The following is a 144,179-nucleotide window of genomic DNA, read 5'->3' as shown; positions in this document are numbered from 1 at the left end:
ACTTAGAATTTCTAAACCAAATGAACCATCAATTCCTTTAAACACCCTTTCCTTCAAAACTTCCAAATTTTCTCCTTTCAGGTCTGTATCACTAACAATGGGCTCTGTGCAAGCAAGACTGAAAATATTTCTGAAAAGGTGCAGAGTGGACTTCATAATTCATAAACAACAACCCTTACTTTCCCTAGCAAATTTTATTACGAGAGAGAAAAGCAGCTAAAAATCACTAGAGAAGATAGGAAACAAAAATCACCTTCACAGTTGAGACCAATCGAATGATTACCAACAAACAAACCTTCTATCAAACACTCCGTAGCAATGAAGAACAAGTTTCAAAAATCAATCACTTCATACCTTTTAGCAAAAGAAGTGATACGAACTTATTTAGTGCATTAATTCTAATCGTCAACTCAAATGTGTTGAGCATTGGGATTTGACATCACACGTGTGCATTGAATGCATGACGGCATTTTTGGAGTAACCACCAATTCCCAAAAAAGATTATTTGCCTTGAAAAATCAGCCAGTTGACGCCACCCGAGATATGGTTCAATCTTCATCATACTTAGCAATAAATGCACCATCATGTCTTTTAGTCCATGGGACCCACCTGATTTGAACATGCATGAACAACTTGAACTGACTTCATGAGGGTTCAGGTAGTTCAAAGCATATGCCATGCCAAGGAAATTTTACTTTGAAAAGATCAACTCTTGTTAACCGTTGTTAGCCTTTGAACTTCATCGAACATGTTGAACATCACTGAACTATTTGAACTAGGTTCAAATGGTTCACGGTCTGGGGAAAGAGGATATGAAAACATTATCTGCGACCGTGAAATAGAACTGCTACAAAACACTTGAGTGAACGTTAGCCTGAAATATTCTAGACATAACCTTGAACCCGCAGTACCTAAATGAACATTATGAACTCCCTTCAAAATGGTTCAATGAGTTCATGAGGTTCAAACAGACCATTAAAACTTCGTGCTATGAATTAAAAGACGATTTACAAGTGGATTAAGGATTGAACCAATGAATTTTCAACAAGATAAAGACTTAAATAAAACTTTGTAGGGTGACTTACTCTTGTTATGAGGGATGAATGACAACATAACATTGGCTCTGACTATGGATTGTATTTTGTGAAAAATGCAAAGAACCCTAAATCTTTGGTTTTGCATAGCAAAAATAGAAAGGGGACAAAAAGGACACACACCAAAAAGACCCAAAACATACCGCTAACCTACTATGTACAGGAATTCTTGATCATAGATTTCAAAGTTTATAGAGTTTCAAGTCTTGCCCATTATAGGTATAGGGCATCACCGTTCCATCAGAATAATTTAGTCTAAATGCATTCGGTCCCACTACTTCATGGATCTTGAATGGACCTTTCCACAGTGAATCAAATTTTCCATGGGCACCCTTTGGTTCCCTTCTCTTGTCCCACAACAGTACTTCATCTCCTTTTAGAAAACCTCTTGGTCGAGCTCTCATATCAAAGATTCCCTTCACCCTGTTCTAATGCTCAGTAATTCTATCCACTAATAGCTCTCTCTCCTCTTCCAACCTCATCAAATACATGACTCTCTTTTCTAGAGCATTTCGGAAGAAGGAGTCCTCAATTACAGTTTGAAGCCTTGCCGCTACCAATTCCAGAGGTAAAGAAACCTTCACACCAATCCCATACACTAGTTCATAAGGTGCCATTCCAATTGCTCTTTCGGCAGTAATTCTATCGACCCATAAGGCTTCATATACCTTTTTATGCTATTTCCGAGCATTATCATCAATTAACTTCTTCATGATGGTTACCAGGTCCGTATTGCTCGATTCTACCAACCCATTACCTTGAGGAAAGTAATTAGAGGAATGTGAAAGAGTAATTTGATGTTGATAATAGAATGTAGTCAATTCTTCAAAGGAGAAATACAATGCATTATCTACTACAATCTTCTAAGGGACCCCAAAATGGACTAAAATGCAATCCTTGAGAAAATCACATATGACCGCTGAGTTTGCCTTCTTAGTGGGAACAACTTCCACCCACTTAGTAAAATAATCTGTTGCTGTCAGAATATACATATGGCCAACATTGGAATGAGGATTTATTGGACCAATGAAATCAATACCCCATTGCTTGAAAGGTTCATCCACTACCATAGGCCTTAAAGGTAGGGCAGCTAAATGTGGTTTTCTAGAGAAGAGTTGACATTTTTCACACTCCTTAACATAAGTATATGCATCACAAAACATACCAGAGTAATAAAAATGGTTTCTTAAAATCTTGAAAGCGGTTACTGAGGATGAGAAATGTCCACCGCAGGCTTCATCATGATAAACTTCCAGAAGTTTCTGTTGTTGTGGCTTATCTACACATCTCAAATAGGTACCATCCAAGCCCTTTTTATACAAAACATCTTGCTAGATAACATACTTGCTTTTAATTTGAGATTCCTCTGTTCTTTAGTTGACAAATGACCTAGGCAACTACCATAAGTCAGGTAATAAGCCACATCAAAAAACCATGTATCTTGCAAACCAACAAACAGAGTCAATGGTAGCCCCTCATCTGTTTCTTCCCTATTTTTCGCAATCAATTTGCATAGACCCTATCCTTTAACCATTTTTGTAGGATGAATATCCAAATCATATTCCTGAATTTTGGCTACCCATGTTTCTCTTTTGTTAAGCCCAACTTCTTGTTGAGTCAAAATGCTTTTTACCGCGGAATCCGAAACAAACACCACAGAATGAGAATGCAAAATATAATACCAGAATTGTTTTATAGCTTTAACCATGGCAAAGGCTTATTTCTCTGAGAGCGAATACTTAATTTCATGTTTCTTAAGAGGGACACTCATGAATGCTATGGGTGCTTCAGCACCGGATCCATCTACCTGTAGCAATATTCCCAACATTGTATGTTTTGAAGCATAACAGTATATGATAAAATCCTTTTTAAAGTTTGGGGTGATGAGAGTTGGTGCATTGGCAACTGAGCTCTTAATCTTTCCAAAAGCTTCTTTAGCTTCAATGGACCATTTAAAGGGGTACCTCTCACTCAGCAAGCTGATGATGTGCTTAGTAGTTTTTGCAAATTTAGGTACAAACCTTCTCAAGAAATTTAGTTGACCAAAAAATGACCTTACTCCAGTCCGGTTTGAAGGCAAGCTGAGGTGTTGGATTGCGTTAACTCTTTCAGGATCAATCTTGATGCCTTCTTTTGAAATGATATGCCCGAATAATTTGCCCTCAGTTACACAAAAAACTGACTTCTTTGGATTCAAGGAGATACCATGTTCTCGACAACGTTGTAGAACTGCCCTAAGATCTTGAAGATGATTCTTCCTTTCTTTAGACAAGACGGTCAAGTTGTCTAGGTAGACCACAATAATCCTATCACATAAATCCTTAAAAGAAGAATCCATGGCTTTTTGAAATGTTGCTCCGGCATTAATCAGACCAAAAGGCATACGATTATATGCAAATGTTCCCCAAGGGGCGACAAATGCTATTTTATACTTTTCATTTTCTACAACACTAATTTGATTGTAGCTAGAAAAACCATCTAACATTGACATCATTTCCGACCCAACTACTATCTGCAAAATATGATACATATTGGGTAAAGCATAGTTATCCTTGAGACTTGCCTAGTTCAGATTATGAAAATCTACACAAATCCGAATTTCCCCATTTTTCTTCCTCACAGGCACTATATTGGCCACCCAAATGGAGTGATGAATAGGATATATAATCCTGGCCTTTAGCATTTTATCTACCTCCTTGAAAATCACCTCTGCCATCATGGGATTGAAATTTCTCAGTTTTTGTCTAAAAGGAGAAACACCAGGCTTTAACGGAATTTGATGTTGAAACTGTCCATTCCTAAATTCCTTCAAATCATCATAAGACCAAGCGAACACGTCAATGTATTCTTTCAATAACTCATTGAGCATTCGTTTCTCCTCAAAAGAGCAACATTTGCCGATTGTTACCATTTTAGGTTTAGATTCATCACCAAGATTGATCTTTTCACAACCTACCTTACTGTCTTCATCAGGAGTTTTCTTACCAATGAAAATATCATTATGGTTGAAAAACCTCTCTAGAGTCACCAAACCTTTCGAGATTTTGTTCCCTTTCAGCTGATTGAAATTCTTATCAAAATCAATACTAGGGTCTGGACAAAATTCTTTACAACTATCTTCAGAACCCTCAAAATATGATTGGACAAAGGAACGGGTACACTCCAGAAAATCTTTAATCTGAGTATCTGTATCAAAAACTTGCCAATGATTCACATTATCAGGAACACTAGGTCTGTAAATCATTTCAATTCTATAAGAATCATTTTTAAAGTTGTGGTAACAAGAGAGAAGCTGACACGACCAATGAATCTGCCCTAGTGTTTTTCTCTCTTGGTATAACTTCAATTGAGAAAGCATCAAAAATTCTATCTCATCCCACACTCTATTTCTATAATGTTTTAGTCTATCATTCTTAACAGAATAAACATTCCTCACCTATTTGACAATCAGTTCAGCATCACCTTTCACCTTAAGCAATTTTATGCCCTTACATTTAGCTTCATTCAACCCTAAAAGTAAGGCCTTATATTCCATGGTGTTATTCATATTCTTGAACTCTAGTTTGAAAGAAAAAGGAAAAACATTACCATTAGGTGAAAGCAGAACTTCTCCCGTGCCAAAGCCAAAGTTGGTGCAACTTCCATCAAATTCCATTTGCCACAATCTGCCTTGTTCATCAACCGCTTCTTCTAACTCCTTTTTATCAGGTTCAAGGATGAGATAATTTCCAAATTCACATTCTTGGAACAAAATCTGGGCTTTGGGATTATCAGAAGGAAAAATTGTATATTTATTTTTCAGTTCAGGTTCAAGTTTAATCTTTTGTTTTCCCAGTGGAATGATAGCCTCTGACCAGTCCATCTTGATCTCACCTCCCAAGTCCCTACAGAAAGTCCTACTTAAAAGTATCCCATAACTTGTAGGAATGTCAGCAACCAAAATGGTCAGTTTTACCCTTTTATCAGGACATGGTGCAAGTACTGCTGGAGCATCCTTTACTTGCCCAATGAGAGGGACCTACTTCCCATCCATTGTGTAACATCTCTCAAATGTCTTAGTAAGTGTCAAACCTAAAGCTCTCACGACAAATGATGGCATTATGTTATCTGACGCCCCTAAATCTATAATGCAATTGCTAAGCTTCTGACCATTCAGGAGGAGGGAGATATAAAAAGGTTTGGTCTTCAAAACTTGTGTGTAAAGCTTATCTTCAGCATTGTGGAAGGCATAGGGATTAATCGAATCAGTGGGAGGGCAAGAGATAGATGTAGGTTTTTCAGCAATAAATGAATGATTATCAACCAGACACTTATGCACTGAGGACTCTATGGTAGGATCTCCTTTTACATATTTGACCAACTTATCTAATTCCCTCAGATTTAGTTTCAAATATTCAGTAGTGGAAAGTTGAACAATTGAAGTTTTACAAAATTCAATTATATGAAAGGAAGGAGAAGGATTACTTTTACTTTCAATATCTATTTGTAAATTTTTAACTTCAGGAGTCTTTGCATGAAAGGAGGAATCATTACTCACAAGACTCTTACCCTTGAAACTAGTTCCAGCAGAACTCGCAAAAGGAGCAGGTTGGGGGGTTCATTGATTCCTTGTAAGAATTGCACACGCAGGGTCTTCAAGAGTTACCAAAATATTACCACCTCTTTCTGAATCTAATTCAAATTCAAGGTAAAATGATCTAGAGTCACCAGGTACTTCTTAAATCTTCTCTGCTTCGGTGAGTTCCCCGAGTTCATCTTTAGTGCTTCCCATTTGAACATGCCTTATCATATTGGGACAAGAATTCCCATCATGATCTGAGGTTAGGTGAAAAGAGCACAAAGTGCCTTTATTAGGAGGGGCCTCTATCTGCAATCTTTGCGGGGCAGCGGGAAGTTGCAAAGTTTGCCCATAATTATACTGGTTTGGTTGTTTTCTACTTATATCTTGATAGGGTTGTGGGCAAGAAACTCCAAGTTTCAAAATCTACCTCTTCAAAGCAATCATATCATTGACTAGTCTTTGAACAACTGGATCAGTCGAAGAAGTGGAGGCTTGAGATTGACCTTGAGGGATTTGCACATCTTTCCTCCACTTCCCTGTTGTTATTAAATCATCTTCAAGCTCTATAGCTTGGTTCTGCACAATATCAAGATCAACTAGCCTGTTTCTTCTGAGATGGAAACCAACATCAGGAGGCATGGAGTTGATAAAGAAACATTGTTGGTTATCAGCAGTTGGTCTTTTGGCCTAGGGAATCTTATGAATAATCTTATTATACCTGGCCACATAATCCCTCATTGGCTCGTGAATCTCCTTTTTCATTTGTGTGAGCTGAGCCAAAAGTGAGTGCTCATCATCAATGCTCTTGAACCATTTCTCAAAAGAAGTTTTCATTGTTTGCCAGTTAGTTATAGTCCCCACCTGCAGATGACTGAACCAATCAGTCACTCCCTCAGTAAGAGTTTGAGTGAAAAGCCTAACAATGACATCCTCGTGCTGCACAGCTAGTATCCCAGTCACTACATTAAAGGAGTTCAAGTGTTCTTCAACTGAAACTTTTCCATCTCCATTAAACTTAGGTAAAACATCTCTAGCCCCTTTTGGGAGAGGATTTTGAGCACCAAGAGTAAGGGGGCCGACTGCAGCACCCCATGGTTGGGCCATGATGAAAATAGGGCAAATAGTTACAAGAGGAGGAGCTTGAATTCCAGAGAGTGTTAATGCTTGCCAATGGCTAGAAGAGAGAGGTACTTGGGGAGTAGCTTTAGTAGTGGAACAAGGTCTACTCTTGGCATTCCTCTTGGGAGAGAAATTTATAGAGGATGAGAGCCCTTGCAGTTCTTCGAAAAAGTTATCAACAACTCCCTCCCTCCTTTGTGATCTGGTATATGGATGAGTATCTAGTGCTATTTCTTCTAAGGTCTCTGAAAATATAAGCCAGGTTAAGGTACAGGTTGAAGTATGTGTTGTCCAATCTATCAGCAGGTACAACCTTGACTTACTCAGGTTTTAGAAATATATAACATACTGGTCTATTGAATGTTGACGATTTCCCCAGCACAGCTGCCAAAAATCTGTTAGTGAACAGATTTTGTCCTTCTAATTAAATTTATTCAAAGCTCTGTTACCCTCTTTGAAAGACAAAAGTTCAACTAAATAGTTCGGTAAGCATGGTATACATCACTTCCCTTTGAATTTTTGATAGGTACAACTCCCTCCATTAGTTATTCAAGGAATAATCTAACTAAATAAAATTGGTATGCTTTTAACCTGAAAGCATGTAAGGCTACATACTTCATTCTTGGACGAGAGGCTAACAATTTACAAATATTTCAGAAAAACTATTATTCAAGACGCTTTACCATGTAAACCAGAGGTAATCGAAACAATGTTCAAAAACACCGATTCAACACTTCATAGAAAATAAGCAAGAGAAATAAAGTCTCTTTTCAAACATATATACTTTTAGAACCACACAGAAAGGGGGCTCCAGATTAATGACAACATCTATCATTAGAAAGATAACCACAATCGTTTGATTTAGATTAATATCTACAAAGAAATACTACTCCATGGATTCAAAACTCAAAGATTTTCCTCCTCAAAATGCAAATGATTTTTATATTTGTATTCCATGCAACAAAGACATCACAATACACGTATGAGTTCTTTCCAACTTCAGATTGTGAAAAATGGATTACTTTCTTTCAAACCAAACCAAAACTTCTAACAATCTAAATATCTAATTCTAACCCTTTCTCTATCTATTTTAATCTAATTTATAGTAGTCTTTAAAGAATAAAGGAGGTCTCCCTAAAAACCCGACCTCCTCTGAAATAGTTATAAAAACCAACAGAGTATTTGAGGGAGAGATGTCCCAAAGTCATTGCCAGATTATGAAAATCAATCAAATAAAAACAAAGCATTCTCATCTCATTATGCCTCTCCTCCATCATCATCCTCTCCTCCACTTTTCTGGGTATCGTGGGCGGTTGCAAGCTCCTGAATTATAGTCTGACTCAGATTTTTCATGGCATTGATATTTGCTTTTGCGGCTACCTTGTCCCACCTATGCTTCACCATTTTCTCGGCATGCTTAGGTAACTGATCGTTACCGACAAATGTTATGGACTCAATTCGGGTGATTTGTGTTATATCTTCGGGAGTAAAATTGCCCTTGGCCTTAACTTTCTCCATGTGCAGCCTAAATGTCTTCACCGCATCCTGTGTGTTCAACCCACAAAGTCCCATTTGCCAATCATGGTCTAGATTAACCACTTTATTGTCATTGACTAAGCTACACTGAAGTTCTTGAAGCTCGTAAATAGAGGCCCTAGCATCAGAAACCACAGACTTGAATGTCATTACCCGCCACGCTATAGTTTTCTTCAATACAAAGAGTTGGCACTCATCAGTTACTGACTTAATTGAATTTTCTGCTAAAAACTTTGTGGCACCATATTCTTTTATCTTGGTAAGCATGGGTAATACATTTTCCCATTTATGCTCTTCTTTTTCCCAGGGCACAATCTGATTTTGAATCTCCGCAGTGAGGTTTTGCATCTCGTCACATAGCTTCATGGAGCTCGTGATATATTTTTCACCATCTCTAATCACTCCTTCAATCCATTTCTCTACAGCCCCTGCAATGCTCTTGGCTCACTAAACTTGATTCATTAGCTTTTTGTTCTCTGGTGAAGTAGGGCCAAAGCTTTCTGAAGCATGGGATATGGGAAGTTCTCTAAAGCAACTGATGCTATCAATGAATTGAGCTAGGATCTTGATATGTCATTTTAGCTCTCTTTTCTCCTCTCCATATTTTTCTGGCCTGGTGAGCATCTTCTTAGCCAGTACTTAGAAAAGGTGGTTGTCGGAGTCTTGTTAGGTCCTAGGGACAACTGAGAGGGGGGGGTGAATCAGTTGTCTTAAAACTTAATACCAAAATCAACTTAAATAGTTTACTACTTAATATCGGTGAGACAGTCTGATATACCGATGAACAGAATTAATAGATAAATGTAATACCAGTAAAGATTAATGCATGAAACCAAAAGACAAAATCGTCCACAATAAATGACACCAATATTTGTACGTGGAAACCCTATAAGGGGAAAAACCATGGTGGGAAACCTTACCCACAATCAGATGATACTACTACAAATAGTAAGTGTACATAAATGGGGTCTGCATATGCAGAAAGGCCAAATGCCTAGAGTTCACTACTCAAACACAAATGGGAGTCACACTGACTACAGTTGGATGGTTAAATTAAATAAAATGTACTGCTTAAAATAACATCTTCATATGCTGGATTCAGTACCATGTAATGCTAATATGCTTTTACAAAAACCTAGCTTCTTCTTCAAATGATGTCTTCGTGTATAGCTCTGCTTAATCTTGCATATACCTTCTTCACATTCCGCATTTGATCTTACAATTAAGACCTTACATTTATACCATAACCTAAGACCAATTTTAGTAGGTCAGCTCTACAAGATATTACAATAAAGACATTTTACAAATAACATAGCATCCGATGCAATAACCAATTGAACATGTCGGCTTAATGCATTTACAACATTAATTAATCATCTCCATAGTGTGTCATGTTGATTTGGAAAAGATAAACCTAGCAGTGTAACCCTGGATAACCCTGGACCTATTTGCCGGTAAAAGCAAATATGCAAATATGAATATACTGATAAACATATTTCCAAGATACGATGTCCAAACAATGTCTTCAACATTACCAAGTGTCTTCTATATCATTCCAAGTGTCGGTGATCATTATATCCTATCGGTGTACCATATACCAGTAACTATGCAATAATCACTTGTCTGCCGGTGAATGTTTGCTGGATCTCCAAAGTGCTAGTGCTTTAGTAGGTGTTGACATCAATTACAAAACCATACCAAAATACCAAAAAGTCTCTACTCATGTTCGCGAGGTCCACTTTGGTAACCTCAAAATCCTCTACATTCACCTCCTTATTCTCATCTTTGGGCTTATAGGGAGCAATTTCAGCACTCCACCTCTCGGTTTTTTCATCAGCATCCAATTTGGCAGTTGTTTTGAACTTCTTCTCTTTGGGACCCTTCTCTGTGTATTTAACCACCATGTCCTAAATTGGGATGGACATTAGAATGAAACTCCATTTCTTTCTTAGTGAAGTGGTTAGCCATTTAGGAGATGCACTTGAACTAGTTGTTCCTCTGGTCACTTTATGTGGCCGCGTCATAGCTATAGTAATCGCATGAGAATCCATGGTGTTGACAATGTCACTGTCAAGGTCCTCGACTTTGAAAATTTGAGTATCAAGGATTTTGTCCTTTGCCTCCATGTCTTTGACCTGGTCCATTTTCTTCTACATAGCACTCCATGACCTTGTATATCGAGGAGAAGAAAAGTCTAGAGCTGGATTAGGCTTGTGCTTGGTGTGAGATGGCTTCTTATCTTTACCTAAATGAATAGGTATAGAAGTGGGGTTAGAAAAATGTTTTGGGGGACATAGAGCAGCCTCACTATCTCTTGCAGGGTCAATCTTGATGCCTAATCTCATTGTTCTCTTCTTATTAACCCAGTCTATGGTTCTTTCCAAGACTCTCTTTGTTCGAAGCTATATATCATCCTCTTCCTCCATATCCCAATTAATGTAGGACATTTCAGGTTTAGCTTGGTCTAGATATCTAGGTTCAAAAAGCTCCAGATACTCCTCTTCGAGCCCACTTATGTCAAGTTTCACCTGCAGTGAAACTACCTGTTCCAGAACCATTCTCATGTTTTCTCTTTTGAACACTTCTAGTTCATCATTGCAATCTTCCCAAAAGTCCTCTAGGTGTGGGATTGGAAGGTGCGACATCAAACCAAGACTCCGTGAGAAACCTTTATTTTCAAAGCCCTTTCTTTCATGATATAGTGAGAAATTGAAATTCTTCAAGTCAGCTCCTATGCTCAACGCATCTGACATTGAACTGCAAGTTAAAATGCCCAATTGAATAGGAAAATGATCCTCCCATTTATCTCTAGCTTGAGATTTCTTAATTATGGTAGCCAACTGCCTCTAGATGTCAACAAGAACAAAACAATCCAAACAAAAATGAGGAAGTCTGAAAGGCTCTTCTTCAAAACCGCCTATTCTTATGTAATAGAAATGAGGAAACTGAACAAAGAAACTACCATATCTTTTCACTAATGCCTGGGCATCTTCAAACATCCTCTTAGTTTTCATTTTCTTTAACTCATAACACAAATCTCCCAGGAAAGCCTTATGTACTCTCCTAAAATCTTCCAATGCATTATCTTTTTGCAACATGGGGTAAAAGTCATACACTGAAACCTCTCCCTCAACGAGTTGCCTAGGTATTCCCACTATCTCTTTAACAAATGCCAGGCAATATATCAGATATGAGGACATAAAGAAATTTTGCTTGAACTTCTTTATCGTGCTTAGCTATTCCCTCATGGAGTCAACAATAAGCTCTGCCCAGTCAAGATACTGCTTTCCTTCCAACACCAGTTGCACATAACAATAAATCCAATCATCGAAGCTATAGGCCTCAGCTGAACCTCTAACTCGATGCAACAATAACATAATGTCATGGATGTGGGGAAGCATGTAATTTTTGTTGGGATATTTAGGTAATCTGGAGCCACCCCTCTGAGGAACCTTCAACCAATACTTCACTATATTGTTCCGGTGCCTAGTTTTATCTGCATTGAACTCAGTGATTGATTGGGTGGGAGAAAAAATTGAGAACTAGTAATCAAGCAATTTGAAAATAGAGGAAATAACTTCCCTGTTAATTGTGAGGAGGGTTTCACCATTATCTCTCTTGATGGTTTTAGAAATAGGATCATACCTCACAATGCACTCCCTAACTAGTTCTGGGCAAGGGATAACAGGAGGAAAGGCTGCCGCTTCTATGAGACCACTACTTAGAATTTCTAAACCAAATGAACCGTCAATTCCTTTAAACACCCTTTCCTTCAAAACTTCCAAATTTTCTCCTTTTAGGTCTGTATCACTAACAATGGGCTCTATGCAAGCAAGACTGAAAATATTTCCGAAAAGGTGCAGAGTGGAATTCATAATTCATAAACAACAACCCTTACTTTCCCCAGCAAATTAGGGGGAGGCAAATTAATGATAGATCTTGCATTACCCCTGGTAATGGTCTAAAAGCTTGTTTCAGATCTTGGAGAAGTCAGTAGGTTTTCTGGTACTAAGCTTATGGATTTTCAATCTAGTATGATAAGTCAGCATGCATTTATGTCAATGTGAAATTAGGATTTTCATAGAATAAGAGGGAAATGTTGGTTCATTTCTGATCACACAGTATTGAGAGAAAAGCAGAGCAAGTTTAAGGCAATTCAAGGTGATCAAGAGCGAATTCTCAAGAGATTTCACCGGTGAAGGTTGTGAGGTATTTTATTAGTTTTCATGCTATCTTTTGTTTGCAATGGCTTCAGGATCAGCTCCCACTTTGGTAGGTTTGGCTACCCTTGTTGTTGTTGACATCAAGGATTATCCACGTCTAATTTTCAAGCAATGCCCTCAGATTGCAAAGGTCGATGATTCAGTCGGCACATTTTCTAGGGATCCAAAAGGAGTTCTAAATATTGAAGATGTCAGTGCATATATCCATTGCACTCTGGAGGATTTAGGTTCTACTGAAATAAAAACAATGCACATACAAAAGAGGTTAAGGTTGATCAGGTTACTGCACCAAGTGAAGAAGCCAACAATGCTAGTCAGCAGGTTGGAGAGTCTAGTAATCCATTGTTGTCACTTGGCTCATCCGGTCAAGTTGATTTTGGACAGATTAATATTGAGAAACTGAGTTTTGAATTGATGTATGTTACAACTCAGAAGTTAAGGAAGGAAGGAACATAAGACAAGCAAGTCATTGAGTAGGCCATTCCAGTTCTGCAGCAACTAGTTCCAGGATACACTAGTCTGGTAGCTAGCCCCTCTGGTAAGCTTAAGATTTTTACTGAACACATTGCAAAAGAGTTTCAAACTCTTCAATAGATACCAAATTGACAGTTAATAGAGATACAATGCAGCTAAGAAGGTCACCTGTGACAATATGATCATATCAGACAAGGTGAAGATGATAGAGAAACTAACAAAGATTGATGAGGCTCTTAATTAGTGTAGTTGTATATATAGGTCTTGTACTAACACTGACAAACTTACAACTAACCTGGAGGTAAAAATAAAAGAGGCGAAGGCCCAGTTGGAACATATGGCTAACAATTTTGATGGTACTAAGTCATTGACCAATGCTATTGATGGTCAAATTTTGGTTACAGAATCAAAGATATCAGCCTTGGAGAAAGATATGGACGGGTTAATCCGGCGAGCTAGGGAATTGAGAGGATTGGTAAGTCCCCTGTTAAACACTTTGTTACTTCATAAGTGGGAAAGTTCAGAATTGATGAATAAACCCATACCGACATACCTATCTGAAGAATAACTTCATGCATACATTCTTAATGGATTTGTATCTATTTTGGGAATATTGAAAACCAGTTGGGATACTTACTTAGGATTTTTGAAGGGTGCTTACCCAAATATATTCAAGTACATCTAGATCTGGTAAACACATTTTGATTTCATTATTTCATTCATTTTCCCAGCCTTTCTTATTGATGTCAAAGAGGGAGTGGTTGTTGTGAAAAATATTAAGGGACATAAGAAGTAATGTATAGCTTAGTGGGAGCAGGGTCAGTTTTTGGAGGAACTGGGACAACACTTCAGTGATCCATTTTTTCACATGAGTGTTGCCATCAATGCCAAAGGGGGAGATTGTTGGCAATTGATACTCATCCAGTTTAGTTGTGTTGTCATTGATGGAAACACACATAATTTTGGGTTGGACACTTAACCAATACTCACTGGTACTCATGATTCAGCAACTAGCATTCAATTCATCCAATAGACAAGATAAACTGGCAAACTAGGAACTGGTATATGAGGCCGACATAGAAGATTGATTCGGTAGGTCTACACAGCAACAATCAGTAGCATCGGTCACAAAGTTTAATGTATTTATTTTTGTCTAGGCTGACATGTAAATAAATTGTAATATCATTGTAAGTTGACATAAGGCATTCATGTTTATGTTTGGGAAGGGTATTTAAGTCAGTTTAGTTAGGTTATTTTGGATATACACGTAGAGAGAAGGAATATATAGTGGTGGGATATTGTGCAAGCAATGTTGATTGACTAAATGTGAATATAATATTTTGTAGTCAGTCTTGGTTATTGGTTTAGAGGTTTGGGATGCAAAGTAAGTTATCAGTAAAAGAGGACACGGTGAAAACCGATACAAACAATGCTTGAATCAAAACTCATCCAGCATAGCAGATGCATTCTCTGAGTTTAGATTTTTGTTTGTAAACTAGTATTTGGTGTTTGTAGTCAATGAGGCTCCATTTGTGATGAGCAGTGCGCTCTAGGTTGTTGGCCTTCCTACATGTGCAGGCTCCTATTGTAATATTTATTCATTTGGCCAGTGGATAGATATTGTGGGTCACTAATCCCACCGTGGTTTTTCCTCTTTGAGGTTTTCCACGTATAAATCTATGTGTTATGGTGTATGTTCTTATGGTGGCATAATTTCTACTTACTGTTATATTCTTTTATGGTTATCAGTTACTGAATTACTTTGTTAATAAGGTTAAAATTGATCTCACTGGTAGAATACTACTTCACCCCCCTCCCCCCTCTTAGTGTTCTTGGATTCCAACACCTCTCCATCAAAAGTTTACCTGTAGCAACATAATTCATTGCATTGTAATTAATGAAGTTACAAAATTGTAATTAACTTGCAAACAAAATTAGTTTGTAATCAAAAGTTTACCTTCAACAATGTAATTTGTTGCATTGTCAGTGACTACCTGCACGACATTCTCTTCACCCACCTCATCGATCACCTCCTCTATTTTCTCACACAGGAATGTGGAATTTTTGCAATGTGCAGCGGCATCAATGGACTTGATGAAAATAGTGCCCCCTGAAATAAAAAATAAAGCAAGATCAATGATCATTAAATAAATCATTAAATTAAAAATAAAAATTTAATGACTAAATGAAATTAAAATTAATCAATCACCTACAAAAGAAACAAGAAAATTAAGGAGAGTTCTATTTCTCCTATCCATCCAACCATTAGTCATGATGGTGCAACCTTTAGTACTCCATATCTGGTGTTGATTAGCTAATTCTCTCTTCATATCATGCACTAATTCCATCAAAATTGGTCCCCTTAAATTAGATTTAGAAGGGGCTTTGAACCTCGCCCCGCATATGGTAAGGGCGTCAACCATTTCTTGCCAATAAGAAGACCTGTCACAAATAAATTAAATGAGATAAGTTAAGTATGTACTATGTATGACAAAAAATCAAACAAATAATCAAACTATAAATATTAAAATAATCAAACATAAAATATTCACCTGGCTGCAAAGAATGGAACAAGCTGTAGACCCAAAACCTACCAACTGCCATTTTAGTGGCATCATGGACCTCCTTGTTCCAACCCATGCCCTGAAGAGACTATTGGGACCCAAGAGTAGAGTGAGGCTCAAATAAGGAATCCAACCTAGATTTACGAATTCTAGGTCCAATGCTAACACTCCCACTACCACTGGCAGTGCAAGGAACATGAGCAGTAGCACTGCCACCTACAAAAGCATAAGTTCTAGTAGTAGCATAGTGAGTGGGATGATATGGAGGCATGGAAGAAGGCCCTCCAACACAACCTAAATTTGTTCCACTTCCAATGGCCACAGAATCTTCCTTTTTGTTTTCAAGTGCTTCAACCATTGCATAGCACTCACGTGTAGCCTCAATAGTTGCTTTTAGGCATCGCTCGACATCATGGCCATGTACACCAGCAATATGGTATTTCAATCTATAAATGCCTCCATGAAATATTGTTTTGCAAAACATACTCTTTGTCTACCCTTTTTTTTTTGCCCAGGAAAATCTTCATGAAATTTCCAAATGGGGTCATTTCTATGTGGGGGTCTAGAAGAAGACATTGTATGATAGTTTTGTGAAAATTGAGGGAAATAAGAAAGTGAAGCTTGCTGCAATAAGACACTACAAATACAAAAAAAAAAATTAATATTTGAGAATTTGTGCATTCATTCTCATTGTACATTTTTTTCAAAAAAATTAAGGTAGGGTTTGTAATTTTTTTTAGAAAGAAATGTAGGGTTTGATCAAACTTTCAAACCCTACTTTAAAAAAATATATTTACAAACCCTACATCCAAAATATTTTGGGAAAAATGTAAAACTTTCAAATGAAATGAATAGAAAATGAAAGTTTTGCTTACAAGAAACAAAAAAAACTCAAAAAATCGAACTTACCCCTTACAACAAGTAAGAAATGAGCTAAAAATTCTTCCTTTCCAACACTTGATGCACCAAATCAAAGTACAATGTAGCCCCAATGTGATAAATGGATGAAATCTTTAGCTTCCTCCTTGCTGGTTTTTCTTCAATGAACCCTTGTTTATCTTCACAACTCACTTTTCTCCTGCTATTTTTCCAAATGAATGAAATGAAGTTCACTTTTAGGGGCATAGCATAATAAACCAAAAAAAAAACCTTTTAAATTGTGTTTTTTTGTACTTTCATTATGCCCAACGTCAACCGAGTCCAGCCATTGAGACTCATGATTTTGGGCGATTTCACTGAGTTAGCGATTTTGGTGAGTTTGACCCTCTAGACTCGTCCAAGTCCGAGTCCAAGCCTAGCAAACTTGGGGAGGGCAACTTGACTTGGGAATCACCCAAACTCGGCGATTTTGGGCAATTCATATTTCTTTATTTTGATCAAATATGTTTCTCCATCCACCCCTTCAAAACAACATAGATCTATACATTGCAAATGTTTTAACTCCCCTAAAAAAATGGGTAGCGATGACAACACCTTGCAATGGCATAGTTCTAGGTGCTCCAGCAATTGAAGATCACAATTTAACTCCTTTGACAATCTTTTTATGTGAAACTCTTCTCCATGACAGATGATGGAGAGCTTCTTCAAATGCTTTAGATGAGATATTTAACTCAAAAACCTTTCCAAACTATTTCCCCAACTAGTATTGATACTCAATTCTCTCAACTGCAAGGGGGGTTGTAATAATTTTTTGTTTTAGTTTTATTTAGAGGGATAGCATGGTTTTAACTTGAAAGTATAGTTTTAAAATGAATGGTAAAGAAACATACTTACATGTGCATTATCCTTCCATAATTCATTTAAGCTTGAAGCACCAAAAATCTCTAAGACTCTCAGCTTTACCAATGAAAGACATGGTGAAAGATTTGAATGTTTGAAATAAAACCAACGGAGCCACACAAGGTGTTTTGATAGTTTGGAAAATTCTAGTCTACAATTATTTTCTGCTATAGAGATAAGTTTAAGCTAGGAAACCCCCTTCATATGCTCCATGCGATCCTTAAAAGATGCATGAAAATAAGAGGAACATCTAGTAAACTCCTCATGAACTGGGGATGTAGCAAATTGTACACTTGTCACATTTTTAGTTCATAATTAATTATAAAATGTGTCAAAAGGAAGGCATGCTAGTTTCATTGGTTGACAAAATAAAAAAAAATTCTCAAATCAGAGGAAGTTGAGGTTCTTGTGTAGCGTCCTAAAATTGTACCCCTTTTCAATTTTGACTGCATTTGGGTCTTTGCCTTAGTGCTTACGCCCCTTGGCCTAATTGAAGACCCGGTTATACTCCTGCACATCACAAATGTTATTAAAGTCAAATTGCACCACCTAAAGCACCTTAAGCCTACCCCAAAATAGGGTAGGACCATGGCGTCATGCCATGGTCCTCACTAATTTGGGGCCCCTCAAAACCTAATGTAGAATTTCAAATTTGGGTCGGATTCCCCTCTTTGTGTCGGCTCATGTTGGAAAATTAGCCAAGTTTCCCTATGGGCTAGTATATAAAGAGGATTCCCCCTATCATTTGACATCTATCAACTATCTATTAAGCAATTTGTCAATCACATGAGATAAAGCATTCAAGCATACAAGAGAAATAGAGAATTTTTTAGTCCTCCTTCAAGCCTTGGAGCAGCAATAAAGTCAAAATTCAAGCATTGAAGTGGATATCTACATCCTATTTCATGAAACCCTAATTTCATGTCGAGACAAGCAAAACTTCACAAGAAGGTATCATCATTCAATTTTCAGTCATAATTCAACATCTCCCTCAAAAGAAGAACCTTTTCTTATAGTCATTTCAATTATCTTTATTTCAATTTCATGGTTAATTCCAAAACTGGGGTTTGACCTAAGGCAAGCTCTTATTCCCAACCTATCTCCCTTTCTTTATGTGTGCATGAAACACATACAGAGTTGTAATCTTCATAATAGGATTCATTCACATGGACGAATCAACCCTTTTTAGCATGCAGAAAGTTCGGAGGACTATGGTGCCGCGTCATGGTCCCAACTTTTTAGGATCTTTTTCAAGGGTCAGATCTAACTCAGCTTATACTACTTAGATCCAGGTGTGCACGAAAATCGCGCATCTATAGCTCACTATTTTCTCAGTTTTGCCTTCATTTTTCAACACTTTATCTTAAATTAACATTTCAAATTATAAAAGAGAGGGAAAACCTCACATAAAATTAATCAATCCACTCAATATTTAGTCCTTATCCAATTTGTGACTAAATCTTGTGGATTCCCTTCCCTCTTTTGAATGTAATGGATTTTATGCAAAAAATGGTTCAAAGTGATAAACTTGGTGTTGATATATTGCGTGGTATTTCTCATATTGTTGATTCTAATATCAGGCCTATGAAGAGTTGTGTTGAAGTCCTTGGTTATACACAACCTCCTAGTCAAGTTAATCATTCCATTACTTTAACTACCCCTATGGCTAGTGTTCCCACATTTACATCCAATATCATGGCTACCTCTACACAAAATGTCATACCTACAAGTGTTAGTCAAGGGGGAAACTCCTCTAATCATAAACCCTTCATTCCTCCTACTATTAGTTTTCCATGTGTTACCCAATCCTCTCCAATACCTACCTATCATAGTGTTCCACCTCCTTCCTATAACAATATCCCTCCTTATTCTCAACCCCTTCCTTCATTCAACAATGTTACTCCTCCCTCTCAATCCAACATGTCTAATTTCAACCCTTCTACCGAAGCTACAATCAATAGTCTAGCCCAAACATTATCTTCCTTATAACAACAAATAGCTTCCATGAATCAATCTAAGTATAATGTGCCCACATTTGACGTAGCGAGCCTATTATCCAATGACATTGTCCAATTTGTCCCTCCTAAACATGTGGATGTCCCTCAATTGGAGCAATATAATAGAAAAGGTGATCCCTTAACTCATGTTAAAACATTCCAAACTTTGTGTAGCGACTTTTCTCATGACCAAAGATTGTTAGCTAAATTATTTAGTAGAACATTAAGGGATAAAGCTTTGCAATGGTATTTCTCTTTGCCTCCTTATTCTATTACTTCTTTTCAAAAATTGGCTAATGCTTTCATTCAACAATTTCACCATAATACTGGTCCTAAGATTACTTTGACTGCTTTGATACATTGTTAACAAGGTGTTAAAGAAAAAGTGACTGATTTTATTGGTAGATTAAGCATTTGTATTCTCAAATTTCTTTTCCTATGCCTGATCAAGATATTTAAATAATTTTCATTTCTAATTTGCAAAAAGATATTAGGGATAAACTTCTCTTTTCTGAGTTTGCTTCATTTATGCAATTGTGCATAGTACTTCACAATTATTAGCTTATGGCGAGTCAATTAGAACAATCATCTTTAATGGCTCCAAGTGATAAAAGTGAAAGTACTCTATTTCTTCTCCTAAGAATGAGTCTATTATTCCTCCCAAGGATATAAATTCTCTTTCTCCTAAGCATCAATCTATTCCTCCTGAGGGTAGACCTATTCCTCCTCATGATGGACCTGGTCTCCTTCCTACACCTCTCATTCCTCCTTTATATGGTATAGTTCTACCTCCTACATCTTACAAAGGGAAGCACTGTTGGCATATGGACACTCCAATGAGACATTGTGTGTGATTGAAGGTTTTGTCATTGATGGCAACCTTGCAATCCTATGGCACTGGCAAGACATTATACTGGCAAAGCATTACACAGACAACCTTGCAATCCTATGGCACCGGCAAGACATTATATCAGCAAAACATTATTCAAGCAAGACAGTGCACCGGCATTAGCAAGATCACTCTACACCAGCACCAACACAGAAGATGTACATCTACATAGAAGAAAATATGTATATTGGCATAGAGGCCGATAGGATTTTTGATATGTAATATTTTGTTTATTATTGTAAGCTGACTTGGCAAATTGTAAAATGACCCTTGTATATAAAAGAGATCATTGTAGAAATTTGTAGTATATGGATATGGATATGGATATGGATATGGATATGGATATGGATATGGATAGGAAGCAAAATGAAAATTATAAGGCAGACCTAATGTGTGAATTATAGGTCAAAGGTATATGTAAAGAACAGAGCAAGAACCGGTACTGAATCTGGCATTAATGATGCTATTGTAAAGCAGTACAGAATATTGGATTTTTGTAAATCCTCATTGTAAGTTAGTGTGACTTCTTATTTAGTGTGCTCTAGGCAGTTGGCCTTCCTGCATGTGCAGGCCCCTATTGTAAGTAATATTCTCTTATTGGCCAGTAAGTGAATATTGTGGGTCACAAATCCCACCGAGGTTTTTCCCACACCGGGTTTCCTCATTAAACATCTTGTGTTATGGTGTTCTTTTCATGTGGATGTCTTTTCTATTATTTACATTAATTCTTGCATATCGATATGCTGTTACTTTATGTTCTGCATGTTCAGTTTTAAGAAAATCTCATTACCAGTCAGATACTGATTCACCCCCCCCTCTCAGTATCTGTGGGAACCCTAACAAGCACCTGGCCTCCCTATTGTTCAACCTAAAAGACCTTCTCCTATGCATCCTTCCTTCAATGAAGAAAATAACCCTATACCTGATGAACCTAAACCCTCACAACCTTTGGCTAAAACCAAAAGAAACCATTGTGTGAGGGAACATCGATGGAGACATCGTGCTAGAGCTTGTGAACTTGCTTCCAAAACCATTTCTTCTCCAAAGATACCCACTTTTGACATAATTCCATTTACTCAACCTTCTCCTAACCATTATATTCAACCTAATTCTCCAATGCGCAAAAATGATTAATACAAATGATGGTTCAAGTTCTATTTGTATAAGAGTTCCTATTTTTGTTAATCTTGATGAATAAATAAATGATAATGTTGTTAATGATGAGAATGTTGATCCTAATATTTTTGATGATGAATATTAATATGTTGATGTTGACAATTATTTATCTGAGAAATTTTCAAAAGCATTAACCCTGGCTCCAAGTAACAGAAAATGTGACTCATCATTAGAGAACAGTCCTTGTTTGGAACTTGTGATAGCTCCATCTACTATGCTCGATGTCGCTCCTCTTGCATGTTGTCCACCTTCCCAAAATAGTAATGAGAAAGATTGAGGGGCTGATGATGTGCTTTATTAGCTTCATTAGCACCATAGATTCTCTATATCTCCTCTGTTTCTTGTTTGAGACTTTATTCTATTTCTCTCTAAATTCTTCTATTTGTTGTCCCTAGTGTTGTCTACATGAGGATGATGCAAAACATAGAGATCTCTTTTGGGTCTCTCCTATGTTGACTCAAAAGACACATGTTCCCTTCTTCCATGGTGGTTTCCTTTCTTTAGACGATGAGGATAGTTCTATGCATATATATGTATATATATACATATGTATGTATATGCATATATATATATATATATACACATATACATATACATATACATATACATATATATATATATGTATGTATATATATACATATGTAAATACATATGTACATACATATATACATATACATATATATACATGTATATACATATATATATATATATATATATATATATATATATATATGTATATATTGTTGGCATATGATGAAGCGGTGATAGTGCATGTTTTCGTTGATGTCGATAAGTGAACCAGTATATGTTGCTCAAGCAGATGAACCGGTATGAACCAGTGTGAAGATTGGAAGTAGCTTTAGTCAACTGGGATGGTGTGAACTAGTGTTGGGGTTCACAGTGTGTCTACCGGTCTGGCAATTTGACTTGTGCAGTGCAATCGATGACATTCTGTGATGAGTTAGTTAAGAGATAAGGATATGATCAAGAGGCCACGTCAGCTATGTGCATGAAAAGAATCTCTTTGAGGATCTTGCACATAAATATTGAATGCATTGAATGTCTACCTTGGGAATGTGCATTTTTCTTAGAGGTATGAGAAAAGTGTGTGATGGGTTACTGTTTTCTAGATGCGATGAAGATTGGATGATGCAGAATGACTTGATATCTATTTTAGATCGTTTCACTCTATGCAATATGTTTCGACGGTCAGGTTTGGACCGATTGTAATTGTAAACCTAAATGTTTAGGGTTTAGGGTTTATGCTACCAACCTAATTATCGTCTATAAGGTTGATGATGTTTGTTATTGTTTGTGTTGGCAAAAGTTGTGTTTGTATCCGTGTGTTGAGATACTTGCCAAACCAGGGTGTGGAATCTGCAGAGTGTGATTGCAAAGGAGAGGAACTGAAAAGGATCTTCCTTAGCAAGTAGTGTTGTTATCAGATCAGAGCTTTACCTGTTGACTTCTAACCATCTCAATAGAAGAAAAATCCCTTGACTGAGTAGCTTTAAAAGGCTTGTTGCAAATCCTCTAACTAGGTGACTCAAGTTCATTAAGTTCTTTAAATCCTCTAGGGAGGTAACCTTTAACAGGGTTTCAACCTTTAATAGGGTTTATAGCCATCCCTTAACTGGGTGATCCCTAGCAGGATTAGTTCCTAACAGAACCTTATTGTAAAGTCTTTAACCAGGCTAGGCTTCTAACAAAGCAGACTTCAAAAGAGTTCAAAACAATCTTGTGGGTATTCATCCCCACCATAGTTTTTCCCATCTGGGTTTCCATATGAAAAATCTGTGTGACATGGGCTATGTATTTTTCATGTGATGATTGAGTAGTTTTTGGTTCAGTTGTATATGCATGTAGAGCTAATGGTTGTGATATTACTAATGCAACTCATGCATGATCAAACAGGTTAAATAGCTCTCTAGATTTGAAAATTGTTGGATTCTATTTGAAGTACTTTTGTTTTATCGGTTTAGTTGTCTGAATTATTTCTGTTAACCGGTATTGCTATTGTTAAGTACAATGATATAGACAACCAGTTATCTGTGTTCAGAGAGTGCCTAAATATGAAAGCAAGTTTTTCTGTGTACTGATTTACCCTCCCCCTTGTCAATACCGATTAGGATCTTAGAGATTCATGATTATTCATCAATTGGTATTAGAGCACCTCCAAGTCCTTGTTGATATAAGCTTGACCACTTGAGGCAAAAGATCCCACTTTAATGATGAAGAGGGAAGGTCCTAAGTTCAATAGGGATAACTTCAAAATATGGAAGGACAGAATGAAGATTTATATCAAGAGTTTGGGTGCTCAACACTGGAGCTATGTTGAGAATGTCTATATAATCCCTACTGGCACTCTAACCGATGATCAAAAAAGAGAGATTCAAGAAAATGGGCAAGTCATGGAAGCCTTTATTAGTGGCTTGTCTAATATTGAGTTCATTGATGTACAAGAAAAGGACAATCCTAAGGATGTATGTGACACACTGGAAACCATTTGTGGCGGCAGTGAGCATGTCAAGAAGGCTAAGGAAGAAAGCCTCAGAGGAAAATTTGAAGACGTGAGGATGGTTGAAGGAGAGACCATTCAGCAATATGGCATAAGGATTAGGATTATGGTTGGATATATCAAGAGCATTGGTGGAACAACTGATGATGGCACCATTGTCAGTAAAGTTTTGAGATCATTGCTACCGGTCTATGAAATCAGGGTTGCCGCTATTCAAGAGTTAAGGTCTATCGACAAGACAAAGGTATCTCTAGACTCTATCATTGCAAAGTTGACTGCATATGAATTGAATAGCTAAGATGGTAGTGTTCAAAAAGATAGAGTCAGCCTTTAGAGCATCTATTTCTACCACACCAACCAGAAAAGGAAAAGAGGTTAGCACCAGTTATGAATCCAGGCCAAGAAAATATATGGATGACAAGGAGATTCTGAGGGAGTTTGAAGCTCTTCTTGCCAAGAGACTTCGAAAAGGCACCGGAAAATATAGAGGTAAGCTTCCTCTAAAATGTTTTTCCTACAATAAGATAGGACATATAGTTGTTAACTGTCCTAACAATGACAATAAGGATAAACTGGAAAGGTTTAGAAAGTATAAAGGAGGAGGTAGGAGAAATTGTCTTGTTGCAGTGGATGAAGGCGTTACTGATGAAGAATCTAAGGATGAAAAGAGTGAGGACATAGTGTTTGTAGTTGTAAAGCAAGAGGTGTCTGATCAAAAAGTTGTTGGCATATGAATCGGTATGATGACAGGATGACATTGTATGTTGTCATTGATGCCAATATGCTGAAGAGTGAACCGGTAATATGTTGAACTGGTTTATTAAAGTTAAGCAACTGGCAAAGTAAACTGCCATATGTGCAAAAGGTGAAGTGGTAGGTTTGTCCAAGTGAACCGGTACATGGAATGTGGTATGACTACTGGTTGGTAGTCACAGCTTCAGGGTTTCCCATTGAAGTATTCCAAGCCCATGTGATTCAACTGATGACATCGTGTGTTGAGTTAGCATTATAATGGAGATCAAATCATGTTGCTATGTCAGCCTTATGCCCGTCAAGGATCTTGCATGAAGGAGATCGATCCTATCTACCTCGGGAATGTGTGAAGTCTCTGTAAACAGTGGAGAACGCATGATGGGTTATCACCTCCATGAAGCGGTGAAGAACAAATGATGGAGAATGTCTTAAGATCTGTTCAAGACCATTGTATACAAATGCAAAGTGTTCAATGGCCAGGATTGAACCATCCAAATTGCTCATCCTGAATATTTAGGGTTTAGGGTTTATGCTACTGACCTACCTGTTTCCTATAAGGTCGATGTGTTTCTTGTCGAAGTTGTTAGCAAATGTTGTGTGTGTATCTAAGTGTAGAGATACGTGATTCTTGCCAGACTAGATAAGAGGATTGATACCTACATAGTGTGTGTGCAAAAGGAAGGAACTAAAGTAGATTTGCATTGGCATTGAGTGCTATTACCAGATCACTGTAATACCTGTTGATCTCTAACCACTTCAACAGTTGGAAAATCCCTTAATAGGGTAGCTTTAACCAGCTTGCTGTAAATCCTTTAACAGGGTGACTCAAAGCCATTGAGTTCATAAAATCCTCTAACAAGGTAACCTTTAACAGGGTTAACCCTTAACCGGGTGATCCCTAACAAGATCGGTTCCTAACAGAACCTATTGTAACAATCCTTAACCAAACTTGGCTCCTAACAGAGCGGACTTCTAAAGAGTTCAAAAATAGCTTGCGGGTATTCATCCCCACCGTGGTTTTTCCTAGTTGGGTTTCCATGTGAAAAATATGTGTGTCATGTGTGATGCCTCTTTCATGTGATGTTTTATTATTTCCTGTTTAGTGATGAATCATGTTGAACTAGCAAGTTATTGTATCTCTGATGATAAATTACCTATTTATGGACAAGGATAAAGTAGAAATGAAGGTGTAGGTTGTGCGGAAAGATAAGTGTTGCCAGTTCATGTCTTTCATAGTTACATTGTGTTTAACCGATAGTAATTTGGTTCAGACCAGTGATAGTGATTGCCAGTCAAGTTCACAGTTTGATTGCAAACCGGTTTAGGAAAAGTTTTTGTGCCTGTACTGATTCACCCCCTCCTCTTAGTATCGGTTTAGTACTCACTGTTCATCATTGAGTTATCAATTGGTATCAAAGCATCCTTCCAGGTCCTTTGTGTTGTAAGCTTAACCTCTTGAGGGAAAGATCCTATTGAAATGATGAAGAGGGAAGGTCCAAAGTTCAATAGAGATAATTTCAAAATATGGAAGGACAGAATGAAGATATATATAAAAGCATGGGTGCTCAACACTAGAGCTATGTTGAGAATACTTATGTTGTCCCTATCAATACTCTCATTCATGATCAAAGAAGAGAAATCTAGGAGAATGGGAAAGTTATGGAAGCTCTTATCAGCAGCCTTTTTGATATTGAGTTTATTGATGTTCAGGAAAAAGAAAATCCCAAAGATGTATGGGATACTCTGGAATCTATCTATGGAGGTGATGAGCATGTGAAGCAAGCTAAGGAAGAAAGCCTTAGAGGAAAGTTTGAAGACATGCAGATGGTTGAAGGTGAGACCATTCAATAATATGGAATAAGAATCAAGACTGTTGTTGGAGACATCAAGAGTGCAGGAGGTAAAATAGATGATGCCACTGTTGTTAGCAAAGTCTTGAGATCCTTATTACCTGTCTATGCTATAAGGGTTGTAGCTATTTAGGAGTTGAGGGCAATAGATAAGACTAAGGTATCCCTAGACTCCATCATTGCAAAGTTGGCTGCTAATGAGTTAAACAGCTTTGATGGTAGTGTTCAGAAGACTGAATCAGCTTTTAGAGCATCAGCTGCACCATCTAGAAAAGGCAAAGAAGCAAGCACTAGCGATGAACCAAGACAGAGCAGAGAAATGGATGATGAGGAGATTCTGATGGAATTTGAAGCTCTTCTTGCCAAGAGACTTCCTAAGGGAACCATTAAATACAGAGGTAAACTCCCTTTGAAATGCTTTTCTTATAACCGAATAGGACACATTGTTGTAAACTATCCAAATGGTGATAGCAAGGACAAACTGGAAAAGTTCAAGAAGTTCAAAGGAGGAAATCGAAGAAACTATTTTGTGGTAGTTGATGAAGGTGTCACTTATGAGGAATCAGAAGATGAAGAAAATGAAGATATTGTGTTTGTTGCAATCAAGGAAGATGTGTCAGACAAGAAGGCTCTTGTCTCCCACTTTGATAACTCCAATGAGCGGATTACTAACAGTGGCTGTTCTCACCATATGACTGGTGACCGGAGCAAATTTCTATCTTTGGAAGAGTATGATGGTGGTGTGGTTCATTTTGGTAATGATGCACCATGTATGGTCAAAGGCAGAGGGTCCATCTCTCTGAATGAAAGAGGAGTGCTGACAATGTGTATTGGGTAGATCATCTCAAACATAACCTTTTGAGTGTTGCCTAGCTGAATGATAGTGGACTCACTCTAGAATTCAAAAATGGAGTGTGCAAAATAAAAGGTAAGAATGATGAACTAATGGCCACCGGTAGGCAGACCAAAGGTAACCTATTTCAGTTGAATGCAAATGTTAGTACATGTCTTATGGCCAAGTTTGATGATAGCTGGATATGGCATAGGAGACTCTGCCATGTCAACTTTGATAACATTGTGAAGGCCAGTAAGATCAAGGTAGTTAGAGGATTGCCAGTGCTGGGAAAACCAAAAAATCCTTTGTGCAAAGAGTGTCAACTGGAGAAAATGTCTTCCTCAACCTTCAAAGGTAAACAGACAATTTACTTGATCTTGTGCATACTAATTTGTGTGGTCCTATGAAAACTAGGAGTGTGCAGGGAGATAGGTATTTTATGATTCTTACAGATGATTGCTCAAGAATGATGTGGGTCACATTCTTGAGGGACAAGTCTGAAGCCTTTGGAAAGTTCAAAGCTTTCAGAGCACTTGTAGAAAAAGAAAGTGGTAGGAGAATCAAATGCCTTAGAACTGATCAAGGAGGGGAATTCACTTCCAGTGAATTCAACAAATTTTGTGAAGAGAATGGCATCAAGAGGCAACTGTCTACCCTCCAGACTCCTCAGCAGAATGGCTTAGCAGAAAGGAATAACCGAATTGTGGTTGAAACCGCTAGAACTATGTTAATCCAAGGAAAGGTTGCTCACACCTTTTGGAGAGAAGAGGTGAGTACTACAGTCTACATAATGAACTGGGTACTCATCAAGAAAGGAAAGGATAAGACTCCTTATGAGTACTAGACTGGTAAGACACAAGTGGTAAGCTACTTTAGAATATTTGGCAGCAAATGTTATATCAAGAGGAGTGAACATCAGAGTAAGTTTGATGCAAAATGTGATGAAGGAATATTCCTAGGATATTCCACCAAAAGTAAAGCTCTCAAATGTTTCAATAATAGGACTCATAGAATCATTGAAAGCATCAATGTTAGGGTTGATGAAAAATTTGAGAAACCAGAGGAAACCGGCAGTGAGAAAGTAGGAGATGTACCAGTAGTAACCTTCTAAGAACCGGTTACAAATCAACCCAGTACCAGTAATTGTGCTCCTACACTAGTAGATGTCGATGCTGATGAAGATGAGGATGATGAAGAAAAGAAAGAGGAAGCTGTTAAGAACATACCTAGGTATGTCAAACTCAATCATGATCCAAAGTAGATCATAGGAGACAAAGATGCATGAATTCTTACAAGAAGAAAGGTTAGAGAAAACTCATTTATGATCTCTAAATTTGAGCCTAAATCATTCAAAGAAGCACATAAAGATGAAGACTGGATCAAGGCAATGGAAGAGGAATTTGATCAAATAGAAAAGAACAATACATGGTCTTTGGTACCCAGACCAGAGCATAAAAATGTCATTGGAACCAAATGGGTTTTCAGAAATAAGCTGAATGAGGATGGCACAGTGGTAAGGAACAAAACTAGACTAGTATGTAAAGGATATGCCCAAGAAGAAGGAGAAGACTATGGAGAAACCTTTGCTCCAGTAGCAAGATTGGAAGGAGTTCGTATGCTTCTTGCATATGCAACTTTTAAAGGATTCAAGGTATACCAAATGGATGTAAAATCTGCATTTCTAAATGGAATACTTGAAGAGGAGGTGTATATAGAGCAACCAGATGGGTTTGCCCTATCAAAAGATAGTGACATGGTGTGTAGGCTACATAAAGCCTTGTATGAACTGAAGTAGACACCAAGAGTATGGTATGAACGCTTGCACTCCCATCTTATGAAGATTGGATTTGAAGAACAAGTGAAGATAGTAATATCTACTTGAAATCAGAAGGAGATCAGATTCTGATCTATGAAGTATTTGTTGATGACATAATCTTTGGTGGAGATGAAAAGATGAGTCATGACTTTGCAGATGAGATGAAGAAGGAATTTGAAATGTCACTCATAGGGGAGATTAAGTTCTTCATTGGACTGCATATTTAGCAAATGAAAGATGGAATCTTTATTACTCAGTCCAAGTATGTCAAAGAGGTGTTTAAGACCTTTGGCATGGAAGACAACAAACCGGTTGGTACACCAATGGTGACTAGTTGTAAACTATCAAAAGAGGATGACTCAGCATTGGTAAATGAGAAGGAATACCGATCAATGATTGGTAAGTTGAATTATGTAGTGCATAGAAGACCGGACATTGCACATGTAGTGGGTATTACCGCTCGGTTTCAGAAAAGCCCAAGATAATCTCACCTGGTATCAGTCAAGCGGATTCTTAGATATCTAAAGGGAACTATTGACTATGGATTATGGTATCCATACAATAATGATTTCAACCTGAGAGTGTTCACAAATGCTAATTGGGTTGGTAATGTGGATGACCGAAAGAGCACAACTAGTGGTGCATTCTTTCTCGGTGGTAGACTGGTCTCATGGATGAGTAAAAAGCAAAGTTGTATCTCTCAGTCTACAGCAGAAGCAAAGTATGTTGTAGCTTTTATGAACTGCACCCAGACTCTTTGGATGAAGCATGTATTGAATGGCTTCAAAGTTCTTGTATCTGAACTGGTAAGTATATTTTATGACAATACAAGTGTAATTAACATTTCCAAGAATCCGGTTTTACATGCTAGAACCAAGCACTTTTAACTCAAGTATCATTTTTTGAGGGAAAAGGTTCAGAACAAAGAGGTGGTATTGGAACATGTTTCTAGTAAGGAGCAGTTAGCAAACATATTCACCAAGCCTCTACCAAAGGCTACATTTACCTATTTGAGAGGTGAATTAGGGGCCCTTCAAGAGGTAAATTAAAGGTATATGCTCCACATCAGTCAAGTCTTCCATTGATATATCATTTCAAGATTGATGTGTTGAAGGATGCTACTCCTCAAGGGGAGCAGCATAGTGGAAAAAGGCAACTTGTGCCTCCACTTTAGCATTATTGTCAAAGGGGGAGACGATGTGATGGAGAATAGATATTTGCAACTTAGGGAGAGAAGATGTAAATCGGAGAGATATCCTTGTATATTGCCATCAATGCCAAAGGGGGAGATTGTTGGCATATGAACTAGTATGATGATAGGATGACATTGTATGTTGTCATTGATGTCAATATGCTGAAGAGTGAATCGGTAATATGCTGAACCGATTTATTAAAGTTAAGCAACTGGCAAAGTAAACCGGTATGATGTTGTAAACTGACATATGTGCAAAAGGTGAAGCGGTAGGTTTGTCCAAGCGAACCGGTATAGTGAAATGAGAACTGGTACATGGAATGTGGTATGACTACTGGTTGGTAGTCTCAGCTTCAAGGTTTCTGTTTGAAGTATTCCAAGCTTGTGTGATTCAACTGATGACATCGTCTGATGAGTTAGCATTGTAATGGAGATTAGATCATGTTGCCATGACATCCTTGTGTGTGTGAAGGATCTTGCATGAAGGAGATTGATCCTATCTACCTCAAGAATGTGTGAAGTCTCTGTAAATGGTGGAGAACACGTGGTGGGTTATCGCCTCCATGAAGCGGTGAAGAACGAACGATGGAGAATGTCTTGAGATCTATTCAAGACCATTGTATTCAAATGCAAAGTGTTCAATTATCAGGATTGAACCATCCAAATTTCTCATCCTGAATGTTTAAGGTTTAGGGTTCATGCTATTGACCTACCTATTTCCTATAAGCTCGATGTTGTGTTTCTTGTCAAAGTTGTTGGCAAATGTTGTGTGTGTATCTAAGTGCAGAGATACGTGATTCTTGCTAGAATAGATAAGAGGATTGATACTTGCATAGTGTATGTGAAAAAGGAAGGAAATAAATCGGATATGCATTGGCATTGAGTGCTATTACCAGATCATTGTAATACCCGTTGATCTCTAACCACTTCAATAGTTAGAAAATCCCTTAACAAGGTAGCTTTAACCAGCTTGTTGTAAATCCTTTAACAGGGTGACTCAAAGCCATTGAGTTCATAAAATCCTCTAATAAGGTAACCTTTAACAGGGTTAACCCTTAACCGAGTGATCCCTAATAGGATCGATTCCTAACAGAACCTATTGTAATAGTCCTTAACCGGACTTGGCTCCTAATAGAGCAGACTTCTAAAGAGTTCAAAAACAGCTTGTGGGTATTCATCCCCATCGTGGTTTTTCCCAGTTGGTTTTCCATGTGAAAAATATGTGTGTCATGTGTGATGCTTCTTTCATGTGTTGTTTTATTATTTCTTGTTTAGTGATGAATCATGTTGAACTAGCAAGTTATTGTATCTCTGATGATAAATTACCTATTTATGGACAAGGATAAAGTAGAAATGAACGTGTAGGTTGTGTGGAAAGATAAGTGTTGTCGATTCATGTCTTTCACAGTTGCATTGTGTTTAACTGGCAGTAATCTGGTTCAAACTGGTGATAGTGATTGCCAGTCAAGTTCACAGTTTGATTGCAAACCGGTTCAGGAAAAGTTTTTGTGCCTGTACTGATTCACCCCCCCCTCTCAGTATCGGTTTGGTACTCACTATTCATCATTGAGTTATCAATTGGTGTCAGAGCATCCTTCCAAGTCCTTAGTCTTCCTCAACATTCAAAGGTAAGTCTTTTTCAGCAGAGAACTTACTTGATCTAGTGCACATAGATCTGTGTGGTCTGATGAAAACTAGAAGCATTCAGGGAGATCGGTATTTTATGATTCTTACCGATGACTACTTAAGAATGATGTGGGTCACATTCTTGAAAGACAAGTCTAAGGCATTTGGAAAATTCAAAGCCTTTAGAGAATTGGTGGAGAAGGAGAGCGGCAGAAGAATAAATTGCCTAAGAACCGATTAGGGAGGTGAATTCACTTCTGATGAATTCAACAAGTACTGTGAAGAGAACATCATCAAGAGGTAGTTGTTTTCCGCAAGGGCACAACAATAGAATGGCATAGCAAAAAGGAATAACAGGACTATAGTTGAATGCACAAGAACTATGTTGATCCAAGGAAATGTAGCTCACACTTTTTGGAGAGTAGTGAGAACTGTATTCTATACTATGAACTAGGTATTCATCAAGAAAGGTAAAGACAAAACCCCCTATGAGTATTGGAACTGGAGAACTCCTAATGTGAGTTATTTCAAAGTGTTTGGCAGCAAGTTCTATATCAGGAGAGGTGAGCATCTGAGCAAGTTTGATGCCAAATGTGATGAAGAAATATTTCTAGGATATTCCACTAAAAGAAAAGCTCTCAAATTCTACAACAACAAGACTCGCAAAATTACTGAGAGTATCAATGTTAGGGTTGATGAATCCCCTAAGGAGCCTGAAGAAACCAGTAGCAAGCAATTGGAAGATGAACTGGGTGTAGCCTTCTGGGAATCGGTTAAGAAGGAAACAAGTTGCAAACACTAGAAAGATATCAGTGTTCCTTCACTGATAGAAGATGCAGTTGGTGAAGAAGAAGATGAAGTGGAAGAAGAAGAGGAAAAGAAAGCAGAACCAACTAGGTTCAATCCTAGGTATGTGAAACTACATCATGATCTGAAGCAGATCATAGGAGACAAAGATGCAGGGATACTCACAAGAAGAAAGGTGAAAGAAAACTCTTGCATGATTTCAAAATTTGAGCCTAAGACAACTAGAGAGGCACTTACCGATGAAGATTGGATAAAGGCAATGGAAGAGGAGCTGGACTAGATAGAAAAGAATGCAACATGGTCCTTGGTGTCCAAATTGGAACACAAGAATGTCATAGGTACCAAATGGGTCTTCAAGAATAAGCTAAATGAAGAAGGCACAGTGGTAAGGAACAAGGCAAGACTTGTATGTAAGGGATATGTTCAGGAAGAGGGATAATACTATGGAGAAACCTTTGCCCCAGTGGCAAGATTGGAAGGTGTCTGAATGCTATTTGCATTGTAGCATTCAAGGGATTCAAGGTATATTAGATGGATGTAGTCTGCATTCTTGAATGAAATCTTTGAAGAAGAAGTGTACATTGAGCAACCGGATCGGTTTGCTTTGTCTGAAGATAGTGACATGGTGTATAGATTACACAAGGCCCTGTATGGATTGAAACAAGCACCAAGGGCATGGTATGAATGGCTACACTCTCATCTTGTGAAAATAGGATTTTAGAGAACAAGTGAGGATAGCAACAACTACCTAAAATCTGAAGGTGATCAGATTCTGATCTATGAAGTATTTATAGATGGCATAATCTTCGGAGGAGATGATGAAATGAGTCATGCATTTATAGATGAAATGGAGAAAGAGTTTGAGATGTCTCTGATTTGAGAGATAAAGCTCTTCATTGGTCTATAGATTCAGTAGATGAAGGAGGGTATCTTCATTACCCAATCCAAGTATATCAAAGAGGTATTGAAGACCTTTGGCATGAAGGAGATAAAACTAGTTGGAACACCGATGGTGAGTGGCTACAAACTAACAAAGGAGGTTGATATAGCATTGGTGGATGAGAAGGAGTATCGGTCGATTATCGGTAAGCTGCACTATGTGGTGCACAATAGACTAGATATTACTCATGCAGTGGGGATAGTGGCCCATTTTCAGACGAGTCCAAGAGAATCCCACTTGGTAGCAGTAAAGAGGATTCTTAGATATTTGAAAGGGATAGTTGATTATGAATTGTGGTATCTGTTGGCATTTTTGATGATTATGTTGTGATTGTCATTGATGGACACACACTTTCTTTGACATCAATTTTGTATGTATGAGTTATCCTCAAACCGGTACTTGTTCCAAACCGGTATCATGTATTAGTCTTTAGACTATCGGTGTTTTGCAGAAAGTGTTTACTGATCTCAAGTGGCATGAAGACCTCAAGCAGCACAAGGATCTTAAGAGGAGCAAAGAAACTAAAGCGGTAGTTATCACATTCCCAGTCTTCATTTTGACAAACCGGTAATCGGTGAAAGTGTTAACCGATAATCGGTTCAATATTTGAATCGGTACTACTCTAAGTTCCAAATCAGCAACCGGCATTTTGTATGAACCGGTATTTTCATGATGAGTTATCATCCACCATTTTTTTGGCAGTGCTGACACTCTGGCGATGCTTTTGTGTCATGTTACCAAGTATGTCTAGGTACACTGAACCTAGGAACTTGCAATGTAATCCTATTGGACCAATATGAAACCATATTCCTTTATAAGGACATCATGTCTAGGGTTTTAGGGGTTGTTGGGGTTTTTGATATTGCATGAGCTTTGTATGAGCAATCATAAGAGAAAATAGGAAGTCTGTGTGAAGTAACAGAGTGTGAAGTGTCTGAAGACTGAAGTAATGCAAAATGCATTAACAATGAGCTTTAATGGATCTAACCAAGCATACTATGCTAATATCTAGATCATTCACTTGTTGATTACTTACATCTTCGACAAGTTTGAAGACCCTTAACCGGGTAGGCTTGGCAAAGCCTTTGTAAATCCTCTAACAAGGTGGTTCACATCAATGGATCTTAAATCCTCTTACAAGGTAGTCTTTAATCAGACTTATCTCCTAACAGAGATTGAGATTCCTAATAGGATCTATTCTAGTAAAGAACATTGTATGACCTTAATCGATCTGACCTTAACCGATCTAGGTACTATTCTGCAGATAGTTAATTGTGAGCTTCATCTCACCATGGTTTTTCCGATTTGGGTTTCCATGTCAAAATCTCATGTTATGGTGATTGTGCTTCTGTGGGTGAATGCATTATTTGCTATTTGGTTTGCATATGTGTTAACCGGTTTGTCAATGAGACTATTTTACCAGTTTACTACTAGACTGTTTAAGTGTTTGAGTTTAGTATTTTTTGGGATACTAATTCACCCCCCCCTCTTAGTATTCATCATTTGTTATCAAAGCCAACCTTTCTATAGGTCTAACCACTTGAAAGGAGATATGGGGGAATACACTGTGAGGGAACTTACTCATCCGCTCACTCAGTCTGAGGAAGCCTATGATGAACTTATGGTCAAATATAAGACCTCTCAAGCAAAAAGAAGAGAGCATGTTGAAAAGTTGATGGAGCTAACTGAAAATAGTTCCTCTAATGAAGCAGACATGGAAGCTCTAATTCAAGAAGTGGAAAAACTAAATGAGTCTAATGCCAATCTAAGAAAAGAGTTGGAAGGACTAACCATCAGAATGTGTCAGGAGCTGGAGAATAGGAGAAAAATTGAGGATCTAGTAAAAGACAAGGATAATGAGATCTCCAAACTAAAACAAGAAATTAGTGCCCTAACTGCTCAACTCCATGAGAGTAAAGTGGAAAAGGAAGACATGCAAGGAGAACTAAACATTATTGTCTTTGAGAATGCAAACTTGCTGGAAACAAATGCTGCTATTTCCAAGGAACTCTCTGAGTCAAAGGAAATACTTGCTAAGTTCAATAAAAGTACTATCAAGCCAGAGCAAAAGCTAGAATCAGTTAAACCGGTAAAGAATAAGACTGGACTTGGTTTCTCCAGTTATGAGGAAGGTGAAACCTCTTCTACAAAAGATGGAGCATGAAAGAACAAATTGACACCAAAGGATAAAGGTAAGAAAAAGTTCAAACTTGTTTTCTTTAACTGTCTTAAGGAAGGACACACTGCCAATGTATGTAGAAGTAAGGCCCACAATAATTTTCCTTATTTTCTAAATGATAAGCCTAGACCCAATAGATTCAATGGTAACTATTATGCATGCAACAAGTTTGGGCATAGAGCATTTGAACATAGGTTTGTCATGCACAACACCGGAAGGTATCCTCAAAGGAGTCAAGGAGTTTTTCCTGAACCCTCTGGAAATCAAAATCCAAACCGGTTTATTACCAACAACAATCAGTCAGATAGTGGTGGCTATCAAGCGGCAACCGGATGGAGAGAAAATTGTTGGATTTGTCATGGTCATGGTCACACTGCTACAACATGTAGAAGGAAGAATGGAAACATGAATAATGGACCTTGGAGAGCACCTAGAATGGTTTGCTATCATTGCAACAAATCGGGTCACACAGCAAGATTCTGCAGGATGAGAAAGAACATATCGGATGATATACTGGTCACTCTAGAAAGAAAGATTGATGTTGAAACTGTTCAATCGGACATAAAGAAAGTATGGAAGAAGAAATCTGATGAAGTGTTACAAGAAGACCCATTTTCTGCACCTAGTGTAGAAGTCGTTGAACCAGCAAACTAAGCTTCAAAAGCTTAGGGGGAGCAAACGGTGAAATATCTCAAGCCCCTGGTTGACACCAGTAAAAGACCTTAACTGGCATGTGATACCTATCATTTGGTAGTAGATCAGAAATGATAAAAGGAAAATTAGGGTTTACGCCCTAATGGTGGAGCATTTATTACGGTAGGTGAGGAATATGTTTAAAAGAAATTTTGAAGTCATTTCTCACTATCATTTTTTGGGCGAAGAAGTTTTTCAAGTGTAGAGCAAAGGAAAGCAATTCACACTATGATTGAAAGAATTTATCAAAACCTTGAAGGAGAATCTGAAGCAAACATTTGTTGGAGGAGTGTAGAATGTAAAGAGGTATCTCTGCAAACCGAAGGAGTGTGAGGCCAAGTGGAATCAGCAAGCCCTAATTCTCGATTTTTGAAAGGTATGTTTTGAGTTTTCTCTATTTTATCATGGCTTCCACATCTCATGCTAGCTCTAGTGCACCTGTTGATTCTATGGACTTCATTCAATGAAAGGAAAAATACAATGCCCTATCCCAAATACCCGCTGGTGTTATAGTGGAAGAAGGCATTTCAGATTTCATTGACTATAAGATTGAAGACCTAGGATCTCTTGCAATCCATACTTAGCTAGGTCTATTCTACGGGAAGGATAAAAAGATCAAACCAAAGTTTAGAATCTTGGAAAAGAAGAAGCTCCACAATGCAGTTTATTTCGTTGAAGATTTCATGGATGATCACATTCGCATTATTCTAAGTAGAGTACATGGTGATAAGATGTACTTAGAATAGATGCATGATATCACATCAGAAGCAATTCATGCCGTCACCGGTTTCTGCAATGTCGGTGAAGTACTGGCACTAAGAAAGATTAGCAAGACATATATGACTAAGCTCACCGATTCTATCAGTGATTCACAGGGAATGACAGTCAATCCAATCAAGGATGACCTTGTCAAATATGCATGCATGGTGATAGGATACCGGACGTTCCATGCTAGTAGAATCAATTTTGTCTCTGTTGCAGCGGTCAATGCCACCTATAGGATGATCAAAGAAGATGCATCATTTGATTTATGCACCTGTATGCATAGGTAACTCCTAATAAAACTAACCTCTATCAAGCAGGACAATGCCTTAAGGTTTAAGTTTGGACAACTACTAGTTGGGTTGTTCTTTTACTTCCAAGGCAACTTTCCTAGAGTAGGTGATGTTCAGTGGTCTGCTGACCAATCGATGACAAAGCAAATCAAGGAAATCCTACAAGCAATTGGAACCGGCTATCTAGAAGTTTTGAACAAATACTTTGATGAGTTCAGATGCAAAATGAGTCAAAGGGTGAGAATATCAGGTGATATTGTCAAGAAATATGCAGATGATATCTGTTTCACCATTAGAGTGGATGAATGCATAATGGAGGCTATTGAGCCTAGATAGGAAGAAGTGGAGCCTATGGGGTATGAGGTAATGAATGACATGCTGGAAGGGTATGCCTCTACCCTTATCGTCTCACTCCTTGATCCAAAGGCAAAGAGAACCGACACCTACCTAGAAAGGGTAACACCGGTTGAGGAACCCTCAGCAAAGAAAGGAAAAGAACCCTCAGTGAAGAAGGAAAAGGAAGTACCATCTGCATCAGCATCAGTTACTCCTGTAAGCCCCAAAGTGACCAAGCGGTCACTAGCAAAGAAGAAACTAGAAGCTGCACCTGCCAAAGTCTTTGAGAGAAAGTGGAAGACAAAAGATACTACACTAGACTCTAAGGACACTATGTCTAAAGAAAAGCCTAAGAAGACCAGCCAAACGAGGAAGAAAACAAAGAGTGACTCAGCAACATTGGCACCAGTAAATATTGACATTTCTTCTTACAAACCTTTGACACATTGTCAAAGGATTATCAAAAACATTAGAAGAAAATTGCTTAGTGATTTAAAAGAGTATTTTGATGATCTTTTCGACATAGAGAAAGATGAAGTAGAGTAGGAAGTTATTAATTATCTATGTGTTTGGGACTGGTCACCATTAGATATTAGGTCTGATGTATCTAATTCTTTGTTTAATTCTTTGGATAGCAAATGGTGCATTTCCATTGAGAAAGAATAGGAAATAAGGGAGGAAATATCTGCACAATATTTTCCTGATGTATCTAATTCAGAACTCTATGAGGTGGTCGATAAATATAAAGGTCTCTTCTTCATGAGAAGAAGAAGACTCTAGTTACTGTAAGGAAAAGCCTCTGAAGTGGTAAAAGATACCCATTTTCATGCACAAAATGCTCTGAAGATGCATCAAGTGGAAGAAGTAAACCGATAAGCTAAGCAAGAACCAGAAATCAATAAGCCGGATGAGGTGTATAATAGTGAAGGAGAACAGGTAACTGAGCAAATGGAACCCATTGATGTTGATGCCTTAGATGGTGAAAATGTTACTCTAGATGCACCAATAGAAGCTAAAGGCTAGGAGAAATAGGAGGAAGACAAGAGAAAATAGGCAAAGGAAGAGAAGAAAAAGGAAGCAGAAAAGAAGCAACAAGAAGCAGAAAAGAAGAGACTGGAAGATGAAGAGGAAAAGCTTAGAGCAAAAGAAAAGGAGCAAGCAGCATAGAGCACTCAAATGGGGACTCCAATGGCAATCGGTAGTCAAGCTAAAATGGCTGACATCACCAGTCCCATTGACCTCCAATCAACAAATTAATCGGAGCTATTGCACAACATTAAGGTTGCTCAAGAATGCCTGGAAGTGATAAGGAGGAAAAAGGAGCAAGATGTGATCCAAGCTGCGGTGGACACTCTTACCAGTTTGATACCCAGTACGAACCTTCCTAGTATCGATTCCTCACTTGCACAATTGAAGCTCCTATGCACAATTGTAGAAGACCAGGTGCAAAGCCTGGAAGAGGTCATAGAAGCAAATGCCAAGAAGAAGCATGAGAAGGCTCTGAACATTGCCTTGGTGAAAATTTTGAATGAGCTTCGGTCAGAGCTTCAGAAGGCACAAAAGGACATCAAAAATGTAATGGATGAGGGCAATCTACTACTTAGCAAGATTTGTCAACCTCATCTATTCTGTGATGATGTGCTCACTCAGAAGGACAAGCTGCAATTTGATATGTAGTCATTTATCAGTACCTTCAAGATGCCCTATGATTCCTTCTCCACTTTTGGTCAAACCGCTCACCGGTTTCAATTCCAGTCTACAAGAATTGAGGTAGAGATAAGCAACTGAACATGCAATTTGTAGGAACTTCAACTAGTCCTACTACCAAGACTACAAATTCTCCAGAAATGCTACCTCAATCTAGATGCCTTAACGGTTACTCAAGAGATGAGTACCATAGATGCCATGGAGGAGCAGGTTTACCAGATGCAAACGGAGCATGAGGTTGTGACCTCATTACTTCAATCATGGTCTTTATCCATGAAGACATTTATGCAGGACTTCAAATCGATTTTTGAAAAATTTCACTCTTTATTGTCTTAAACTCTTATTATTTTAATACCAATGAAAATAGGGGTTATTCAGCTGTTCTTTGTCATTGTTGGCAAAGGGGGAGAATTATTTTGGTATTTAAAATTTTAATGTAAGCTCTGTATACCTTTTTGTTTATATCTATAAGGGAGTAGTATACATTTTTTTTGAAAACGGGATAGTGTATATGCTTAGGGGGAGCTATTTTGTTCATGGAATGATTTTGTTGTAAAAGACTTAGATGTCAAAATTTTCCTAAGTGTTGCCATCAATACCAAAGGGGGAGATTGTTGGCATTTTTTATGATTATGTTGTGATCGTCATTGATGGACACACACTTGCTTTGAGATCACTTTTGTATGTATGAGTTATGCTCAAACCGGTACTTGTTCCAAACCGATATCATGTATTAGTCTTTAGACTATCAGTATTTTGTAGAAAGTGTTTACTGATCTCAAGCGACATGAAGATCTCAAGCGGCATGAAGACCTCAAGCGGCACAAGGATCTTAAGTGGAGCAAAGAAACTAAAGCGGTAGTTATCACATTCCTAGTCTTCATTTTGGCAAACTGGTAATCGGTGAAAGTGTTAGCCGGTAATCAGTTCAATATTTGAACCAGTACTACTCTAAGTTCCAAACCGGCAACCGGCATTTTGTATGAACTGGTATTTTCGTGATGAGTTATCATCCACCATTTGTTTGGCAGTGCTGACATTCTGGCGGTACTTTTGTGCTGTGTTACCAAATATGTCTAGGTACACTGTACTTAGGAACTTGCAATGTAATCCTATTGGACCGACATGAAAGCAGATTCCTTTATAAGGACATCATGTCTAGGGTTTTAGGGGTTGTTGGGGTTTTTGATATTGCATGAGCTTTGTATGAGCAATCATAAGAGAAAATAGGAAGTCTGTGTGAAGTAACAAAGTGTGAAGTGTCTGAAGACTAAAGCAATGCAAAATGCATTAACAGTGAGCTTTAATGGATCTAACCAAGCATACTATGCTAGTATCTAGATCATTCACTTGTTGATTACTTACATCTTCGACAAGTCTAAATACCCTTAACTAGGTAGGCCTAGCAAAGCCTTTGTAAATCCTCTAACAAGGTGGTTCACATCAGTGGATCTTAAATCCTCTTACAAGGTAATCTTTAATCGGACTTATCTCCTAACAGAGATTGAGATTCCTAATAGGATCTGTTCTGGTAAAGAACATTGTATGACCTTAACCGGTCTGGGTACTATTCTGTAGATAGTTACTTGTGAGCTTCATCTCACCATGGTTTTTCCCATTTGGGTTTCCACGTCAAAATCTCTTGTGTTATGGTGATTGTGCTTCTGTGGGTGAATGCATTATTTGTTGTTTGGTTTGCATATGTGTTAACCGGTTTGTCAGTGAGACTGTTTTACCGGTTTACTACTAGACTATTTAAGTGTTTGAGTTTAGTATTTTTTGGGATACTAATTCACCCCACCCTCTTAATATTCATCAGTATCCATACAATGGAGACTTTGATCTCAAAGTATTTACCAATGCAGATTGGGCAGGTAATGTGGATGACCAGAAGAGCACAACCGGTGGAGTGTTCTTCCTTGGTGGAAGACTAGTCTCATGGATGAACAAGAAGCAGAGTTGTATTTTCCAGTCTAAAGCTGAAGTAGAGTATGTGGCAGCATTCATAAACTGCACTTAGGCAATCTGGATGAAGCATGTATTGAATGGCTTCATATACCTGAACCTGTGAGTATTTTCTGTGATAATACTACTGCAATAAATATTTCCAAAAATTTGTTATTGCATGATAGTACCAAGCATATTGAGCTCAAGTATCATTTCTTGAGAGAAAAGGTTCAGAATAAATAACTTGTATTAGAACATGCTTCTAGTAAGGATCATCTAGCATACATATTCACTAAGCCCTTACCGAAGACTACATTTACCTATTTGAGAGGTGAATTAGGGGTTCTACCCCTTCATGAAATACATTAAAGATGTCTGCTCCACATTAGTCAAGTACTACAGTGACAAATCTTACAGGATTGATGTGTTGAAGGATGCTACTCCATAGGGGGAGCAGCATAGTGGAGCTTGGAAGCTTATGCCTCCACTTTGACATTGTTGTCAAAGGGGGAGAAGATATATTATTTGGGGAGAAGATATTGAGCATGTACACACTGACTAGTCTAGGTGGTGGTGATCTTTTTAGTTGCATAGGTATAGTGTCAACTGGTATATATTTTACTGAGCAATGATGCACTGAGTATTGCCATCAATGACAAAGGGGGAGATTGTTGGCATATGATGAAGCGGTGATAGTGTATGTTGTCATTGATGTCAATAAGTGACCTCGTATATGATGCTCAAGCCGGTGAACTGGTATTAACTGGTGTGAAGACTGGAAGCGGCTTTAGTCAACTGGGATGGTGTGAACTGGTGTCGGGATTCACAGTGTGTCTACCGGTCTGGCGATCTGACTTGTGCGGTGCAATCAATGACATTCTATGATGAGTTAGTTAAGAGATAAGGATGTGATTGAGAGGCCATGTCATCTATGTGCATGAGAAGAATGTCTTTGAGGATCTTGCATGTAAAGATCAAATGCATTGAATGTCTACCTCAGGAATATGCATTTTCTTAGAGGTATGAGAAAAGTGCATGATGGGTTACTGTTTTCCAGATGTGGTGAAGATTGGATGGTGTAGAATGACTTGAGATCTATTTTAGATCATTTCACTCTATGCAATATGTTTGGATGGTCAGGTTTGGACCAGTTGTAATTGTAAACCTAAATGTTTAGGGTTTAGGGTTTATGCTACCGACCTAATTGTTGTCTATAAGATCGATGATATGTGTTATTGTTTGTGTTGGCAAAATTTATGTTTGTCTCCATGTGTTGAGATACTTTCCAAACCAAGGTGTGGAATCTGCAAAGTGTGATTGCAAAGGAGAGGAACTGAAAAGGATCTGCCTTAGCAAGTAGTGTTGTTATCAGATTGGAGCTTTACCTGTTGACTTCTAACCATCTCAACAGAAGGAAAATCCCTTGACAGGGTAGCTTTAATAGGCTTGTTGCAAATCCTCTAACCAGGTGACTCAAGTTCATTGAGTTATTTAAATCCTCTAGCAAGGTAACCTTTAATAGGGTTTCAACCTTTAAAAGGGTTTATAGTCATCCCCTAACCGGGTGATCCCTAACAGGATCGGTTCCTAACAGAACCTTATTGTAAAGTCTTTAACCAGACTAGGCTCCTAATAGAGCGGACTTCAAAAGAGTTCAAAACAATCTTATGGGTATTCATTCCCACCATGGTTTTTCCCATCTAGGTTTTCACGTGAAAAATTTGTGTGTCATGGGCTATGTATTTTTCATGTTACGGTTGAGTAGTTTTTGGTTCAGTTGTATATGCATGCAGAGCTAATGGTTGTGATATTACTAATGCAACTCATGCATGATCAAACAGGTTAAATAGCTATCTAGATTTGAAAATTGTTGGATGCTATTTGAAGTACTTTTGTTTTACCGGTTTAGCTGTCTGAAGTATTTATGTTAACCGGTATTGCTATTGTTAAGTACAGTGATATAGACAACTGGTTATCTGTGTTCAAAGAGTGTCTAAATATTAAAGCAAGTTTTTATGTGTACTAATTCACCCCCCCCCTTCTCAGTACTGATTATGATCTTAGAGATTCATCATTATTCATCATCATCATCATCATATGTATATACATATATATGTATATATGTATGTATATATATGTATATATACATATATATACATACATATATACATATATATATATATGTATATACATATATATATACATATATATAAACATATATATATGTATGTATATATATGTATATACATATGTATATACATATATATATGCATATATATATATATATATATATGTATATATAGATGTATATATATGTATACATACATATATATGTGTGTGTATGTATGGATGTATATATATATGTATGTATATATACATACATATATATACGTATATATGCATGCATACATACATACATGTACATGATATACATTGGTTATCATAAAAAGAATACTAACTCCAAAGTTAAGAGAAACCACCTTGTGCTTTGTATTTTGTGTTCATTGTCCTTTGATTTGTCCTCTCTTGAGGGCTTATTATTTTGATAATGTGCTTGTATTTTTTGGGTGTATCCTACCTATTGGTAAATAGATTTGTTGCTTTAAGTAATTTTCTTGAAAAATATTGTTTCACCCAGTGATCAGCAACAAAATGTTCACAACAGTTGAAGAATTGTAGAACAATAGCAATTCCTCTTTGCGTTTGATAGGGGCAGCTCCCTCGTATGATGGGGGTATATGGATTTTCTAAAATTTAAAAGACACCATGTATCATCAAAATTGATAGAAAAATAAGATGTAAACTTATCAATTTTTAAATTCCACACATCCAAGTTAAGATACCAAAACTTGAAATGATAATCTTCTTCATATGCAATGTTAAAGGATAACAAATAATTATCATTGATAAGACATAAGAATATTAACAATAACACTTCAGATGAATTGAACACACATTGTAAACATTTCTCTATTGATTTCTTGCTTGAATAGTACTATTTGAGTCCTTCATATGATGCTTTGCGAAAAAGTGGAACCCTTTGATTGAATTACAATGAGGTATATGTAGGTGAGGTTAGTAACCACCTAAGGTAACTACCTTAACCACCTTTATAACTACATAGAATAACTAGCTCACTTTAAGTGTAACAACTTGAAATAACTAACTCATTTTGGAATAATAGTTACTTAGAGTAACTACCTGAGTTGAGAACTTAAAATAACTACCTCATAAGAAAGAGTTAGGGTAAACCTAACTTTACAATAAAAGAGATGAAGATAAGACTCAAATAATAAAACTTGATCATGAATCTTGTTTACAAAGAAAAGCCAAAAACATGATTCGAGTTACACACACACAAGAAAAATGAGAACTATACAATATGCATCACTACATTTATTCTATGCCTACCAAGGGTGCCGATGATGAATTTATTGATTTTGAAAGCAGGTTCTACTGACTGGATTCTTTATCTTTGAATACTCTGAAAATTTTGATGGATGGAGTAACAGATTTCCCTTTAGGAATAAGGATGTTGGCTATCCTCATCCTCCAAGTCTTCAATTTTTTGTAGATGTTGCTCAACTCTACCACTGTACTAGGTATTTGAGAAATATAAATCTTCAAGGAAGTGTAGGTGTCAATCAACTTATCTATTGTGTTTTCATTGAAGAATTCTTTGCTAAAAAAAAATTGATCAACCATGCTCTAAAAACCATTTTGTAACACTTGCAAGTCTTCCATCAATGATGTACTTGGAAGGATGACGGTGAGCTGACTTTGAATTTTTGCACACACTTGATCACAAGAAAGCATAAGCCTTTATTTTTCTATTGAAACTTGGTTGATGATTACCAGTTTCCAACTTATACTTTCTGTCCATATCTCTAAGTAGTTCTCCTTGGTATTAGGTAGGATCCTCTCTTCTACAAGGGTGTCTACTTTGATCTCCATCATTTGTCTGAAATCATTTATGATTTCCTTCCAAGTTGCTTCTTCTTTCTTAACATTTTTTAAGTCCTTTTCAATAGTCTTTTTCTTGATTAAGTCTTCATCATGAACAACTTTGGCCTTAACAACGAAATCAAATGTAAGGGATTTGACTTTCTCCACCCAGCTTTCAGTCACTTTCCCAAAAACTTGATATTTTTGGAGACTATCAATAACACCTCTTTAAACTTCTCCTTCTGAGCCTAAAATAACTGATTGGTGAGCAACATTGATTCACATCATAGAAGTGTCAACTATGGACTTCAAGTAGGAGGACAAATTCTACACTTGTTGTTTCAGTTGATCCTTTGACTACTTTTCTTTTTCAGTTCTCTCCACTAGCTTTGTAGCTACCACATTGAAATTTTTTATGTCATCTTCATGAGTCGATGAACCCATATCAATTTTTGTCATAACAAAATCTACAGGGGTGGCTTCATTTACATCTTTTTCAAAGATGGGTTGAGCTATCTCTAGGCATATATTTCCTGAGTTTAGATCAATCTTTATTCTTGAAGTCACTTTGATTTTCTTTGACTTCTCAAGTCTCCTGAAAAGTTTAGATATTGTGTTGAATTCAGGAACCACTAACTCCTCCAATTTTCTCTTTTTCAATAAGCTTTGTTCCAACCATGGGAGGGAAAGACTTTATGAGGGCTCATGTACATTACTTTTTTGAAGACTTTGTTACTCAAGCACTAGTGAAATTGCTTCTTCTCTAACTTCTTCTTTTTGATCAACTGGATTCCTTGGGAAAGAAGGCTCCATAATTGAAGTAGGATGTGGTACTTCATGATGAGAAGATTTAATGAGGATTGAAGGTGACATAGTTGATAAATCTTCATCAAGCTTTGGATCATCCCAGACTTCTACTAGGTCTTGATCTTTCTCTTCTCTTGAAGTAGAATTTTCTTCTTTGTCTTTTGATCTTGATTTCTTCTTCTTTTGTCTAGGATCATCTCCGCATGTATTTTGGAGATTATTTCTTCTTGGAGGATCTTCATCTCCACCACTACCTTGATATTTCTGGTGAGAAAGAGTATCTGAAGTTGGTGTATGAGAAGGAACTAATGAAGTAGAATTGCCTTGATGGCTACTTCTCCTTGGTGTCTCTTTTCTACTTGTTGTCTTTGTAGTAGTCATGTGTGCTATCTTCTTTCCGACCCAAGCTTCTAACTTCTTGATCATGAAACTATTTCTTTCTCTTACATCTCTGACCTTTGGATCTACCCAATTAATAGCAGGATGAGGTTGAGCCTGGATCTTTTCAAAATAAAATGGATCAATCAGATCCGATTCATCATATTTAATACCTTCAATGATCCATTCCATCTTGAAATCATAGATTTGTTTCAAGGTGAATCTTGTCCAATCTCTTTTCCTAACTTTGAATTCATCCTCACAATCTTCCTAGTAATCTTCAATATTTGGGAAATGGAGGTACCTAGGACCAAGTCTCAGATTATTCTTGACATATTCTTTACTATCAAAGGGGAATATCATCTGGTAAAGGTACAAGTTGATTTTGGCTAGATCCCTTTCAACATCTTTTTCTTTTGAGTTGGACTCGCATTTATAATGACCAAGGCAAATAGGGAAGGCAACTCCTTTGTTCTTCCTATCTCTTCATTTCTTCTCGACCAACACCAGTAGTCTAAAATGATCAATCAAGAAGAACTTATCATCCACATACCTTGGAAACCTATAAGGATAGCCATTGAATCCTCCTATTCGAAGGTAGGTGAATTTTGGAAATTGAATGAAGTAACTTCCGTACTTTATCAATGTTGTTGCTTCTTTCGATATTCTGATAGCTGTATTTCCTTGAAGTAGCCTCACTGCCAACATTGTAAAGGCATCATTCACTTGTCTGAAATGCACAAAGGTCTCCTCCAACTGCAGCTACTTGTAGTAGTTGTAGATCTATGTTTGCGGATTCAGAACACCATTTGTACTCAAACCTGGCCATGACCTTAAATTAGCAATTGCATATATCAAATAGGAAGACATGTGAAAGTGTTGACTTGTCTTGAAATGGATTAACTGATTATGTATGAAATCACTAATAAGATAGCCCCAATCAATGAATTATTTTCTGTCTGATATGACTGTGATGAAAAGATACATACACATTTCAAATTCAGTAGAATTAGGGTTGCTTGTTACTCTATGGATCAGGACTATCAGATGAAATATCTTTTTAATAAAAAAGAGAGTGGTGAAGCATCTTAGGAAGATGAGATTGTCCTCCTCAATATTCCACCATCCTGTGAGGCCCTACCCTGACTCAGTTTGACATTTTCAGTTATTTGCATATTGAGACTATTATGGATGCTTTATGGATTTAGAACCTATATGATTCCATGATTTGGATCACATTGACGTATATTGATGCTTCATTTTATGCATTATGATTATGAAACTTTATATGTTGCTAGAATAGAATTACTTTGAAATGGTGAATTTCATTAGTGGAATTGAAGGACTTCATTTTGATGATAGAAAAAGGATGCTTATTTTATGAATGGTTCAATTTTGATAATTATGATAATTGCTTATGTGGAATCGAATTTGAATGAATGGGATATTGAATTATTATTGTCAAATGTATGAGTGTTTGATGTGCAATGAAATCTATGTATTTAATTATGTATAATTGTGATTATTTGGAATTACTAATGTGTTAATTGAGATGCATAGGAAAATTATCCATGTGACCATAGAATAAATATGGAGAACCAAACCTAGACCAATGTACGTTTGTTAAGCCAGGGGTTGTCTATTTGGAGAGACAACACCCCATTTGTAATGTATTTTATTTGTGAAAGTAAATGATGCATGTGAGTTAATTTGATTTTATTTAATTGTGTAAACCTACAAGAGACAAATTCCATGTGTGAATTTTATATTGTATTTTATTGTGTCACTTGACACATGTGCTGATTAGTGTCATTGATTTTGACTTGTCTCTTGGAGGGAGTTTTGTTTCTACCAAAGCCATTCAAACAAAAGAGTGTGGTCCCAAATTTGCCTTGGGTAGGGAGTCTTGGGAGTGGTCAACTCAGGTTTGACCCGTAGGTTAACTTTAGTTGGGTTTCTAAGGAGTCAAATGGACTCCTAGGGTCAGTTTTAGGGCTTTTCCAAAGGTCCAAAGGGTATACCTATGGGTTAGGAGTATTTTGAAACATGTGACTACTCCCATGTGACTGTTTAGTCACCTCAAAAAGCAGTTTTCCCAAGGTGAGCGAAAATTCAACTTCGAAGGTTCCTCCTAGGATAGGTAACCTTCCCTTTTGATGTCAAACTCTCTTCCCCATCCTCTCTCACCTTTTCCCTTTCCAGTTTTAGTAATATGTAAGAGGTTGGGAAGAGAAACCAATGGGAACTCTCACCTTACCCAAGGGGTTGGGAAGTGTGTGAGAGGCCTTCTTAGGCAAGGATTAGGGACTTAGTGAGTAATCACCCACTCTCCATTTTTGGAGATTATGTAATTTTTGGAAATTTAGTTGTAGGATAGAATTTTGGTGAAGGGTTGGTGGAAAGTTTGTGTGGATTTGGGCAGCTCATCCCCAACTAAGTCTAACATACCTATTGGCAGATTAAGGTTGGTTTTACTTCCTTTTATTTATGTTGTTTATGTTGTTTTTTGAAAGAAAGAAGTGCTTGCATGAAAGGAGGTGTATATGTAATTTGTTGTAGGAGAAAAAAAAATGTGAGTTTTCATTTCCATGTTCTTTGTTTATGTGTTCTTGTTTTGGGAGTGTCCAAGGCCTCCTACTTTTGGGAGAGTAGGATGGTCTTGGGGTGGAAGAAGTATGACAGCCTTGGATGAGAGGCTCTCCTTATGGAGAGTGATCTCAAGGGTGTCCTTTGTGACCCTTGCTGCATAGCCTTGTGTATGCATTTGGGGGTCATAAGGGGAGGAAATATGGCTTTTATGCCTTTGGGGGGCATAAGGTGAGGAGGTGAAAATTGTTGTATTTTGTTTTGCCATGAGGTGGCTTGATTTGTATTATGCTTGCAATCTCCCCAATGGTACTTGGTTCACTTCCACCAGTGGAAAGATCATCACAAGTTGTGGTGAGAGTGTAGCTTGGGATGGGAAAATGCATGTTGAGTGCTGGCCCTTGTTTGTTTGTGACCTATCTAGTGCTTGGTTCTCCAAGCTCGGGGGTGGCTTCTAGTAAGCCTAGGCTGGGAGGTGAGCTCTCCATGGTCAAGTTGCATTTTTATTGTAGGTTGCTTGGGATGGAAAAGAAAAGAGGAAAAACTTGTTGTTGTTTTATGTTGCAGAAAAGTTTGAAAGAAAAATGTATTTAATATTGTAGCTTGTAAAAAAAAAAGAGAGCTATTGTTGTATTTATTTTCAAAAAAAGTGTATTTATGTTTTTCATATTCCTATGGAAGGGAAACATTAGTTGGGTTTTCAAACCCATATGTATCATTATTTACTTTGTATTTTAATTGCTAAAAGAAATGTATTTTTCCTACTTTGGTTAGTTTTGCAAAAAAAAAAAAAGATGGAATATATAAACTTGTATTTAAATCTTCATTTTTTTAAAAAAAAGGAAATGATGTTGTTGCATTCATGTTTATTCTGCAAATAAATAAATTTTGTTTCTACATGTTCATTTATGTATATTAATGTTGCTACAAATAAAAGAAATCTGTCATTTATTTTTTCATTTAATGCATAAAATAAATCTTAATGTAATAGCTTATTGTATCAAAGGAAAGATTAGCATATAGACCTAGTTTTTATTTTGTTTACCCAAAAAGATTATATTTTAAGTTGCTATTAGAATGCATTGTAGATATTAGTTACAGAATGTTAGTTTTTAAACAAAAAAAAAAAGAAAACAGAATATTAAGCATATATTTCTTCAGCCTTTTAAGAGAAGGATATTTTTTCCCATTATACAAACCACAAATAATATTAGGAAAATCTTTATATGCATATTAAAGATATACAAAAATATCAAACTCATAAGATGCCTAAATGAGTTATAATTTAAAAGCAGCAATATATATATATATATATATATATATATATATATATATATATATATATATATATATATATATAATCCCTCTTTTAAAAAAACAAAACAAAAACAATGCTTAACACTTTTTTTTTTTATTTATATATATATATTTTAAATGACTTATTTAAACAAGTTTATTAGTTTCCTCCTTTCTTTTTTTTTTTCTTTTATATTATTAAATCTGTAAATACATTACTGTTTTTTTTAAAAAAATAAACAGATTTTCAAAATGAAGCATTTAAATAAATAGAAGGTATATAAAAATACACCTTCTATTTATTTAAATGCTTCATTTTGAAAATCTGTTTATTTTTTTTAAAAAAACAGTAATGTATTTACAGATTTAATAATACAAAAGAAAAAAAAAAAGAAAGGAGGAAACTAATAAACTTGTTTAAATAAGTCATTTAAAATATATATATATAAATAAAAAAAATAAGTGTTAAGCATTGTTTCTTTTTTTTTTTTTAAAAAGAGGGATTTTAAAAAATTTGGCAAGTGGAAAGTGTGGGCTGCAGCCTTGGGTGGCAACGCCCATAGTCTACGGGAGCCCGCAACTATGGGCGGCAATGTCCACAGGCTGCGGAAGCCCACAGCTGTGGGCAGCACCGTCCATAGGGCTGCGGAACCCGCAGCTATGGGCGGCGACGTCCATAGACTACGGGAGCCCGCAGCTGTGGGCAGCACTGTTCGCAGCTCGCGGGTAACCCCCGCACCGCCTCCGCCTTCCTCCCTCCCTTTTCTCCCATATCTGCTCAGATTTCCTCCACCGTGGGAAAAACAAAGGGACTCTCGGCTCGGCCCTGTGCGTGCCGCCATGGGAAAAATAAGAAACAAAAAAATGCCCCCTCCCATGGCCGCCGCCCAATCCTCTGACCTGCAGTCACACACACACACACACACTCACAAGCCCTAACCCAATTTTTGAGTTAGGGAAAAATGCTAATAGTTAAAGAAAAAAATAATATATGTGTATGTTATAACACACAAGCCCTAACCCTAGTTTCGGGTTAGGGCAAACACACATAGATTTTAGAATAAAACATGTGTGTGGGGGTGTTAAAGAAGAGGTTAGGGTTAACATGTGACCTTGTAGAATTCTTTTAAAGGAATATTATTATAATAAAGAGAAGAAAACCCCCCTCTCTTTTAGGGATATATATATATATATATAAACATATATATATATATATATATATATATATATATATATATAAACATATATATATATATATATATGTAATTTAGTTCTATATTTATTTGGAATCAAATAGTTATTGGTAAATTAGGTAATGCTCTTTTAATTTTTAAATGAATGTAGATGCTTTCTAAAAAAAAAAAGATTTTAAAATTCTTGGGTAGAATAAACCCTTGGGAAAAATATAACGATATATGTAGGGTCAAGTTGGCCCATTTAAATTTTAAATTATAAGGTATTTTAATTTATGGAGATTTTATTTAATAGGGTTGTTAAATTTAATAACTAGGTCCATTTATTTAGACCCTAGGTAATTAAAGAACTATAAGAGATTATTGGACAATTAATTTTAGAGATTATATATTAAGTTTGAGATTATTGCTAAGAGAGTTTAATTATTTATTAATGGAAGATTAGTGATAACTCTTTTGGAGAAATATTAGCTTGCTTATAACTTAGATAATTTATTGCCTAATGAATTTAATTGTTTGATTCACTCAAAACATAGTTAAGATCAAACTAGTTTGCATTATTTTAATTAAGTTAGTCGTTCTAAGTTAAGTATTTAAAAAAAAAAATTAATTTCATTTGTGCCCAAAAGTTTGGGCATGACACATCCATTCTTTAGCTAAGTTATTCAAGAATTTACTTCTGTTGTCACTGAAATACTTATAAGCCTTCTTCTTATCAATGTAAGTGAATTTCTCCTTATATGGCAATCAGAGAATAATGTTGATGGAAATTGCATCTAGTTTAGCAATCAGGAGCCTATCAATAGTTCTTATTTATCTGGCATCAGGGTTATATCTTCTTGCATATTCTACCACCAATTTTGGACATTGCACCACTATGGGGAAACAAGCCGCATCAACCAACCCACTGTCAGCTATCCTGTAGGATAATTTTGATCTATCTCCTTCTATCAAATATTTTTCGGATATCTTGTAGATTAATGTTCCCTATTTTGGTATCCAAAACTTCGCAAAGCATAGTGTTAATCATGGGAGCATAATCGTACTCTTATGCTTTGTATTTCATGATGATATACTTACAAATTCTTATGTTGAATTCTTCTTTATTGAATGGCACTACATATCAAAAATCTAATGATGTTATGGTTGAGATCCCCCTTTCAGTGAGTTCAATATATTTTTTATGCTTCTGCAATTTTAGTGCATTAGGTTGCAGTGACTGGATTTGCACCTTCTACTTGTATTTACTTGAAAGTTTATAAAACTTTTTAGTAACAACACATCAACATGACCACCATACACTTACACTGATAACATATTAACATAACTTTGGATACTTCTAGAACAATGACTGTGAGCATATGAGACTTTATTAAACTTTTCACTTCCCTTATCTTTGCTTTCACATTTCACATGCATACCCACCCAAAAGAATTCAAATTCTGAAGTCTGGCCAAGAGAAGGGGAGAAGTGGAACTTAGATTTACACATGAAAGTTATATTTGCTTGAACATTTTTAAAGCTCTTCCCTAAATCTCGTTACATATAGAAAATTTTCATCTATCCCCTATCAAAGCACTTATCATTTTAGAGGCTAAAATTGTCAGGTAACAAAAATATTTATCAGTCAAAGAAAACCATGATATCCCTTAAGATCTTTGCAGCTTTATTTACATGGTTGAAATATTTATATATATCAGCAGGTTCCTTGAAAACCAATATATTTACTACAAATGCCTCATCAACCATCATTGTTGACTTGTCTCATGCAAGATCTTACAACCACTTGAGGTAATATACATCATGCAAAGATTTCAAGAGAATTCTTTTTCACTTATATGGAAATTCATTTCATGAGATGATGTATTTGTTGCTCAAACACTCCAATTCAAACAACTCACGTACTTTGACATGCACGTATACTGTCATGGTTTCACTGTTTCTTATGTCAAACACTTGAGGAGAGCTTTCCTTTTTGCAATACCCTAAACTTTGTTTTGCATGCAAGACAAAGGATACCAATGAAGATTCTTTTAACAGAGCTTTTCCCACATATTATATTCGAATACCATCTATTTATGATGTCACCAAAGCTTGTGTGAGGATATGTCCAAATCCTTGGGAGGCAACCTACACTGATGCTTGAGATCACCTATGGAATCGATTCTCATTCAATCTTAGTTATTGGCCTGACAAAGTTGTTTGTATTATGACTTTCACAAGAGATATGCAGAGAAGGATTTCGAGAGTTGGTTATTAAAACTAACTTTGCATTCATTTGTGGGCCACGTGGTGAGGTCCTTATGCCAACTGGAGCTTCATGTAAGCTTTGTGGAGGTGCCACTTTTTCAAATAGAAGAGTATTGGCATGTTGATGATCTTTGCCAAGTTGTCAATAACTACCAATTCATACTTCGCTCAAACACGTTGCTTGCTAGTCGACTCAAGTTTGAAAGTTGGTTTCTGATATTTGTATTCGTCTTATTTATCTTTTTAGCCAACTTCACCGATATCATCTCATGCATTGGTAAGTTTGATGCAACTATCAGTTTGAATGGGTCATGGAACAAGTCAAGCTATTATACCATTCTTTATTTCATCGATGGCTTCTTGAAAAAACATTGGCTTGTGATACTTCAATTGCCGGTGACTTTTGAAAGTAGCACAAGCTACCGATAAGTTTTCTTCAATTTTTTTCGATGCCTTTGGTACACACCACAACTTGCCGAAATTTTGAATAGTGGGCCAAAAGCAATTTCCACTCCATCGGCAACTTTTGAAAATGCCACAAGTCACCAAGATTAACATTATAAATCTATTTTAATGTGATTAACATTTTATCACTAACATATGAATGATTATACCCTCCAAAATAAACTAAAACAACCATGACCATTCAAAGATGCATGAAGACAATAAAAACCATGTGAAACGAATGTGAGTATCTTGTGACAACTTGTGAAAATTTTCAATGGTTAACAATATTTAAACTTTTGTCACCAAAAGTTTGACTGTTACTATTTCACAAATGGAGAAAACACTACCTTAAAGAAATTTCTCCCAATAAGGCATGCGCAATTTCTCTAATGTGGGGGCATACAGTCATCTCAATGATTCTCTCTTTTGCATATCTTGATACTTAAAGTTACTTAGCAAAATTTGTCTTTTTCTTCATAATTTATAGTTATGTTCTTTTCATGACTCATAGTAAGAGGACCTTACTATTTTTTAGTCATGGTTCTCTCTTTCTCTCTCTCATGATCCCTTTTACCTCATCATTGAATTTGTAAGATCATAAGGTCCACTAGAGGCTTAGTGTATCAAGCCTCCTTGATGACTTGGTGAAATTTTTTTAATGTGAACCCTTTGTACTTTACCAAGAGTATGATTGACTTCATACTCCCGTTAAAGTGGGGCCTAAATGTAGCATCCTAAAATTGCATTTGGGTCTTCACCTTAGTGTTTGTGCCCCTTGGCCTAATTGAATACCTAATTATGCTCATGCAAATCACAATTGTCATTTAACTCAAATTGCACCACCTAAATAACCTTAAGCCTACCCCAAAATAGGGCACGGCGATGGCACTATGCCATGGTCCTCACTAGGACCATGGCGCTATGCCATGGTCCACCCTAATTTGGGGCCCCTCAAAACCCAATGTAGTATTTCAAATTTGGGTGGGATTCCCCTCTCCGTGTCGACTCATGTCAGAAAATTAGCCAATTTTCCATATGGGCTAGTATATAAATAGGATTTCCCCTCTCACTTTACATCTATCAACTATCTATCAACAATCTATCAAGCAATTTAGCAATCACATGAGACCAAGCATTCAAGCATACAAGAGAAATAAAGCATTTTTAGTCTTCCTTCAAGCCTTGGAGCAGCAATAAAGTCAAGATTCAAGCATTGAAATGGAAATCTACATCCTATTTCATGAAACCCTAATTCCATGTGGAGACCAGAAAAAGTTTACAAGGAGGTATTATCATTCAATTTTCAATCATAATTCAACATCTCCCTCAAAAGGAGAGCCTTTCCTTAAAATCATTTCAATTATCTTTATTTCAATTTCATGTTTATTTCCAAAACCAGGGTTTAGCCTAAGGCAAGCCCCTATTCTCAACCTATTTCCCTTTCTTTCTCTATGTAGGAAATAGATACATAGTTGTACTCTTTAGAATAAGCTTCATTTACAAAGATGAATCAACCCTTTTTGATGTGTGGAAATTTTGGAGGATTGTGGTGCCACGTGATGGTCCCAAATTTTTAGGAACTTTTTTTAGGGTTAGATCCGACTCGTCTTATACTACTCAAATCTAGGTGCACACAAAAATCCTGCATCTATAGCTCACTATTTTCTCAATTTTACCTCCATTTTTCAGCACTTTACCTTAAATCACCATTTCAACTTACAAAAGAGAGGAAAAACCCCACATAAAATTAATCAATCCACTCAGTATTCATTCCTTATCTAATTTGTGATTGAATCTAGTGGATTCACTTCCCTCTTTTGAGTGTAATAGTTTTTATGAAAAATTGATTTGGCAATTTCTCCCTTCTATGTTGCAAATTACAAAATCTAATTTTCATCATTATAGCTTGAAGATGCTAATAATATGCATTTACCTCAAAGAAAGGATTCCAATTCCAAAAACTAATTTGATTATATTTTCAAATCTGGTAAAACTTCTCTATACACCATGATTTTAGGAGCTAGTGTTGCTACAAGAAGCTACCAGAATCAAGTCATATGTTTGACTAATTTGATCTTATTGAAATCTAATGGTCGATTGAAATGCAAATGTGCATTAATTTCCATATATATATTCCCATGCTTCATACATCTTTTCATCAGGCTATGAGAAGTATTGAATTCTAGCAATTATTTTATTATGATTGGTATATTTGGCATCTAAGATTTCTATTTCTTTTTTTGCAATATTGTCACATACCATCTCCAAATTCTACACTTCAACCAAAAATTAAATTGAGTAGTCCCATATTCAAGTCACAACACAAATAGAAGATATTACCTTTTGGCCAACCCTACTAAATTTTTCCTTTCATTGTTTTAGAATTTGGCTTGACCTTTTTCATCTTCAATGTAGGGCATCACTTTGCTTTCCATTTGAACAATTATCTTCAACTTTTCCCTTCACTACTCATCAAGATTTAATATACATCCAACTACTATTAGATACTTGATCAGTCCTAAATACACTAAGTTGGGGGGGGGGAGGGTGAATCAATGTCTAACTGGTATACAAAAGATTTAAACTTGTTTGCAACTTTACAACCCAAATTAACATACCGGTAAACAAGCAATAAAATAGAAAAGAGAAATAACAGTATAACCATCAATGCACACCATAACATAGACATTTTTGGTGAGGAAACCCAATAGGGGAAAAACCTCGGTGGGATTTGTGATCCACAATATTTACTCACTAGCCAATATGAATAAATATTACTTATAAAATAGGGGCCTACACATGCAGGAAGGCCAACAGCCTATAGCTCACTACTCAATCACAAAAAAGAGTCACAATTATTACAAAATTGGATGATTAAATCCAATGATAATGTACTGCTCAAAATAACATCTGCAATGTTGGATTCAATGCAGGTTTAAGTTCTATCAAATACCTCTGCCATAAACCTTGCTTCACTCTGCTCTGCTCTTATTCGCTCATAAAATTATTACATCAAAATGCATATACAGTTATTCACTCTCATATTCATTACCTAATTACATATCCTTACTTCACTTACATACCATGCATACTTACAAAATGACCTATAAGATCTCATACATATATGAGTCTTTACAATACATCATGTTGGCTATACAAATAATATTAGAATACAAAATAATATAAGTTTCATGTCGGCTGGGAGTGTCGGTAAGATCTTCTGTCGGTGTAGAATGGATGTCGGTGAGAATAATCTATAGTGCCTGTCGGTGCGGGTAGATGATGTCTATTGCCGGTGCAACCTGTGAACCATGTTACCAGTTGGTTGCCATCAATAACAACATCAACTATTCTCATTTGAGTGTATAATGCCAAAAACTACTTCATTCTATACCACAATCATCTCAAGTACACCTTACAACTTTGTTGGCTTTTCATGATCATAGTTAGCTGACTTAACCATTTGCACGATTACTGAAGTCTTAGGCATCCACCTATTCCTAATATCCTTGATATTGCTTGATTCTTGATCATGCCTTGCGAAAGTATAATTGAGATCAACATATACTTTGTATGCATTATCTACCTTACCATTTCTCTTGGTTAACCTATGATTAACCAAGTTAGTCACTCTCTTGTTGACTATTTATATTTTACTTTCTTTTATTTCTTATATCTGCTCCTTCAATTCATTTTTCATTTATCTTTAAAAATTAAACACTCCTTATCAAATGGAAATACTTGTGTTGATGTTGAAGGTGAAGAAACTGAAGGCACTAGTGCACTAGACAATGCTTCCATTTGAGATGATCTCAAATCTTTATTTTCCACTACTAAGTTCATGTAATTGTTCTTCAATGCATCATGATGTGTTTGAATTTTATTAGTAGTGGCTTGACTAAATAAGCTAGTGTTGATTGCCAAGGAAGTTGCTTGGGGAGAAAGAGTATCTAAAATCATTTTCACCATGACTTCTCCCTTCAAATCTTCCATATTTTTATATCACATTTAGCTTATTAGCATTTGGGGCCAAGGTCCAAATTGCCAAAGTTTCAAACCTAAGATTAAACACTAATAATTGGAAAATCATGCTTTGCTTGTTCTTTTGAGCTATATACTTCTTTATCTTGCTTCATTATTGTATTAAAAGAAAGAGAAATTACAAGAACCCAATTAGGGAGTAAGATTACACCACTTTCTTATACTAGCCCTCTCCCTTCCTCAAGCATGATATTATTTGCTTTAAAATTTATTAAGCTCAACATTTGAACTAAAAAGTATTCCACTATGAGTAATCTACATTGTTCTTTGCTTCTATCACATTTTTTATATTCATCTTTCCTCAATTATATAACAAATCATTGAAATCTTTTGTTTGGACAAAGCTATCTTCATCTAGGAATTGTATACAAGCCACAGCTCTGATATCATTGATATTATCCCCTGCAATATTGAAATTATCCAAGTTCCTATATTGAGGCATAACTAGCACAATCGTTATTGCTGAAGTAGATGGAGAGAATGAGAGCTCTACAACATTAGGTTTTGCAACTTGTGATTCATCTTTAATCTGTTGGCATTTGCATGAAGATTGCATTAATGATATGTTATGTTGTCATTGATGTCAATTATCTAGTAATGATATTGCTGACATTGTTGATATTATCTTGTAACTGATAGGAAGATCTTTGTGAAGCATATTATAAACTGGTATGTAATTTTGTGAGTTGAACCAGTAACCGATGTAAAAGGTTAAACCCTACCAGTTGTTTTTGTTAAACCCTAACCGATTACGGTTGTTGAATTGGTTATGTTGGTTTATGATCTTATGTTGAGCAGTAATGATGGTGACACGTATGGTCATTGTATGAAGACAAGTTCAAAATCTTTTGGCATGTTTGTTTGTCTAGGGAATGAGAAAAATGTATTGCATCTAATGCAAAGCGCGTGATGAGTTATTGAGCTCAATGAAGTGGTAATCAAGGAGCAGTTGAGGTTTTCTTAATTAATGTGTAGAGATTGCTATGAAATCCAACGGTCATACTTGTACCAACTTGTTTGTAATCTCGATGAGAGAATTAGAATTTTGTTGTGTTACCAACCTAATTGATTTGTATTTAAGGTCGATGAAGTTGTTTTATTTAGTGTTGGCAAGAGTTGGCAGAAATCAGTTGAGTGTGTGGTTGCCAAACTAAATTTTATTATGAGTATTTATAGTGGTATTTCATTTGATAAGTTTACTTTGTGTGATTGAGATTGAGATTGGGAAGTTTGTATTTGATTTGTATTTAAGGTCAATGAAGTTGTTTTATTTAGTGTTGGCAAGAGTTGGTAGAAATCAGTTGAGTGTGTGGTTGCCAAACCGGATTTTATTATGAGTATTTATAGTGGTATTTCATTTGATAAGTTTACTTTGTGTGATTGAGATTGAGATTGGGAAGTTTGTATCATTTTTTCTATTTACTGATCCAGCCCCCCCACCCTCTCAGTAATCTACCAGATACTTATTCTTTCATCATACCATCATAATCTCAACAAACTCAGCCCCTTTACGTTTATCCTCTTCTAAATCAATGACCTCGGGTCTCTTGGTAGGCTTCTCTTCAGACATTTCACTTTTGACAATATAAGTGGATTGTCTTTTAGGCCTAACTTTTCTTGGAGGTAGGGATAACTTTAAGAAACCCCCCCTGGGTAAAGGTGTAAAATCCTACCAAATCTTTCATTATTTTGGGGGAATTTTATTTTTTTTGGTGATTTTTTTTATTAAGGAAAAAATATTAAATTTTGTTGGCTATTTTTTTTTCAGTTGCATAAGAATTGTAAAAAAATTAAGGCAAATATTTTTTATTTTAAAGGAAAAAATATTAAATTACATTAGCAATTTTTTTCTATTGCATGAAAATTGTAGAAAAATTAAGGTGAATTTTTCATTATTTTTTGGGGGAAAATAATAATTTCATTGGCGAATTTTTTCCAATCCTTTTGAAAATTGTAGAATAATTAAGGCAAATTTTTTATTATTTTGGAGAAAATAACCAATATAGCAAACATGCCACATCTTTGTTGTAAGTGTACTACATGTCTATTGGAATTAGAAACATAGCTTTTTCAAACGTATGAAATCATGATCTAAGAGATCCTTTCACATAGAAAACACTCCACCTGTTAGAGGAATTTATGCATGATAAGATTGAGTAAGAATTTTAGTGGCATGAAGAGTTGCATGGGTATGGATCTTAGCTTGTTCCTAAAGAAAATATTGAATTGGTAGAAATGATTATAGCAGATAAGTTATGATCCTCAATAGGTGGCATGAATAGTTGCATGGGTATGGACGTTAGCTTGTTCCTGAAGAATAAACTAAAGTGGCAATTAAAAATGATTATAATAGATAAGTTTTGATTCTTTGTAAAGGTAAAAAGGTTACAGGGATGTTTTATACACTTGGTACAACATGCCTAGCTATATTTTAAACTTTTTAATTTAGAGCTTTGAGGTTTTTCATAAGTTGGTAGCTGTTGAGTTGATAATGAGCATTATAAATATTTCCCTCTATACATGTTCAATTACCATAAATGGAATGGCCATATGTAGAAATAAATTGTGTGTTCATAAGATATAGGTTTAATGACACCAGGTGGAGAACATTTCAGGAAGGTTGTGTTTATAGCAGCATAACAGATTGCTTTGTAGTTAAAGCACAGGGGCTTCACTTAGTGAACTTGGGTTATATCACATGCGTCCATGGCATACTAAAGAATCCCCCTATTTTCAAAAAAAATTGCCCTAAACTCCTTTTTTGTCACCCCCTCCCAACACACAACTTCAATTAAAAGCCCCCTTATTTTCACCAAATATTGCATTTTTTATTAGCCCAAATTAAAAACCCCCCTATTTTCATCGATAGACAATATATTGTACCCTCATTTTTGGGATATTCTACCCCCCAAATATGAAAACACGTGATATAATATTGCCTAGTCAATGAAGCCCCCATGAGTTAAAGGGACATTGAAATAATAGGAGGTAGCTAAAGGGATATTGAAAAGCATCTACAATTGCAAATAGCCTTTCCCTGGCTACCAACCTTCATCCCCTTGTTTCCTAAAGCCTAAAAGATAGAGGGACTGGGGAGGAGAAAAATAAGGATAGGGGCTTGAGTTGTCTCTAACAAAGATCTTATTTAGTTAAAATTGCTAACTAAAGTCGGCCCCTCCTATCTGTTTGCAAGATTGCTCTATGAGCTCCTCCTTTAGCTTGTATAGTGAGAATCATGCATCCCTAAAGTCATCAGAAGTGTGATGGTAGTGTGTCTCAAGAAATTGAATTTCAATAGTGTTTTATTCTTCACCGTGACAGTTTCATAATAGTTTTAGTGCATATGGTTTGATAAGTTATCATTTTCTATTTTAGGTTGTAATTAAGAGAGGTTTTTTGGAGGGAATCTCGGTCTCTTTGGAAAAGGGTATAGTAAAAGTTGTTGGTATTTTGGTATGGTTTTGTCATTTATGTCAACACCTACTAACACTTATCAACTTTGGCACTTTGGAGAATCAGCAACATTCACCGGCAAGCAAGTGACTTATGCACAGTCACTGGTATATGGTACACCAGTAGGATATAATGATCACCGGCACTTGGAATAACATGGAAAACATATGGTTATGTCGAAGACATCATTTGGACACCTTGTCATGAAGATTGGTTTATTGGTATAATTGTAATTACATATCTGTTGTTACCGGCAAATAGGTCTAGGGTATTCACCGGCAAGTTCATCTATTACAGATTAGCATGATACACTATGGAGATATTTTATTATTATTGTAAATGCATCAAGCTGACATGTTGAATCGATTATTGCATCGGATATTGTTTTTGTAAATCAATTTTATTATAACATCCTTTAGAGAAAACCTACTAAAATTGGTCTTAGGTTATGGTATAAATGTAAGATCGAATGTGGAATACGAAAAAGGGAATTGTGTGAAGGTATATGTGAGAATAAGCAGAGCTATACACGCAGACATCATTTGAAGGTTGAAGGAGGTTTTTGTGAAGACAATTAGAACTACACCGGTACTGAATCCAGCATGCAAAGATGTTAAATTATGTAGTACATTCATATTGGATTTAACCATCCAACTGTAAGTCAGTGTGACTTCCCATTTGTGATTGAGCAGTGAGCTCTAGGCACTTGGCCTTTCTGCATGTGTAGACCCAATTTGTATACACTTACTATCTACAATAGTATCATCTGATTATGGGTAAGGTTTCCCACTGTGGTTTTTCCCCTTACAGGGTTTCCACGTACAAATATTGGTGTTATATGTTGTGGATGACTTTATATTTCTATTTCATGCATTAATCCTTACCTGTATTGCAATTAACTAATAAAATTGTCTACCGACATAAAAGGCTAGTTCACCAGTATTGTGCATTAAAGTTGTTTAAGTTATTTTGGATTAAAATTATTAGACAACTGATTCACCCCTGATCAGGATGGAGACACATCTAAATTGCATTGGAAAGGACATCTGGGATGTAACAAAGAATGGCTATATTGCTCCTACTATAAGCAGCCTAATCCACCAAATCTGACTAAAGATGAAGAGAATGATTGCAAGGCAAGAGAAGCACTCTTGAGCGCTCTATTAGATCAGCAAATCATGGGATTATCAGATAGGTCTACTGCTAAAGCTATTTGGGATCACCTGGAAACACTGAATGAAGGAGATTCCACAGTCAAAATTGCAAAACTTGAAAGCTTCTGAGTCAGGTATGAAAGTCTAAAAATGGAAGAAGATGAAAGAATTTCTACTTTTATGGAAAGAGTAAATGAAATTGTTTTGGGTATTAAATGTTGTGGAGGAACCTTAAGTATGAAGGTAAAGCACCCTTTCAATGTTTTAACTACAATAAGATTGGTCATATGGCTTCAAGATGCCCTGATAGACATGCTAGGTTAAGAGAAGAAGCTAGAAGGACATACAAACCTAACCCTGAATATCAGAGATACAAATTCAAGAAGAATAAAGACAAATCTTGTTATCTTACAGATGAAGGAGTCACTAATGATTCTAATGAGGATCCGATAGACAATGGATGGGTTTTTGTTGCTATAATAGAAGATCAACTGGCACCTACTATTCAACTAGTAGAATAGGCCTTGGTAGCTAGAATTGAAACTAAGGATGAATGGATCATTGATTCAAGATGCTCACATCACATGACTAGTGACAAAAGTAAATTCTTAACTTTTCAGGAGTATAATGGAGGTCTAGTAAGATTTGGAGATGATAAAGCTTGTTTAATCAAAGGTAAGGGTACAATATCTCTTGATGGTAAGCATAATACTGACAATGTTTACTATGTTGAAGGTTTTGTAGCATCGTAAATTGTACGCACTTGCTAGGGTGGTACAATTTGACACCTAGTTTAGCACCCGCCTTGGCGCATTTGGCATTTTGCATTGCATTTCCCCTTTAGCACTTAATTAATTAAATTAATTAGGTCTAAGGTTCTATTTTATCATCTCCCATATCATAAAGTTGGGCCCTTTTCATTAAAGTGTGCCCCTTTTATTTTATTCTTCCAATACATCATTTAATCTATTGGTCCTATTTTGAACTTTAAGGCCTAATTTCGAGGGTCAAAACATCTTGAAATCAGCTGTAACTTTGAGATTCTCTCTAAAATCATCATATCTGATGGCCCTGAAAATTTGGTGAAAAGTTGTCAGGACCATGGTGCCCGGAGAGGACCATGGCGCTCGGAGTGCACACAGTCCCGCACATTTTTCTTGAAATTTTAGGAGCGCGATCCAATCATAAAATAAAGCTTAACCCCAAGAAATTGGCGGGAGATTCAATCTCTAAGTCAGCCTAAAGTGAAATTAAGACCTAGGGTTTCCTATATAAAGACTCTCTTTTCTCAATTGAAAGCATATAAGAGACATATAAGGAAGAATCATGAATAGAGACAACAACAACAAGCAACAAGAAGGAAGGCATTGTAGCAAAAGAGAAAGTCTTGTGGGATCTTCAACAACACTCAACATCCATTAATCAAGCATTCAATTTCATTCATCAACTTAGGGCTTTGAAGACATAGAAGAACAATAAGAGATCACCGACTGAAGATTGGCTTGTACCCCTCCCTTGGGGTTGGGTATGGTTTCATGTTGTTTTCATGTCTTTGCACAAGCTTCATTACATCCTTTGCACTCATGCTTTAGATCACTTTGCATCTTGATTTAGAGCATTTTACTTTGTCAATTACAAGCAATTAGGGTTTACTTTGTAGGTTGCTCTAGTTTGTTTACTTTCATTTTAGGATCTTGCACACACACAAGGTCTGCACACACAACTTTTACTATACAACTTGGCTATTCGTGGAGGTGGAAATCACCAAAGCGGGGGTTTGACTAAGGCAAAACCCTATATAGCCACCTACAACCCTTTTCAGATATAAGTGTAGATTTCCAAATTCGAAGGACGCTGCAAGTTGCAAATCCGATGGAAGCAGACCAAGACAAAACTTCACACCAAATTCCAACCCAAGAAGCTAGGACAGGGGCGTGGGGTGCCCTAGTCCTGCTAGGACAAGGGCGCTGGGCGCCTTGGTCCCTGTCCATTTCAGTGAATTTTGGTAGTTTCAGAGTTAGCAGCTTCAGTATTTCAGGCTTCCGGCTTCAGTGGCAGATCTTGTAGAATCAAATCCATTCAAGGTACACATTTACATTTCTCCTCTTATCCTTACAATTGTTCATCATTAAATCTCAATTCTACAATCTTGTGCTCAAAGTTACTAGTTCATACTTACACTTTAGGGTTAATAGTTGAACTTGCATCATTCTATCTATCATTTGCAACAAAGGAATAGAAATCCTAATAGGTAGCTCGTGGCTCTCTCTTCCAAAAAAAGAAGTAGCCAATTGTGTGATACCTCTAGGCTCTTTTGTATTCCACAAGTGTGTGATTGAAAGTGAGATTAGGGCATGTTTTCTTAGTGTCACTTTTTCCCCTACACAGTTTTAAAGCATAATCTTTTGAGTGTTGGTTAATTAGTTGAAAAAGGATTTTAGTTACAGTTCAAAAATGGTAAATGCAAAATTATGAACAAAACTAGTTTGGAAATTGCAACCGGTAATCAAAGTAGAGGTAATATCTTTCACTTGAATAATAGTGAAAAGACATGCTTGATTGCACATATTGATGAAAGTTAGCTATGGCATAAGAAACTCTATCATGTAAATTTTGATTGCATGGTAAAGATTAGTACTACTAAGGCAATCAGAGATTTACCTAAGATTGTTAAGCCTCACAATCTGGTATGTAAGGAATGTCAATTTGGAAAACAAGTTAGAGCTACTTTTAAAAGTATTCCAGAAAAATCAAATAATGCTCTTGACTTAATTCATACTGACTTATGTGGTCCAGCTATAACTAAAAGTTTACAAGGTGATAGATATTTCATGCTAATCATTGATGACTATTCTAGAATGTGTTGGGTTACCTTTCTCAAAGAAAAATCAAAACCACTTGGGAAATTCAAACTATTCAAAGCAATGTAGAAAATGAAACCGGTAAGAAAATAAAATGTCTAAGATCAGATCAAGGAGGTGAGTTTACATCTAAGGAATTTATTACTTTCTATGAAGTGAATGGAATTAGAAGACAGCTATCAGCACCCCAGACACCACAGTAGAATGGAGTTGTAGAAAGAAAGAACAAAACTATCTTGGATGCAGCAAGAAGTATGTTGTCTGAATCAAATCTACCACATGTATACTGGAGAGAAGCAGTAAGTACAACACTCTATACATTCAACAAAGTTCACATCAAAGGTGAAACCGGTAAGACCCCTCATGAACTATGGTTTGGCATTACTCCTACTCTTAAATATTTCAAAATTTTTGGAAGTAAATGCTATATTAGAAGAGATGAGTATATTGGAAAATTTGATCCTAGAAGTGATGAAGGAATATTTCTTGCTTATTCATCTAAGAGCAAAGCATACAGATGTTTTAACAAAAGATTGCAGAAAATTGTTGAAAGCACAAATGTAAAGATTGATGAACAATTCAGAGGAACTTCAAGGTATATAGATTTTGAACCAGCAATAGAGATTCTGACAAATGAATCCACATTGAACCCACCGGTACAGAATGAAGATCCAGTTACACCGATATCATCTTAAAATTCCACAGTAACTGAGGAACAACAGCAAACAAAAACACGCCGGTCTATAAGATTGAATCATTCTAAAGATCAGATAATTGGAAACAAATATAGAGTTATGACAAGAGGAAGACTGGCAAATGAAGAGGTATGCCTTATTTCTCAAATTGAACCAGCATTAGTTAATGAGGTGTGTGAAGATAAATTTTGGATTAAAGCTATGGAAGAAGAATTAGAACAGATTGAGAAAAATAACACTTGGACATTAGTTCCCTGACCTAAAGATAAAAATGTTATTGGAACCAAATGGGTATTTAGAAACAAACTTAATGAAGATGGTAAAGTAATCAGAAATAAAGCAAGACTAGTGTGTAAGGGATATTCTCAAAAAGAAGGAATTGATTATAATGAAACATTTGCACCGATAGCCAGAATTGAGGCAGTTAGATTATTCTTGGCCTTTGCAGCACACAAGATCTACAAAGTATATCAGATGGATATTAAATGTGCATTTTTGAATGGAATTCTTGAAGAAGAGGTTTACATTGAACAACCTGATGGATTTTCTTTGACAGAAGACAAAGATATGGTTTGTAGGTTAAGGAAAGCTTTGTATGGGTAGAAGCAAGCTCCAAGAGATTGGTATGCAAGATTAGATAAGTATCTTTTGAAGATTGGTTTTTCTAAAGGTAATGCAGATAGTAATTTATACTATAAAGTGACTAATAATGACATCTTGGTTATAGAAGTTTTTGTTGATGATATAATCTTTGGAGGAGAAGATGGATTATGTAAAGATTTCTCTATCAAAATGCAGCAAGAATTTGAAATGTCTATGATTGTAGAAGTAAAATTCTTTTTAGGATTGTAGATTTCACAGACTGATAAAGGTATATTCTTAAGTCAAACTAAGTACTTAAAGGAACTACTAAAGAAATTTGGGATGGAGAACTCTAAACTGGTAAGCACACCTATGACTACAAATGACAAATTATCACTGAGAGATGAGTCAACACCTGTTAATCCAACTAGGTATAAATCTATGATAGGAGGTCTACTATACTTAACACAAACAAGACCAGATATTATGAATGCAGTATGTATTGTTTCAAGATTTCAAAGTAATCCTAGAGAAAATCATGAATCAGTAGTAAAAAAGATTTTCCAGTACTTACAAGGCACTACAAATCTTGGCTTATGGTATCCTAGAGATGAAAACTTTGAATTATGTGCATACACAGATGCAAATTGGGTAGGAGATGTAGATGACAGAAAAAGCACCATCGGCAGAGCATTTTTTCTTGGAAAAAGATTAATTTCTTGGTTGAGCAAGAAACAAAGTTGTACATCTTTATCAACAACAGATTCAGAATATGTTGCAGCAATAACAAACTGTACACGGGTATTATGGCTTAAACAAATGTTAAAGGACATAAAGGTAAATTGCAAGGAACCTATAACTATCTATTGTGATAACACTGCAACAATTGATATATCCAAGAATCGGGTATTACATTCTAAAACTAAACATGTTTCTATCAAATTGAACTTTCTGAAAGAAAATGTTGAAGCAAAAGAAGTCAAACTAGTTTATGTGAATACTAAAGAGCAGATTGCAGATATTTTCACTAAACCTCTGCCTAAGGAGACTTTTGAATATCTAAGAGATCAGATTGGGGTCATACCCTCACCGGTAGATACTTAGACAGTTGATGTTTTTCATCAACCAGCAGAACTAATAGAAGAAATCTTTTACTCCTACTTTTGATGGAGAAGCTACTTCTTAAGGGGAGTAGTTGGTATAGTAAATTGATTGGTATTTTGTATCTCAAAATGGTTTTTATATTACTTTGGCATTTGATGTCAAAGGGGGAGAGATTGGTATGGAAAAACACAAGAAGACACATGTTACTCCAAGGGGGAGAGATTGTTTATGTTGGTTTTTTAATTCTCTTTGGGAGATTGTTTTTTTTTTTTTGGCATTTCTGTTTTGACACTTTGATGGTTTTTCCATCTTGTGTTGCCATCAATGCCAAAGGGGGAGATTGTTGGTATTTTGGTATGGTTTTGTCATTGATGTCAACACCTACTAACACTTATCAACTTTGGCACTTTGGAGAATCAACAACATTCACCGGCAAGCAAGTGACTTATGCACAGTCACCGATATATGGTACACTGGCATGATATAATGATCACGAGTACTTGGAATAACATGGAAAACATATGGCTATGTCGAAGACATCATTTGGACACCTTGTCATGAAGATTGGTTTATTGGTATAATTGTAATTACATATTTGTTGTTACCGGCAAATAGGTCTAGGGTATTCACTGACAGGTTCATCTATTACAGATCAACACGACACACTATGGAGATATTTTATTATTGTTGTAAATGCATCAAGCCAACATGTTGAATTGGTTATTGCATCGGATATTATTTTTGTAAATTAATTTTATTATAATATCCTTTAGAGCCGACCTACTAAAATTGGTCTTAGGTTATGTTATAAATGTAAGATCTTATTTGTAAGATCGAATGTGGAATGCGAAAAAGGGAATTGTGTGAAGGTATATGTGAGAATAAGAAGAGCTATACATGCAAACATCATTTGAAGGTTGAAGGAGGTTTTTGTGAAGACAATCAAAACTACACCGGTACTGAATCCAGCATGCAAAGATGCTAAATTATGCAGTACATTCATATTGGATTTAACCATCCAACTGTAAGTCAGTGTGACTTCCCATTTGTGATTGAGCAGTGATCTCTAGGCACTTGGCCTTTCTGCATGTGCAGACCCCATTTGTATACACTTACTATCTGCAGTAGTATCATCTAATTGTGGGTAAGGTTTCCCACCGTGGTTTTTCTCCTTACAGGGTTTCCACATACAAATATTGGTGTTATGTGTTGTGGATGACTTTATCTTTTTGTTTCATGCATTAATCCTTAGCGGTATTGCAATTAACTGATAAAACTGTCTACCAGCATAAAAGGCTAGTTCACCAGTATGGTGCATTAAAGTTGTTTAAGTTAATTTGAATTAAAATTATTAGACAACTGATTCACCCCCCCCTCTCAGTTGTCCCTGGGACCTAACAAAAGTGTCTAAGTTAGAATGTGGAATCTTTATTAATAAAGAATGTAAATATTCATTCAACAATATTAATTAATTTATGAACTGTCATGAAAATTACTATAGCTATTGTCTCCAGAATGTACTTCTTGATCTCACATGAATAATGATATCAAGAATTTTTTTATTTGTCTTTGAAAATATATTGTAAATGTGTAATTCTATTTGTGGGCTCTTTTCAAGGAAGAGATTAAATTTCTACACACGTATTGTAGTGGGTTTAGGAATAGCTAGGTAGTGCCAGCATCCATTATATTAATAAGTAAAATGTTTTACAGTAAATTTGTCTTATGTGCTAAACTAGGAAAACCCACCATATGCCACAACAACCTACCTCCCAATCATGCCCAAAAACATCTACACCATCCTATAATAAAAAATAATCACCTATATACCATCTATCTAATTGCTTGAACTTTAATAAAAAATTACAAAAATAAAAAAATAAGATATATATTATTAATATAAACATATAAATTTGTTGTAATATTAAGCTAATCATGGCAGTAATATTCAAATAAATATCCCCTAATTTAGCCAAGGATATGTTGTACTTCCACTATAGCATGTAGAGGTACATCCTCCTTGAAGATAGGCTGGATGAATTTTTATGATCATGAGGCAAGATTATATCACCTAAGGAAACATATGATAAGGGTGAATTTTATGAGACCTTTATGATCAAGTTGATCGAATGCCTTTAAATTGGACATTGGGGTATTTCCACATTACATGTTCAAGTTGGAAATGTTGAGGTAAGAGTGATGGACAAGCTGATTATCTTTGAGAAGACAAAACCACAATTGGTATTTGTGGGTGAAGTCATTATAAATGATTAGGGGGGTCTTGGTGAATGGCCACCTATACATAATGCATCCAGTCAAGACAGTGCTTGGGTTGGAGTTTTTGATGGCATATCACAAGCATAGGGTTAGTTTGGACATTCTGACCTTTTAGCTTGCCATGGTGTTATATATGGGGGTTCCAACGAGTGGGCGAAAAAAATCACTCAGATAGTGTTCGAGCATGCATATTTGGGTGGCATTGATGAGGAAATCAATAATTTGGATGAGAACCTCCTCATTCTCATCCCACAAAAGTATTACATTAGGAGGGGCAGTGCATAAAATTTCAATTGTGCATACACAAAATACAAAGTTGTTGCGGGGTCGAACGAGTGAGATACTCAGGAGTTTCAATTTCCTCCTGTATGTAGACAAAATCAAGGAACCTGAGGAGGAGGATTGGCATTGGGACTACCTAACCACTAAAGGTTTCCTAGATGAAGATGAAATTGATGAGGTGGATGTGACTAAGATTGTAGGAACGTTGGAGCTAGGGAGCAAAGAGGAATGGATTGAGGACGATAGACACAATGTGGAGGAGATTGCAAAAGTGGAAGCTCATGCTAATTGTGGATAGGACTGCCTGATCATCTGTTAGATGTAGGAATGGGATACCTCTTTTTTGTCACTACTAGATAGACGAGTTGGATGTCAGGGAATGAGACGAATATACAAAGAGAAGTAATAGATAAAAGATTATGGTCTTATAGTTTTGCAATTTTAGCTTTTTGTGGAATTTGTTAGACCAATGGTGATAGGACCATAAGAAGACTCTAGAGAGGTTGATCATTTATTTGAATGGACACCTTGTCTAGCTCAGCTAATGCCACAGGTAGGCCACATAGCTAAGAGTAAAGCTGGTAATTAATAAGGAGGTGATAGGCTGAGATTAGTGCCCTCGTTCTTCTTGAGCTGCCTTTATTTGCAAGTTCAACATGCAGTTTGTGAGAGACACGTCATTTAAATTATAACTTCTTCCTCTTATGGTTTTTAGGATTAGATATTCTATTTCCTCAAAGCATTTGAGAATAATGGATTTCTTAGAAATTTTGGTTTTGCTAGAAATCATGTTTGAAATAAATAGAATCTTTCTATTATTATCTAAATATTGTTTGTGACTTGTAGCTTTTTGCATCCCTTACTCTATAAAAGGGATACTAGGGTCATTTTAGTCATTTTGCATAATAAACTACTCTTGGGTTATAGTTAGAACAATTTGCATTGTATGAGTTTTTTGATATAAATGGCAAATCTGAATCATAGAGATTCTAAATTTCTAAGCATCATATTATTTTCTCCATGTTGTATTCAAATATTTACATAAATTTAATATAAATTATATTTGGGTTCAATATAAAGCATATAAAGTACATTTTTACACTCGTCAAGAAATTCACGTGGGGCCACGAGGATATACTTGTAACTTCATACCCCACCCACTTGCAACCTTTTGCAAAAATTAAATATTTTTATGTGGGGCTAGAGGTAATAGTCAATTCAGAGCTCTTTTCCATGCGTGTTTGCAACATATTTGAGGCATCAGTAAAAACTCTGTGGGGATACGGGTAGAGACATTAGGACAATGAAATAGCATGTTCTCCTAAGTGAAGGGTTTAAGATCGTAAAAGGGGGATACCCTAATAATAAATGACAAAATAAAACCTAGGAAACAACATGAGACATATGCATTCAGAAAATTAATAGAATTCGACCAAATAATAAAATACTTTAAACCTGGGGCAATGGTTGAAGGACCATCTCTATGTTGGTTGTTCCAACTAATTGTCTAAAGGATTCCTATAGGTTTTCCAATATTAATCAATAGACCTTCAGGTTAGTGGCCAACAAACAAGGTCTTAACTAAAGCTAATGACCTCCTACTCTTTAGGCTCTACAAAACCTAGGTGAGTATACCTACAGTACCCATGACATTTTGACATACTACTCTTGGTACTGTTGAATAACAAATGCATCTCAATAAAAATATAGCAAGGAAAGATGACTTATCCTTGATCACAAATACTCCTCTTGGTTTGGCAATGTTTAACTACATATTGAGATGATATTATAAACTAAACTACTCCTACAAGAAGAAAATAAAAGATGTTTTAATTCTAAGTGGCCCTAGAACAATAGAGAAAGCAAGACTAGTGTTTATCCTATTGGGAATAGAGTTAAATTGTAGACAAACTATAATGGTTGATAGTGCATACCCATGGAACGATCATTAAGCCAACACTTGATGCCTTACTTGTTATGTTGCTGAAACAACTACACATTATTCTTAAAATCACATTCAAGTGCATACACATTATCATAATCATTAATCCAACACTTCATGTTGTACATGTTATGTTGCATACACATTGCAATTCACAATATAATTGCAAAAAATCCTCTTTTATTGCTTATAGACTTGCACTTAATACATTCTACTTTCTCAAAATTCTAGAATTCTTTACTACCAGCCCTGATATCCCTTTTATAACACAAGGGAGTAAAAAAAGCTTCAGGTCGGTAGTACACATGTCAAAATTTGATTTGCATTTCAATGGAATATGTCAAAAGGCATTATTTACAGGTACAATACAAAATCATGCTTGAGGGAGAGAAATAAATGGGTTGGGATAATTGCTTCTTCGAACTAGAGCCGCTGGCTGAGGCATAGTGGTGCTGAGGTGTCTTCATGTCCTAGCATCTATCCTTGTCCAAAATTCAAAATTTGATGTTGAAGTTGGCATTGTCCTTAGGAGTTATATGGTCATTGTGAGGCAAAAGTTGTACACCTACAAAAAAGAATAAGGCAAAAAAAATCTAACGCTGAGAGCTACTCCTCCTCTAGTTGCTCCTCTTCCAGTGTGTAATATTCTTTGTGTCAGCTCTCTACTTGTGCAATGGTGGGCCAATTGAAGGATTTTGGTTATTAGAATTTATTCAATGCCTCCTTTGTTTTATTAACCATTGCATTCTTGACTCTAACAATAAATTTTTGATACAAAGAACAAACTTTCAAAAAAATTTCAATAATCAAATAATATGTATCTTCTTGGGTGGGGTACCCCCCATACAAGGTGGTCCAAATATGACTACACCGCCCCTTCAAAATAACCTTTCCACACATTTAAATCATTTATTTGATTATCTTCATCCAAAATTTTTGGAATGTTCCAAAGCTGAAGATCTTTGAAAGAATGCATTTTTCCCTTTAGGGTTACCTGCCGACCATCTATCTATTCTGATTAATTAAGAAAAAAAGGTTTTTAGGACTTGAAACCTTTAACATAAGATATTAAAATAAGTCATCAAAGAGTCTAGAGCATATAAGCCACTTACAAAATGGCTGGTAAAAAAGCCAGCAAACCAAAAAGATAGCAAAAGATAGAAACAGCGAAAAAACTACGAAGGCACTACACAGTTATAGTCTTCAGAAGGTCCTCCGCCTTTTTTACCAACTGGTCATAGTTGACTCACAACAGCTTTGAGATCATCTAGGTCCTTGTTAGGCTTCTTTTCTTTCTTTTTGCCTCTGGTTCTAGTTCTGGGTCCTTGAGCATCTCATGTGCCTTCAGTGTCAGGGTCAATATCCAGGGTCTCCTTCTCCTCTTCCAATTTTCTGATGAGAGTTTTAGTATTGCTAGCAGAAATCTTCGGGATGCTTAAACTTTGTTCTACAATAATTTTGAGGAAACCCTCAATTTTGATGACTTTACTGACGGTGTCCAAAATAGATTGATCCATAGCGTCAATGAGAGTTTTCCTTTCCAATAGGTCTTTTTCTATTTTCTCAAATCTGGGGTTGAAGGAGTCTCTTATATTTTCAGCTTTTGCAATAGTATTTTTTAGGTCCTCAATATAATCTGCCATAGTCTTTCCTTCCCTAGTGTTGATAGTTTCCAAAATCTGAATTTTGTGGCTGAGCTTTTTGTTGTCATCCACAGCTTTCTTGTAACTAGTTATTAACCACTCCATTGTGTCCATAAAACCTTGCATACCCTCAGGAGGAGGGTTTGGGGGAAGATCAATCTTACCAGAGTTGTCCTATTCCTTTTTTGGAGTGTCACCAATACTAGCTATGTTTCCAACCCTTTGAACCTCTCCAGTGGTCACCTGCTCCAAGTTTTGTTCAACTTCTAAAATGCTTTCCTACTTATGAGCCTCTGACTCCTTCACATTCTCCTCCTTTTGCTTATGCTTGTTTCTAGTCTGTGTATGGACTTTAGTTTTCTTTTTCAAAGAACCCTAGGGTTTCTCCTTCTCTGAATCTTTAGAGACCTCCGAGGAGGAGGAGGAGGAGTTAATCTGGAGGATTTTGCCTTTAGGTTTTTTACCCTTTGAGGAGGAGGGTCTTGTTTTCATATATTTCCTCTTCTTACCAATTTCAAATTCTGAGTCCTCCAAACTCTCCTCAGAGTCACTCGTTGGGTCACTGTCAAAACCCTCATCCACTGAAAAGATAGAGTCTAACCCATCCTCCTCAGACTTAATAGAGGGCTACATGCGGGCTATTTGATTGGCCTTGAGATGGTCATAAATAAGGACCATTAAGCCTTGATGCATGGCGATGTCCCCCATAGGGTTTTCCTTGTAGGCCTTAATGGTGGCATTCATCGAGCATAACAGAAAATAAGGAAAATTAACCTTCTCATCATGCCTAAAATGATTCAGCAAAACAAAATGGTAGCCGTAAACTTTAGTGAATCTACCATCCAATGTAATGTAGCGCATTAAAACAAAGAGGACCTCTCACCAGGGTTTGACAAAAGCCCCAGGGGGATAGTATGTTTTACTTAGCTTCACCAGGCATTTTTTCTCCTTTTCGATTTCCAGATATCTGTCAATGGCCTCCTTGCTGACTTTTTTGTCTCTGTAGAAGTTGCATCCTTCCCTTCTGAGACCCATAGCTTGGGCGATAAGGTCTTCGTCAATAACAATAGATTGGTCTCCCATTTTCAAAGTACCCTTTCTCTAGTTTTTGTAGAAAAAATTGGTAATCGTGCCATCCCATCCATGGAGTCTTTCCATAAATTTTGAAAATCCACCCTTCTGCAGAATGCTCTAGACCGCCTCCTTTTGTTTCCATTCCTTGCAGCTACTAGGTTCATATCGACGTCTGTTTTCGCCCATATTTTCGCTCTTCAGAGCCGAATATTGAAACGTGCAAAGAGTTTTGGGCTGAAAGTTTCTCAGAGCTATCAATTTAACCTAGAAAGAGTGGGAAATGATAGAGTAAGTATTAGAATAAATGGTGCTGACATTATTATAATAACTCAAAGTACTCCATTTAGTCCATTTCATTATCACTCTGTCCATCAAAACTCTTTGGAGTGCTACTATATCGGTCCTTAAAAATGATTAATCTAACATCCTCAAGGAGTCCTTGTTCTCTCGTCCATGTAATCATTTCATCTTTGTTGACCGCTACGTTGGCTGCCTAGTCAGGAGACCCATTGGCTTCACAGTAGATATGGGATATGTAACTTTTTTCAAAAGTGCTGATGAGGTCTCTAGCAGCTTGTATAATATTATTTATAGACCATGAGGGCTTAGAGGTCCCCTTGATACATTTGATGATGTTGTTTGAATCCCCTTCAATCCATATGTGGGAGCAATTCCATTTTTTAGAAAGGAGAATTCCTAAGAGAGCTGCCATTGCTTCTGGTTTATGATTTGTTTGACTCCCTATTGGGACAGTAATCATTTCCTTGCATATACCTTTATCATCTCTAAGAATAGCTCCACAACCCGTAGGGCCCGGGTTTCCTTTTGCAACACCATCAAAATTGACTTTGAATCAACCATGAGGGGGAGTTTTCCACCTTGCTTCAAGTCTTTTGTTATGTTTGGGGATACAGCTACCAGCATTCTTCAAATTCCAGGAACTTAGAATGTTAGATTACAGGGGGTTGGTCGAGAAACAGGGACCCCCAATGATCCCAATATTCTCCACAATCGCCCATTGAATTTTTTGGAACACAATATCCTGATTGAGGGATATGTCCCTAAAGATACAATTGTTTCTTTCTTTCCATAATCCCCATAAGACCTGAGAAAGAGATAGTTGCCACAGAGATCTCAAAAAGGAGTTAGACCAATGAAAATTCCAAGAGGAGAACAATTCACTGATAGTGTTAGGAAACACCCAATCAGTACTAAAACTTTTAAGATATCTTTCCCAGACCGAGGTAGAATAGGAATAGTGGATGGCCAGGTGGTCCACTAACTCTACCTCCTTTAGGCATAGAGCACATCTATTAGGAAAGGAAAAACCTCTGCCCTTGAGGTTGTCTAAGGTCAAGATTTTATTCTGAAGAATAGTCCAATAGAAAAAGTCAATTTTGGGGGTCAGACCCTTAATCCAAGCTTTAGACCAGAAAGGGTTATCAGGAGGGGTGGAGGAGAGAACACCATACATTGAAGAAATAGTAATGATACCTTTGGGTTCATGTTTCCAAATGAGGGAGTCTTCCTCTTTATTCAACCAGACCGAAGATAGGTGGGTCTTGAGCTTAGTGAGGCTTGGGTGGATACTTTCAATGTTTTGCCACTTATTGCCAGTCCAATACCCTTCAACTAAAGGGATGAAAGTTCTAATATAGGAGGGAGCATAAGGGGCCCATTCAGGGATTTCAGTCAAAGGTTTATCAAAAAGCCAGGGGTCTTCCCAGAATTTAACTTTCCTACCATTTCCTACTTTCCATATTATTCCTTTAGCAATGCTTTCTTTGCACTTAGAGGCATGATTCTACTGACCATCTATCTATTGCATCTCCTTGATCATCAAATTATAATTTTTCCAAGTGTCTCTAATATTTGGAGGGGCAGAGGGCATGTTTTTTACTACCAAGAATATTTCCTTTAAAACTATATCCCTAGGTTGTGATGTGGCTTTTAGAGGCTGAAAGAATGAGACCAAACCCTGTAATTACCAATGAATCTGAAAAATATGTTGGTATGATGCATGCACCTCATCCAATTTATTTTCTATATGTCCTAGCAAGTGCAAAATTGTGCCTTTCTTACTGGCTAGACACTAGAATTCTCCTTTGTCCTTGACTTGCTTCAACCTTTTATCCCCATTCTTAACAATTATTGCTAAGGCCTTATTTTTGTAAGATCATTTCAAAATCCAAAATTAGGGAGGAGGGAATTCCCTCTAGCTCACCAAGTCCAACCTGTGCCTATTGTCCTTAAGGGGGTGGCTGCTACTCTATAATAACAATAGAAGATGAGTTTCTCCTTGCCAATTCCTTTCCCAATTTGGCATTTTCTATATACATTTCATTGAAACGGGCATTTAAAGAAACATCTTATTTTTTCAATATATCATATCTCCTTTCTTCCTCCTAAGAAACTGCTTTGGAAAAATATGAATAATGGAATGTAGTTGTAGTGTAGTGTCCCTCCTAGACTTGAATTTTGAATTGCATATTGGTAGACTTTTTAGACTTATGATGATTATTGGGGTGGTTGTTTATGACTCTTCTGCTATTTTGGATGGTATCTTTGATACTGTGACTTTATGTGGATTCATGGTATCTGTTATGACTCTTTATGATTGGAGACTTTTATGATTGATGATGCGAGACTTATTATAAGACATTTGATTCTTATAGATGTTGATATATAGTTGTTGGCATTGCGTTTTCATTGATGTCAACTGGTATAGGATGACTACCAGTATAAGAGATGTATGAGTAGCACTATCATGGATGCATACAGGATGTGATGTCTTTGATATCACCTTGTGTTGCAAAACACCGGTAAGGTAAGGGAGAGAATGAAATCCAGTAGAATGACCTTTGGAGTCATTGTTACACAAGTTAGTGTTTGACTTGTGTGGAAGATATGGATAGGTTACTGGTCCAGTCTATCACCAGTAAGGAAAGGTTGTCAATTGGTAAGTGATGTGTTGACAGTGAGTTGTTGCCAACCGGAAAGCTTATGACAAGTGTACAAGAAGGATGAGAAGGATGTTGTGTTGTTGTTTTTTATGAAGAGATAAAATGTTACCTAAATCACATCAACATAGGAGGAGAAGGATGTACAGGTCATTGATACACTGTATGGATGCAGAACAATAGGACTCCCACCGGATAAAGATGCAGTCACCATGTGAAGAGATGAATGATAGTGAGTATTCCCCAACCGAATCACATGTGCCTGTTTGAGGATATGTTGCACAAATAGGGAAGCCACATGAGTGCATTGTAGGATGTAGATGACAAGGATCCACTGCCACCGGTAAGTGGATCTTATCTCCTATTATGTAAAGTGTACATCATAGTTTTGTGAGATAAGATAGAAGAGGTAAAGGTAGGTGTTTGAAGGCTCACACTAGATCTAGTGGTGAATAACAAAAGGATGCTTCAAGTGCATGAAATCAGGGATATGCACCGGACTGACTGAGAAGGCATGATGAGTTGTCAAGATAGATGAAGAGTGATGGGTTTGTCACTTTGACAAACCAGTTGAGATGATGTCCTTTCTGATGATAAAGAAAGCAAGGCTAAGCAGCTACAGATAGAGAGTGCAACTGGCATGCACATGCCTCATATGGAAGCAGTTGAAGGTTGATGACATGGTGTCATCAAGGTGGTTACCGGTATGTAAGTCCACCAGTAATGCAACAAAGTGTAGATGCAAAATAATCCCATATGATGAACATATGCATAAGGTAGGTTAGCAAGAGTGCTGACCGGTTGAGTGTTCCACCAGAAGAGAAGCAAAGTGCAAGGTTGATAACAAACTGATTAAGGGTTCAACTGGAAAGGTTAGTAAGCCGACAAAAGAACCCGGTAATGGAATTGGTTGGTGATCCTATCCATACCAACATAGATAATCCAATAGAGGTGGATACTGACACAATGGCCACATCGAGGTGAAGTGGAATGCATGCACAGATTGGCATGTTGAGTCGGTGAAGTATCAAGTAGCGAGGTAGATGGTGATAGGTCGACATTGATGTCGACTGCGAGATTCACGGGATGCAAAGAAGAGGTTTGCAGCTTGAGTTTAGGATGATAATAGAGATCTAGCTTAGACTGATTGAGAAGATTAAGGCAAGTGAAGGAATCCATGAAGCCATTCTTGGTGATCGACCAAGATATCCACCGATAGGTTAAAAGCATATTGCTAAAAATAGATGGCATGATCAGGAAGGCATGATAATGGTGGGATTGATTTATGAGTTACAGTTCATCAATCAAGGTGATCAGATCTCATGAGATCTGATTGGATTTGGTTTGCCTTGAGGTTGACGAGAAAACCCTAACCACCTGGAATTTAAATTGTCTTTTGGCAGGAAAACCAGGTTATAAATATGCAAGCCAAAATCAGAGAAGGTTGTTGCTAGATGATAGAGTATAGCTGCTGAAGGAGTAAAATTAGTCAAGTGCTCATCAAGAAGAAGAAGAAAAGACTAAGTGTAAGGAAGAACATGGTTGAAGTGTTCAACTGGTATCTATGAGGCTACTGACAGTAAGCCATTGAGTCTGACAGAGGAGTAAATCGACAGTGGCCAAACCGACAGAGAAGAGTTGCAAAATATTTCAGAGAAGGCAAGTAGAGAACTGGCAGAAGTGTGGTACCAGTGGAGAGCAGCGATATAGCAGAGAAAAGAGAGAACCGGTAAAGTGCAGAACTGATAGAGAGTAGAACCGATAGAGAAGGAGAAGATGGTGAACCGACAAGAGTGCAGCAGAGAGTAAGATTGCAAAAGTGAGAGGGTGAGCAGAGTACTGGCAGTGAACTAGATAGAAGATCCAGCAAAGAGATTTGTCGAAGAGTTACAAAATCTATTTTTAATAAGACTATATTTTTTGTATTTGAATATACTCATAGTAGATCACTCAATTGGAGCTCGATGCAGGGGTTGGTGCTCCTTGGGTTGGTGTCCTAAACATTATAATCAAAGATTCATTGTGAGGATGGATTGGAGTAGTAGACTCCAGCAGCATTTCTCATCGAGGGTTTTCCCATCTTGGGTTTTCCTCGTATATGTTGGTGCTATGTGATGTCCCCTTTATGTGTGAGTGCATTTGTGATAGTCTCCCATCTAACCAGTAAGTTTGCTTTCTATTAGATCTCATAACCAATATACACACATAGGATAGGTAAAGGGAAAATATTAAAAACCACTGATTCACCCTACTCTCAGTGGTACATTGTGTCTAACAATTGGTATTAGAGCCCTAAGTTACCGGTTGACAAGGTTTCTCTAGCTTGGGTAGATTCTGGCTTAAGGACACAATGGTTTGTTTAGTGTCAATCCTTGCTCTAGTATTTGATGGTTCAAACTATTCCATTTGGAGTTGCAGAATGGAATTATACTTGTCCTCCCTAGGTTTTGATGTGTGGATGTCTGTTGTAAATGGTTGCCTTAGTAAAGTCGGTCCTCTCATCGATTTTGATGCAGAAAGAAGAAACCAACGTAATGATGTAGCAATGAAGACTATAATCTATGGGTTATAAGATGATATCTCCTCTCAGGTGGATAGATGCAGATCGACAAAAAGCTTGTGGGACAGACTAAAGAAGCTCTATGGAAATGAGCCTACTACTATAGAACCAGCTTGCGAAGATAGAATGAGAAATGTGTTGTCTTCAAAATCTGATTCACTTCAACATCCTTATAATAAAATGATTAAACTCTGTGCAGGAGAGATATTAAAGGGAAAGAAACTCTTAGGACAACATATGAAAAGGTTTGATTTAACCTTCTACACTTTGGACTTACTCAGAGCCCAGGCGTGTATACCTTTGTGAACTAAATTCACACTTTTAAAAGATAAATCCACAGCAAACTAGTCTAGAAAACCAGTGGATCTAATCACCTTGAAACTAACTAAAACAAAGGAATGAAAATTATACTCATATTTAGTATTTTGACCTACAAAAAACATGTAATAGACAACTTCGATCTATACCAGTGCCTTATCCAAGGTCACAAAGTCATCTAAATTCAAACAATACTCCCCAAACAAAATATCTCTACACATCCCATTGGCTCGGCTTCTGTTGATCCCTATATATGTCTGACACACATAAGAATTTATGCATACCAAATTAAACTATGCTCATCAAGATTCAAAGTATCCAACAAAGAATTTACTGGTAGAAACAATTCTTGCATATTTAATTCCCCTCCTGAAGAGAAAAGCTAAGAAAAATGTCTACTGAAAGTTGTCTTACAACCCTATTCAAACAAAATAACCCTAGATTATTTAGAAGGAAACAGTAAACAATTGCAAACACATTTGACGATGACACTAAGTTTTTACTCAAAACAGATGGTCTGTATATAGATATTATCTTCAAGAAAGTATTACAAAAACTTTCGAATATTCTCCATTAAACTTAGAAAAGCTCAGATAAATTTCTGCAACGTTTTCTTACAATTCTTTGCGATCATTTCTAACTAGTCCTGGTATCCATTTATAACAACATGGATGCACATAGCTTCAGACTTTCCTAGGGGAGTTTGTTACAATTATTACTTCTCAAAAAGTAGTTACAAAACTTTTCCCAAAAGTGGTTACAAGTCCTTTTTGACCTCCGCAACTTCTTCTACTTGTTGTCTGGTTGCAACCTCTTCTAACTGCTTAGGAGCACCTTCTAACTAATCTACATCCTGGATGGCATATTTTCTTGTCCACTCATTATATACATCATCAATTGGCCATCACAAGCAATACACCAGGGAGTATTTTCTATATTATGGACATTTTTCCCTTTTAAAGGATCAGGGGTTTCCTGACTTTGAGCATTTTTAGGCTTCTTATTTTGGGGTTTGCCATCTTTCCAGTTGGTATTATAAGGCATATCATGCAGTCTAGGGGGTCTATCTTGCCAATTATAATGAGGCTTGTCATTTTTATTTACTTTGGTAGTTAGATCCTTCATAGCACTAACCAACTTTTCTATCTTGTCTTCCTCCCTAGCAACTTTATTAGGTTGTTGTTTTGTTTCTTGCCATAATCTACCATCTGTCCTTCTTCCTAACTTCCTGGATGCTTTTCTATTACTTTCTACATTAATGGCAATTCTAAAAGCATCTCTTAAGTTATGTGGATTCTTATCCCTCAACATATAGGCCATCTTAGAATCAAATGCATTATAGTATGTATTTAAACACATGTTATCATCTAACCTCATCACCTGATACAATCTATGCATAGCTTTTTGAAATCTAGCATTAAAATCAGTGACCATTTCATTGTCAGACTTTCTGATGTTATTAAATTCATTGAGCATAAAGCTCACATTTGTTTTATCACCATACTTCTCTTGAAAACAATTCTTAAAATCTTCCCATGACCCAATGCTATTCACTGGAAGACCTATGTACCAATCTCTTGCGTCATCAACCAGGGACTGAACAAATAGTTTCATGATGACATCTTCATCCACTATCTCATAATCATTTATTAGGTCCCCAAAAGATTTCAAATGCTCCTCAACTTATTGCATTATTTCCAGCAAACTTATGGAGTATGTCCCTTAACTCAGTAGGAACATGGTTGGGATATCCCGAGATCCCATCAAAGAACAATTGTCTATACTACTCTAAATTGATAGGTCTCCTTTGAAAAGGGTTAACAAAACTATTACTTCCCATAGTCATTCTGACTTTTGGAATTGGGGACTGAGATATTTGGATATGTTGATTATTCACAAGGATCTGACTCACTAATGCTATATTAGCAGGCACCATAGGTTGAATTCTGACTGGAGGAAGGGAAATTTGCTGAGGATCAGGCTTACTAAGATCTTCTGATGGAAACATGATAGGGGGAGCTTTTAGATAACTAATTTTTCTTTTGACTTCCTGATTGGCTGGTTCCAACTCAGCTTTCTCTAACTCCATTGTAAATCCTCCTTTTCTTTCCTCATTCTTTCCATTTCTCTCTCATGTGCTAACAACCTATGAGAAATCTCTTCTGCATTTTTAGATCCATTTCTGTCATCCACCCATACCTACTTTCCTTTATCAACATTATTCTTAGGAAGGTGTGAATCACTAAGCACTTCCTTATTTGGTTGGGCTACTGACTTATATGCTGGCTTGGCCTTAGGGACTAGAATTTCTCTAATCATAGGGCCTTCTTCATCACTCTTTTCCTTTTCCTTAGCTAGCATTTCAAGATCAGCTATCTGTCTAAGAAGCCTATCTCTCTCCATTAATTTAGCTTTGACTTCTCTTTCCCTATTTGCTTCCTTTTGGGCTCTTAGGGAGATTAAGTGGTGAACCTTCCTATTTAAATTTTCTATTTCTTGTGACACTTTATCCTCATCAGGGAAATTTTCCTCAGAATCAGATATATTGACTTGATCTATATGAATCAAGCTAATATTTCCATCAATTGTTCTAGGCATAGAATGTCTGATTGCATTTGAACTAGTTCTATCTCTAGCAGAAATACAAACATGAGATAAATCTTGATTTAAAACATGTGCATTATCAATATTTCCAAACAATCCAGAATGGAAACCTAATATATCTTGTTCAAATTCTCTGGAAGAAGCATTAGATTTTGTTTAAACAAGTCGATCAGGCATCTTACTAGTATTATTATTCTTTTGTACCCAAGCTGCATTTGATGGTTCATGTAGCACTGATCTTTTCTGACTTCTTCATGACTCCTCTGGCAAACCTTCCTGCAAAGTTTCATGAGGATGCTTCTTCATGAATGACCTGGTGTGTTTTCCTCCTTGCATTATGCTTGTCTTCCCCTTTTAATGATTTGTATTTCACAAGGAATGGCTCCAAGATAACAAAGTCACCACCCACAAGACTATGGGAATATTGAAAACAAGCTTAGCAAAATGCTGCAATTCCACAAACACAATTATTTTCTTTGTAAATTTGGGCACAAATCCACTTCTAGAACCTTAATGTGACTCTCCCCAGTAGAGTCACTACTTTTGTTGTCTTCAAAATCTTATTCACTTCAACATCCTTATAATAAAATGATTAAACTCTGTGGAGGAGAGATATTAAAGGGAAAGAAACTCTTAGGACAACATATGAAAAGGTTTGATTTAACCATCTACAGTTCGGACTTACTCAGAGCCTAGGCAGGTATACCTTTGTGAACTAAATTCACACTTTTAAAAGATAAATCCATAGCAAATGAGTCCAGAAAACCAGTGGATCTAATCACCTTGAAACTAACTGAAACAAAAGAATGAAAATTATACTCATATTTAGTATTTTGACCTACAAAAAACATGTAATAGACAACCTCGATCTATACCAATGCATTATCCAAGGTCACAAAGTCATCTAAATTCAAACAATACTCCCCAAACAAAATATCTCTACACATCCCATTGGCTCGGCTTCTGTTGATCCCTATATATGCCTAACACACATAAGAATTTATGCATACCAAATTAAACTATGCTCATCAAGATTCAAAGTATCCAATAGAGAATTTACTGGTAGAAATAATTCTTGCATATTTAATTCCCCTCCTGTAGAGAAAAGCTAAGAAAAATGTCTACTGAAAGTTGTCTTACAACCCTATTCAAACAAAATAACCCTGGATTATTTAGAACGAAACAGTAAATAATTGCAAACATATTTGAAGATGACACAAAGTTTTTATTCAAAACCAATGGTCTGTATATTGATATTATCCTCAAGAAAGTATTACAAAAACTTTTGAATATTCTCCATTAAACTTAGAAAAGCTTAGATAAATTTCAGCAGCGTTTTCCTACAATTCTTTGCGATCATTTCTAACTAGTCCTGGTATCCATTTATAACAACATGGATGCACATAGCTTCAGACTTTCCTAGAAGAGTTTGTTACAATTATTACTTCTCAAGAAGTAGTTACAAAACTTTTCCCAAAAGTGGTTACAAGTCCTTTTTGACCTCCACAACTTCTTCTACTTGTTGTCTGGTTGCAACCTCTTCTAACTGCTTAGGAGCGCCTTCTAACTAATCTACATCCTGGATGGCATATTTTCTTGTCCACTCATTGTACACATCATCAATTGGCCATAGGAAATTAACCACTTTTATTTTTGCCTTGGCTAACTTTTCCTAGGAATTTCTCATCTTGTTGACCTCTGAATTGAGAAAACCATAGTGAGATTTAATTTTCTCAATCTCCTAAATTGTTACAACAAAAAAGGAAGCATCATATAATTTTACAATTCCTTTAATTCTAGCTGACAATTTGGCCTCTAATTCCTAAAGCCACACTTGTTTATCCTTCAATTGATTTGGGTTGACAAAAACTCCTAGGAGCAATTCAAAAACCTCATCAGTGTACTCCTTTTTGTACAAGTTGATCTTCCTGTCAGCATTGTCTATCCCTTCTGCTAATTTTATTAGATCCTTTGTGGTGTCACAAGTGGATTTGATGATAGGATCAGCCCCTGCTTCATCATAAGATACACAAATAAGCTCCAAATCCTTCTCTCTAGGCTTCCACTTGTCAAAAATAGGCGTCAAAATGGCTTTATCTCCATTAAGCTCATTCCACATATCTAAAATCTTGCTTACATTGTTGTACAATAGTGAGGCCCCTATGGTGTCTACAAAACTTGAAATGGTAGCCTTTACTCTTTCTTCATACTTTTTTGCATACAAGGCTTGAGCCTGTTTTAAATTCTCCAATTCTTGGGAAGTGATCTCAACCATTTGGGAGCTAGAAGGTGCTGGAGAGGGTGGGAACTCAATGATGGGGCTAGTAGGTGGAGGTCTTGTAGCAGAAGAGGAGATCATCAGTGTTGAAGACTCAGCTTGATGGTACTATCATGTCAACTGGCTTTGCAGCTTAGCAATGATGCTATCTTTACCCCTTACTTCTTCCTTAGCACTATTGTAAGCTTTCAAAATTGTCTCCAACTTATCTTGGAGGTCTACCTTTTCCTTGGCTTCCTTTTCTGCTACTGCAACACTAAACTTTGTAGTCTCTAGCATAGTGCTAGCAGCTTCCACCAACCCAGTGCTTTGTACTCTCTTTACTATCATTCCACCAAGGTGACTTGACCCTGGGGTATCCTTATTTCTCCTATTTTCATCTCTTTTGAGAGACCACATGACCAATGCAGCATTGTCTTTGCTGAAGGTAACTCCCTCCATGGCTTTGGTCTCTTTTCTCACTACCTCCAATACCAGGGCATCTGCTATGTCCCACTCAGGGAGAATGAGTACTCCATCTTGTGCCACCATATCTCTTCCTTGCTCAGGAGTGATGGTCTTAAACTTATCCATAATTTCCTTCTTTATTTCCTCCTCCACCAGAGCTAGATCTTTGTGAGGTTGCTCACCTTTTCTCTTCTCGCATCTTGCATTATATTTCTCAATATTCTACTTCCATACAAATGGCATGAATGCTCCTAATGTAACAAAGTTATTGTCAGCCAAGAAGTCCTCACTAGCCTATTTGATCTCAAGATCCCGCTCCTGGCCCTTAAATTCATTGGTAGTGATGTTCATCTCACCAGCAAGGGGCCCTTTGGGCATTCCCTCTTCTACTTCATCATAAGTGTGGGCTATTTCTCCAAGACTGCCTAACTGTATTAGTTGTTCCGCTGCTACCTGTTTATCTCCTATGTGAATAGGGGATTGGGATGGAGAGTACAAGGGTGTATCAGATTGTACTTATTTTCCTACTCTCTGCTTCTTTGGGCTCTCTTGGATGTCAATAACATCTTGTATCTTCCTCTTTCCTTTGGAAGTAGAAGGCTCCCCTATTGTAGGCATCAACATACTATAAGTAGACTTCTTGTGCAATGTATAGTGACCAGGAGGGATTGCTCTAGTGGATGCAGACCTACTTAGAACCAGTCTTGCTTTTTCAAGGTTGCTTTTAATCACAGCCTCCCTTTTTTCTTTCAGAGTCTGCATTACATCCTCAAAGCAAAGAATTAGGAACTTTATTTTTTCCTCAAAAGGGTAAAAGCTAGACAATGGATAATAGATGGCATCAAACTGATGTACAAAATCTAAGGCCTTTTTATAAGCCACCCATTTTTCCTTCCTCATCTCCTGCTCATCTAGATCAAACTCATTTCTAATGAGGTCTTTAGGAAAGTGAAATTGATGGGGTCTACCTCTGCACACTACTCTCTTTCTAAACATTCCATTAAAGAAATCTTCAGGATCAGCACACCTGGACACTGCAGTTGACAAATGATAAGGTTTAAGAAAAACCTCAAAACAATTCCAACCTCGCCTAATTATTACAAATTGGTGGGCTATGGTAACCATAGGGAAAATAGTCCCTTTACCCCTGCTTGTCAACTCTGCCTCTTGTACACTACCAATTTGTCTCAAGACTTCTGCAATTCCCACTTTGAGAGGGACCTGATAGGGTAATAAAAATGGAGTGCCTTTGAAACCAAATACTCTGAAAATTGTGGAGATAGGGTATAAGTAAATATCACCCCAATTATGGACAATCTTTATACTTTCTACAAATTCTTTTGGTCTAATAAATTCCAAAAGAACCTTGGGGACTCTTGGGTTTTCTGAACAGAGGAGAGTTCTAATCTTTGATGCAAAATATTTATCAAATTTTAAGAAACTGGCATCATCTCTATCCCATGACAGCACAGTACTCCATAGTTGCACTGGCATCTTTTCTCCTTCTTTCTCTTTTATAAGGTCCATTCCACTTGCGAAATAATCACCACCTTTGAACAAAATAAGATGCATGAGGAGTGAATACCATATGAAAGGCCTATCACCCTTCCCATTCTTTATTCCTATCAGCCCTTCATGGATAGCATCAGTAATAAAGGAAGCATAATCAAAGGTTACTACAAGAGAAGGGTTCAAAATCTGAGCAATCATTAGCATGTAATGATTGGGCATATTAGCCTCAGCATCCTCTCCTAAAATTTGGCAAAGTGACCAATACAATCCCTTAGCCCTAAGGGTGAACAGATTCAATGAGAAGTGCTCTTCAGTGTTAGGTCCTACAACGGTCAACCCACCTATCTTCACAAAAAATTCTTTAAGAGGCCCATTTCTAAGTTGGTTCCTCTGTGCACTGTATACCTGAGCTAATGATTTGAAATTAATGGGTTCTAAGAAGTTGGTAAACTCACTAAGCCTGAAAGCACTTTTGAATTCCTCATTATTGATTTCCATAAGGGCTTTACCATTTATATCTCTAATGCTCCTTGTGACTGGATCATAATTATGTGCAATCTGAGTTAAGAGATCCATATCCATGAATACTCCTGTAACTACCAATTTACCCACATTTAACTCCCAGATGCTATTCTATGGGGCTGGGGAATTTCTCATGCCAAATCCAACTTTGAATAACCCCAACCCAGACAACCCAACCTGTGGGTCTCTCAACTAGTTACCCTTGTCATAGAACCCTTCTCCTATCTTCAAATGAGGAGCTCTTGGCACTAATTCTTTTACTTTTGATGCCTGATTAGTTGACAATGTCAACTGTTCGAGAAAATCATCACAAATGGCCCTTTCCTGGTAATTAACTTTCCCAGAAAATTCTCTCTTAGGTGCCATTTTGAAATATGCAAGCAATTAAACTATTATCCCCAACTGGTTTTGTGGCAAATCAAGACCCCAATTAAAACAATCTGCAAAAGGATTACCACACAAAAGTATAAGAAAACCTATTTTTAGCTCGAAGGAATCCGCTCTACAACTAAACTGACTTGCTTTGTATTTGAAGAAAATAGCTCTGCAACAATTCTTTGGAATGATACCTTCACTCAATCGTTAGGAGATCATATATGGTACCTAGGCTCTTAACTGCGACATTGATACTACATGCTTCGGCTGTCATTACAAAATTGAAATCATGAGAGAAGTCAAATTTTTCGCTCCAACGGGTCACAACATACCTACACATTCTTTCCTTTTGCTATTTCACAAAGCATAACCTTCGGGCAATTTCGTTAAATGAAATCACGCCAACCGTCCGATCAAAAGAAACTTAATCGGGCTTTACACTAACTTAACAGCTTTGCCTTCACATCGGGCCCCACCTCCTTTTCGCCGTTTCGTGAAGCATATCCCTCGATTACTTTTCCTTCATGAAGCTGTGCCAAGCATTAGATGGAACCTTAACTGCTCGGTGTTTAACTTTTACCAGGATCGTTAACTTGTTCATTAACCACACCTTTATCTTGACTACTGACGGTCTTTCACTATTTCACATAGCTCAAACTATTCTCAACTTAGGGCCATGAAACAACGCGAAGCATTGGATCATATTAGATATGACCATCCTTTAAGGGAGACTTTTATGCTTGCTTTACTCACACCATCTTTTCATTGGTTACTGACTACCACGTGGCACCCAACCATTAGTTTTGGAAAACTATTTGAGCCTAATTTAATGTCAGCCACGTGTCTCTCCCTTATAACCGCCGGTTACACCTTGGCAGGCCCTCAACTTCTTCTGAAAACCACGTGTCAATCGACACATCACCATCTAGCATTAAACCTAGATACCTTCTCTTGCTTTCGCTATTTTGCAAAGCATATCCTTCGGTTGGTTTGCAACCACGAAACAACATGAGCCCTTGGATCAAAACAGAGTTGATCCCCTTTTAACCTCATGCTTTATCTGTCTTCAGGGCCAAAAAACCTTTTCGCCATTTCGCAGGGCATAAAACATGAGCACTTTACCATTGTGAACTCACACAGGCCATTAGATTATATTTGACTTGCTTGATGCTTAACAACTTACTGAATCTGGCAGACATGGGCTCTCTGACTCAACTCCATCCACCTGGCATCTAGTCATTTTTTGAACTGACATGTCAACCTATCACTCGCTAAGAGGACACATCTGATTCCACCTCATTCATGCCACCTGTATCTGCCAAGTCACTTCTTATCCTATGGCATGACTCACCTCTGCTACCCACCTTTCAATCCTCAGATCCAACTTGCTGACTATTCTGACCTTTTGCCATGTGTCATCATCTTACGTGCCATCTCGACCAATTGGACTGCCTGCTTGGAGCACCACATCATTTTGCTACTTCGAGAAAGCTAACTATTGAGCATCTTCCTCCTGTGAAGCTACACAAACCGTCAAATCAAATGAGACTTGATCACCCTTTAGCAGCTTGAAAAGTCTCCATTGTCGGGTCCCACCAAGCATTTTTGCCATTTCGCGAAAGGTATTTCACTTGTTAGTTTCAACTGCAAAATAATGCTAGTCGTTAGATCTTGAACAAGATGGAGCCCTTTTAAACCAGACCAAATGTGCACCATTGAGAACGTTTTTCCCTTTCACCATTTCATGAGTCTTAAAACACACACAACTTTGCCTAGTGAAATAGCAGAAACCATAGATCCATATGAGAGCTGCATGCAACTTACTGGGCGCAAAAACATTAGGAAGAAAAGACATAAGGCGTACAATTTTATGATTAATTTAACAACCGCCTAGGGAAATTACAAAGGGGGACACCTCCTACGACCCCAAGACCCATTACTTAAGTGGATAAAGTAACGCAGGAATAGAAACTGGAGGGTTTTTGGTCAAACATTGAGCATTTTAAAATTGAGACCCTAAACCCTTAAGACCTAACATAGACTTAAAGCAGTTGATAGTGTGTCTTAACTCAAAATTTCAAAAACTTAGCCAATTATGGGAAAAGAGAACCCATTTTTTAAACAGTGATAACAAAATGAATCTCATGTATCTGCAGATGATGAAGGCATATTTGCTACCAGCTGTAGTAATGATGAAGAAGGAACTCACCTCTTCATGGCTCAAGAATCAGAATATGAGAGGCACACATCTGAGAATGATCATGCAGATCACTCCTACTAGAAAGATGTGTTTGATAGTGATAGTGAAGGGGAAAAAGAAGAAGAAGTAGAAGTTGATCTTGAAGGAGAACTTGTTAATTCTCTTTAGGAGCTCAATAGAGTGAGGAACGAGTACAAGTTATTCAAGAATGCTGCTATTGTGGAGCAGAACCAGTTGATCAAATGCCTTGAAGAATCTGAGAAATTTATCTCAAAGTTGAAGACTCAAGAAGAAAGCACTAAGGTGTGACGATGTAATGATCTAGCATCTGAGCTAGAAGTAAAAGATAAAGAATATTAGCAGCTGGTTGGAGAAACGAATATTCTCTAAAATGACCTTGAAAAATGTTAGGATGAGCTCAAGGTAAGAATCTGGTTTGATGGCAACAGTGATGCCTTGGACAAAATGTTGAAAAAGAAAGGATTAGGAAGTGGTATCAGTGAATGTTCTGCCAGCAAGAATGTCCCCCACAATGACATTCTTTTTATCTCCTCAAATGGAGAAAACAAGGGACAGACCTTCATTGTCTAGAATACTACCTGGAAGAAGGTAGATCTAACCACAACCGATGAAGACATGCAAAAAAGAATGAAGACTAGTGTTGCAAGAAGGAGGAACAATACAGATCCCAAAGGAAAAGGGAAGATAGGAGAAGATAACTTCACCAGAAGCAAGAACAGAGGAAGACAATAGAGAAGACCTCCTACCGAAAGAGGAAAAGGAATGCTACTGCCCACAAGATAAGACAAGTGTGGAAGATGAAAGGTTCAGATGAAAGAATTGCTCAGCATGAATAACCCAGGATCCATCCTCGGAGAAGGATAAATAAAGAATCCAAACTGATAAGATCTCCCCATGCATGGAAGAATAAGTTTGTAAGTCATATGTCATCCTTTATTAGTTATTGCTTTGCATGTAATGGCTATGGCCATAGAGAAGGAGAATGTAGAAAGGGATCTAGAAGGAACAATATAGGATCTCATAAAAATCATGCATATGAGAAAAATGTATAAAGGAGTAGATACATGCATATCCCTTGTCAAAGTTATGCAAATAGTATTTGTTATAACTACAATAGATCGGGCCATAGAAGTCATGAATGCAGGAAGAAGGACTTGCAGACACATGGAAGTTGGTATAGAAGCTATGCTCAACATAGAAATGGACACAAAGCATATGGAAGCTAGAGACATGCATAAAACCAAAGGACAAATGTCCCTCCAGGATCAAGGGGCCCACTGGTTTTGGTTGACAGTCACAACAACATGACCAGAAGAAGATGGTCAAACTGGTATGTGAGAAGATTCCCCAATCATGAGGTTAGGATGGATGTTGTGTTCTACTATAGTACTGCTCCTAGTCATGTGGGAGAATCTAGTAGGGCAAGGACCATTCTGCAGAAGAAGGTAAGACCTACTCCCAAGACTAAAAATGGGAAGAAGAATGAGACCAAGCAGGTGTGGAGGAAGAAGCAAGAGGATGCAACCATGGACTGGCATTGTGCATTCTATGCACAGGTGATATCTCCTAAGGCTTAAAGGAGATGCAGGACCTTAGGGGGTTTAATACATTGAACTTATCATTCATCCCCTTAGTGAAGAAGGACACATGGAAGAACAAGATGCTACCAATATGAAGGAAGAAAATGAGATGATATGTGTGTGTAGTGGAAGCCTTGGCTACACACCTACAGATGAAAGATGGATCACTACTGTTGTGTCAATGGATGGAGATTAACAATTGAAATTAGATGCACAGTGACTCAAAATGACAGGAGTTGCCAGAAGGTGCTCCAGTAGTGATGAAGGACCGATACAAGAAATAGGTATGTGCAGGATGTTACTAGTATGAATGCTAACAGACACTTGTAGGTTATGTGAGACAATGAGGTTCGAGATCATTGCATTAGCCCCGGTAGCATGGAATGAGTAGTTTTTGTCTCAAGTGGTCTTGATGAAGACTTGAATGACATATGTTGGCACAGTTGTTGTTCATGCAGGCATGCATGTTTTGGGCTAACCAGATTGATTTATGGCATGATGATGACATTGTATAGCATTTTGTACATCTAGGATCATGCCATAGGTTGTGGTGGATATAATGGAGTCGAACGATCATTAGATGATCATATTTGCATAGCTCAACCAGTATATGGAGATGATTGGAGCCTCGGTATTGGGCCTAATAGGAATTGAGGACCTAAGATGTATGACTCAGGGGGAGTTCAAGTGCTTATGAAGAAAATTTAGCATGCTTGAACTTGTGAGTGTACTAACTGCACATGATGGAAATTATTGTTGGAATACCTAGGAGAATTTAATGATTAGGGGTACTTTTCATCTAGTTGGTTGTATTCATAATACATTCACACTTGATTCTAAAGAAATTTGCGATCAAATGGGAGATGATGTAGTCTGACTGGTAGGTAAGCAATATTCACTGACACATCCTTAAGTAATTGAGTGCTTTAACAATTAGTATTAGTTTAGTATGCTCAATTGGTGTCAGTTGATGGTTGATTCCTCCATCTCATGTGTTGTGACTTGAAAAGATGCAAAAAATGATGGTTGAAGGAGGAGAAGCATCTGGTAGAGAAAAAGGGGAGAAAAATATTTGATAGTGATCGATAAATACAAGGAGGTGAGAGACCCTGGCAATGCCCTCTGCCATTGTTGTCAAAGGGGGAGAAATATTATGTGGTATACCGCATAATACATGTGTGAGAGTTGGATCACACAAAGGGGGAGAGAGAGATTGTGTAGTATGTTAGATACTACATGAGTTGACATCAATGCCAAAGGAGGAGATTGTTTGGCAATGTGTTGTCATTGATGTGAACCAGTATAGGATGGCTACTGGTATAAGAGATGTATGAGCAACACTGTCATGGATGCATACAGGATGTGATGTCTTTAATATCACCTTGTGTTGCAGAACACCGGTAAGGTAAGGGAGAGAATGACATCTAGTAGAATGACCTTTGGAATCACTAGTACACAAGTTCCTATTTAACTTGTGTGGAAGATATGGATAGGTTACTGGTACAGTCTATCACCAGTAAAGAAAGTTTGTCAATTGGTAAGTGATGTGTGGATAGTGAGTTGTTTTCAACCAACAAACTTATGACAAGTGTACAAGCAGGATGAGCAGGATGTTGAGCTATTATTTATGATGAAGAGGCTAAATGTTACCTATATCACATCAATATAGGAGGAGAAGGATGTATAGGTCATTGGTACTCTATGTGGATGTAGAACAACAAGACTCCCACTAGATAAACATGCAGTCACCATGTGAAGAGATGAATGACATTGAGTGTGCCCCAACCAAATCACATGTGCATGTTGCAAGATATGTTGCACAAATAGGGAAGCCACATGAGTGCATTGCAGGATGTAGATGACAAGGATCCACTACCACTGGTAAGTGGAGCTTATCTCCTATTATGCAAAGTGTGCATCATAGTTCTATGAGATAAGACAAAAGAGGTAAAGGTAGGTGTTTGAAGGCTCACACTGGATCTATTGGTGAATAATTAAAGGATGCCTCAAGTGCGTGAAATCAAGGATATGCACTAGACCGACTGAGAAGGCATGATGAGTTGTTGGGACAGATGAAGAGTGATGGGTTTTTCACTTTAACAAACCAATTGAGATGATGTCTGGTCTAATGATGAAGAAAGAAAGGCTGAGCAACTGTAGATAGAGAGTGCAACCGGCGTGCAGATGCCTCAAATAGAAGTAGTTGAAGGTTGATGACATAGTGTCATCAAGGTGGTTATCGGTATGTAAGTCCACTGGTAATGCAACAAAGTGTAGATGTAGAAGACTCCCATATGATGAAGATATGAATAAGGTAGGTTAGCAAGAGTGTTGACTAGTTGAGTGTTCCATCGGAAGAGACATAGAGTGCAAGGTTGACAATAGACTGATTAAGGGTTTAACCGGAAGGGTTAGCAAGTTGGAAGAAGAACCTTGTAATGGAGTTAGTCAGTGATCCTATCCATACCGACATAGATGATCCAACAAAGGTGGATGTCGATACAATGGCCATATGGAGGTGAAGTGGCATGCATTCACAGGTTGGCATGTTGAGTCGGTGAAGTATCAAGTGGCGAGGTAGATGGTGATAGGTCAACATTTATGTCAACTGCAAGATTCGTGAGATGCACAACAGAGATCCACCTCAGACTGATTGAGCAGATTGAGGTAGGTGAAGGAAACAACATAGCCATTCTTGGTGATTGATCAAGCTATCCACCGACAGGTTAAAAGTAGATTGCTAAAAATAGATGGCGTGATCAGGAAGGCATGACAATAGCGAGATTAATTGATGAGTTATAATTCATCAATCAAGGTGATCAAATCTCATGAGATCTGATTGAATTTGGTTTGCCTTGAGGTCGATGAGGAAACCCTAACAGCTTGGAGTTTGAATTGGCTTTTGGCGGGAAAACCAGGTTATAAATATGCAAGCCAAAATCAAAGAATGTTGCCACTAGATGAGAGAGTATTGCTGCTGAAGGAGTGAAATTAGTCAAGTGCTCATCAAGAAGAAGAATAAAATACTGAGTGTGAGGAAGAACTGGGTTGAAGTGTTCAACTAGTATGTGTGAAGTTACCGGTAGTCAACCATTGAGTCTGACAGACGATTAAAGCGGCAGTGGCCAAATTGGTAGAGAAGAGTTGTAGAAGATTGCAGAGAAGGCAAGAAGAGAACCGATGGAGAGCAGTGGTGTAGTAGAGAGAAGATAGAACCAGTAAAGTGCAGAACCGATAGAGAGTAGAACCAGTAGAGAAGAAGAAGAGGGTGAACTGACAAGAGTGTAGCAAAAAGTAAGGTTGTAGCAGTTAGAGGGTGAGCAGAGTACCGATAGTGAACTGGATAGAAGATCTAATAGAGATATTTGCAGAAGAGTTACAAAATCCATTTGTAACAAGACTCACTTTTTGTATTTGAATATACTCATAGTAAATCAGTGAGTTGGAGCACGGTGTAGGGGTTGTATCTCCTTGAGTTGGTGCTCCTTGGGTTAGTGCCCTAAATTAGAGGTTGGCACTCCTTGGGTTGGTGCCCTAAATTAGGGGTTGGTGCTCCTTGGGTTGGTGCCCTAAACATTGTAATCAGAGATTCATTGTGAGGCTGGGTTGGAGCAATAGACTCCAGCATCATTTCTCATTAAATTTTTTCCCATCTTGGGTTTTCCTCATATATGCTAGTGTTATGTGATATCCCCTTTATGTGTGAGTGCATTTGTAATAGTTTTCCATCTAACCAATAAGTCTTCTTTCTGTTAGATCTCATAACTGGTAGACACACATAGGATAGTTAAAGGGAAAAGATTGAAAACCACTTACTCACCCCTCTCTCAGTGGTACATTCTGTCTAACAGCGATATCTCCTAGATGGATGGATTTATATGACTCATGGATTTACATATGATTATTGTTCACATGGATTATGTGACTGATGATGATGTTGGCAATTGACACTCATTTGATTCGTTTCATATGTTGTCATTGATGGCAACATGTTCAGGCTTCATTCTTTGGTTTGGTTCTTCACCGACAAACACTTCACCGACACCGGTAGGTATCTTCACTGGTAGGAAGGATTCTATGGGTATTGGCATTGGAGGCCAACATGATTCACATACAGGGTACCAATATAGGAGGCCGACGTCATTGAGAGATCCAACAATCGATAATTCATTTTGTTATTTATGTATATATGTAATGAACCGGCATGAATAATCATTTTGTAATTATCTATGTAAGCCAACATGAGTCATGAAGGATGTAAAGGTATATAGGTCAACTAATTAGATCATTTTGTGATATGTTAGGTAATGATGGAAATGATTGTAATGAGGAATTTTTATGTTGTGAGTAATACAGAGATCATGTATATGAGGACATTTGTGTAAGAGGTTATTCCGGTAAGGGTTTAAGGTTACATAATCAGAATAGTCAGATCTTGAATCAAAACTCAGTCAGACATAGAAGATGCATTAAATAAGTTTAGTTTTATGTTTTATTATTCAAAGTGACTGTAGTCAGTGAGACTCCTTTGTGTTGAGTAGTGTGCTCTAGGCTGTAAGCCTTCCTGCATGTGCAGGATCCCATATTATGTAATATCTTTTCATATGGTCAATGGATTGATATTGTGGTCACAAATCCCACCGTGGCTTTTCCTCTTTGAGGTTTTTCTTGTATAATTCTTTGTGTTATGGTATTCATTTGTGTGATTGGATTTTTTATTGCTTTACTTCTTTCAATCTTATATGTGCCAGTTTACCGGTTGGTGAATGTATGTTATAATAATGTTAAAATTGAACATTTTGGTAGAACACTGATTCACCCCCCCTCTCAGTGTTCTTGGATTCCAACAATTGGTATCAGAGCCTTGTGCCTCAGAGAAATTCTAATAGCTTGAGGGAGATCTTCAATACGGAATCCATGGATATGGGTATGGAGAAGTAACTTGAGGTAGCACTTGAAGATTATGATGCTGAAAGGATGAAGAACTTGAAGTTACAAGATGAATTGAATTCTGCCAAGGAATTCATACTTATCCTATAGGAGAGGCTATCATTTGTTCAAGCTAGGAGGAAGGAACTTCTTCAAAATCATGATAATGAAGAGAAAGATGCCCTTAATGAAAAATTTCAGAAATTGAGTCAGGAGAATATGATCATGAGGAATGAAATGCAATCCCTAACTATGAGGATTTCAAAGGAGATTGAAGACTTGAAGATGAATGAATAAAACCTTAGGAGATCTCTGAAAGATTGATTTCAAGAATGCATCTGGTTGGCTCATGAAAATGATATGTTGAGAACAGATTTAGTGTAATCCCAAAGTAATGAACAAGAACTTGAAAGGCAGATGATAATTCTAAGAGATGATCTGACTATTTCAAGTGAGTACACGAACAAATTCAAGGTTAGTTCAACACAGCTTGATGAATTATTGAAAAGCCAAAGACAGAATGGAAATTCCAGTGGACTTGGATTTGAACAAGGTCAACACTCTAGTACTACAAATGAAGATCAGAACCAGAAGACACTGGTAAGACAACTTAATGCTTACAAATGTAATGGTACATGCTTTGTTTGTAATAAATTTTGTCATATGGCTAGGCAATGTAGAAATAGAGCAAATCAGAACTATAATTCTACTCTCATTAAATGTTCTAAATGCAATAAGTATGGTCATAAGATAGAAGATTGCAGAAAGAATGTAAAATGTTATGTATGTCAAAATTTGGACATATGTCTAATCAATGCAGGACAAGCAATTATATCGGTTATTGTGTGTGTCAAAAATTGAAATAAGTATGTAAGCTATAGGAACAACACTTCAATTAAGTCATTACATGTATGGTTAGACAGATATAAGCATGAATAATAAAACCATAACAAATCGACCAATTGCCTTCTAAAAGATGTGAGTATAAGATTGCTCTCAGATTTGTATAAGCAATATCAGTGACTAGACTACACCAAGATGAAGGATTTAATCTATATGAGCATGATATTAAGCTAAATGGATGCAAGATGGATGAATAGTAAGCTATCATGGATTCAAGTAATCATGGATTCAAGCAATCATGGATTCAAACAATATGGATTCAAGCAATCATCGATTCAAGAAATATGGATTCAAGCAATCATGAGTAAAATAAATATGCAAAAAGCTAAACTAAGATGCAATAATCTCAAAAAGAAAGTACAATATATTCAATGAATCCAAAGGAAAAAAGTGTATAATAAAAAATCTCCAAGGTTTTTTGAATGAGAGGTGAAGGCTCAATTTATAGAGAATTACAAGAGAGATCAAGAAAAAGCACAATTTAGGATTAATTGAAATAATTGATAAATCAGATTCAGTTAACCTTGAGATAGATTCCAATTATAATTTAATTGAAATGCATTTAAATAAGAAGTTCAAGTTGCATTCAAAATAAGATTTAATTAATTCCATGCATTTGTGATAAAAATAGGTAATTGTTTGATTTATTCAAGAAAAGAGTCTTTTCAATGCAACTGAACTTCTTTTTCTCAAAAGCTTTAAGTTCTAATTTTAGACAATGATTAAATTCCTTTTAATTGTTTTTCTGATTTCAAGTTCTCAATTTAGAAAAAGAAATAATATCCCAAGTTTGATTTTTCTCTAATTCAATTCTTTTATTTTATTTTCAATTTAACTCTTGCTTTGCACATTGATTCCTCTCTTGTAATAAATTAATTCATTTTTTATGATTAATTGATCAAAATAATTTTCTTGGAGTGATTTAATTAATATAGAGTAATTCACTTGCCATGTGACATTTAATGATTAAAGAATTAATTAATTGTGCTCAAGATTGATTTAATTGCCCTTGGTTAGGAACTTGGTGATGTTGTCGAGATTAGGGGCACATGGTTTAGATGACCATTTTTAGGGTATTACATTTGCCCCTCTTTGAATTAATGTGCAAGCCACATGTTGGTTCAAAGAATAGTTGATGTCTAGGAGATACTAGTTCTGAACTTGATTGATCATGAACCAGATGAAGAGTGAGGTGTTTAGCTTGATTTGAAGTGATGAAGCTGAACAGAGTTGATTAAAGTGATACCAATCCCAAACTTGATTGAATTAGGAATGACAGAGAGAAAAGATACCGAGCTTGAACTTGATTGATCAAGAAGTGGATCTTACTGATCTAGAACTTGATTTTTCTAGACACAGTCAGCAAAGATAAAATTGATCTTGAACTTGATGGATCAAGACACAATAAGTGAAAATAAACTGTCCAGCTTGATTTGATGTGATGAAACTGAAAACCTTCTTAGATTGAGCATGTGATCAAAGATACTCTTTAAACTTTTGATTGAGTTTAAACGAATAATTAGCTTGACGAAAAGCAATGAAACTGATTAACATTAAGAGACTAATTCAGATGATGACAAATATCAGCTTGATTTGAAGCATTGAAACTGATATGCCCCTAGCGATTGATTCAATTCAGATGATCGAGAGATCTCAACTTGATATGAAGCAATGAAGCTGAGATGCCCCTTAGCAATAAGAATTTGTTTGATTTTCTTTAGTTGAAAAATATTTTTGCTCAACTTTTGATGAAGATTTGAAAAATATCTCGACTTGAATATGTGAGGTCATAAGGTCATGAGTATGCCCCCTCGGGAGCGAAATCAAAAGATAGTGAGGGTACATGATTATAGGCAATTGTTGGTGATGATAAGTTATTTGAGCATAAATGATTCAGAGGAATATTTGAAAATTTGGCGTTGATTGATGAGAAATTGAGCGCAAAGTTGATTTGTAGAATTGAAATTGATATTCAGCATTGATTCATTAGAAAATGAGCTCAATTTGAAGAAAGAATGAGCTTTTGATGAAAAGTGCTAAGTGGTCCAAATTTTATGAAATTGACTAGAAAAATGATCTTGAATTTTGATCCCGAAAATGGAATCAGGACATGCAAATTAGCTGAGGGTACAATTTTCATGTCCATCAGAGCAAGTTGAAAAATTAGGGTTTTGGCTATATATGGGGTAAAAGTGTCATTTTCAATTCATTTTAACCCTCCAAGTTTGAAAATTCAAAAAGCCTTATGTGAATAAAAATGGTGGTTCCCACACAAGAGCATTGATTCGAGCACTAGAGATGACGACCTCGAAACTATGAGCCAGCGGTAAGTGATCGATCTTATGCCTGTTAATCATTTCAATTTTGAATTTTTTTGTTGAATTTTTCATTTTTTTTGGCATGTTGATGTCGGGCATTATAGTTTTGTCGTGCGAGACAGGATCATGTCTCGTATGACAAACTGATGGAATATCTTTTATCATTTAAAGTTACTAGTTTTGTCATACTTCAACTACCCTTCTGTTGTACGAGTACCTTCAAAAAAGCCCATTTTGTCATCCTAGGGCTAGTCCTATGTCGTATCAGACTGTTTTGTCATACTAGACCAATTCCTGACTTGTACGAGTTTCTGCCTCTACTGTGATATGTCATTTGGCAAAAAGTGAGCATTTTTTAGTGTGTAAACTTGAAAATTTGATTTTGCAACTGATTGTTTTGGATTTGTGTGATGTTTTACTTGTCTTGTAGCATAATTTGAAATGTTTTCTAATGATCTTGTGGTTGATTCTTGCAGGTTCGACTACCTCATGTTCTTTTCAGATGTGTCTATCCACTAACCATGACATTAGTGCATGATTTATCTAATATAGATAGAGCACATATTGATTTGTGTGGATTGAGTCACCTTTTACAGATGCCAGATATCTGTGTAAATCACGGGATGCTCATTGCGCTTGTAGAGAAATTCCATTCTGAGCATAACACATTTCATTTGCCAGTTGGGGAGATGACTATCACTCCCAAGGATGTATATAGGATTCTCTGGATTCCTTTTATTGGGGATAAGGTGGATTATGATTCAGCACAACGTCCTGGCCTACTAGCTCTGAGGCAAGTATTTCATGATGTAGACATTCTGACACGGTCTATCAATTGGGATGACATGATGGCTAGGTACAATGAGCAATTTCCACTGGCATACATCCTAGCAAGGTTCATCAATTGTTTCCTTATGCCAAATAGGGGATAGCAGGGTTTCTTATGCAGCTGGGGCATGATGCTAGAGAGGCTTATGGAGCACACCCAGAGATTAGGATGGGGTTCTTGTATTCTAGCACACATGTATCATGAGATGCATGAGATTGTCTACCAGGAGGGGAAGACCACGGCTGCAGGTGTTTTGATATTACAGATATGTGCCTGGGAGCACCTCCTAGTTTGCAAACTGATTGTGGATGACGCCAAAGATCCACAACAGCCCATTGTTTACAAATATTTTGGATACATTACGCAGCCCCATCTGGGAAAGACAGATTATTGGAGACGGCAACTGGATGACTTGATAGTCCTGATATGGAGATCATACAAGGGTTTGGAGTCTTGGGATGATTGGAGAGTTGTTCATAGGGACCTATTCATGACCCAGCCTCTCACAGGTAGATCAGTGCCAGTGGTTGAGGGGTTTGCTGTTACTCGAGTGATGAGGCAGTATGGTAGACCTTAGGGGATCTCAGAGGAGTTTACTTCATACATGCATTATGCAGAAAGGAGAGGTGGGGATAGGGACCTAGATTATCATATGCCATAGGCATGTAGGAGTTGACTAGGTTACAGTGGTTGAGATGGGATAACATGGATGATATTGCAGATGTGGGGGTATTGCCCCAATACAGGGATTGGTTCTAGCAGCACCCTTTCCCTAGATTCACTAATCCAGCAGAGCGAGCACCTCGTATAGAGGAGGTTGAGGATGATGCCCCCATGCAAACACAAGGACAAGGACAGTGGAAGGGAACAAGAGTCGAGGCTCTGAGGTAGACAGGTGGTGATCCTAGAACTAGCAGTAATAGGGTGCCAGTTGGTGGTAAGCAGTAGCAGAGAGGAGAGGGTGGATCCCTAGGGGCTATTGGCGTGAGGTTGAGTGGAGCTAGGGTGACAGAGGGTGGAGGAGAGGAGGAGAGAGTAGCTCCCAGATAGGTGAGATAGAGGAGAGATGATCAAGGTGGAGCGAGAGGTGGAGATGGAGGTGGTGATAGAGGTGGAGAGCAGGGAGCAGCTGATGCAGCGCGGTTGATGAGAGCACGCTTGGTGGGTCTATAGTCATAGTTGATAGTGGCACAAACTTAGCTGGCAGAGTGAGACTGATAGCTAGCAAAGATGAAGGTAGAGCGAGATGCTTTGTGATAGGAGGTACTCCATCAAACGAGTAGGGCAGCCTATTATGTTGCAGTGTATAGCATAGCAGTTCTAGTAGCACAGTAGGTTGTACCCTACTTGCAGTACATGGCAAGGTCTGAGGGAGCTCGGGTACCTCGTCAGGATCTGGGTCAGCAAGCTCCACCTCCTCCACCACTTAGTGATGAGGGAGAGGCAGAGAGCTAGATTGTATTGTAGCTCTTAGATTTTTATGTAGACACACCCATTTTTTGTAGCCCACACGATTCTTGCTCTGATGGGAGTTTGTATATGTTAGTTGACATTATTTGGTACCCCGAGACTTTATCATTATATCTATGAGATCTTTATTTAACTTCATTGTACTTGTGTTGATCGATTTATGAGATGCTTTCTATATGCTTTATTCTATATGTATGCATATCTATTCAATATGGATGTATGTAATGCAAATGAATATGGATGTTTGTTTTTGTTTCTTTTCATATGCAAATGAATGAAAGAAAATGAGTATCTAAGAATGCGATTTTTTTTGCTATGCAATAAGATGAATGCAAATAAATGATAATGAAATGTATTAATCTATATAAAATGCTTATGTATGCAGCTAACATCTCAATACACAAGTACTCGATCAGAGAAATGATGAAAAAGAGACCACTTAGCAAAGAAATGATAATGCTTCCAACTCTCATTCAAAAGATAAAGAGATCATTGTTATCATACTAAAATCAATCTAAATTCACAAAATGCAGCATGAAATACAAGATGAGATGCAAAATGAAATGCAACCTAAACCTAGTCATTGGATTTGAAATGCTTAAGTTTCATCACTGAGCATTAACAAACATAGCAGGCAGATTAGACTTCCTTTCTTTTCATGTGCAATATTTAATTATCTTGTCCGCAATGACCTTTTTTTTGTTCATATCCTTGGATAGATTTTGCATGGACCTGGATTGCATGATAAATAAATTCCCTCAAAACAGACAAAGAGATGATGTGAACCTCCTTGTAGCATACAAATAAGAGGAGTCAAGGTATGTGTAGCGATTTCACCTTGATGTGAAGGCTCTTATCATAGACACCCAGCTAATTAGATATTTCCAGATCATCAGAATCATTCCTACAAGCAGAAAACAAAGAAAATATTATGCCCCCAATCCTTGCTCCTCTTAGTCAAGATAGACTTCCTCAAGTTACTCAAAGGGATAATAATAATTGAAAACCAATATAAAAGACAACACACAAAGAAAAAATTTCATTTATAGCTCAAACTATTTAGTAATGTTGTTTTGCTTATGTACTCAGTGATAAAACTCTACAGTAGTCAAGAGATAGGTGACTGACTCAGAGTGGATGACTAGGTTTCATTGACGTAAATTTGACTTGGTTGATACTGCTTAGACACGTAAATTTGCTCAGTCGATTACCCTAAGACTAGGACATTGATCAGTTTCAATCCATGAGGGTTCTAACGAACCAGGGTATCACAAAAGTGACTGAAATATATGTACAAGTGAAAGCAAAGATGCATGAAAGCGGGAAATGCCAACGTTTCATTGATAGATGGAGCACGTGAGTACAAGAGGCACCTGTTTGCCAGGTTTTCACCTACTTGGAAAAGATTCTTTTTTCTTTTTTACCAATGTGCTTGTTTACCAGATTTTCACCATGGCATTTTCTCTCCCTTTTTTTTCTTTCTTTTTTTTCTTTTTTTTTCTTTTTATTTCTTTTTTTTTTCTTTTTTTTTCTTTTTTGCCTGGACTTGTAATTAATGAAACCTACTTGGGTGTGACAATTACAGCAGCGCTGAAGTAGAATTTTAGATTTTTCACTAGTCATATGATCAACTAGGTGTCTAGAATGAATTAGAGATTTTATTAATGTGTTTGAGATATAGCAATTGATAGATTTTGGGTTAACAAGTCTCAAATAGTGAAAACGCTACCCAACCATAAGTAAAGCATCATCATAGGGTAATGTTAAAAATGAATGACCTTATGACCTCAAGGGCTTCATGTTTGAATATCTAAGAAAGGAGATAGCCCTTGTTTGTCTTGAATGCAAACAAATGATAAACTTGGACAGTTGCCTTGTTTTATTGATTCTTCTATATGCTAATGCAGAAATTGTATGAATGAGATGCATTTAAAAAAAGAAACTATATGCAATTTAGTGCTTTGAATAAAATGATATGCAATACAGAAGAAAAACCTGAACTAATCCAACCCTTAGATATAGTATTGTTTAAGGTGCATGTTGTTCATAGGTTCAGGGAGTTTTGTGTAGGTAGTTCATTGGTCCAACATAAAGATGTCTTTCCAAGAAGGACTTAGCTAAGTGTACATGTCCAACATCTTCAATGTTGATTTCCTTAGTTTTTGGATTTTGCAATGAAACTAGGGTAAAGTCTTATGCAAAGGATTGGATAAGGGGTATGGAAGGATGAAAAGGAGGTGTTAGATAATGGATCAGATATTGAAATTTTGGTGCATGAGTGAATGGAAATGTTTGTGGGATCACCATTGGCACACATCTTGAGGGATGGTGGATTGATGGAGGAAAAGCGGATCTGAGATTTGGATGGAGGAACAATCAGGGATTTTGGGACATAAGGTTCCAAAATAGATGAAGGAGGTGATGGAGAAATAGATTTGGAAGGTTTGGATGGAGGAACAATAATCTTGGTTGTTGATTTGGATTTTTTCTTTAGACCATTGTGCTTCAAGGAGATGCTTAGAGATCCACACGGTTTTTGATTTTTCATGCTTTTGTAGTTTCTGTGAATGCATTGCTTCTACAAGTGTCGTAGGAACCCATATAGCTTTTGATTTTTCTTTCTTTTTCTCAGTGGGCCTTTGTGTCCTTTTAGATGGATAGAAGGTATGCAAAGAAGTATGCCTTTGTTGATCCTACACAAGGGATGGAGGAATATAGGGTCCTAAAATGGATGGAAGTGATGAAGGGGAAGGCGTGTACTTGGATTTTGGTTTAGTAGGGATAACACCATCTTGAGGAATGTCACTGAGGCCATGACCCTTAATATTGTCTTTGACATGGAGGGGTTCTTGCTTATGAAGGTCTACCCCTTTACGTTTATAAATATGTTGACTTGTAGGATCATGAGAGGACTTTGTAGGCATGATGGATCCTTGAGGTCAACATGGAGGATTATGACAAGGAGATAAAGGTATACTTTGATCTTGATATGGAAGAGGACCATTGGATAGAGTATTTGACTCTTCATTTTGAATAGGTTCATTTGAAAAGGTAGAAGAGGCATGCTTAAGAAGTATTATTTGGCCTTGAGATGGAAAGGGATCATCTTGGAATAAATGGAAAGGTATAAGGGAATCATCATGGGACTCCAATGAGATAGGATCTTTTTAAACCATTGGATAGGATGGCCCTTGAGATAGCCCTGGAGGATCAACATGAGAAGTTTCATCATTAGGTTCATCCTTTGAGGGATATGGTATGGATTGTTGTTGAGAAGTCTTAGGAGATGGTGGCATCATGGAAGAAATGGAGGCTATATGTGGACCATTTCTAGACACAGGTTCATCATTTTGATCATGCTTGGTAATGAAATATGGTTTCTCTTTAGGTGAATTATAAGGATCTTCGATGTCAATAACACCATCATAAAGGAGGTCTTGAATTTTATGTTTTAATTCCATATACATTGAAGTCTTATGTTTGTTATGCCTATGGTATGCACAGTATTTACTCAAAACTTCACATCCCCATGTGGTCTTTTTAGGTAATATGATAAGATTGTTCTTAAGGAGCTCTTCCAAAGCTGACTTAATAGATTGCCCCAAAAGAGTAAACTGTCTATCTAGCGAATAGATGTCTTTTTGTCTTGGTGAAGGTGTCTTGAGATCTTGTATGAGATTTGGATTTGGATTTGGATTTCCAATTACTTTCTATTCTAACTTATGTAATTGTTTTAGCATTTCTTGAAGTCTAGTGTTCTTGATATCATGAAATTTTATCTCAAGAGGGGTCATTGAATCTTTTCGTTGAGCTTGAATGTCATATATTTCTCTCTTGAGATCTTGAATTTGTTGGGCCAAGGTAGCCATGGGATTCTTACTTTTGTCAGAATTTTTAGAAAAGCTTCTGGTTTGAGTAGGCATTTTTATTGACTGATGTGACCTAGAGTTGTTTGTGATATAGAAGTCAAGATCAAATTGGAGCTAGTTATTCATTTAACGTATTGATTGAGAGAAGAAACCAAGATTTAGTCTAGTTTCAGGAAAGATCTATCCTGTGTAAGACGTGATCTAAGTTACCTAGTTTAATTTGAGAGAAGTGACTAAGACTCAGTCTAGTTTCAGGAACGATCTATCCTGTGTAAGACATTATCTAAATAACTTAAGTTTGATAAATGGTTGATTGAACTAGCTGAAAGATGATTGACAAAATCGTGCAACACAATGGCAAAAGTGTACTATTAAGATTTGTTTATGCTCAGGATGATGATAACCAGTTTTATGCTCACTGTAGATTGTTTTAGGCAAGTTTGATTGTTCTAGACTGACAAAATCAAAGATTCGTACGACATGTTTTATAGGACCAGATGACAGTTTAATAGCTTCAGGATGATAAAAATAGAATTTTGTACGAGTTGTTGCCTATGTTCGCATGATAGATGGGTATACCTAAGATGATAAACTGATGAATTTAATGGTTTTCGTACAACACATAATTAGAGATCAGACGATAATTCCCTAAGTAGGATGATAGTTTATCAGATTTCATATGACACAGAATTGAGGCTTAGGTGACAAACTGTAAGACTTGATGAAATTTTGTACAACAACAAGTATATAGCAAGACGATAAATCACAAGACTCATACGATAGCTTACTAGAAAGAGACAAAATTTCTGATAGACCAAGTTTTTAATGACCAATGACGACCAGTTTTGAGATGGACTAAGTTTTTGGACAGCTGAGATAGACTAGTTTGTGACACTGACAGAGTTTTGACTAAGATAGACTAGTTTTTGACATGGACAAAGTTTTGACTACTGAGTTGTTTATTGTTTCGCCAGTTTTGGTATTTCAATTTCAGTTTTAGGGATGAAAATATAGTAAACACACAATATGTATAATGACTCCAATCACAGCATGCTAACCCTATGGAAATTGATGAGAGAAGAAAACCTTTTCTTGCTGACTTAGGTACACACCCAATAGCTAAACAGAATACGGCCATTGAGTCTCATGCAATGGATTCTCAATGCCGTATTAGCCGACTCTAAATGCTAATGGGGGCATGATATGGCAAGTGTCTTGGGAGAGTTACTAGCTCTCTTGCACCAAGATTATCCCCCTTTCAGAGGTGAACCGGGTAACTTCTAATTTTAATTGGAACTAGTAAGAGATCCATTCGGCACGTCGAGGTATAAACTCAATTAAGAGGTCTCCCAGCCTTGAAAACCAAGGTTTAATATACCCAAAGGTATAGAGGAGAGCTATTCCCGAGCACTGCCATTGAATTGATTTTCATCAAATCACATTTATTTTATAGTGGATTGGAGTACTTGGCATTTAGCCATTCCCACTTGGGTCATTCCCCTCTCACTAGCTGTAATGGCTTAGAGTTATTAGCTCCTTGAGAGGGTAGGCCCGCTAAAGATATACAAATCTCAAACTTAGGAAAAAGCCTTAAGGGTCTAGATTTCTAATTTCTTATACAGACAAGAGCATACTCTCCTACCTCTCAGAATTTTCTTAAAACATGAAAGACAGATTTGTTCATTAACCAGATAGCAAGTTAGGTGTCTAAAAAATGAATTTAATGAATACACAATGTTTGCTCGAATCTCCTCAGGCAACCTAAAAAGACAATGAATCAATAGTCATATTGTCTTTGTTTGACAAGCATTCTGCAAAAAACTGATTAGGCTGTAAAAATTTCTCGGATAGACATATAACAAGCTAGGGTCAGCGTCAGTATAATCAAAATTGAATGAGAAAACTTGACAAAATAAATCTTCTTTTTAACCCAAAAAATATAGATTCATAAGACAATTCTCACTGACTCGTACAATAATTCGTACAGGATCGTACAATAATTGCAGTTTGTCATTCTGATATGTGGGATATGTCGTACGACACTTCGCAGAAACTGTACGGATGAAAATCCAAAAAAAAATAAAACCCTGAAAAATTTTTAAAAGTTAGTCTCTGAGGCCAAAAAAAATGTAGTCTTCTGCCCCACGGTGGGCCCCAGAAATGTGTGTGTGAAAAAGTGAAATAAGAATTTGATAGCTATAGGCACAACACTTGAATTAAGTCATTACATGTATGGTTAGATAGATATAAGCATGAATAATAAAACCATTACAAATAGACTAATTGCCATCTAAAAGATGCGAGTATAAGATTGCTCTAAGATTTGTATAAGCAATACCAGTGACTAGACTACACCAAGACAAAGGATTTAATCTATATGAGCATGATATTAAGCTAAAATGGACGCAAGATGGATGAAAGATTCAAGCAATCATGAGTAAAATAAATATGCAAAAAGCTAAACTAAGATGCAATAATCTCAAAAGGCAAGCACAATATATTCAATGACTCCAGAGCAAAAAGTGTATAGTAACAAATCTTCAGGGTGTTTTGAATGAGAGGTGAAGGTTGAATTTATAGAGAATTACAAGAGAGATCAAGAAAAAACACAATTTAGGATTAATTGAAATAATTGAGAAATTAGATTCAGTTAACCTTGAGATAGATTCCAATTATAGTTTAATTGAAATGCATTTAAACAAGAAGTTCAAGTTGCATTAGAAATGGGATTTAATTAATTCCATGCATTTGTGATAAAAATAGGTAATTCTTTGATTTATTCAAGAAAAGAGTCTTTTCAATGCAGCTAAACTTCTTTTTCTCAAAAGCTTTAAGTTCTAATTTTAGAGAATGATTAAATTCATTTTAATTGCTTTTCTGATTTCAAGTTCTCAATTTAGAAAAAGAAATAATATCCCAAGTTTGATTTCTCTCTCAATTCAATTCTTTTTATTTTATTTTCAATTTAACTCTTGCTTTGCATATTGAATCCTCTCTTGTAATAAATTAATTCCTTTTTTATGATTAAATGGCAAATGTATTAATTAATTAAATAAATATTTAATTAATATAGAGTAATTCACTTGCCATGTGACATTTAATGATTAAAGAATTAATTAATTGTGCTCAAGGTTGATTTAATTGCCTTTGGTTAGGACTTTGGTGATGTTGTCGAGATTAGGGGCCCATAGTTTAGATGACCATTTTTAGGGTATTACAGCTATAGCAAAGCAATTCAAAAGAACAATGTTACATGTTATGCATGCAATAATATTAGACACATAGCTAAGTTTTGTAGAAGCAAAAATCCACCCGTTAACAATGATGGATCAAATGATAAAGGGAAAGAAAAGATTAATGAAATCTGGGAAGATCATACCAAGAAATGGGTCAGGAAGTCAGATGATCAATCAGCAGATGGGAATGTTTTGGTTACTCAACTAATAGAGGAAATTGCTCCTACACTAGCAGGAAGCTCATCCGGTAATTGAGGTAGGTGCCATAGGGGTAGGCAAATTTCATTAAAATATTGCATAAGCCTCAGAAAGGAGTTCTAGAAGATGTTCCAGACATTGGAAAAAGTTTATCTAGTATGGAGATGTTCGACCGAGATCTGGTATGTTCCACCGGAAGGCATTCATATCAATGATAGATTAGGATTTATTGAAGGTTAAAAGGTTGAATCCACTTCATTTTTTATCACCTTGCATTTAGAGCGATTATGAGCGATACAGAGCGAGTCTAAGGCAATTTAGTGCGATCAGATATCTTCTTCAGCGATTCCACTAGCGATTAGAAGAGTTCTTTAGGGTTTTACTGGCAACCATTTCTCAGGTACTTATCAAATTCATCTTTCATCATGGAATTAGAATCATCCTCTGCACCTACTTTCATCGCAAATCCTACTATTGTTGAGGTTAAGGATCGTCCCAGGCCAATTTTCAAGCGCTGTCCGTATATTGCTACCTTGGATGATTCGGTTGGTGCATTTTTGCATGTTCCAAAAGAAGTTGTTTATGTGGAAGATGTTAAAGCATGCATTCACTACCACTTTGAGGATCTGGGTACCAATGACATCAAGAGCATGTATATGAGTGAGTTGATGAGAGACTTTAGAAAGATCAAGACCAAATATAAGCACATTGAGGATCTAAGGTTTACTGGCATCCTTGATATCCCTAAATTCGAAGATGAGATCATCAAATATGTACTGAGCAGAGTTCATGGAGAGTTCATTTGGTTGGAAAGGACTTATAAGATCATGAAGGAGGTCATTAGGGCCATCACCAGTTTGTCGTAGATTGGTCAGCATCTAAAGAAAAAGATTTCAAATGATCAAGTTAACAAACTCACCGGCGTAACTTCAGACTGTCGATTGATGAGGGTCAACACCATTACTAATAGAGACATCAGATTTGGCAGCATGATCATTGGGTATAAGGTAGCTCAATCCAATCATCTCAATTCTATTTCTAGCTCCTCCATATATGTCGCACATAAGATTATGAGGGAAAATGAGAAGATAGATCTCTATGGATGGATGTTAGATGGCTTGTTAATTAACCTTGAGAAGATCAAAGGAGAGAAATAGGGGATATTCTAGTATGGGAATCTTATTGTCTGCTTGATGTTATTTTTCCTTAATGAAACTCCCTATTTTGGGAAGAGACAATGAGAATTTGATATCCTGATAGGAAGACAACTGAAACAATCTATTGCTAGTTTGGGTAGTCAACAAGATGATAAGGTTTGGGGTTATTTCAAGGCATTCGAGAAAGCAATGAAATCCAGAGAGAGGGTTCCTAAACAAATTGTTGAGAAATACTCAACTGAGATCTGCTTTATGGTTAAAAAGGATGAAACCTTAATGGAAGCAATTAAACCCTAAAAGATATGGATAGAGGAGATGGGATATGAGGTTGATGTTGAGATTCGGGATGCTTATGCTAAAATGTTGATTGATGCTCCTATTGATGAGACTGAAAAGTCTTTCAGTACTGCAAAACAAAAGAAGCAAGAGGTTCAAACTGAAATCAATTGGAAGAAGAGGGAGAAACAATGAGGCAAGGCCAACAAATTTGTTGAACAAGTATCTCAGTACATCAAGGCCTTTATGGATGTTGTTTCGGAAAAAGGAAGGAAGAGGAAAGAGCTTGAAATCTTCATTGAGCCTATTCTATCAAACTCTAGAACTGAAGATGACACACCTTTAGCATTCAAGAGAGTATTGATAAAGAAAGGTGAGGAGTCTAAGGAGGAAGCAAGGAAGCAACTGGTAAGGAAGGTCACAATCAAGGTACTGACCAACAAACATGAAAAGAAAAGAACTCCAAAGGAAACATCTCATACACCTTCTACTCCATCCAATATTGGCAGAAGAAAGAAGATGGATGACACAAACCTTGCTATTGTATCCGATAATGTAACTATAATCCCACCCAAGACTTGTACAAAATTGATAGATGAAATCACTAAAGATGGTATGTTGAAAAATATACAATTTTATTATGAGCATTTAGATGATGATGAGAAGAGAGAAATTTAGGAATCAATTTTGTTATACTTGGATATATTTAAGAAGGATTTGTTAAAAATTGAGAAGAAAATACTAGCACAACTATATGAAAATCTAGATGCTAGGAGATTATCAGCTATGGAGGAGGATAGGCACATAAAAATTCAAAAGTTATTAACTACTTGTGGATCCATTACTCCAAATGAGTTGGATATGACACTTGAAGTTGCAGATACATCAACTATTCAAAGCAAGCACAAGATAGTTAGTCTTATATCAGGTAGGATTAATGAAATTATCAGTGAGACCCACAAGGCATGGGTTCAATTCTTTATTGACAACCATGGTTTCTACACTTCCCTGAAAGCTAAAACTTAGACTAATAACATCTAAGTTGAAGGGAAAGGAAAACGTATAGTAGGTACCCCACCTACAATTTTGAAAGATAATAAGGCACTGGATGTAGAGCCCTTGACAGAATCTAATTTATTGGACATGGAGGAGATACCAACAAAAGTAGATATACTGACAAAAGTAGACAGTGTACATATACAAGTTACAAATGTTTAGGACAATAGTCCTTTGAATTAGAATGTACAGGTTAAGGATACAGTTCATGTGGAACTAGCAATAACTGATACTGCACCAAGTGGGAAAGCCACCGGTGCAAAAGAGGAAGTTATTAAAGTTAATCAACCATCACAGGAGAAAGGAGAGGAATCTGGCAGGGAACTGGTAGCGAGCACATCACTATTGTCTATTGACACCTCCCAGGTAGAGCAAAAGAGATTAACTAAGATGAGTTCTACTAAGCTCATGATAGTGGCTTCTCGGAAGATGATGAAGGAAGGATCAATGGAAAAAGGAATAATTGATCAATCAATCCTAATTTCGCACAGACATGTCCCAGAGTGCCATTTTGACAAAGGAGCAAGCCCATCTGGAAAGCTCAAAATAATTATTGATCACATTTCTATGGATTTTCAATCACTACAATAGATATCTAACTGACATTTATTGCAGAGATTCACACAAGCTAAGAGAGATACTTTTGATCAAATGATTAAATCAAAGAAGAAACATATTACTGACAAACTGATGTTAATTGATAATGCTTTAAGGCAATGTACTAATATATACAGAGTATGATGTAACACAAGATTACTTACTATAGATATAGATAAAGGGATTAAAGATTCTCAGGATAAAATTATAGGTATAGTCAATTATTTTGATGGTTCCAATTCTTTGACTACATCTATTGATGGGTAGATTTTTGTATTAGAAGTACAAATTTCAGCTCTTGAAAGGGGTAAAGAAAAAAATATTAGGAGATCTAAAGGGCTCAGAGGATTGGTCAGTCCTCGGTTGGACTCCTTAAGTGTACATAAGAAGGAATGAATTGATATGGTTGGTAAGCCCACATCGGTAGAGCTTAAAGAGAAAGAGTCTTATACTCATATGCTTAATGGACTTGTATCAATATCCTACACATTCAAATCCGGTTGCAACACCTATCTAGAGCTTTTGGAGAAAGCCTATCTGGAAATTTTCAAGTATATTCAGCTCCGGTAAGGTATTTTGGGACACATTATTTGTACATAATTTCATTCTTCATCCCGATTTTTGGTTTTTCTTTTGGCATTGATGTGAAAGGGGGAGGTATAGGTGAAAAATATATTCTTGACATCAGGAGATATGGATTATTTTGTACAGATCATGATCACAGATGGATATTCAGCTCAGGGGGAGTAGTCTCAGGGTGAAACCGGCACATGGAAACCATTATCACTTTTCACATGAGTGTTGCCTTCAATGCCAAAGGGGGAGATTGTTGGAAATTGGCACTCAATTGATTGGTTTCATATATTGGCATTGATGGCAACATGTTCTGGCTTCATTCTTTGGTTTGGTTCTTCACCGACAGACACTTCACTAGCACTTGCAGGTATCTTCACTATTAGGAAGGATTCTATGGGTACCGGCATTGGAGGCCGACATGATTCACATACAGGGTATTGGTATAAGATGCCGACATCATTGGGAGATCCGACAATCGGTAATTAATTTTGTTATTTATGTATTTATGTAATGAACCGACATGAATAATCATTTTGTAATTATCTATGTAAGCTGACATTAGTCATGAAGGATTGTAAGGGTATATAGGTTAGTTGATTAGATCATTTTGTGATATATTAGGTAATGATGGAAATGATTGTAATGAGGAATATTGATGTTGTGAGTAATGCGAAGATCATGTATATGGGGACATTTATGTAAGAGGTTATTCCGGTAAGGGTTTAAGGTTACAGAATCGGAACAGTCAGAGCTTGAACCAGAACTCAATCAGGCATAGCAGATGCGTTAAATGAGTTCAGTTTTATGTTTTATTATTCAAAGTGACTATAGTTAGTGAGACTCCTTTGTGTTGAGAAATGTGCTCTAGGCTATAAGCCTTCCTGTATGTGTAGGCTCCCATATTATGTAATATCTTTTCATATGGCCATTGGATTGATATTGTGGGTCACAAATCCCACCGTGGTTTTTCCTCTTTTAGGTTTTCCATGTATAATTCTCTGTGTTATGGTATTCATTTGTGTGATTGGCTTATTGATTTCTTTACTTCTTTCAATCTTATATGTACTGGTTTACCGATTGGTGAATGCATGTTATAATAAGGTTAAAATTGAACATTCTGGTAGAACACTGATTCACCCCCCCCCCTCTCAGTGTTCTTGGATTCCAATAGATGATACTAACCCTACTTCATGATGATGATTCTATGCGATGTTTTGTTATCATATTGTGTGACTGTCTTTGTGAGTAGAGATGATGTCATATCACTCATGGCGAGCAAGATATGTCATCACAATTCTCTACCACTTGTCTATTTATATATATGTGTATTGTATATGTTGCGTCGGTCTTTGATGCAGGTTTGCAGGTACCAGACATTAACTCCACCTAGCTCCATAGGTCTGAGAATGTCTTTATCCCAATGGCAAGTTGTCAGAGATGACATAGTTTCCCTCACACACTCCAGGTCTAATTTGTGTACCTTGTCGATTGCGCCACGGTGCAAGTTGAGGTTAGTCTTGTGTTATGTTTATTTCCTTGGCGTAGGATGTTTTGAGTTATGTTTATTCTTAATTTGAGTTGTGTGATTATTTAATTATTTAGATTGCTTTATTTATTTATTCATTTATTATAATTGATTATTTGATTATTGTTTAATCAATTTTATTTATTTATTTTGATTTAATTATTGTTTATTAAATCAATTGATATTTATTTGCTTTTATTTATTGAATTATTATTTAATGGGATTTATATTTATATTTACTTTATTTTATTTAATGGCTTAATTATTAATATTGATTTATAAATATTTAATATGGGTAAGTAATGATTTTTGTGTGGAGGATTATTATTGATTTTTTATTTATTGACTTATTAAATTATTTATTGTAATCTGTTATTTGATTTTTACATATTCTATTAAGGGTCCAATTTATAAGGCCTTGTTCATTTAATTTAATCAATTGATTACATAAAGTAATGGATCATTATTTAATGTGTTTATATAAAAGTTATATTGCCGGCAATTGTATTTGAATATTATTTACCTACCTTTGCATGTGATTGGTTGTTTTTTTTATTTGGGAGGTAAACTATATTGGGAGAATAATATTTGCCTTGAAACTATACAAGTTAGGTAAATTATATTGTTTTAGGAATATTTTGATTGGCCGACATTTGGTCATAGTTTTGAATCATTTCTCTATTTATTTGCCTCTCTGTGATTGTTGTCAGGTTAATTTTTCAAAATATCTGAGTTTGATTTTGGGGATTGCAAATTGGTTTTGGATTGTGTTGGAGATTGGATTGAATCTTGCTTGCTTGGATTGTTTCTTGGGATTACTCTTCATCACATCTTCATTGTTGGATTGTGATTCCAGGCTGGAGTTCTCAAATCTTCATTCCCTGCAATTTTATTTTTGAAAAGATTGTCTTCAATGGTGTTTTCAGAAAGATTGTTTGGGGGTTCAAATAGTTTTCATTTGATTTTTGCTATCATAAATTTGTAAGGAAAGGGATTGGATTTGATTCGCGTTTGCTTGTGAAAAATATCTAATTTGGTGCATTAATAAGATGAGATTGTTTGTGTATTTGTCTGAGACTTTGTGTGATGTTTAATGGCTTGGAGTTGGTTTTTTATGAGAGTTTATTTGCCTTGTGTATCCTATTTTAGTTTCTATTGTGCTCTTGTTCCTCTTGGATCAATTATAAGGAAGTGGTTGTGTCTACAACTCTTCCTGTGCATGTCTTTAACAATGGGAGCTATTTTTCCTGTGTGTTTGACTCTATTTGGTTTTTGAAAACCCTGTTAGGCTCTCTTGATGTATTTTTATGAGTCCTGGGTCAATCTAGGACCCTGATTGTGCCTTTACCCTAACTTGGGCACACCTGTTAGTCATGGACTACTCAAAACTCTTTGTGTTTGCCTTTATCTTCTATGTGCTAATGTTTGCCTTCTATGTGCTAAATTCTAGGGTGGATGCGCTAAATTTTGGGGTGTATGCTCCATTCAACACCCCTAATGCACTATTTGGTAGTTTGCATCTATTGAGCTATTTCTTCTTTCTTGTTTTTGTCAGTTTTGATGGATTTTGATTCCAGAGGCTATATCCTATGTTGCTCCAGCAAGTTGAGTGTATCCTTTTATTGAGGAGGTTTATGTGTAGCTCTAGAAAGATGATATGTTGTGCCTCGTTGTAGAGGATGTTGGAAATTTGGCACTAAGTTGTCATTGATGTCAACCAGTCTAAAGGATGGTTACTTGTTTATGATGAAGAGGCAGAATGTTAAAGTTGGCTCACACCACCGGAGGTGAAGATGTGCTACCAATATAGGATGCTCTACCAGAAAAGAGTTATATCGATTAACAAAAGAAGAAAGCTCTACCGACAAAGAGTTATACTAGTATGTGTTTTCCAGGCCAACTATGTGTTGGTGGGCCATGTCTTGATCATTGTGACACCATGTGAATTAGAGGTGGCAAACGTGTTGTGGTGGGTGAAGCCTCATCGATAAGGTTGATGAAACAAATAATCACCATTAATGAAGGATCCACAAATCATGGGATTGTATCTGACTGATTGCAGCTTGAGGAAGAAGGAATGATAGAGGAAGATCAGAGAGTAGCTGGCACCTAAATCTATGTAAAGGAAATCTAATTCAGGATGTCCTTGAAAAGGAAACTTCTGAAGCACTTTATGTGTTGACTGATTTCATGACAAAAGATCTTATTTGAGATTGCCATTTCTAGTTCAAGTGTGCATTGGATAATGGAAATCATGTGCAGGTGCATCCTTCAAGGACAGGTGATCAATCCGAGATAGGTGTCAAAAAGAGGAAACCTTGACCGCTCAAGTTTTTTCGAATCATGTTCTAGCGGGAAATCACCATACAAGAATGAAAGCTCAAAATAGAAGAGGTTGATCCTGTGAAGGAGGAGTGGTATAGAGATATTAATAAAGGAAAAGGAGTTGTGAGCCATAGAAATAATTCTAAGAAAGTTGCAATGTGCGTGAGCAAGCATACCGGTGAGAGGATTCTACCGATAGTTTTATAGTCTTGCAGTTGAACCTAACTGGTAAGGTGTGACAAAGCAAGCAGCATTCTAGTGTGATCCAATGTGTCAAGAGACTGTGTGTGTAAGAGGAAGAGAAAGATTACAGAGGTTGAGAAATAGAGACTGTAATTCCACAACCGGCAGTGTGAGTTTCAGTGGAGGAGAAAAGACTATCAATCGACAGAGTGTCATTTAATCAAAGAGTTGTAGAATTCATTTGCAACAAGAAGCCTTAATTGGTTTCAAATACTATTTCAATATACATCACAAAGTTGGATCTTGGTGTAGGGGTTGGTGCTCCTTGGGTTGGTGCCCAAAATCTTTGTAAGTCTATGTTTTATTGTGAGGTTGGATTGGAGCAGAAGACTCCAGTAGCTTTTCTCACCAAGGTTTTTCCCATATTGGGTTTTCCTCATAAATCTGAAGTTTTTAATCACTTGTGTGTGAATGATCTCTTTGGTTCTCTTTCTTGTATTACCAATATGACTGCTTAAAAGTTAAGTGAGTAATTGATATTTTTAGATTAGTTTAGAAAAGAGAAAAAGCCAAAAACCACTGATTCACCCCTTGTCAGTGGTATTCAGTGTTCAACAATTGGTATCAGAGCAAGGTTCCTGGTTATATTTAAACCTTGGGTTGATTCTGGACTTTGAATACAATGGCAAGAAATGAGTCTTCTTCCTCAAAAACCCCCATGTTTGATGGATCCAACTATGCCTTCTAGAGCAGAAGAATTGAGACCTATATTTCATTTCTTGGGTTTGATGTGTGGATGTCCCTCAAGAATGGGTATGTTGTTCCTAATACTCCTCCCTCTGATCTGGATGCAAAAAAGGAGTATGAGAATAATGCAAAGGCAAAACACACTATCTTGAGTGGATTGTCTGATAATGAATTTGTCAAAGTCATGCACTGTGTTTTAGCAAAGGAGACATGGGACAAATTGTAGAAGGTTGTTTGAGGGAGATGCAAAAGTCAAAGAAGCCAAGCTACAAACACTAAGAGGCCAACTTGAAAGCATCAAAATGAAAGATGATGAAAAAATTGTAGACTATCTTCATAGATTTGATGAGACTGTGAATACCATTAGAGGACTTGGAGAAGAGATTGCAGATGAGATTCTTGTCAAGAAGATACTTAAATCTCTTACTCCCAAATATGATACTAAGGTGTCAGCCATAGAAGAAGCCAAGGATCTAAAGACTTTTACAATGGATGAGCTATTTGGCTCTCTGACAACCTATGAGATGAGAACAACCAGTGATACTTCCTCAAGGAAAGAAGCAGCATTCAACATCACCAAAAAGGGAAAAGAAGTTGTTATTCATAAAGAATCCAGTGAAGATTTTGATGCAGGAGTAGCACACTTTGTCAGGAACCTCAAAAGAGGATCTGACCGGTACAAAGGAAAGCTACCACTTAAGTGCTTCAACTCTAGAAAGGTAGGACACTTTGCTGTAAACTGTCCTCACAAAGAAATCGGCGGAGATGAGTCAAGTGAGTTCAGAAGATCTGTCAGAAAAGATAGTGAAAGGAATGACTATCGGCAGGGAAGGAGAGGCTACCGGAACTAGAATAGTTTATATACCTTTGAGGATGACACAACAAATGATGAAAATTCATCAAAATATGATGACCATGAGAACAACAGAAAAGTAAATCTCTTCATGGCACTTGACAGACCAGTTGATGAAGATGAGGAAGAAGAGGATATTGAGGCTGAAGTGGATTTGGAGAGTGAACTTATTAGTGCTCTTAAAGAATTGAGTAAAACAAGAAGATAACTCAAGAGGGTTAAGCTTGTTGCAGTAGATGAATAAGATCTTTTGAAGCAGTCTCTAGAAGAGTCCAGTCAAGTCATTTCTGACTTGAAGATGTAGTTGGAAGAAACTAAGAGGATTTGTGAAGTTACAGCCTTTGATCTGACAAAGAAAGAAAAGGAGCATCAAGAGTTGGAAGCTCAGAAAGGATCTTGAAGATATCAAGGAATAAATAAAAACAAGGAGCAAGTATGAAGGCAACACTGAGGCCTTAGATAAGATGTTGAGCAAACAAAAGCAATCCAAAAACACCGGTGGCTTTGGCTTTGAAGAAGGTCAAAGTTCAACCCACAAAGATAAATCCAACAAAGAAATAATGTTCACCTCTTCAATCAAAGGTGAAGGAAAGAAGACATTCACTATAAGAAAGGATACCGGCAAAAAGACATATGCAGATGCTGTTGGAAATCGTCACTCAAACCGGTATGCAGAAATGAACCGAAGGCCACACTTCTTGCACCAATATGCTGACCCAAGGAGAAATGCCAGAATTAACCGAGAAGGATTCACCAAATTCAACAACATGAAGGGAAGACCCTCCATGAGGCAGTTCCATTCAGGACCAAGACAACCTAACCAGTATGTTTCAAACTTCCATGGTTACTGTTACCGGTGTAATAAATTTGGACACAAAATAGCTGACTGTAGATTAAACAATAAACCTTCTATAAATTATGAAAGTAGAAACCCATTTAATACACTTCAAGATATGAATGTTGTCTACTATCAGTGCAATGGATACGGTCATAAGATTTTTTATTGTAGGAAGAATAAACCCATATCCTACAATAATTTTAAGGACATTCCCTTTAATGAAAATGTAAAATGCTATAACTGTAAAGAATTTGGATACATAGAAAAGTTATGCAAAAACAAGAAGATCAAGAAAATGAAGGAAAATCCAAATCAAGGGTTGGTAACCAAACCTGAGCTTATAGCAGCAGATAAGAAGAAGGAAATCAAACCAATTTGGGTTGAGAAAGAAAAAGAACAGGCAAAATCAAGTCTCTTAGTACAGATGGCCTTGCATGCTGAAAGGAAAAATCTATGGGTGGTAGATAGTGGTTGTTCAAACCATATGACTGGTGACAAAAAGAAATTCATCAAACTTGAAGACTGGAATGGTGGATCAGTAAGGTTTGGAGACAATTCCTCCATCAAAATAAAGGGAAAAGGAACTCTAAGCATTGATGGAAAATTGAAGGCACAAGATGTATATTATGTGGAAGGCCACAAGCATAATCTGTTGAGTGTGAGTCAGATGTGTGATAAAGGTTACAAATTCACCGTTGACTCAATCGGTTGTCAGATAAAGAAAGACAATACTCGTAAAGTTGTGGCAGAAGGAAAGAGAACCAATGGAAATGTTTATAATCTGAAGGAATTCTATGAGTCCTAATGTATGTTGGGACAAGTAGATGAATTTTGGCTATGGCACAGAAGATTGGGCCACATAAATATTGATAACTTAGTTGTAGCAAGCAAAAAGGCATGTGTGAGGAATATTCCACCCATCATCAAACTAGTAAACACATTTTGTGATGAATGTGTAAAAGGTAAGCAAACAAAAGTGAGTTTCAAGACAAAGGAGCACAACACATAAAGACCACTTGAAATTGTGCATACAGATTTGTGTGGTCCAACTCGAACAAGAGCTCTTGCTAGTGAAAGATACTTTATGCTCTTCATTGATGACTACTCAAGAATGACATGGGTCACCTTTCTACAAGATAAATCACAAGCATTTGAAAGATTCAAGATCTTTCAAAAAATGGTGGAAAAGGAAAGTGGGTATAGATTAAAATGCCTAAGATCAGACAAGGGTGGAGAGTTCACATCAAATGAATTTGAAGATTATTGTGAAAAACATGGAATTAGAAGGCAATACTCTGCTCCTAGGACACCACAGCAAAATGGTGTAGTAGAAAGGAAAAATAGGACAGTCAAGGAGATGGCCAGAACCATGTTAAATGAGGCTAGTCTACCAGACACATATTGGAAAGAAGTTGTTCATACTATTGCATACACTTTGAACCGGGTTCAATTAAGAACAAACAGCAAAATGACACCTTATGAGTTATGATATGATCGGAAGCCATCAGTCAAATACTTCAAAGTATTTGGAAGCAAGTGCTTCATCAAGAAAGATATGGATGGTTTAGGAAGTTTTGACTCTAGGAGTGATGAAGGAATCTTCCTTGGTTACTCATCTAACAGCAAAGCCTACAAATGCTACAATAAAAGACTAAGAAGATTCATTGAGAGTGTGCATGTTAAAGTTGATGAAGATATGCACAAAGGATGTCAACCATAGGTTAACCAGTATGATGACTCTGGTGATGAATATTGTGAAGTTCAGACAGATACTGAATCAGAGGTAACATCCAAGAAGGCCCCCAACCAGTATGTACAGCTAAATCACCCAGAAGAGAAAATTTTGGGAAATTTGAGTGATGGTGTGTACACTAGAAGAAGACTTGCCCAGAATGATGAACAAGTCAACCTATGCCTCATGACTGAAGTTGAACCCAAAACAATCATTGAGGCCAGTAAAAAACAAGAATGGATGGATTCTATGGAAGAAGAACTACACTAGATTGAGAAGAACAAGACTTGGGAATTAATTCCTAGACTGGAAGACAAGAATATCATTGGCATAAAATGGGTCTACCGGAACAAGACGAATGAAGAAGGTAAGATTGTAAGGAACAAGGCTAGACTAGTATGCAAAGGTTACTCTCAAGTAGAGGGGATTGACTTTGAAGAAACATTTGCACCGGTGGCTAGATTAGAAGCAATTGGAATGTTTGTAGCTTACTCTGCCTACAAGGGCTATAAAGTATACCAAATGGATGTAAATCTTGCTTTTCTAAATGGAAATTTGGAAGAAGTATACATGGAGCAACCAAAAGGGTTTCTACTACATGATGATGAGACATTTATGTGTCAGTTAAAGAAGGCTCTTAATGGTCTAAAGCAAGCTCCTAGAGCATGGTTCTCAAGATTAGATCAGTATCTAAAGGAGAAGGGATTCAAAAAGGGAAGTTCTTACAACAATTTGTACATAAAGAAAGATGGGAATCACATGATTATTGTGGTTGTGTATGTAGATGACATCATCTTTGGAGGCAACAAGAATACCCTCTACAAAGAGTTTGCTGATCAGATGCAGTTAGAATTTGAGATGTCGATGCTTGGTGAATTGACTTACTTCCTTGGTTTGTAGATATTACAGGAAGATAAAGGAATCTTTATCTCTCAAATCAAGTATGCAAAGGAGATGTTGAAGAAATTCCAACTGGAAGATTGTAAACCATTAAATACCCCCATGGTGACCGGTAGCAAATTGAGCAAGAATGATGAATCATCAGTGGTGGATCAGACTTTGTATAGATCCATGATAAGCAGTCTACTGTATCTAACCACTTCAAGACCAGATATAGTTTAGGTGGTGTGCATAGTGGTCAAATTCCAAGCTGCCCCAAAGTAGTCACACATGAATGTTGTTAGTAGAATTTTTAAGTACCTACAAGGAACACTCAGCTATGGTTTGTGGTATCCTAAACAAGGAGATTTTATCTTGGAAGCATACACTGATGCTGATTGGGTAGGATGCATTGATGATAGAAAGAGCACAAGTGGTGGTGCATTCTTTCTTGGTGACCAGTTGGTCTCTTCGCATAGCAAGAAGTAGGACTTAGTCTACTTATCTACTATTGAAGTTGAGTACATTGTTGTTGCTACATGCTTCTCTCAGGTGCTTTGGATGAAGCAGATTCTCAAAGATATACAGGTGGACATCATTGATCCTATTCTCATTCGGTGTGATAATTGAGTGCAATCAACATAGCAAAGAATCTTGTCATGCATTCCAGAAAAAAGCACATTGCTATCAAAAATCATTTTCTTAGAGAGAAGATTGAAGGACAAGAGGTAAGGATGGATTATGTTCCTACTGGTGAACAAGTAGCAAATATTTTCACCAAACCATTACCGGTAAGCACTTTTGAGTACCTCCAACACAAGTTGGGAGTTGTGTCATCTCCCTAGGCAGGTTTTATGTGGATCAGGGGGAGCTTGGTATGAATCAAAGGGGTACTGCATAGTACACTTTGTCATTGTTTCAAAGGGGGAGAAATGTACTAGTATGGAGTATCTCACTAGAAGTTGACATCAATGCCAAAGGGGGAGATTGTTGGCAATTTGGGACTAAGTTGTCATTGATGTCAACCGATCTGAAGGATGGTTACTTGTTTATGATGAAGAGGCAAAATATTAAAGTTGTCTCACACCACCAGAGATGAATATGTGCTACCAGTATAGGATGCTCTATCGGCAAAGAGTTCTACCGGTTAACAAAAGAAGAAAGATCTATTGGCAAAGAGTTCTACCAGCATGTGTTTTTTGGACCAACTGTGTGTTGGTTGGCCATGTCTTGATCATTGTGATGCCATGTGAAACAAAGGTGGAAAACGTGTTGTGGTGGGTGAAGCCTCATCAATAGGGTTGATGAAACGAATAATCGCCATTAATGAAGGAGTCACAAATCGCAAGATTGTATCTGACTGATTGCGGCTTGAGGAAGAAGGAATGATAGAGGAAGATTAGAGAGTAGTTGGTGCCTGAATCTATGCAAAGGAAATCCGATTTAGGATGTACTCAAAAAGGAAACTTCTAAAGTGCTTTATGTGTCAACTGATTTCATGATAGAAGATCTAATTCGAGATTGCCATTTCTAGAAAGTGTGCATTGGATAATAGAAATTGTGTGTAGGTGCATCCTTCAAGGATAGGTGATCGATTTGAGATAGGTAGGATTGGATCTCATGAAGATTGTGTCGAAAAGAGGAAACCCTGACCACTCAAGTTTTTTTGAATTGCATTCTGGTGGGAAATCATCATTTAAGAATGAAAGCTCAAAATAGAAGAGGTTGATACTGTGAAGGAGGAGTGGTGTAAAGATATTAAGTGAGGAAAAGGATCTGTGAGCCTTAGAAATAATTCTAAGAAAGTTGCAGTGTGCGTGAGAAAGCACACCAATGAGAGGATTCTACCAGTAGTTCTATAGTCTTGCAGTTGAGCCTAACCGGTAAGGTGTGGCAGAGCAGGCAACATCCTAGTATGATCCAATGTATCGAGAGATTGTGTGTGCAAGAGGAAGAGAAATATTACAGAAGTTGAGAAAAAGAGACAGTAATTCCACAACCGGTAGTGTGAGTTTCAGTGGAGGAGAAAAGACTGTCAACCGACAGAGTGTCATTTGATCAAAGAGTTGCAGAATTCATTTGCAACAAGAAGCCTTAATTGTATTCAAATAGTATTTCAATAAACATCGCCAAGTTGAAGCTTGGTGTAGGGGTTGGTGTTCCTTGGGTTGGTGCCCAAAATCTTTGTAAGTCTGTGTTTTATTGTGAGTTTGGATTGGAGCAGTAGACTCCAGTAGCTTTTCTCACTGAGGTTTTTCCCATATTGGGTTTTCCTCATAAATCTGGAGTTGTGAATCACTTGTGTGTGAATGATCTCTTTGGTTCTATTTCTTGTATTACCAGTATGACTGCTTAAAAGTTAAGTGAGTAATTGATATTTTTAGATTAGTTTAAAAAAGAGAAAAAGCTAGAAACCACTGATTCACCCCCCTCTCAGTGGTATTCAGTGTTCAACAGAGGAGTATTCTATATTATTGGATTCATGTTTTTCCCATGTTTATATGTATTTGACATTCTTGGTGGATTCCTTATTGTTGCAATATGGTATTTGATTCTATGGTTTTGGTCCATGGTAGGAAGAGTGGGCTCTTGCATGTGCGGACCAGGGTCTTGAGAATTAGGCCTTTAGGAGGGGGTCTAGACTTGATGGAACCACATGAAGAGTTTATTTATAATTTTAAGTGATAACCTTAATAATTGATTAGTGGGTTTGGGTATTTAGGAATTCACTAAACAAGATAATCATTGGTTTTGTGCCCCACCCCATAGCCCTAGAAGCATGCACGCTCGGGATGAGCTTGGGAAGACCATTAGAGCAGTAAACTGATCTCCCTTGAATGGCTCCAAGGTTGATATGGTCCACATGTCTAACAGGGTGTGGCATGGCCCCTTCTATTGTGAGGATAGCATGTGATGACACTCTTTCCCTACATGTGTCCATTATCCATATGCCTATGTTGTGGAATGTGCCTCTGGAGATTTATTGATTTTATTTAGCCTCATGAAGTGATTTTCATATTATGTTTGTATTGGAGTCTTGTGGTGCCATGTTATATCCTATGGTTGTTAGGTGTCAGCTTAGGTCTTGAGTGTGAGTTGGAACCTTTGTCATTTTCTAGCATGGGGGGGTGGTTCCTATTTGCTTCCACATGGTCGTGTGGTTTGATGCCTTCTTCCATTGGGATATTCCTCTTCTTGATTGGAGTGCGTGGATTGGATTCTTGGATTCTTCATGTGACTATTCATTGGAGCTAATTTCTATGTTTATGGAAAGAAGACCATGTATCATGATTCTATGTAATTGTAAAACAGATTATGTATTTCCATGAAATGTAATTTCATATGATTTTCGATGTAATAGTTAAGGAAAAGATTCTCTTGTATATTCAGTGCTAATTTGGCTATACATTATGTAATTATAGACCGTAGACCTATGAGAATGGAAGAGTAATGTTTATATAATCATATTGTGTTGAAATGCATGATGAATATGTACTTGCGGTGGCTTGTAGGGATTAAATTGATAGAGTCATAGTTGATGTTATAAATCTGAATTTGGTGATAAATATCATACAACTATGATGGTTTATGTTTTATAAAGATTATGCTTCTTGTCTTAAGGAAATTGTAGAGATATTTAGAGGATGCTTAAGTCTTAATAAAGTGAATGGTTAAGTTGTCAATGATGCTTTCATAGTGATTAAATGATGAATAATAGTAATGTTAGTATTGTTGGTTCTAATAGAAACAAAGACATGGTATGGGAATTTAGATTATGATTATAAGATAATGAATTGTTATAGCTAAATGGTTAGAAAATGGAAGGATTCTATCCTATGTTATGAGCTCTATGTGGTTATGTGATGTGTCAAGTAGTGATGTTAAGATACCCTAGGGAATGGTTATGCATTGAATGATTATATTTGATGTTAAGTAATCAGTAAATGAATATTCTGCTTGCATAATATGTTTCATACTTATGTTTATATCCATGTAATCATGTATATAGTAATGAGGCAATAGTGGTTAATGGTAGAATGGTGGTATCTTAGATGTTGATGTTATGATGTAATAAATAAATAAAAAATTATTATCCCTTTTGTTAGTAGATATTGGTTTATTTCTCTAGGGTATTTGTGCAGGTATTACATCTAGTATCAGATCCCATGTTCATACACTGGGTACTCTTGTTTAATATGAGCCCATTGTGAGAGTTAGCACATTTTATCATAAGGTAGCCCAGCAATGTATCCCTTCTTGTTATTATTTTGCTTATTTTCCCTAGATTTTAGCTCATAGACTCTTTTGCGTCTTGGTTAGACAAGATTCTTTCTATAGGTAGAGGTCGTGGCCGCGGTCATGGTGGCCACATCAGTACTTGTCGAAATCCTCATCCTGAGGTTTCTAAAGAGTCACACCATGAGGAGCAGAAGCAGTAGGATTGGGGAGATGGTGATGTTATTCCACAGCTAGTTACGACACTTCAGAATCTTCTTGATCATCTAGGTCTGGGGCAGCAGGAAAATCGTCAGAAGTCTCATCATTCAGGTCATGAGGATAGAGTTGATTATCAAGAGCATGAGAGGGAGCGTTCATGTTCAACTTGTAGGACAACGTATGTTATAGTGGATCAGAATGAAGCTACATCTAGTCATACAAAATATCTCCTTAGGGCTCATTCCCCTACTTTTGATGGTTTTGGTGGTGGATTGGAGGTAGAGACTTGTTGGCTTAACTTGGTGGTGCAGGAGCACCCATGGTATAAGTCAAATATATGGTCAAAGTCATCATTTGAAATATAATTGATATTTTAAATTCATTTATAATGTATTTGAATCCATTTGGAATGATTTGTAAGGCTTGGAAGCCTAAAAATGTAAGCAAGTCCTGATTATGTCCTAGTTGTCCATATAGGCCCTTATAGGTCAAGATGGTCAAAATTGTATAAAAGGCCATGAGAAGGCTATCAAGTATGTAAAAGGTATTAAATAGATTATTTGGACATGTTTATGAGGTTTTTACAATTTGGAGAGTCATTAGGAAAAAGTGTCAAAGTTGCAAGAAAATTGCAAAAGTGCAACATTTGCAAAAATGTAAAAGTGCAAAAATTGCACATAAAGTTGTAAAAGGGAAGATGAAGGGTCATAAAGGTAGTTGGATGGTTTATAACTACCAAAGAGTCTATAAATATGTTGTATTGGTTGAACCAAATCATTATTGGAAGAATAGAGAAGAAAGGAGAACATTTTGAATACATTTTGGTGCATTCTACTATTGTTATTTGGTTGGCTTTCCAGTTTTTGTGTTGGTTCCAGGCCTTGCACGACCATGTATGGCCTGGAAAACTTTGTATATGTATAATTTATAGTTATATATTTCAATTAAATTTATTTTCCTTTTTGTTTGGAGTTATTATGTTTAGAAATGAAGAAGATATGGAGGTTTTGGTGAAAGTTGTTAATTGCAGATTTGATACTTCCTGAGAATAGTCACATTGCAGCGCATGGTATGAACTCATATGATATTATTAAGACCTCTAAATAGACTTATTGGAAAGATATGTGAATCATATTTCTTTTCCCTTTTTTTTGAGGCATTTTTGTTTATATTTGTGGAAGTTATCAAGGTTTTGGTGAAAACCATTTGGAACTACCCAAAACCCTGATTCACTGCGACCAGTTTTGGAAAACGCATCATAACTTTGGATTTAACCGTTGGATCTTTCTATAATTTGGAGAAAAGTTTTATAACTACCATTTCTAGAATCTGACTGGAGAGATTGTTTGGGTAATTCATATGTTAAGATTTATTAATGACTGTAATTTCATGACCAGAATAGAGTAAATTTCATAGTTTGGACAAATTCTTGGTTTTTATTTGCAAGAAATGAATAGATGAAGGGTTTAAATCATTTAAGTTTAATGCATGATATATGGAGAAGATTTGATATTGGTTATTTGGTTGATTTTTTCATGATTCTCCCCATCAAATTGGTATCAGAGCTAGAAGAGCTTGAGTGTGTGGGTAGAGTGCCGAAGGAGGCAATCCACACCAGGACCTAGCACATGAGATTGTTTATTTGATTCTTGTGATTAAAGTTTCTTAGTTGTAGGTTTGGTGCAGGTTCACTCAGCTGCAAGTGGGTGGATAGGAAGGTCTACCAGAGGGGGCCATAGGAGATGGTCCAAAGGGCCTGAGAAGGAGGTCCAGTGTGTCGCCAAGAGTCTTGGGGAGAGAGGCAAGAGAGGACTCCCAGGTGAGGGACAGAAGTTGTTGGGTGTTTGTAGCAGCTTGGAGGAGTGGACTTCAAATGAGAGATGCACCAATGGAAGCAGCTAGTATAAACTCCATTGATAGGAGTCTTGATTGAAGCAGAATGTAGCAGAGGCATCATGTTACTCATTTCCAAGAGACTTGGAAATCTTTCAAGGCCGATAGTATGGTGCAGGAGCACCCATGGTGTAAGTCAAATATATGGTCAAAGTCATCATGTGAAATATAATTGATATTTGAAATTCATTTATAATGTATTTGAATCCATTTGGAATGATTTGTAAGGCTTGGAAGCCTAAAAATGTAAGCAAGTCCTGATTATATCCTAGTTGTCCATATAGGCCCTTATAGGTCAAGATGGTCAAAATTGTATAAAAGGCCATGAGAAGGCTATCAAGTATGTAAAAGGTATTAAATAGATTATTTGGACATGTTTATGAGGTTTTTACAATTTGGAGAGTCATTAGGAAAAAGTGTCAAAGTTGCAAGAAAATTGCAAAAGTGCAACATTTGCAAAAATGTAAAAGTGCAAAAATTGTACATAAAGTTGTAAAAGGGAAGATGAAGGGTCATAAAGGTAGTTGGATGGTTTATAACTACCAAAGAGTTTATAAATATGTTGTATTGGTTGAACCAAATCATTATTGGAAGAATAGAGAAGAAAGGAGAACATTTTGAATACATTTTGGTGCATTCTACTATTGTTATTTTGGTTGGCTTTCCAATTTTTGTGTTGGTTCCAAGCCTTGCACGACCATGTATGGCCTGGAAAAATTTGTATATGTATAATTTATAGTTATATATGTCAATTTCCTTTCTTTTCCTTTTTGTTTGGAGTTATTATATGTAGAAATGAAGAAGATATGGAACTTTTGGTGAAAGTTGTTAATTGCAGATTTGATACTTCCTGAGAACAGTCACATTGCAGCGTATGGTATGAACTCATATGATACTATTAAGACCTCTAAATAGACTTATTGGAAAGATATGTGAATCATATTTCTTTTACCTTTGGTTTGAGGCATTTTTGTTTATATTTGTGGAAGTTATCAAGGTTTTGGTGAAAACCGTTTGGAACTACCCAAAAACCTGATTCACTGCGACCAGTTTTGGAAAACACATCATAACTTTGGATTTAACCGTTGGATCTTTCTATAATTTGGAGAAAAATTTTATAACTACCATTTCTATAATTTGACTGGAGAGATTTTTTGGGTGATACATATGTTAAGATTTATTAATGACTGTTCATGACTGTAATTTCATGACCAGAATAGAGTAAATTTCATAGTTTGGACAAATTCTTGGTTTTTATTTGCAAGAAATGAATAGATGAAAGGTTTAAATCATTTAAGTTTAATGCATGATATATGGAGAAGATTTGATATTGGTTATTTGGTTGATGTTTTCATGATGCTCCCCATCACTTGGGTAGTTGTTTTGCCATGCATTTGTATGGTAGTAACACCAAGGCCAGGTGTGCGATTATGCATCTTCGATATTTTTCTTCCACATGGTGGCATACAGAGGAGAAGAAGCTCCATTTGGATATTGGGATAATATTGTGGGAGTTATTTCTTGAGCGATTTAATGCTCATTTTTTGTCAGATCTTTGAAGAGCGTAGGGCTGATGAGTTCCATGATTTGAGGCAGCAGGGTATGACAGTTGATCAATATGAGAAGAAATTATTTAAGCTTAGGCAATACTCTGGGATTGCAGATGATGATGTGATGCTTGTGCAACATTTTATTAGGGGTCTTAATGACCGCATTGGTGGTGATTTTTGAGTTCTCGAACCCAATTCTATGAAGGTAGTGATGGAGAAGACCCAGTTGATTGAGGATAAGTTATCTTTGGCATTGAGAGGTTCTACAGGTGCACAGACTATTAGTACTCCAACGTCAAGATCAATTGTGAGAGGTGCTTAGTCATAGTTCTTAGGATAGGCTAGGAGCTATCCTTCCTCTTCCTGAGGTGGTCAGCAATATTGAAAGAATAAATTTCATGGTTCAAACTTTGTGTGTGGAGATAGATCACAGTAGGACAGGGATCATGCTAGATAGTGTGATAGGTGACTAGTTTCCTCTCAGCCAACACGGAGTGTTCAATAGTCTAGTAGAGGCAGTGTGTAGTAGTCTAGTGCCCCACCAGTTGCACGAGGTTTCACTAGAGGGGGTTGTTTCACATGTGGCCAGTTGGGTCACTATGTATATCAGTATCCTCAGAGGTCCACACAGATGTCAAGATAGAGACCCACAGCTTCAGACCCTATGGTTGGTGATGTAGGTAGATCCCATAGTGTTTTTGCGGTGATTGATAACCACCAAGCTAAGCATTAGGGCACTATTGTTGAGACTACAAGTGAGATAGGTGGTATCTCTTGCTCAGTATTGTTTTATTTTGGTTATACTGCTTCTTTTATTTCTTCTTCTTTAGTAGAGAGATGCAAGCTTGTTGTGGCAAAGCAAGCTGATAGGTGGCAGGTTGAGTTGGCCATGGGATCCAAAGTGGTTATGGATTCCCTTGTGTGTGGTTGTGTTTTGGAGTTGGGTGTGCTCTCTACCATGGTGGATCTTCATGTGATATCTTTTGGATCCTATGGAGTGGTGTTAGGTATGGATTGGCTTGAGTCTCATTAGGCTAGGATTGATTGTTGGGGAAAGAGAGTGTAGTGTTTGGATGATAGCTGGAAGAGTGTGGAGATAGTACGTATTCAATGAGCTATCTCTCCACATGATTTACATGATGTAGATAAAGCGTTGTGTGTGCAAGGGTTGTCAATTTTTAATAGTTAGAGTGGATGAGTTGGATGGGGGTGAGTGTAGGATGATGTATTTTCTCGTCATCCTATTTTGTAGGAGTTTTTTAGATATGTTATTGAGTGAGATCCCAGGTATGCCACCTAAGCGCGACATTGATTTAGAGATTGATTTGATTCTAGTAGCTGAGCATATATCTAAGGCTCCTTATCGGATGACTACTTAGGAGTTGAGTGAATTGAGATAGCAGCTAGATGATTTGTTGCCGAAGGGATTCATTTGGACTAGTGTTTCACCTTGGGGTGTGCCGATGTTGTTTGTGAAGAAGAAGGATGGGTCTCTTCGGTTGCGCATTGATTATAGACAGTTGAATAAGGTGATGGTGAAGAATCATTATCCTTTGTCAAAGATTGATAATTTGTTTGATCAAATCAAGGATGTGAAGGTCTTCTCCAAGATAGACCTCAAATCCAAGTACCATCACTTGTAGATTCATGAGGTAGACATTCATCGTACATCTTTTTGCACGAGGTATGGTCATTATGAGCTCATAGTGGTGCCATTTGCATTGACGAATGCTCCATCAGTTTTCATGATCTTGATGAATGGAGTGTTCAATACCTATCTTGATAGATTTATTCTCATGTTTCTAGATGATATTTTAATTTATTCGAGGACATAGGAGGAGCATGAGAAGCATATGTGGCTAGTCTCATAGTGTCTTTGTGAGATTCAGTTGTATGCAAATGTGGCGAAGTGTGAGTTTTTCCAATCTGAGGTGAAATACCTTGGCCATGTCATTTCAGGAGGGTATTGCAGTGGATCCCTCTAAGATTTAGGCAATTGTGGATTGGCCTATGCCCACTAATGTGGGTGAGCTATGCAATTTTATGGGTCTTGCAAGCTATTATTGTTGGTTTGTTCAGATTCTCTAGGATTGCACATCCTATAACTTCTCTTCAAAGGAAAGGGAAGAAGTTTATTTGGTCAGAGTGGTGTGAGATATCTTTTTGGATTTTGAAGGAGCTTTTGACCAATGCACCCATTCAAGCAGTTCCAGATCCTTTGGGTGATTTTGTGGTCTGTATAGATGCATCTTTGGAGAGCCTTGAAGCAATTCTCATGCAGGATGGATGTGTGATTGCCTATGAGTCACGTAAACTCAAAGATCATGAGTTGAACTACCCCACTCATGATCTAGAGTTAGCGGCAGTTATTCATGCATTAGTTAGATGGATGCACTTCCTTCTTGGGCATCAATTTGAGTTGCATAGCGATCATCGCAACTTGCAATATATCTTTACATAGTCGAATCTTAATGCTAGGCAACGGCATTGGATGGAGTTTTTGTGTGAGTATGACTTCAAGGTGACGTACATACAAGGAAAGGATAATGTGGTAGCAGATGCATTGAGCCACATGAGGCATGAGGCATCAATGGTGGTTCTCAGTGTTGATTTGATGAGTCGTATTCTCAGTGCACTTCCAGCAGATGCTTGGTAATAGGAGGTTAGATAAGATTTCTTCAGGGAGTCCTTTGGATGGCAGGTATACAAGATATTCACTAGATTCTAATGGCCTTCTTTTTCATTTGATTCATATCTATGTTCCACCATTGGATGGTCTTCGATAATTGATTCTATCAGAGGCTCATCATGAACCTTACTTGGCACATCTAGGTATCAAGAAGATGCCTACGGATTTTTGATAGCTATATCATTGGGAATACATGAGGAAAGACATAGTGGATTATTTATCATGTTGCTTAGAGTGTCAACGGGTGAAGGAAGAGCACCAAGATCCAACAAGTTGTTTGCAGTCAACCCTGATTCTGGAATGGAAATGGGACATCATATCTATAGACTTCATCATGAGTTTGCATATGTCTTCATGTCGTCACGATTCTATTATGGTCACTATTGATAGGTTGACCAAGCTAGCTCATTTCTTTCCAATCTAATATTCCTACACATCAGATTTAGTGGCTTGTATTGTCATGGAACAGATAGTAAGACTACATGGTATTCCTTGACAGATCATATCAAATCATGGTCTAGTGTTCAATTCAGCATTTTGGAGAGCCCTTCAGCATGATTTAGGATAACACTGAACTTTAGTTTGACATATCATCTAGAGACATATATGTTAGTCACAAATTCTTATTCCTTCCTATCCTCTCTATTAGAAAACTTAATAACTCTGTCTATGATATATAAAGAGGACACCAAGGAAATAGGATTCAAGAATAACATATGACAAGGTTTTAGCAAAACCTTCTACACTTTGAACTTATCCAAAGTTCGGGTGGGTATACCTTCTATGAACAATTTCACACCTTAAGATTGAGATCCACGGTAAACCAATGCTAAAAACCCATGGATTTCATCACCTTATTAAAACTAAAACAATAAAGGAAAAACTTATGCTCATTTTCAATATTGATCCTCAAGAAAAATAGAAAGAATTCCATAACAAGTACCAGTGCCTTATCTGGGCAACAAAGTCACTTAAATCAAGCAAGGATTTTCAAAACTGAACACTCTCATACATCTCATCATCTCGGCTTTCATGAACCCCATACATGCCTAACATATACATAGGTCCTCTCCCATTTAACTAAAACAATTCATCAGATTCATAGTAGCAAATAATTGATCTATTGACAGAAATATTTCATGCACATTTAATCCCTCTCCTGAAGAGAAAAGCCAAAAATATGTCTATAAGATTGCCTTACAATCCATGCTCATTCGAACAACCCTAGATTATCCAAATGAAACCAGCAAACTAAAGAATGCACACTAGAAGACAAAGAAATTTTAGGCCTGAAACTTTGATCTATATATTCATATTCATTCTTGAAAATGTTACATAATTCTAAGTAACCTCTTAAAACCAGAAAAAGCCCTAAATATATTTTGCCAGAGGTTCTTTACAAAATTCTTGGGATCATTACAAAATTAGAAGAAATGGGAATATGAAGAGGAGGGAAAAAATTAGGTCTGCAACCAAAATTGTCAAATGCCTTCTTCCCTTAACTGAAAAATATTCCGTTCTCCTTCCCATTGAAACTGCTCTCAAAATATTTCAAGTTTATTGAAACTGACTACAGAATTGAATTCCTCATTCTAATTTTGAGGGCTTTCCAACGCTATATAATACTTGCCATTTCGGGCAAAAACCAATCCCTGAGCGAATTAATCTTAAACAAGAGGCCATCATTTAAAATTTTCAAATTTTCTCTATAGTTTCAACTATGCATTTAAATTTGATTTTTCATCCTTTTTTTGGGCTAACGCCCTACCACGTGGTAGCCTCTGATTCGCTGATAGGGTCCAATGGGCACCACCTTGGATGACACCTCATCAATCTGCCACGTGTCTACCACATGTACTATCACAAGTATGCCACCTGTCTGCCACATCATCACCACTTCATCACCACCTTAGCGAGACCTGCGAGCTGTCTTTCCATCTGGACCTGCCACCCACCTTGCACCATTTCGCAATGGCTAATGAGCTTGCATCTTTGGGTCACGAAGTCACACGGGCCGTTGGATCCTCTTGAACCTGCTCACTCTTTAACACTTCGCCATTCTGAGATTTTTGCTATTTCACAGAGCTTAACTAACGTGCATCTTCGGCTTGCAAATCCACGCGCACCATCGATCTCCTCTAAACCTACATGATATTTAACCTGTCCGTTCTCTACAAAACTCACCTCGAGATCCATCCATGTGTGGGGTCCACTTTGTCGCCACTTGTCGGCCTCCTTAGTTGCCTCAAGAAGCACGCCCACATGCGTGGGGTCCGCTTGGGCACCCAACTGACACCAATTGTCAAAATCCTCAAGCTTTCGACACTATAGTTGCATGGAGTGTTTGTTTTAAATACTCAAAAATGCTCCCGCCCAGTCAATGTGGGATAATGCTTCTTACCTGAGACTGCAAGTTTGCTTGAAATTTTCACATGCAGGGAGGATTTACTCTCTTCTTTGGCACCTTGCCTGGGAATTTTAATGAAAATCACCTTACCCACACCACACAAGGGAAGAAAATCAGCCTTATACCTTTCAATTTGCATCTTTTGAAACCTTTTAAATCTTTTCCAGCCATGCAGAACCTTCATTTGCACTTGCTGAAAACCTTTCATAAACTCTCTTCTCCAAATGCTACACAGGGGTTATACTTACACACTAGCCACGTGCTACAGGCAAGGAGGATGTTTGGCATTTGCTATGATTAAAAGTTTCTTGAATTTCAATGTTCCACGCAAAAGAGAGAGAGACCACGCTATGGTTGAAAGCTTCTTTGCTTTCAAACTCCACATTTTCCTCATTGTAGAGAATTCACCCAAGCTCCTCCTTTATCATGCCATGCAGGAGGTTTTACATTTTGAAAGTTAAAAGTTGAATGTTGCATTGGCTAGAGTCTATACTGTTGTTGTTTAATGCCCAATCTGCCATGTGAGGGAGGAGGATCTTCACCTTCAGTTTGCATTTGCATAAACTTCTGTCCTCTCCAACACTTCCAAATGTGTTTGCTTGAAAGTTAAAATAGCCTCCAAACTCCACAGCAAAGGGGGGAATTTGGCATTGGAGTTTTATTTGCTGAAGTATTGCTTCAATTTAAAATGGCTCTTCAGCCCAGGCACCACGCGAACGGCAAAAGGAAAGACATTTCATTATGCCAATTGCAAATTGCTGAAAGTTATTTAAAAACATCGCCCTCCACCATTTGAATTTGCCTGAGACTTTCTATGGTCTTCAACTCGCGTGGGAGGATTTGGCCATGGTTATGGAATTTACTTTACACTTGGCAATCACACCTGCTTGGAAACTTCCATGCCCTTTTAAGAAATTCCATTTGCTCAAAACTCTTACATCTGGCACCTTACACCACACAAGCAGAATTCAACTTAAGATAAATTCGCCAAGTAAATGATTGTGAGCAACTATTACTTTCAGAACCCCATTGTAAAAGCATTGAAATCCATTCCATTAATTTTTTTATGAGTGCACCATGTTATTTTAAAACCACTTCACCATAAAATTAGTGCACGGGCATGAGCCAGGTCGGGCCCCAAAGTGGGTCCGACTAAAAAAAATTTTGTTTTCATGAAACTGATCTCTGAAATGCCTCAAGAACCTTAAACATACCTCTGGAATCGATCGGCACCATTTTCGGATCATCAAACTAAGTTTTGCAACTTTCAAGTGCCTGGGCTACATTTTCGCATTTAATCATGAAGACGTAATTTTCAAACCGGTCAAAACACCTTTCTAGACCTTGCCATCTAGCAGGCGTGTACTCTGATATACAAACATGAACTCTACCAAACGGTTTCTCAAGACAAATCCCAAGCGAAGAGATATTAATTGTCAAAAATGACCAACTGACTTTGTCGACACTGCGGACCTGATGAAGTCAATGTTCAAGCAACACATGATGCCTTTCTTAAAAATATCAAACAATCTCCGTAGACCCTCAAATCTTAAACATAGGTACCTTGAGGTATATATCAAATCTTAGAACACTCAGTTCAACCAAAATACTAACTAGATGCGAATGGCGCGTTCATGAAAATAGCAACTTTAACTATTACGGCAATGAAAGTACGGATCCCTGAAACAGATGGCTCGAGGAACCCTCTTGAAAACCGATCAAATGGATTGGTAGGAGCTTGAAATTTGAAACACAGCTTGTCATTTATATCAACAATAGCCTGGAACAAACATTCTGACATAACACTCACTGAGGTAACTTTTACACTTATGCAAAATAGGGCTCCGACTAGGTCCAGAAACAGGGGCTTGTCAAAACATACAAACTGCAAACAGATCGAGCTTGGTAAATTGAGCAAATGAATTCATGAAGACTTGAAATTTTGCAGGGTGGCACAATTTTATGCATATAATTCAATCCATTTTGAATTTCATCATGACAATCAACAGGGAAAAAGATATAAACACCCAAATTAGGCTACTTGGTAAAATCTACATTTGCACCTAAAATGCACTTTCAGCTCACCCCTCGAAATGGGTACTTGATAAACTGATCCAAACTGAAAACTGAAAGTTGCAACACACTTCATTAGCTGAAAGAAAGGCGTAGGACATGCTTCCCAAGCCTTACCCTTTGAAAATCAACCAGCTCCATTTTACCCTCTCTCTAGCTAGGCCATTCAAACTGACTCATTTGGAAATGCAGAGAAAATTTTTGAAATGGGCCTCTAGACTTGACTCAAATTTAATGAGTCCCAACAAGATAGATGGACGGAGATGGTTAACCAGGTGTTGGAGGACATGTTGAGGATGTATGTCATGGATCAGTAGTCTAGATGGGATAAGTACATTAATTTGGTTTAGTTCACATACAATAATGGTTATCACAGTTCAATTTGTATGTCTCCTTTTCGGGCATTATATGGTCACCCATGTCATACACCCTTGAGTTGGGACAAATTAGAGGACATAGTGCTTCTTGGATCAAAGATGTTGCAAGACTTGGAGCAGTGGGTGTGGTGTATTAGAGAGCATATGGCAGCAGTATAGGATAGAAAGAAGAAATATTTGTATGCTCATCAGGTTCATCATCAGTTTTTAGTGGGTGACCAGGTTATTTTGAGAGTGCATCCACGAAAGAGTCCTATCCGATATGAAAAAGGCTCTAAGTTGGTGTCTCGCTTTATTGGACCATTAGAGATTTTGGAGAGGATTGGTCCTGTAGCTTATCGCCTAGCCTTGCCACCCTTGTCCCGCATCCATGATGTGTTTCATGTATCAATTTTGAGACCTTATTATCCTGATGTGACACATGTTTTGGATTGGCATTAATTGCAGGTGGCGGATGGGAAGCCTTCTCTAGAGCCCGTATGCATTCTTCAACATTGAGGATTGACCCTCAAGGGTTGGGACATAGAGTAGGTAAGGGTCCAATGGGACCCAAATGATGATTCTTCGGTGACTTGGGAGGATATTGCATGGATGAGAGAGTTATACCCATATTTTTTTTCAGCCTTCCAGGAGTAAGCCTAGGCAATGGGGGGGAGGATGTAGTGTCCCTCCTAGACTTGCATTTTGATTTGCATACTGATAGACTTTTTAGACTTATGATGATTATTTGGTTGGTTGTTTATGACTCTTCTTCTATTTTGGATGGTATCTTTAACACTAGGACTTTATGTGGACTCATGGTATCTGTTATGACTCTTTATGATTGGAGACTTTTATGATTGATGATGCAAAACTTATTATATGACATTTGATTCTTATGGATGTTGATATATAGTATCTCCTAGATGGATGGATTTATATGACTCATGGATTTATATATGATTATTATTTACATGGATTATGTGACTGATGATGATACTAACCCTACTTCATAATGATGATTCTATGCAATGTTTTGTTATTATATTGTGTGATTGTCTTTGTGAGTAGAGACGATGCCAAATCACTCATGGTGAGTAGGATATGTCATCGCAATTCTCTACCACTTGTCTATTTATATATATGTGTGTCATATATTTTGCATTGGTCCTTGATGCAAGTTTGTAGGTAGCAGACATCGACTCCACCTGGCTCCATAGGTTTGAGCATGTCTTTATCCCAATGGCAATTTGTTAGAGATGACATAGTTTCCCTCACACACTCTAGGTCTAAGTTATGTACCTTGTTGATTGCACCACGATGCAAGTTGAGGCTAGAGTCATGTGTTATGTTTATTTCTTTGGCGTAGGATGTTTTGAGTTATGTTTATTCTTGATTTGAGTTGTGTGATTATTTAATTATTTAGTATTTATCCTTAAATTGATTGAAGGTTATTTGATTAATTTACTATTCAATTTTATGATTAATTGAGATTTAATTATTTATTGTTTATTCACTTATGTGATTGCTTTATTTATTTATTATTTAATTGATTATTTGATTTTTATTTTTTTTGGCAAAAGTGGAAGACCACTTATATATATTAATATAATAATAAATATGTTACAAAAAAACCTGGCTCGATGAGCATACCGGCAGGAAAGAGCTAACAGAGAAAACCTCTGGTTATAGCTCGAATCAACAAAATAGAGACCTAAAAGTACATTAATTTATTAAGTTGTAAATAGAAATTTGAAAGATGCAATTGCATATCAATATTAAATTACATTGACAGAAAAAAAAAATATCATCAACCACATTTAGAATTTTGTAATATGAATGATGAAATACATTATGTAGTAAAATTTTAATAAATACCTAGTAACTATTAGTGCTAAATCTCTTAAACTTGACAATTCATCTCATCATCCTGATCATCGAATCGAGAGCTTCCTTCATTCTTGTCTGTGTGTTTCTTCACTCTACATACATTTGCTTAAATGCATCTCAAAACTACTAGTACATGTATCACTAGCATCCATTTTATCACTATATTTTGTCCTACTTTCCTTTGAAGTGTTGTCCAACCCTCTTCTTTCACATTTGGACTTCTAGATTTCCAATGCCCTTACATAAAGAAAAATTCAAACATCATACCTAGATGTATACAGCCGCAAGCAATTTTACAAATTCATGTATAATTTGTTCCTTATTTTTTATTTTAAGAACCCCAAAGCACTGAAAAACTCTCTCATCTTCCACTGAACCCAAAATCATGTTTTGACATAAATCAACAAGTTTAAAAATTTTTGATATTGAATCAACCAAAAGTTTTCTTTGACCTATGTTTGTCCAAACCTTTGTTACCAATCTCTCTTCCAAGGGGTTCTCCATTTTTTTTAAATGTTCCAAATGATGCCTCATAGTTATTGCAAAACGGGATGATTGCTTTCTAACAATTCTTTCATTTAAAATTCATTTTATAGTTTGTCTATTGATTTCTATATATTTGCAAAAATGGCCTATCAAAGTCATTAACCTCTGACGATAATCAGTTGGACTGTTGAGTTCCCAATATTGAGGAAACACAATAGACATGGCTTCAAGTAACTCATCATGAGGGAATCATTTTCTAATTTAAGAGGAAACATAAGAGGCAATTTTCTTCAAACTAGCAGTTATAGACTTGGCAATCTTGCTAAATCTCCCCTTGTGATACTTCTTTCTTCTTAGGGAAATTTCCTAGTTTTGTGATCATGGAAAGGTAGTGCATTGGTATCTCAAATCCATGTACACTAACACATAACTCCCCATTTGCATTAAACTGAAAAAAATTGTTAGGATTGTTCAAATCTATCACTGTCTGCCAATTAACAAATTTTTCATTTACAAATATTTGTTGTGATTGATAGAGATTATCGAGGGTCATGTATGTCATTTTATGTAGCTTAGCATATTCTGCAATATACACAACTCTTTCTTGGGCTTTTTCATAAGAAGGTTCATTTCTTCTAGCATAGAGAGAAGACCTACTAAAGTTAATATTGTCTCTATATCACTTAACAAATGAAGTAGGTCTAGAGCTTTATCTACTATGTCGCGAAGTTCGTACATTACTCCAATCAAGGATCGATATTATGAATAAACTTGATGTGTTGGACCATGCAAGGAGATCCATCTAGTATTGACATCCTTAAGAAGCTTGTTCTCATTGGTTATTCCATTCGCAAATTTTTAAAATTCCAAAAAGTGTTTGGGACTTCGATAAAAGTATGAGTAGAGCTCTCTGATTAAATCTTCAACATTTTCTACTAGAGGATACTTGCTCACAATTTTAAAAGCTAGATTCATTATGTGGCCCATACAGAGAATGGAAGTCATGTAGGGTGAACAAGTATTTTTTAGTTTTATGCAAAGATCGTTCCTATGACCTTTCATTATTGAAGCTCCATCCACTCCTACACATACCAACTTTTTTGCAATTGTCAAGTCATCCATACCTCCATATTCAATTAAGGAATTCTTAACTAGTTGAAATAGAGTTTCTGATGTCACACTCTCATTCAATTTAGAAACACATAGTAGATGAGGTTAGAAGACATGATTTTGTATGGTATAAACATGCATACATACCCAAGACATATTATCTATTGTTGCAACTTTGTTCAAAGACAATAAAATAAGGTTTGAATCTCTTTATTTTTCTTTTATATCTTGTTTTTCAACCTCAGTAAGACAACTTGCCCATTCTCATCCATTATTTACTGACCAATGATTGTTAGGAAATTTAGAAATGACCAAAAAGTATAATGAAGTACTAATTTTTGGTTAGTTCATCATAGGATGCCCTCTAGTCAAAATATAAAAAACAACAATTAACTGAATAGTTTTTTCCAGTTGTGCTATTGACATTGCCTTTCCAAAAATAGCTTCAAGATAACCTCCACATTCAACAATCTTTACATGTCTTTTCAAATGTGCATCATATTCTAAAGCACACTTAATATGCTAACATTACCCTTTTGTTTTCCATCTTATCATTGATTTTTTAATTCCATCTATGATTTGTTTTTCATAAACTTTGTCGATATGCTTTTCTATGGTGTCAAACTTTAGCTGCAACCTCTTCTCCTTTTTATATTTCCAACTACAAATCTTAAACCTGCATTCTATTGGAGGGTCACCTTTATTTGGATTCTCAACTAGTTCAATGAATTCATACTTTGACACCCAATAAATTTTAAAATGCCTTTCCATATCCCACTCCTGACCCATTTAAGATTTTTATTTTATTTTCCCCTTTCATGCATCATCATCATCTATAGTATTGTCAACCAAGTCAGTTATCTCATTCCTGCTACCCTAGATATATACCAGAACATCTTCTTCATTGTCATCTAAGATATCACATTCACCACCTTCTTCAACATTTGGTGAATGTTGTGAAGTTGGCAGTTGTGATGATGTAGCTTCATCTTTTTTATCACAAACATTACCAAAGTACAAAATTAAGGTTCTTCATTTTGTTGGCCTCTCTTGGCATTCACCACATTCAGAAGTCTTACCCTTCTTCCTGTTTGACATCTCCAACAAAATAAAGGCTGCCAAAAACTATCTACTTGTTTAAGAAGCAATAATAGATTATAAGATTCATTACCCCCAAGGCCTAGAATCTAGATGTCTGAGGTCTCCCTACTTAATAAGAATGAACTAAAAATTGAAAACAGATTGAGATGAATAATATTATGACACTTCAAAAAAATGACCACTTACAATTACCTTTAGATTCTTAGTGAGTAGCACTAGCAATCAGCAATGCAATAATGGTTGTTTTTGGTCTATAACTTGGCCATTGATCCAAATTAAGAGCTCAAAACTAACCAAATTGTTTAAAAATAAATTTGATCTTTCATACAATCTTATACCAATCCATATTTGGTGAATTCAGTGGGAGTTTTAAATGGTATACAAATATTTGAAGAATCCCACTAAATTCTAACACGTCTTACAAAAATGTAGGGTGAATCAAACCTCAACAAAACATATATGTTGTAATTTACTAGGCAATTATGGACCGTCGACTGGGATGGACTTATAATAGAATTGGCAAAATCAATCCTCCCACAACATTGAATGATCAATGGTATTAGCAAATATTGCGGAGAATTAAGACACACTTATAAAAATGTCGAATGAATTGGGTCCTCATGCAAATTGAACTATTA

This window comes from Cryptomeria japonica, chromosome 8, assembly GCF_030272615.1.
Source record: "Cryptomeria japonica chromosome 8, Sugi_1.0, whole genome shotgun sequence".
Taxonomy (NCBI): domain Eukaryota; kingdom Viridiplantae; phylum Streptophyta; class Pinopsida; order Cupressales; family Cupressaceae; genus Cryptomeria; species Cryptomeria japonica.
The sequence above is the reverse complement of the archived record's forward strand: the minus strand, read 5'-3'. Positions refer to the sequence as shown.